Source organism: Leucoraja erinacea, chromosome 8 (assembly GCF_028641065.1).
Source record: "Leucoraja erinacea ecotype New England chromosome 8, Leri_hhj_1, whole genome shotgun sequence".
NCBI classification, from domain to species: domain Eukaryota; kingdom Metazoa; phylum Chordata; class Chondrichthyes; order Rajiformes; family Rajidae; genus Leucoraja; species Leucoraja erinaceus.
Window position 1 is genome coordinate 66,830,085 of NC_073384.1, and position 144,179 is coordinate 66,974,263.

Genomic DNA, 144,179 nt, shown 5'->3' on the forward strand with positions numbered 1-144,179 from the left:
AGAAAAAAAAACGTCTGAATTCCTTCCAGAGCCCTTTTTCCCACAGAGGCATGAATACCTCACCTCTGGAGGTACTGTTGTTGCAGAGGATCGGAGAGGCATCTCACTCTCTGTGAACTGAAGTCCTGCTACATTTTGCAGAATTTCTTCCAATTCCACTGCATTATAATGCTTTATAACATCTTTAAAAAAACGTCAGCATGTTATTGATTTTGAGGCATCCCATATTAAAAAATGATAGAAGTTTCTTTTCCGTGAATCTCATTTCTGTTGCTCGCCCAGAGTTGTAATATGATTCATAGTTTATCATTATGATAAAGGAAAAATAGACAGTGCTGTGGGTTTAGCATGTCATGATATATCATTCCATAACATTTGAATATCCCTATGGGCTGAATTTTCCAATTTAATGATGCTGATGCAGTCGCCAGTTTGAATGCAATGTCAACGCTTTGTACTTGCTTTGTGTGGCAAAAAAAGGCAATGCCCAAATGTTGTGTTATCGGCTTCTTTAAATGCAGTCCAATAATACTGTATGTAGTCATGGTAGCTAAGCCTTCACTTTGTATTGATGATCATACTCGGAATGTCCATTAATGAAATTTGAATATGTGATATGTTTAAAACATATTTTGATTTTTTTTTGCCTACCTGGATTTCAGCAGATTTTGATGCAGACACACTTGATTGAAATATTAGCATTATTTGCAAAATGTATATTTTATGCATTAACAGGTTAGCTACACTGAGGGGTTGTATTAAAGGGGTGTAAAGGATAGGAAACAGGAAGCCAGTGCAAAGGAAGACCCTGATTCAACTACTTGTCCCCTTATAAAGAGCAAAGGCTAGCTTCCAACAACCAGGTGGCATTACCATAATCATTACTGAACCAAACCTTCCACATTCCCTTGTGATGGTTTGACAATATGTTAACACTGGCACTGACTGCCAAATACCTTGCCCGTTCTGAAGTTATTGAAGTCTCCTGTTGCACATTTATTTAGCTCTATTTATTTAGCAGGAAGAATATTACGATCCCCATCAATGTATGATCTGCTGGCATTAAATTAGTTTTGATTTGATCTGTACCATTGTAAACATGAACCAGAAACAATAGTTAAATGTTGATTCTTCAATATGCTTAAGAGTCACTGGATTTACAAAAGTTCATGGTTTTTGAAGGATTTGAAAATCAATTCTTTGAGAAGTGACGGCAATGATTACAGGTAATCATACAATCAAAATGTAATGATTTTTATGGATAGCTGTTACAATATTTATTTTAAATCTAATGTCAATGAAGAGAAATTAATATATTGAGCAGAGATCTGTTTATTCCATGTATTTGCATCGAGACGCCGAAATTAAACGAATAACTCCTTTACTTTATCATGTAGAGTCCAAACCCTGATCTTCTGCAGCAAGCAGCTGACAGCTCGGCTTTGTTTTGTCCTCCTACCCGAAAGTGAGAACATACATTACCTCAGGTGATGGAGAGATCTTCCCTGTTTATTATATACTGCATGGACATTCCATTTAAAACGTTGCTGATAACAAACAATCTTGTAAAGTCTTCGATTAATCACAGCTGGCAACGCTGAGCTGTTTGATGTTAACTGACATGCCTCCAGAAGCTCTCTTCACACCAGCAGTTCCACTAGCAGCCCAGAAAACAGATTGTCTGTGCGAATTAATCAGATGTTTCTGCATGTCATTAATGATGTGCAAGATTTTTTTTTTACAATGTAATGCTTATTCTCTTATTGCGTGGAATTAAAACAATTACATGCCCGTATCCCGGTATAAATCTTTAGCTTTTTTTTTCGGAGAAGGGAAAAATGAAGGAATAATTACCCAGCCTTGTGGAAAATAAAGCAGTTTTGTTGATGAATTTTAGCCCTTCACTTACTTTATTCTGAGTGTACTTGTCCCTTGCGGTTTTACTCTGGGATGATTTACAATAGGAAAGGTGACATTAAACACGTCATTGAGCATGCAAAGATGCTGCACTCATAGCAGCATATGCTTGACTTTGTTAAAAGATGAATGCTGCCAAAACTGCAGGGCCCATTGTGATCCAGTCTCTGCTCTTTGTAAACTTTCTGATGGCTGCTGTGGCTTGTCTTCACTCTGAACAACAGAAGCAAATCTATTCATGATTCATGCCTATAGAGGCAATCTAAATTTAAAAAAGAGGCAGCATATGAACTCTATTGTCTCTCCCCCTCCCCCTACCCCCTGCTTCTCATTAGCACCTGTGTTCATTTACCCTTTTTGCAAACAAAACCCACCAAAAACCTAACTCTTCTAATATCCATAAGATTGAAGTTAAAAGTGCAACCAAGGAGTAAATGATTTCAGATATGTCGCTAAAATATTTATGATTAAATTCTGCAAGTAGCTGCAGGTAAGTGGCAGATTTTTATCTTTATTTTTCTGGTTGTTGTGTTGATGAATGACTGCAGAGTAAAGTTTTATTTTTCATCTTGCCAGAGCGGCTTTGACCTAGATTCTTAGGATAGTGCTGACACTGATGTCGGGACAAGACACAGGCAGCCTCCAGTTGCATTTGTTTAAGTAGTTATAAAATATGACCCTCCACCCCCTCTGAATATGAAAATGCTGACAGGGTGGATCACTACCATTTATGTGGTCGCTACAAATAAGTGCACCTAGAATTATTTTCTTCATGAAGTCCTAAACACCGTTGAGCAGGACATTTTGGCGTCTTATCCAATTATTCTCTATGCTGCAATATAACCTATATCCTTCAAAGATGCCAAATATAATGTCCCGGACTAGTAACCTTTAAAACCCTTCACAATGTAGAGATATATAAGAAAACTTACATTTTTTTCGTTTGAATGCTAGACTTCAGCCAAACAGACATGGAGTAACCTTTTGTAGTTAGTCTGAAATTCCAAAATTTATATCCTATAAACAAAGAGTTCAGATGAAATTATTTTATTTAAATTTTATTTTCAGCTGCTTAATGCAGCAATGAACAATTATTTACACACCGCACTTGCATGGAAATTGAACTTTTAGAATCACATAGCATCTTGCTTCAAACAGGTGCATTTCCAATGTTGCAGATTGGAATAGAAATTCAACAATATTCCGTTTGGTTAAAAAAAAAGATAATTTCCTACATTTAATGAGGTAGAATTAATTGATAACTACAACCACAGAATATTTATCATGCGCAATTCATATTCCTGCAAACATTTTCCGTCCTATGAACACGATATGTATCTATGTAAACCATATGGATCAACAACAAAAAAGCATAATATATGCTATATTTTGTATAATTTGTATAATAAATGTTAAAATAAATCAATATGCATCTGTACATATACACAAATATACATATTTAAATGATGTATAATATATATAAATGTGTGTATTTTGCAGGTATGTCCATTCCTATGTGTATTTATTCATATATGATATTATCAAGTCATGTTTATTGTCATATGCACAAGTACAGTCAGACACAAACACAATGGAAAGCCTGCTTGCAGCAGCATCACACGGAGCAGCATCACTATGCTGTTTATCCATTCATGCTGGGAAAGTAAGATCTTCACGTTTCTCTTTCAAATTATCTAACTATTTATTGTTAGTATGCAGAAAAATAACATGGTGAGGAGAAAACCAATTCATACTGTTCTGAAGTACATGAATTTTAATGAACAAAAATGAGCAACACTCTACCATAAAACATAAAGGAAAATATAATTCATATTTGCAAATGGCAAGTAATATAACATGCCCCAAAGATAAATTAACCTTCTGAGTACTAAATTACTTTTGTAAGGCACAAAACACATATGGCACCTTCAAAATGAATTCTTGTCCATTTTCCATACTGACATTTAAAAAACTTATTTTAGAAAATATAGTTAACTAGATAAGTATACATATTTTCAGGAAAATACAACATGAATTATCAGGGTGCAGAATTGTTACTGCAGGATTTGTAGGATTATCTAATGAAATATATGTTAAAAATATTGATATGGTATTGTTAACGTGGTACTTTGGGAAAAATAAACCTTTCACTTTCTGTTTTGAAACCAAGAGTATGTTTTGCGCCATTTTCTTTGACATTCCATATCATTAAATGTGTATTGTAAGCATTTGCCTAATAATTCCCCTAATAGCTTAATGTCAATGGATGTCGGCATTATTCTGATGGAACAGGAAGATTGTTTAGAGAAATGATCAAAAACTTCCACCATTATTATGCAGCTCTTGATTGGATTTATAAAATAATGGAATATTTCAATCTTTTTGGGGATAAGAAACGCACGTAAATTCACGTTTTGAAAGGATGAAAATATCTGCCAAGGCGTCATCTTGCCATTTATGATGTTAGATTGTCCATGTGCTGCCTTCATCTTAAATTTACGAAAGAAAGAATCTCAATCTATTCTGTCAAAGTCTGTTCATTTACAAACCACCACGATGCATTATAACACGGTTTGTTTACAGCATTCCACATTTAATATAGCACAAAATATGGAGTTTACCTTTGTTTGAATTAAAGGAAAAACATCTACACTTTTTTTAATTTACAGACCGTAGCAACATAGAATACTAAATACATTTTACAGCTATGCATACGGGCCATTTGGTCCACTTGCATGCTTATTCTCCGTAGAAGACTTCTTTAGTTTAGTGTAGAGATACAGTGTTTAAACAGGCCCTTCGGCCCACCGAGTCTGTGCCGACCAGCGATCCCCACACATTAACACTATCCTACACACACTCGGGACAAGTTACACCTACACCAAGCCAATTAACCTACAATCCTGTACATCTTTGGAATGTGGAAGGAGACCTGAGATCCCGGAGAAAACTCACACAGGTCACGGGGAGAACGTACAAACTCCGTACAGACAGCACCTGTAGTCAGGATCGAACCCGGCTCTGTGGCCCTGTAAGGCAGTAACTCTACCGCTGCACCACCAGGCCACTGCTTCTCGCATTTTATATTATCTGAGCTGTTTACTGGTTCGAGTTAATCTGCCCCAGGGAATTATCTTACTTCTTTAACTAAATATCCTATTCACTTCCACCATTCCATGTGACAGCAGGTTCCAGATTCCAGATTCTCACAAGCATTCAGGTAACAAAGTTTCTCCTGAATGCATTATTGATGCAAAAACTTGCTGGAGTTGTAGATAATGAAGAAGGTTGTATATGACACAGCAGGATATAGAGCCGTTGGAAAGTTGTTTGCAGTGGCAGCAGACAGAATTCAATCCAGGTATATGTGCGAGGTAAAATTCTGCTTGGACATATACAGTAAGTTGCCGAGTCCTTAGGAACTGATATAAAGAGAGACCTTGGGGTGCTAGCTCTCTGAAAGTGTCTAGGAGAGTGATTCGAATATTCCATATTCTTGCCTTCATAGGTTGAGGCATTGAGGTCAAGAGTTGGAACATCATGTCATAACTGTACAAACCGTTTGTAAGTCTACACAGAGTATTGGGGATACTTCCAATCCCCATACTAGACGATACATGTGGGGGCAAGTTCAAGTTCAAGTTCCATTTATTGTCACATGCACCAATTGGCACAGTCAACCATACAGCCATACGAATAAAAAAGAACACAATGCACGATAGAATTTAACATGAACATCCCCACACAGCGGAATCAGCGTTTCCCACTGTGAGGGAAGGCAATAAAGTTCAGTCACCTTCCTCTTTGCAATAGAGAGAGTGCAGCATAGATTCACTCAGATAATAGACACAAAATGCTGGAGAATCTCAGCGGGACAGGGAGCATCTCTGGAGAGAAGGAATGGGTGAAGGGTCTCGACTTAAAGGGCATTTGGACAAATACTGTAGTTCAATAAGATAGGTGTAGTTGTGGCAAGTTGCCTGAGGATGGTGGCGCAGCGGTGGCATAGTGGTAGCGCTACTGCCTTACAGCGCCAGTACCCGGGTTCGATCCCGACAACGGGTGCTGTCTGTACGGAGTTTGTACGTTCTCCCCTGCGTGACCTGCGTGGGTTTTCTCCGAGATCTTCGGTTCCCTCCCACACTTCAAGGACGTACGGGTTTGTAGGTTAATTGGCTTGGTAGAAATTTAAATTGTTCCCAGTGTGTGTAGGATAGTGTAGTGTATGGGGATCGCTGGTTGGTGCCGACTCGGTGGGCCAAAGGGCTTGTTTCCGCACTGTAGCTCGTAGCTAAACTAAAAGCTAAATTAAAATGGGGACAAATACTATTACAATGCTTAAAGGGCATTTGGACAGAGAGTTCAGTAAGATAGGTGTAGACCTAATACAGGTAATAGGGTTTAGCATTGATGGGCTTCAGGGTTGGTTTAGATGATGTGGGGCCATAGGATTCTATGATTCGATGCATTTCTTTCAAACTACTCTCCATGCATAGCCACTCACCCACAAATGAAAGATGGTTTGCTATGTAGACCATTTCCTAAGTCGTTCCTGATACTTGGTAAGCTCTCATTTCTGGTACATAGACGATGTTTGTGCCAACCATAATGCATCCAAATTGGCATCAATTTAAAATCAGAACAGAAACTTGAAGTAAAATAATGGAAACATATTCTTTAAAAGTTTCAAGTATTTCCTTGAAGAAGGGAAATATTAATGCTAGGAACTTTTCACTGCTTTTCACATAAATGAAGACGACAGGAACTTTTAAATTAATTAAAGTTTAAAGTAACTGCAGATGCGACACATCGGAAATGAGAAACAGAAACCCGCAGTAGGTCCGACTGTATCTGTGGAAAGTGAAACAGTGTTGATTTTTCGAGCCTTAGACGCTTCATTCGAACATATTGATGCACGTGAATAACACCAACAATTGTTCTTATATATCCCCAGAGGACAGAGGAGAATAAAAGCTGGATTATGCAATAAAGCCAAATCAGGTAGAATGCAGATTCCTCAGTGGGTTGGGTGGCTGGATGAGGTTACAGAGCTAGCAACATGAAGCTATCTTTAAAGTTAGTGTTTAATTGCCTGGGTTTTCCAACAAGAAGGTTACAGAGATTAGGTGAATAAGTTAGGTCTTTATTCTCTGGAGCGCAGAAGGTTAAGGGGGGACTTGATAGAGGTCTTTAAAATGATGAGAGGGATAGACAGAGTTGATGTGGACAAGCTTTTCCCTTTGAGAATAGGGAAGATTCAAACAAGAGGACATGACTTCAGAATTAAGGGACAGAATTTAGGGGTAACATGAGGGGGAATTTCTTTACTCAGAGAGTGGTAGCGGTGTGGAATGAGCTTCCAGTGGAAGTGGTGGAGGCAGGTTCGTTGGTATAATTTAAAAATAAATTGGATAGGCATATGGATGAGAAGAGGACAGAGGAGAATAAAAGCTGGATTATGCAATAAACCCAAAGTAGGTAGAATGCAGGTTCCTCAGTGGCTGGATGAGGTTACAGAGCTAGCAATTGGAAAGCTATCTTTAAAATTAGTGTATGTTGCCAAGAGCCAGCAAAGCCCAGGGGTGCTGGGAACTGGACAGTGTTTGGGGCTCACGTTCAGACCGTTACTTAGTGTGGGAAGGAACTCCAGATGCTGATTTAAGCCGAAGATATACACAACAAGCTGGAATAACTCAGCGAGTCAGGCAGCATTGTTGGGGAAAAGGAATAGGTGAAGAATGGTCTCGACACGAAACTGCACTGATTCCGTTTCCCCAGAGATGCTGGGTTACTTCAGTTTTTTCTGATTATTGCATGGCCCAGCTCCATCAAGATGAACACCTGCAGGTCATGCTTTAGAAAAGGAACTGCAGGTGCTGGTTTAAACCAAAGATGGACACAAAAAGCTGGAGTAACTCAGCGGGACAGGCAGCATCTCTGGAGAGAAGGAATGGGTGATGTTTCAGTTCGAGCCCATTCTTCACCTATTTCTTCTCTCCAAAGATGCTGTTTGTCACACAGCGTTATTCCAGCTTTTTGTGTCTATCTTCTACAGGAACGTCAAGATCAGAGGAGATAAAGGCATGCTTGCCGATTTTGGCAACAGGTGAACTGAGATTTTGAATCGAGTCGCACAATGTTACAGAGGTGAAAACGCGAGTTTTGGTCATGTGGCATGCATTTATGATCAGAAGCTGACTGTGGAGTTAGATATGGCATGAAGATTGCCAGTAGGCTTAGACAGATGGAGAAGGAGTCGGTGACGAGGGAACAGAGTTTCATAGCTTTGATCTTCTTGCTGCTCATTTGTAGGAAATCTTTGGTATCAGATGTCGAGAAAGTAATGGGGGTGTTGAAGGAAATATAGCGTTGAGATGGAGGTGGATGTCATTAATACACTTTGGGAAACTGAAGCTGTACTTTAAGATGTGTAGAAAGGAAATGCAGATGCTGGTTTAAACTGAAGATAGACAAAAAAAAGCTGGAATAACTCAACAGGACAGGCAGCATCTCTGGATAGAAGGAATGGATGATGTTTTGGGTCGAGACCCTTCTTCAGACCTGCTGAGTTACTCCGGCATTTTGTGTCTATCTGGACTTTAAGATGATGTTTGCCAAGAGTCCCGGGAAGTACCAGAGGCAATAATGTGGTCATGAGAAGAGAACGCTCTTTTCCTGGCTGCAACTAATCTGAGAGGAATTTAGGTCAGTGTGCGGCAGGCACAGTGTATGTTCTTCATCTCAGAGAGGCATTCGCAGAAACCCAGACGACACAACTGTCTACCGCAGCTATGGCCAACACAATTACTGCTGACATGGTGCAAGGGCTGCTTCCTGCCATTGCTGAGACAACCAGCGAGCCAGTGAGCCTGACCCCTGCCTTCCTGGCTGCTGCCAGTGGGGCAGCTTTGAACGCATTCCCCCTCAACCTTATCCCTGGCTGCCATCAATCTAGCTAAAGTGACAGCAGACAGATGCTAGCCTTTGAAAAGATCAAATCCATGGCTTTAGGGCTCTTTGCCAAGGACCAGCTTAGTCTGCACCGAGCCTGGGTAGCAGCAATCACCTCTGTTACATCACTCTGCCTCTCTTCATTTGTACAGCCATGACAGTCACAACATCTCCAAGATGCTGTGCAAAGGCCAATGATTTTTTTTTAAATATATTAGTTGTGACTGCCGTTAATCAATTATAGCTGAACTCTTCCCTACATGGAATTCTTTACTCCCCTTTGATAGCCATTAGTATTCCAGTATGTTAACAAAATATGACATGGTCAGAGATATATCATTAATAAAGGGACATTTCTTGTTGTCTGAATTATTTTGTTTTAAACACAGGCATTGACATCAGTAAATCTGTCTCCAAGGCCAGAATTCCATCTTTGCTCCGTGCAGTTTAAGGTCATGGGGTGCTATGAATACGTAGCAGATTTTTCCAGATGAAACTATTCTTGCAGAAGCTGCTGTAATAATATCACAGCGTTTAAAAACCAAAAATCATGAAAGCGACAGCGCTACAAATTTGCTCGGAATTGCCGTCTTGGATGCACCTTGTACAAGTAAACTTATGACTACTAAGAAACTGCAGATGCTGGGATTTGTGGGGAAAAAAAACTGCCGTGGGATGTAACAGGTCAAACAACATCTGTGCAGACATAGTTAATGTTTTAGGTCGAGACCTTGCATCAGGCCTCACGTTGCAAATCAAGACATTGCATCAGGAGCTGTTGCTGGGTCTCGACCCAAAACATGGGTCGTCTTCACAGATGTTGCCTGACCCATTGAGTTCCTTCAGCAGCTTGTTTTTGGATGCAAACTTCCTCCCTCTCCCAGTCATGTCAGCATAACCAATTAATAAGTGATTGCTTCCTTTATGAGGTCATGCGCAAAACAAAATTGATTGTATATGCATGATAGGTGCTGAGGTTAAAAGCCAATTTAACAATACAATAACGTACAACTTTTTGCAGTGAGTGCACTCAATGGGGATGCAATGTTTTTCTGTATCGTACCTCCGTCCACACTACGGCCTAACATCGAGGAGTTGGCCGCCTTTGCTGGAGACCGACTTGTGAGAGGTCCACCGCGGGGAGCCTACGGGACTTTAACATCACCGAGCCCGTGATCCCTTTTCCAGGGATCGACCCCGGAGCTCCAACCGTGGGTGCTTGCAGACTTAACATCACAGAGCTCGCGGTCTCTGGTCAGAGACTGACTTCGGGAACTCCAAGCCGTAAGAGAATACAGGACAATACAGCTCACCCCCTCCATGACACACTGGTCAACCTGAGGAGTACCTTCAGCAACAGACTGGTTCCACCAAGATGCAGGACAGAACGCCACAGGAGATCCTTCTTCCCTGTGGCTATCAAACTCCTCCCCCTTATGTCGTGGGGTAGACTGAGACTGACTCCCCCCCTCCCCAATGTTTGCACTTCCCTAATCCTTTCCACTCGTCACTTTAATTTCATGTTTCATGTATTTTGTGTTTTTATGACTGTTGGCAGATCAACTTCCCTCCTGGGATAAATAAAGTTCTATCTTATCGTAACGTATCGTATCGCAAACAATAGGAGAAAGGGAGTCCAAGGGCATTACCCCTTGCCCCAGGCAGGAGGGCGAACTGCGCTCCATAAATACTGACATGATCCACCTCCCACAACCCCATAGACAGGCCCTTCAACAATGGAAATCATCCATTTACCTTCAAAAAACTTTAAATTAATTTTAACTTCAGTAACTCATTGATCCTTTGAAACTGTTAGGATATTTACCGACCTGCTGTTCTATCCACCTTAATGTGACTTGGTGCATATTTTATATCTTAAAAAACATTAAGGATGGTAAATCTCTGCGACTCTGATCATCACGATGTGTCGACCAATTTTACATATGATGCGTAAATGAGGCGCAAATGACGGCCAAGTGGGTCAGGCCCTTGACACTAACATTGGTGGTCTAGTGGAGAGTGAAGGAGGTTATCTATAATTACACCAGGATCTTGATCAAGTGGGCCACTAGGCTGAGGAGTGGCAGATACAGCTTATTCAGGTATTATTCAGATAAATATGTGGTCTTCAACTTTGGTACGACTTGTGTGGGGTCCAAGGGAATTGATGTAGAACAAAGCCACCCAGGGTGCCAGTATATAATCCCATGAAATTGTGGCACAGGTGGACAGGGTAGTGAAGAAGGTATTTGACATGCTTGCCATTATCAATCAATGTACTGGATACAGAAGTTTGGACATCATGTTACAGCTGTACGTCACTGTTAGGATGACATTAAATTGGAAATAATGCAAAAATGTTTTACAAGGATGTTGCCAGATCTGCAGGGTTTGAGTTATAAAGGTGTTTTTTTTCCCTGGAGTGTGGGAGCTAGAGGGGTGATCTCATGGAGGTTTTTAAAATGGTGACACACAAAGTTAATTTTAGCTTAGTTTAATTTATCGATACATTGTGGAAATAGGCCCTTCGGCCCACCGAATTCGCACCGACCAGCGGATTTGAACAAGTTGAAAATCCAGCGGTGACCAGAAAGATGCTACGACTCTTTGGGCGACTGAGGAGACGACTCACAACCATACAGGCGACACCCCGGCGACCATTTGACGACAACAGCCTAGTCACCTGTAGTCGCCTAAAAAATAGCTTAAATGGGACAGGCCCTAAAGGCAGCAACTCTACCACTGTGCCATGTTATTAACGTGAATAATAGCCATAGTTTATTTTTCCTGGGATACTGGAGTCTATAACCAGTGAGCAAACATTTAGAGTGAGAGGGGGAAGGTCTTTCATGCACTTGGAATGCAACTATTTCCACAGTTACCACAGGAAGTGCTACTGAGGCATTTAAAAGACACTTAGACAGATACTTGTGAAGGACAGGTTTGGAGCCCAACGCATCACCGGTTCCTCACTCCCCTCCATTGAGTCTGTCCAAAGCAAGTGATGTCTGCGAAGGGCGCACAGCATCGTTAAGAACTGCTCTCACCCCAGCCACAGACTGTTTACCCTCCTCCCATCCGGGAGGCGCTACAGGTCTCTCCATTGCCGGACCAACAGGTTCAGGAACAGCTCCTTCCCTGCGACTGTTACACTACTTAACTCTGCTCCTTGGTGATTGCCAATCACCCCCCCCCACCCCCACCAACCGGACACTCCTTCCCCCAGAAAAATTGCACTTCTACTACTGTATGTACGTATATATATTTACTGCTCATTATTCTATGTTCGCTCTTCTGGATGAGATGCTAACTGCATTTTGTTGTCTCTGTACTGTACACTGCACAATGACAATAAAGATTGAATCTGAATCTGAATCTGAACAAGGCACAAGCTTGTGGCACTAGCTTGGTTAAACAACTTAGTTGGCCCAGACAAGTTGGGTTGAAGGACCTCTTGCTCTATTACTTTATGTTGCCTGTGGCTGAGTAAGAAGCCATCATGTTAGCTGGTAGTTTAATATGTGCGAGTTATATAATTCCCTTCAGATTAGTGGTGTTCTGTATATGATTCAGTGATGAACCAAGCAGTGCCCGCATCTCTTAATAGCTTGTGTGCGATTGGATTCAGAGTTCCTGATGGTCTAGTGATGTGTAAGTATCCATCCTCGCTAGTGGTGTCTGCGATACTGGCTGAGTGAAAGACCGCTCGCAATCTTAGATGCCTGGCGATGAGAATTTGTCTCATAGTCCATTGGAATCCTTGTATATTTGAGTGGAATAGAGTGTGAGGTGAGCTATCTGAAGAAAGGGTTCTGACCTGAAACATCACCTGTTCCTTTTCTCCAGCGATGCTGCCCGACCCGTTGAGTTACTCCACCATTTTGTGTCTACCTTCGGTATAAATTGGCATCTGCAGTTGTTTCCTGTGCTTTATGTGAGCTAACATTGATGGAGCAAGGGTAAAGCTGGGGAGTTGTGTTGTCTGAGATTTCTGATGATGGAATAGCACAAGAACTTTCAACCACGTGCTTTTGTCTGGTCCAAAAATATCACCCACTGCCCTTCTTTAAACGCAGCACCACTTTAAGCTTTTAAATATCCATCGACCCCAATTAAAAAAAATTATAATAGATTTTACTTCCACCACTAAGGCACTTCATGTTTGAATAATCTCCTGCATGAAAACATCATCTTATTATGCCCCTGTCCCACTTAGGAAACCTGAACGGAAACCTCTGTAGACTTTGCGCCCCACCCAAGGTTTCCGTGTGGTTCCCGGCGGTTCCCGGAGGTTTTTGTCAGTCTCCCTAATGGTCGAAAGTGGATTCCGCTTCTTCTATGTTCTGGCGATTATTTCAAAAAATACAAAACTGGCCGCGACTATTTTTTAGTCGAAGCCGGTTGCGATGCTAGTTGAAGGTGGTTGCCAGAGGTTGAAGGTCTTACCTTCCACTACCTGCAACCTCCGGCAACCTACCTGCAACCTCCGGCAACCACCTGCAACCAACAGGCTTTGACTAAAAAATACCGATTTTTAAAACGGCAACCTCTTTTTAGTCGCGGCCGGTTTTGAATTTTTTGAAATAGTCGCCGGAACATAGAAGAAGCGGAAACCACTTTCGACCATTAGGGAGACTGACAAAAACCTCAGGGAACCGCACGGAAACCTTGGATGGGGCGCAAAGTCTCCAGAGGTTTCCGTTCAGGTTTCCTAAGTGGGACAGGGGCATTAAGCTCTCTTAATTTATTGACATCGCTTGTCTAATAGTGGTAGAAGCGAAACCCAGTTCTTGAAAATATGTAGAGGACAAGAGAATGCATTTTCAGTACAAAGAATACTAAAGCAAACACTTAGGAAAGTTTGATTCACACGCCATAATTAGTCGGCCAACTCTTATAATTATTATTTAACCAGCTTTGGAACGTTCTAACAAAATAAAACCATCAGGTTAGGTTTTGGTTGTGAATGTACACATGACACGACTTGTTCTTTCTTAAAAACGGAATGGCAGTTTATGAGGAGCAGTAAGACAAGTTTGAGAAGTGTGTGGATCGTTGCATGTGAATAAAGAAATTAAGATCTAAGGAACTAGAAGTCTAATTTCTGACCTGCTTCTGGTTTTACTCAGTGATCACCTATTCAAGGGCACTACAGATTTCTTTGGTCACCTGGGATTTATTCCCTTGTTCAGGTGATTTATAACAATAAAAAGATCTTGCAGCATAATCGCACCTGCACCACAGTGTGACAATGTGATGAAACAGAGCCATACTGGTAAATATTAAAATAACAAATCAAACATATTGACAGTTAATGTTTACATACTCTCTGCATTTTCCCTGTATAGCAAAGTATCTTCTTAAACGTCCCTCGCTGCTCTAATGTTCAACAAGGCTGAGGAGATTCTGCATATATATTTGCTCGTAAAATTCTGGCTAATTTTATAAAATTATAAAATCATAGAATCATGAAGCACGGACCCAGGCCATTCATCCCAATCCATCCACTCTAACCCATTAACCCCAACCCCCGATGCTGAGAGATTGGAGCGGCTGGGCTTGTACACTCTGGAGTTTAGAAGGATGAAAGGTCGTTAAGCGGTTGGACACGCTAGAGGCAGGAAACATGTTCCCGATGTTGGGAGAGTCCAGAACCAGGGGCCACAGTTTAAGAATAAGGAGTAAGCCATTTAGAACAGAGATGAGGAAACACTTTTTATCACAGAGAGGTGTGAGTCTGTGGGATTCGCTGCCTCAGAGGGCAGTGAAGGCCGGTTCTCTGGATACTTTCAAGACAGAGCTAGATATGGCTCTTAATGATAGTCAGGAGATATGGGGAGAAGGCAGGAACGGGGTACTGATTGGGGATGATCAGCACCTATTGTCTATTGTCTATTGTCTATCGTTCCATAGAAGTCCATGCAAAAGCAAATCTGTCTTAAGAAGGGGCTCGTCCCGAAACATCACCCATTCCTTCTCTCCAGAGATGCTGCCTGTCCCGCAGAGTTACTCCAGCTTTTTGTGTCCGTCTAAAGCAGTGTTTGTCCAGACTTTTGTTAAACCCTGTCAGTGATCCAGCTTCAGTTATTGTCTCATGCAGTGTGGTCCAGGGCACTTACCTACCCCCCCCCCCCCCCCCCCCCCCCCCCCAGGGATAGAGAGTCTCCTCACATCCCATGTAGGTCTCTCATCACTCACCCTAAAGCTGTGCCAGTTTCATCAACGTCTGATATGGGGGAGAGTTTCCTGCAGTGTATCATATCTATATACACCTTATCATTTTATATACCTCAGTCATATCCTCCCTTAACCTCCTCTGCTCCTCGAAGATCTGACCTCATCTTGACACATCTGCTATTTTACAGCTGTATAAAAATTCAGCTGTTGGTGTTGAAATAGCAAATGACAAACTCTTGGTGAAAGCAAGATAATCTAAGTGTCTGCATGCCTTTGAACTGTGAATTATAAATGCATGGCCTGTCTCCTGCATTGGATTGATTTTTTGAATGGGGATAGCAATGTTTTCAGAAGAGGTTTAGCATCGTCTGACTTGGTCAAGTGAAATAGTAATTTAAAATATTTTCTTTGGAGTAATATATTCTAATACATGGGGCCGCACGGTGGCATAGTGGTAGAGTTGCTGCCTTACAACGCCAGGGACGTGGGTTCGATCCTGACTGCGGCTGCTGTCTGTATGGAATTTGCACGTTCTCCCCGTGACCGTGTGGGTTTTCTATGAGATCTTCGGTTTCCTCCCACAGTACAAAGACGTACAGGTCTGTCGGTTATTTGGCTTGGTATAAATGTAAAATTGTCCCTAGTGTGTGTAGCATAGTGTTAGTGTGCGGGGATCGCTGGTCGTAGCAGACTCGGTGGGCTGAAGGGCCTGTTTCCACACTGTATCTCTAAACTAAACTAAACTAAACTGAACATGTTGGAATCCTTAGTTCCTTTTGCCAAAGGACAAGACTTGTTTACAAGATCAAAGAATCAGGAGAAAAGTAAAACATAGATTTGACCTGCCGAAGAATTATTTTAAAAGATAAATTTAGATGGTCGGTGAAGCCAGAAAATAAACCTCCAAAAGCTGGATGTGAAATAAAAACAACACATGCTGGATAAACTCAGCAGGCCAGGCAGCATTGGTTTAAAGTGAGGAAAAGTCAACATTCTGAGTCTGCTGTCTATTGTCAGAATGTTCTGACGGAGGGCCACAACTCATTGTGAGTTTCTCCTCCCACAGATGCACAAATTAGGATGCTCGTGCATTTTTCCCAATGACAAAGATTAAAAGACAGATTTCTAAGCTCGATCATAAGATCGGCGTTGAGTTTTTTGTAAGATATTCCACCTATCGAATGGGTAGATCTGAACGGGCGAAAAAACGGTGTACGTTCGAGGGTAAGACAGGTCCCTTTAATAATATATATTAAAAAACCCGACGTGATTTCTCTGCCGTTAAATAGAATTTGAAAGGATCAGAAAACCCCAGGTCATTGCAACCTCCTCACATCAGGATGCCCCACCAGGCACATACCTTTGTGAACCTAACAATATTCCTATTTGTAGTGTGTCAGTTACATCTGGAGAAAGTGTTGGCATGGAGCCATACAGCCTGCCTGCAGTTAGTGTGCACAGCTAAACTTGTACACGACTCCTGCAGAGACCAGCACTCCTACCTGTCTGCTCCAAAGAGGACTGGTTTAGTCAATTGTCAGGCAGCGTATTTATAACCCTATTCTCCCCCAAGACAAAAAAACAACAACCTTAGATTCTCTCTTTAACCCATTAGTTCTCCTGAGCAAATGATAGCCTCAAAAGCAAAGATGGCCACGTTAACTCTGTTGGCGGATACTCCAGCTTGATCACGGGTTTTCTCCATGTGATTATTCCAGTGCATTCTAACTGCACAACTGTCCCTTTAATGAACAGCTTCTCTTTTGAGAAGCAAGAAGAGGGAAGAATTACATTTCTTGTTTTTCTTCACTCCTTACAATGCTATGTACGACAGTGATTGCAGCTTCTACTGAAGTGTGGATGGCCGTTGGTTCGCTAGAAGCCCATCTGCCCTTTGACAGGTCTTGCTTTTGGTCCTGCTGGGGGTCCACAGCCCCCTCCTCACCTGGCAAACCAGGTGTTTAGTCGCTGACTATCTGACCATGGAGCAGGTAGCACAGGATTACATGGTACCCGTATCTGGGGAACTCCCCCCGACCTGACCAACCTGCACAAACACCAGAGGTAGGTACACACACGAACTGGAGTGGTGAAATATTAATTAATTTTCATCAGGCGCATTTGCAATTGCATGCCACAGCTTTCTCTAGTATTTGAACTACTCAAGGGGAAGCGACTTAAACAAGAACCTTACACAGAGGATAAAAATACGTTAAACAGCATCAAACAACCTATTTTTATATTGCACTTTTAACATAGCAAAAAGCCCAAGGCAACTTGCAGGAATGAGAGCAAGTATAAATTGATGCAAACTATGGAAAAATTAGCCTAGGAAGTAGATTTGATGAAAAGTGAGAACAGAATGGTTTAAGCAGAAAATTACAGACAATAGGATTAAATTTGGAGATGACCACGAAGTTACAATTGAAAGTCAGTCAGTAGCGGAAGGATTAAAGGACTGAAGGAGATTATAATCAGGTGGGGTGTAGGGTGGGGCAGAGGAGCAAAAAGTCATTTGAAATCAGGGGTTGATGTTCTAGAATCAAGGAGTTGCTTAGCTGGGAATCAATGTATGCCAATCATTGACCGAGCTGATGAGTGAACGTGGTCCTACTGTGACACAAAGAACAGAGTTTTGGGCTAATTTGATACATTAGAATAATTGAAGCATGTAACAAATTGGCCATGTTACAAATAATGCAGACGGAGGCAAAGAGGACAAGAAAGGGCACAAATTACTATTTCACTTGGACCAAGTCAGACGATGCTAAACCTCTTCCGAAAACTTTGCTATCCACATTCAAATAATCACTCCAATGCAGTCAGGATTGAGAGTTTTGAAACCTCTACCAAGCTATTCACTCTCGGTGCTGCTATGCTTGGGGTTAAACTTTCCCTTGAAAGCCTTTAGTTTGATTTAACAGCTCAGATCTGGTAACAGAGACCTCTAAGTACTAAAGGAGCATTCATACCAAGACTTTATCAGTTATATAATTGTCCAGCACTGTTTTAAGTTTAAAAATTTATAGTTATTTTATAGCCGAAGGGTTCCTTAAGATTCCAAGGTACTCAGATGCTGAGAGTCAATACTTCACTCATCTTCGGGTTAGAAAGACGGTTGCTTTCTTTGTTAAATAAGAAGAAAAAGCAAGAGGTTATCAAATCACATCAGAAGAACTGAGGCAGCAGCTCACCTCAGGAAGACTGTAATAGAGACTGATGTGTGTGTTTAGGTATTCCATGGAGATTCCTCCTTGAGTCTCTCTTCTTCTGTAGCTTTCTATTTTGATGTTGTGCCATTCTTCAGGCCTGATTGCAATAACAAATAGAATCGGGTATACCCACTGGCATATATTTTGGAGAAAAAAAAACTTGTCTCTGAACATTTGTTCTGTCTTTTTTGTGTGTGAGCGAGCAACCATACTCTTACATTGTAAAACACATATTGTATGTTAAGTGTGAACTTAACAATGCATTCTGCCTGAAAAATCATACCCTGTCTCCAGCTCTCAACTATGGTATACAGACAGGTCAGTGAGTTTTGAGCTGCCTCAGAAGTTCTTTCTATTGATGTGCATGGTCTATACAGCATGATCAGTGCATTAGACCCATGATGGTTTTCTGAGCATAAGTATCTTCTCAGCAATCAGGAGCATGAAGAGATCACCAGTGTCCACGTCTGCCTCTGAGAGGGGTTGAGAAACAGTGCAACAGAATATTAAATGGTAGACTTCATTGAAGTCCAATGTGCTAAAACTTAATGATCCAATGATACACCAGCACATTAACATCAGAGCAGCAGAATTAATGATAATGTACGTTTTGTGGTTAGATTAATAATTCAACTCCAGGGCAGCACGGTGGCACAGCGGTAGAGTTGCTACCTTACAGCGCTTGCAGCGCTGGAGACCCGGGTTCAATCCTGACTGCAGGTGCTGTCTGCACGGAGTTTGTACGTTCTCCCCGGGACCGCGTGGGTTTTCTCCGAGATCGCTGGTTTCCTCCCACACTCCAAAGACGTACAGGAATGTAGGTTAATTGACTTGGTATAAATGAAAAATGTCTAGTGTGTGTAGGAAAGTGTTAATATGTGGGGATCGCTGGTCGGCGTGGACTCGGAGGGCCGAAGGGCCTGTTTCCGCGCTGTATCTCTCTCTAAATCTCTAAAACTATGAACTAAAACAAATGATGATACCGACTTATTTGTATTAACTAGGCATATCTTTGGTGTTGTGCAAAGCCACAGTTAAAGTTAGCAAGGCTCCACAGACCTTGAATTGTACAGAATTAGTTTCAGTTTAATTTTAATGAGGAAACGATAATACCTGCATACTGAATGTGAATGGAAAGCAGTCATGATCTGAAGCAAAGCATTGAAATAAACGCGCTGAGATCCTTGGTCATTGACAACAAAACAAAGAGGAGCTGAATACAACTAAGCATCTTTGCAGAAAATGTTAGAGTAACTTAGCGGGAGTTAGTTACTCCAGCATTTTGTGTCTATCTTTGATGTAAACCAGCATCTGCAGTTCCTTGCTACACATGTGTTTCTTTACAGCCTATCGCATTACACAAATGCTTAGATAAACGCAATGGCTAAGCTATAGAAACATAGAAACATAGAAATAGGTGCAGGAGGAGGCCATTTTGCTCTTTGAGCCAGCACCGCCATTCATTGTGATCATGGATGATCATCCACAATCAATAACCCGTGCCTGCCTTCACCCCATATCCCTTGATTCCACTAGCCCCTGGAGCTCTATCTAACTCTCTTTTAAATTAATCCAGTGGATTTGGCCTCCACTGCCCTCTGTGGCAGAGAATTCCTCAAATTCACAACTTTGGTTGAAATTTTTTTTTTCTCATCTCAGTTTTAAATGGCCTTCCCTTTATTCTTAGACAGTGGCACCTGGTTCTGGACTCGCCCAACATTGGGAACATTTTTCCTGCATCTAGCTTGTCCAGTCCTTTTATAATTTTATACATTTCTATAAGATACCCTCTCATCCCTGTAAATTCAAGTGAATACAAGCCCACTCTTTGCAATCTTTCCTCATATGACAGTCCCGCCATCCCGGGGATTAATTGTGTCCTTCAGAATTCGATACATTGAACACATTCATTTGGGATTTGCAAAATTTCAGGTAAAAGTGACCGAATCGGGAACTCCAAGTGGTGGAGTGTGTGTTCCGATCCATCCTGACGTCGGAGTTTTGATCATACCAGCGAGAGGGCCTGTACATCGGGCCATCCGTAGTGGCGACTGTGGAGGGTTCAAGGCCCCGACCATGGGTGAACAAAGGAGGAAGATTGACTGAACGTTATTGCTTTCCATCACAGTGAGGAACATTGATTCCATTGTGGTGGATGTTTATGTTAAACTCTATCGTGTATTGTGTTCTTTTTATTCGTATGGCTGTATGGTAACTCGAATGTCACTGTACCAATTGGTGCATGAGACACTACATGTGAACTTGAACTTGAAAGGATAAACTATGAACACTCTGCAGCATCTATCTCCTTTGATAATCTGGTCGAAGAGCACCTTCAGCAGCAGACTGGTTCCACCAAGATGCAGGACAGAACGCCACAGGAGATCCTTCTTCCCTGTGGCTATCAAACTGCACAACTCCTCCCCCTTCTGTCGTGGGGTAGACTGAGACTGACTCCCCCCCCCTCCCCTCCCCAATCTTTGCACATCCCAAAATCCTTTCCACCCGTCCCCTGTAATTTCATGTTTCATGTAGTTTGTGTTCTTGTGTTTTCTATGACTGGTGGCTGATCAATTTCCCTGCTGGGATAAATAAACTTCTATCGTATCGTACCGTGAAATGGTATTGTTATTCAAAATAAAGTTGAGTGCATGTCGGTAAAGAAAAAATACCTCAGTTGGACATATAGTATGGGGAAATTGTGACTCTCAAGGGAAAATGTTAGGTGAGATGGTAAAATTGAAAAAGTTTAAATCCACCTCAATTTGCTACTTCTCCTTCTCCCCACCAGATCACCTCCTCTCCCGTACTATTTAATGACCGCAGGTTATAGCCAGATAACCAAATTGCTCCTGTGGTCATGCTTTCAATATTATGGCGATTTCCACTGAATTAATAAATGTTCCTGGTTTAACCATGTGCAAGCAAGCATCAGGAAACCAGGCAGCTAAAGACAGGCAAGAGGCACCATGTGATATACAACAAAGAGAGCACAAAATGCTGGAGTAACTCAGCGGGTCAGGCGGCATCTCTGGATGGAAGGAAGTGGAGATGTTTTGGGTCGAGACCCTTCTTCAGACTGAGAGTCAGCGGAGAGGGGAAGCTAGAAGTTTGAAAAGGTACAGAACAAATCTGACCCCAATGGCCAAGGAGCCCACACTGGTCCATTGTCAGCTGTGGAGAAGGTGTTAACGAAAGGATACAAACAGTGAAACTAGCAGGGTGACTTGAGTGGGGGAGGGATGGAGAGAGAGGGAATATAAGGGTTACTTGAAATGAGAGAAATCAACATTCATGAATGAATGAATGTATAAGTTTATTGGCCAAGTATTCACATACAAGGAATTTGCCTTGGTGCTCTGCCCACAAGTGACAACATGACATACAGTGACAGTTAAGAATGATACATAAAACATTAAACATTAAACATACCGCTGGGGTATAAGCTGCCCAAGTGAAGTATGAGGTGCTGTGGCCTGTGGCCTTAGTGAAACAGTGCGGAGGCCCTAGGCAGAAAGGACAGGATGGGAATGAGAGGGGGAGTTAAAGTGTTTAGCAACTGGGAGATCACACAGGCCTAGGCGGACTGAGTGGAGGTGTTCAGCACAATGATAGTCTGCGTTTGATCTCGCCGATATGTAAGAGCCCACATTGAAAACAAGGGACACACTGTAGATGAGGTTGGAGGAGGTGCAAGGGGACCTCCGCCTCACCTGAATGGGCTGTTGGGATCCTGCTAGTGGACAAGAAGGAACTGAGCTGTTCACTGCCACCCCTCCCCTTTAACCGTGTTACTGGATTTTCCAGGTGTGACCATTCACCACCAGGCTGCAACTGCAAGATGTAAATCAAAGTTCAAACCAGGTGAAGGACCAGAATTTTAAATCAAATACATAATATCTGGATGAATTACTCAGAGAAAGGTAGTAATCTTTAACCAACCACTAATTTTCAGAGTCAAGACCGCTAACCTATGCCCCATAGACCCAGTGGAATCAAGCCGGCACAGACTGGATCATAGAAACATTGAAACATAGACAATAGGTGCAGGAGTAGGCCATTCGGGCCTTTGAGCCAGCACCACCATTCAATATGATCATGGGTGATCATCCAAAATCAGTAACCGGTTCCTGCTTTCTCCCCATAATCCCTTGATTCCGTTAGCCCTAAAAGCAAAATCTAACTATCTCTTGAAAACATCCAGTGAATTGGCCTCCACTGCCTTCTGTGGCAGAGAATTCCACAGATTCACAACTCTCTGGGTTACAAAGTCTTTCCTCATAGACAATAGACAATAGGTGCAGGAGTAGGCCATTTGGCCCTTTGAGCCAGCACCGCTATTCAATGTGATCATGGCTGATCACCCCCAATCAGTACCCCCATTCCTGCCTTCTCCCCATATCCCCTGACTCTGCTATTTTTAAGAGCCCTATCTAACTCTCTCTTGAAAGCATCCAGAGAACCTGCCTCCATCGCCCTCTGAGGCAGCGAATTCCACAGACTCACCACTCTCTGTGAGAAAAAGTGTTTCCTCGTCTCCGTTCTACATGGCTTACTCCTTATTCTTAAACTGTGGCCCCTGGTGCTGGACTCCCCCAACATTGGGAACATGTTTCCTGCCTCTAGCGTGTCCAAGCCCTTAACAATCTTATATGTTTCAATGAGATTCCCTCTCATCCTTCTAAACTCCAGAGTGTACAAGCCCAGCTGCTCATCTCAGTCCTAAATGGGCTACCCCTTATTCTTAAATTGTGACCCCTGGTTCTGGATTCTCGTAACATCAGGAACATTTTTCCTGCATCTAGCCTGTTGAATCCCTTAATAATTTTATATGTTTCTATATGATCCCCTATCACTTTTCTAAATACTAGTGAATATAAGCCCAATCAATGCAATTCTCTTGTTAAATTGGTAAGCTTTACCCCCAGCAGGCAGTTCTGCAGAGTATTGACACATTGGAGGCCCTGAACAGAATATTGTAGCAATTGTTAATTTAAAGCATGCTTCTCTTATTCTGTAATATTCCAGCATTTAACATGCCATCTGATATGGAAAAGCTACATCATCTGTGGCCCATGAAATTCCGGGTCCCTTTATGCATGATTCTCCAGTACTGTGTTAATTGCCCTTCTGCAGATAGACCATCAGCTGGATCTGTCATAGATGCACTGATTACAGACATGGCCCATATGGCTGAGTGGGCATGCAAAGAGTGTGCTTCTACTGACATTGAGTTCAAGGACACAATATCGTACATACTCTAAAGCTGAGATTGATCCATCTGGAACAGAAGGACATAGGTTACGATAGGGGCTAAAAGAGCAACAGTAAATCTGTGTTCTAAATTAAAACATGTTTTAGCATAATAGGAATCTAATGTCTACTGATGGACCAGTCAATTAATAAAACCGCCTTGTGTTTTGAGGTCATTTGATGTCCGTGGCAACAGTTTAAATAAATTATTCTCCATATGTCCAGAGTAATAATGTCGGATATGTTTCCTAACCCTTCCGTTAATAAACTGCAATATGAAACATCCTCCACTAATAGCCAAACAAATATAATATTTAATTTACTAACAATTTTAAATGGATACTATTTGTGTTTCTTTTCTTTTAAGTTACCTCCAAGCACAATGTTGACAATAACAGTTAAAACAAAATGTTTGGGATGGGGAGGCAACAAAATTCATCGTGACGTTTCGGGATGAGACCCTTCTTCAGACCTGACCCGAAAGGTCACCCATTCCTTCTCCCCAGAGATGCTGCTTGCCCCGCTGAGGTTTTTGTGTCTACCTTCGGTTTAAACCAGCATCTGCAGTTCGTTCCAAAATTCACCATGAACCGGGATGAAACTGTTGGCATTTTGTTGATCTTCAGCAGATCAAGGCAGAATGTGAGGGATGTGAGCTTCAGCGGATCAAGGCAGAATGGGAGGAAAATTCCTTGTAACTTCTCTACTTCCAAGGAGACTGCTTCACTGAATGTGCAGGAAAGCTCTAATCACACCATCTTTCCACTGGAGAGGGAATAGTTCTGAGTAATCACCTGACCAACATTTCATTAAATAAACACTTCCCCCTAGATGTACATTCCTTAACTGCTGTCAGAGTGTTTAGTCACTAACCTATTTATAGTTTATATTATAGTGTAATCAGTTCTTCCCATTCTTCAGAATATTTCCACATCATTGTATGATCTTTGAGAGCTTAATACGAGGCAAAATAAGATAGTGAGTGGTTCACAGAGAATGGCTTTTATATACAGTAGTTTTCTTTTAATGAGTGAGTCATAAACAATGTGTTAAATAAGAAGGACTACCATGTCAAAGAGTGCTATAATGCCAGTTACAGTAATAAAGTTTTTCATGGCTGGTTAACTTAAATGTGCTCAGAAATGTAAATAGTGCTTATATATCAACTGCTAATATAAATACAGCACCTGATCCATAAAAAATGCATTTGAATCCATGATGCACTTTAATGGGCCCTTTAAAAGTCGATAAAATACTTTGTGAGACTCTTTATGTTTGTGCACATGAAGCACATCTCGGCTGCTGCCTCCAACTGCCCCTGAATTACAGGACAGTGCAATTCAAAGGGGACTTTAGCAAATACTTTATGTACTTGCAGGGCCAACTCCAATAACTTTGAGGAGTTATGTTGCATTACACCTCCCAACTTTCCCTCTCATTCAACAGTAACAGAAGTTGAATTCTATTCCTAAGCAGACACAGACTGCTCCATAGCTCCCTGGAGCTCCATAGCTCCATAGACTGCTCCATAGTTCCTTAGAGCTCCATAGCTCCATAGACTGCTCCATAGTTCCTTAGAGCTCCATAGCTCCATAGACTGCTCCATAGTTCCTTAGAGCTCCATAGATAGACTGTTCTCCATCTCCTTCGCTCCTTGGAACTCCATAGCTCCAAAGACTGCTTGATAGCTCATTGGAGCTCCATAGCTCCTTAGACTGCTCCATAGCTCCTTAGACTGCTCCAGAGACTGCTCCATAGCTCCATAGACTGCTCCATAGCTCCTTGGAACTCCATAGCTCCATAGACTGTTTGATAGCTTCTTGGAGCTCCATAGCTCCTTGGACTGCTCCATAGCTCATTGGACGGCTCCATAGCTCCATAGCTCTAGGAAGACATTATTTTTTCCATGGATACTTGGAAAGCTTAGTTTCCCCAGAGCATTCTTTTAATTCAGAGCAAGAGAAATGTTGCAAAAACATGACATCATATGGTTTGGGAAACCTTGGCCAGATAAACAGAAATGGTAAAACAATGCAACGGTTCAAAGGAGAGAAAAAAAATCACATTTGTACCACTTTGTACAAAACCTTATCGTAGGTTCTTATCATAGGGAGCCATGTTTTTCCTCCACAATTGCACCAAGATATAATTGGGACAAAGAGCAAATGTCCTCTGTTGATGTGGACAAGCAATATTTTAGAGGTGCTGATATTGTGCATGCTGCCATCCAAAGCAGTGATGTCATGCTTCTAGCTGCCACCAAGTGGATGTTGATGAATTAAGTGAAAATCAGCTCAACTTATTGAAAATAATGTTAACTTGGGAGAGATGCTGCCTGAACCACAGAGTTACTCCAGCTTTCTGTCTATCATCAGTGTAATCTGCAGTTCCTTCCTGCAGATTACACTGTGGCGCAGTGGTAGAGTTGCTTCCTCACAGCACTAGAGACCTGGGTTCGATCCTAACTACGGGTGCTGTCTGTATGGAGTTTGTACGTTCTCCCCATGACCTTTGTAGGTTTTCTCCGGGAGCTCTGGTTCTCTCCCACATTCCAAAGACATATAGGTTTGTACGTTAATTGGCTTGGTATAATCATAAATAGTTCCTGGTATGTGTAGGATAGTGATCATGTCACATCTATGTGTTTTTTTTTCAAGGACAATCGCAGAAGGGAGCTACCAAAGAAGTCTATAATATAAACGCCCCCCAAATAACCAGAGTCCTGAGGTATGGACGCACTGCAATAAATAAGGTCATTAAAATTGGTAAAAATGCATGACGACAACCAAAAGAAAATGGGAAGAATCACACTATGTAGCTGGAATATAAGGGGTATTAATGAAGCTATTAAAAGGGGCAAGATACTAGCTCAGTTGAAATCATACAACACGGTCATTTCGTTTCTACAAGAAACACACCTTAAACATCAAGATCAGATGAGACTGAGGGCGAACTGGATAGGCCAAACATTTCACTCTTCATTCACTTCCAAATCTAGAGGCACTGCATTCATTATTCGTAAAGGAATTCCATTTAAATCAAAGAATATTATATCAGACAAGGAAGGGAGGTACCTTATAGTAACAGGAGAGATCAATACTACGCCAATTACGTTGGTAAACATTTATGCGCCCAATTTTGATAATCCTCAATTTTTCAATAAAAATTTGAATATAATCGCAGAATTTAATTATCAAAATGTTATAATTGGAGGAGACTTCAACTGTGTTTTAGACCCTTATCTAGATAAATCGATGCAAAAACAAAGAGGTAATATGAAATCTAAAACCAGTGAACTCTTACATACATATATAAAAAACACAAATATAGCAGACGTGTGGCGGATTGCAAACCCGACGGGAAGGGATTATTCGTTTTATTCAATGGTATACAAAACATACTCACATATAGACTATTTGCTAGTGGATACAAAATTAATTCCGCATACTATGAACCCTAAATACCACATCAATGCGATCTCAGACCACTCTCCGTTAACTTTTGTTTTAAAATTAGAAGGAATGTCTATGAATAAATCGTTCTGGAGGTTTAACTCGCAAATTTTAAAAGACCCACAAGGGAGTATATATCTAAAAAAACAGATGGACCTATTTTTTGAGATAAATGATACACCAGATATATCCCCCACGCTATTATGGGAATCCTTCAAAGCATTTATTAGAGGAGTCATTATTTCATTTCAAGCTTTTCAAAATAAAAAGAATAAGAATGAACAAAGACATTTAGAAGAACAAATAAAACAATTAGATACAGATAATGCTAAAGATCCAACTATGGATAAACATAATAAAATCCTACTATTGAAATTCAAGCTAAACAAATTATTGTCAGAGAAAGTTATAACACTATTTCAAATGACAAAACAAGAACATTTCGAATTCGGGGACAAACCCCACAAACTCCTACCACGCCAATTGAAAAAACGGGAAAAAGAGAATGCAATAATAAAGATTAAATCAGATAGAGGGGAATTATTAACACTACCCAAGGATATTAATAAAAGATTTGCTCAATTTTACCAGAATCTATACACATCTAAAACGTCAATAGACAATAATAAAGTTTCAGAATTTCTGGATAATTGTAACCTCCCTCAATTAGAATTGAGGGAACAAGAGGAACTGGGAGCACAAATTACTTCTAATGAGATAGAAGACACAATAAACACACAAGAACAGAAAAACACCAGGACCAGATGGATTCAGTAACGAATTCTATAAATCCTTTTACGACATAGTTACTCCACGCTTACAGAAAATGTATACATATGCTTTTAAAGAGCAAAGCTTACCTGAAACATTAGCAGAATCAACGATCACATTAATACTTAAAAAATAGAAAAATATAGAAGAACCAGGATCATATAGAGCTATTGCTTTGTTAAATACGGATCAAAAAATAATAGCGAAAACACTAGCCAGAAGACTAAGCAAGTATGTTAGTAGATTGATAAACGAGGATCAAACAGGATTTATACCTAAGAGACATTCATTCAATAATCTGAGACGCTTGCTTAACATAATGCACTCACATAAACCTCATGACCAAGAGTTATCTATTATTTCACTGGACGCAGAAAAAGCGTTTGATCAAGTAGAATGGGATTATATGATTAAAGTATTGCAAAAATTCCAAATGGGAGAGAACTTCATCGCATGGATAAAATTATTATATAACAGACCCACGGCTAGAATACTAACTAATAATATACTATCCACGAAATTTGAATTATCAAGGGGCAATAGACAAAGATGCTCACTATCACTGCTGTTATTTGCTTTGGTAATTGAACCCCTTGCTGAAAAAATAAGAACACACCCGGATATTTATGGTTATGATACAAAAAACTCAAATAACATAATATCTCTATACGCCGATGATGTACTATTGTACATCACAATACCACAAATTAGTATACCAAACATATTAAATTTAATTGAGGACTTTGGATCCTTCTCAGGATATAGAATAAACTGGAACAAAAGTGAAATTATGTCGATGAAACCAAAAGGCTCGACACACTTCCGGAAATTCCCCTTTAAAATAACTACAGAAAAATTCAAATATTTGGGAATTGAAATTACTAGAAACTACCAGGATATGTTTAAAGCCAATTATAATCCCTTACTTAAGAAACTAAATAATTTGATTAAATTCTGGTAAACACTTCCGATGTCCCTAATAGGCAGAATAAACGCTATAAAAATGATATTTTTTACGACAAATCCTATACCTATTTCAATCAATACCTATATATCTTCCAAAAAAGTTTTTCAAAAAATTGGACTCAGACATTACAAATTTTATATGGGATTATAAATCACATAGAATACAAAGAGCACACCTTAATAAACGAAAAGAGTTGGGTGGTCTAGCGCTCCCTAACTTTATGTATTATAATTGGGCAGTAAATATTAAAAATATGATTCACCTGCTGGACAATTCTGCCCAGCAGGTGGACTAAATTGTAATGGAAAGAGAGGACTGCTCTCCGTGTAATATAGGAGCGACTCTCCTCTCACCAATATATCTGAATAACAAAAATTATAATAAAAATCCAATTATACATAGCACAATTAGAACATGGAAACAAATAAAACATAATTAAAAATGAAGAAACCTATCTCTTTTAATACCAATAGTTAATAATCCATCGTTTAAACCATCAATTATAGACAAATCATTTATACAATGGGAAAGAATGGGAATCAAAACGATTGGAGATCTGTATGAATTGGGAAAATTACTATCATTTCAACAACTGCAACTGAAATATAATTTGAAAAATAATCAATATTTTAAATATCTTCAAATTCGTGATTATCTGAAAAAATACACAAAAGACTATCATAATATGCCTACAGACTTACTGGATGAAGCAATGAAGACAAAGGCGGAATCAGCTAATCTAATATCGTACTTATATAACATCATTTTAAACATGGAAATACCCACAACTGATGGAATTAGAAGAGACTGGGAACACGAAATAGCTATAAAAATCTCAAAAGAGAGCTGGGATAAGCACTTACTACAGGTGCATAAATGTTCGATCAATGTACGACATACTCTCATCCAATTCAAAACATTACATAGATTATATTATTCAAAAACTAAAATAAATAAACTCTTCCCTAATGTCTCACCCATCTGTGATAAATGTCTGTGTCAAGAAGCTACCATAGCGCATTCTTTTGTTTTTTGTACAAAAATACAAACATTCTGGAATGAAATATTTGACATCTTTACAAAATTAATTAAAATAAAACTGGTACCAAAACCAGAATGGATTATTTTTGGAATATCGGAAGGTAACCCTGAATTAAACGTGTTTCAGAAGAATTTACTCAATTATGGGCTAATAATGGGAAAAAAGCTCATACTTAAAATTCTGGAAAAATGCACCTATACCAACAATAAAAATGTGGATATCAAATATGTTTGAAACACTACATCTGGAAGAGATGAGATTCCTCTTAGCAGGCAAAGCAGACCACTTCCAAAAGACGTGGACTACGTTTTTGGAACTATTACAAGCATAAGGTCCAACAGTAAATAAAATAAATAATAAATAAATAAATAAATAAATAAAAGGTACCAGGGTCTGGCAACGGGGGGTTAAAAAAAAAAAAAAACCCCAACAAAACCAGACTTGGTTGGCGGTCCCCTTTCTGCGGAGTTTAATGTTATAATAGAGCGATTGTTTCTCCTTTCTTTTTCCTTCTTTTCTAGGGTCTACTTTCTTTCTTTACTTCCTTCTCTAATTTCTTTTCTAAGGGGCTTTCTTTTCTTAACACTCTCCTGCACCTTCACGACTCTTGCGCACTTTCCTTACTTCCTTTACTTCTATCTTTCTTTTAAAGCTCAAAAAATGAAGCGGTACAAAAAATGTATTAAGACATATGCGTTGTGTATTATTGTAACTTACCGTACTTCTAATAAAAATATTTTTTTTTTAAAAAAAGGATAGTGATCATGTGCGGGTATCGTTGGTTGGCACGGACTCGGTGGGCCGAATGGTCTGTTTCCGCGCTATATCTCTAAAGTAAACTAAACTAAACTATTAGTTGTTGTTCTGACTTGGGCACAGGTGTAAATGAGAATATAAAGCATGTCCATCCTAAACATTATGAGTACAGATTGAAGTGCCTTCAAAACCAGTCACAGACCAGTTGCATCCAAGCATTTACCAAGGGGAAGATTATAAACAAAGCTACGGCTAATGCTTTCATGTTAACACTACTCTCATGCTTAAGTGAAGTTCCTTTAGTATTCCCCTTTGTAAATGTGTAAGAAGGAACTGCAGATGCTGGTTTGAACCGAAGATAGACACAAAAAGCTGGAGTAACTCAGCGGGACAGGCAGCATCTCTGGAGAGAAGGAATGGGTGACGTTTCAGGTTGAGACTCTTCTTCAGACTGGTCTAAATAGTCTATAGTTTGTTCTTCAAGTTATCAGTTTAGTTTGTTGTCTAATCACAATTTCTATTTTACAAAAATTGGAAAAATACAATCGCTAAGTTAAATGTTTACACTGAATGTTCGGCTAAAACCTCATCCCATGAGATGCAATGTGGTAACTCATAGAATCTACAAGCTGGAATAGGATTCAGTCCAGACATACAATATGGCAGTACACTGCCTAATGTTCCAGATGATATGTCTCTTTAACTAGCATCCCAGCCAGGCACTGCATGTGATCTATCTGAGGGCTGCAGCATACTTTGAGGCTGAGGATTCAACACTTATTTCTGGTTGTTCTAATGGGCCAGTCCCCCCCCCCCCCCCCCCCCCCCCCCCCCCCCCCACCCCCCCCCCCCCACTTGCCCTGTCTGCCTACATAACTAGCTGGTGAAGGAAGCGATGTGTGTAGGTGTGTATGTGTTCCACTCTGACAGTCGCTGTTCCAGTTGCCGATTTTTCAGCGACCTGCTGCGAATTCACAGGTCGCCTAAAAAATCACCTAAGTGGGACAGGCCCATTAGAAGGATCTTGCTCATGAAATGGATGGCCTTGTGTATGATTCCAGCCCTGTAGGCTTTAAATACCCTTACCACCATTCAGAGTACAGTTGTTCTTCATCTTGCCAGAAAACCTTGGAAAGGACATAGACAGCTACAGAGTTTGAAAACTGGCTCCCATGAAGAAATTTCCTGCTAGACTCTGGAGAGAATGCAATGGAAAATCAACCCCTTGATATGACTCAGAAAGAAGGAACTGCAGTTGCTGGTGTACAGAAAAAGTCACAAAGTGCTGGAACAAAGATCTTGCAACCAGGACAAGGGGTCACAGCTTAAGGATAAGGGGGAAATCCTTTAAAACCGAGATGAGAAGAACTTTTTTCACACCGAGAGTGGTGAATCTCTGGAACTCTCTGCCACAGAGGGTAGTTGAGGCCAGTTCATTGGCTATATTTAAGAGGGAGTTAGATGTGGCCCTTGTGGCTAAGGGGATCAGGGGGTATGGAGAGAAGGCAGGTACGGGATACTGAGTTAGATGATCAGCCATGATCATATTGAATGGCGGTGCAGGCTCGAAGGGCCGAATGGCCTACTCCTGCACCTAATTTCTATGTTTCTATGTTTCTATCTCTGAAGAACCTGGACTGATTCATATCAGGACCCTTCTTCAGTCTGGTCATGGGTCCCTATGTCACCTAGCCATGTTCTCAAGAGATGCTGCCTGACCTGCTGAGATACGCCAGCACTCTGGCCTTTTATTTTCCTTAATGTGACTTTTGCCATCCCCTTCTTCCCCTGAGTAAGAATTGATTCCAGCCAGGGTATTATTCTAGAGATTCCACCAGTGCAGCATCAATGCTGGTTGAGTTATAGTTCTACACATTTCTGCAGTCTGTCAGTAGCACACACCAATGGATATTCTTTACTGGTCATTGGGACAGAATGTCCTGCTGTGTTGGTGGAGCAGAAGGAAGGAAATATGTGCATTAGCCTTGCCTAGCCTGCTGCTGCCCATGCCTGTCATTGCAACAGGACTACTGCCTTTTAAAATATTTTATACCTTTACAAATATCTACATCCAGAAACTATGTGTGGTTTAAACTGGTACAGATAAGAATTAATAAATATTTGGCAGAACAGGCTTTCCAAGAAATAGTTTCAATCACAACATGATTAGTAACTGCCTTGCTGTTCCTTAGCCTAGAAGTGACAGATTGCAATGGTCGACTGCACTTTTTTGCTTTTATATAAATCATGGAAATTATAACAGAGGGTGTTTAACCCGTGTCTTTGCTTGGTTTATTTAGATTACGCAGACTTTCGTGATCTTATTCCATTTTCCTTCATTTCTCCCACATATCCTTGTATTTTTTCCTTTGCAAATAGTATCCAATCCCTTTCCAAATAGTCTCCCTCACGATCACCACACCACCATTTGTAGTTAAGCATTGTATATTCTACTAATCTTCCCGATGGGAAAGACAGACCTCTAGTCCCAGCTTTGATTTGTTCTGCCTTTTGCCTACCTCTACCCCCCCCCCCCCCCCCCACCCCCCTCTACTTACAGTCTGACAAAGTGTTCCAACACAAAACGTCACCCATCCTTTTTCGCCAGAGATGCTGCCTGACTGGCTGAGTTACTCCAGCGAGTTACTCTATCGACAGTACAGACCCAGCATTGGCAGTTCCTTCCCACGCCTTTTATGCCAATTGTGGGAAATAATCTTTCGCTGTTTGTCCTTCAAAACCTTAAATAATGTTGGAAACCTCCATCAGATTGGTCTCACTTAATCTTCTCCAGTCCACAAAAAAAAAGCACATTTTTTGATCTTTTGTTCATAGTTGTGATCATCTGTCTTTGAGTAATTATCTGAAACTTTTACATGGTTTGATTATCTCTGTGGAGTTAACATTCACAGACCTGAATCCAGTACAATTGACCCCATAAACACAAAGTTCTGGAGTAACTCAACGTGTCAGACAGCATTCCCGGAGAAAAATGATGGGTGATGTTTCGGGTCAGAACCCGTCTTCAGTCTGCCGTTCCGACAGAAGTTTGACCCAAATTGTCCTTTTCCTCCAGAGAAGAGGTGGTGCACGTGTTTGGCAAAATGAGCGCCAAGTCTACGCTTGGTGTCGCTGATGAAAAGGAGGCTACATCGGGAACACCAGAAGCAGCAGTTGCGGTTAGAGGAGATGCACGTGAACCTCTGTCTCTTCTAGAAAGAGTGCTGGGGTCGCTGGATGGATGTGAGTGAGGAGTTATAGGGACAGGTGTTAAACCTCCTGCAGTTGCCCGGGGAGGGGGGTGTTTTGGGTGGGAAGGGATGAATGAACCACAGAGTTGTGGATGGCGGAAAGGGCTGGAGATGTGAAGATGTGACTGGTGGTGGGAACACGTTGAAGGTGGGGAGGAATCCACGTTTACTAAAGATGGAGGACATCTTGGACATCCTAGAATGGAAAACGTCATCTTGGGAGCAGATGTGGTGGAGACTGAGAAGTTGAGAGTAGGGGATAGTGCCTTTGGAAGAGGCATACGGGAGGAGGTGTAGTGAGGTTGACTGTGGAAGTCGCTGGGTTTGTAGCAGACGTCAGCCGATAGCTTGTCCCCTGCATTAGAGACAGAGAGGTCAAGAAAGGAGAGAGCCTGGACTACCTCTTCTATTGTTCCCACTGTGGACTCCATTTACATCAGTGAGACAAAACATAGGCTCGGTGACCATTTTGCCAAACACTTGTCCTCGGTCCGCCAGGGGCAATCTCCTCGTATTAAACATTTTAACTCCCATTCCTATTCCCAGACTAAACTTTCTGTCCTGTGCTGCCTCTCTCTATCAGAGTGAGGCCACACACAAATTGGAGTAACAGCATCTCAAATCCCAGTTGGGTAGCTTACAACCCAATGGTATGAACATTGGATTCTCCAAATTTACATAATTAACCTACTAACCACCCCCCCCTCTCTCCCCCCCCTCCCCCCCCCCCCCCCCCCCCCCCCCCCCCCCCCCCCCCCCCCCCCCCCCCCCCCCCCCACCACCATCCATTTGCTTTGCCCTACCTGAATTGGGCGTCATTTCTCCCCTCCCCCTCCCCTTCCATCTATATTCCATCCTCTGGCTTCACAAATCGCACCTCTTCTATCCTTATGTCACACATTTTCCCCTTTCATCCCTGGACTTTGTGCAGCCATCTGTCTATGAAAACCCCCTTCTGGCCTGTCTGAAGAAGGGTCTGGACCCACAACGTCGCCCATTCCTTCTCTCCAGAGATGCTGCCTGTCCCGCTGAGTTACTCCAGCATTTTGTGTCTACCCCTTCCTCACCTATCACTCACCAGGCTTCATCCTGCCATTCCTCTCTTCCAGCTTTCTCTACCCCCACCCCCATCACAATCAGTCTGAAGAAGGGTACTGACCTGAAACATAGAAACACAGAAAATAGGTGCAGGAGTAGGCCATTCGGCTCTTTGAGCCAGCACCGCCATTCGATAGGGCGGTCATGGTGGCGCAGCGGTAGAGTTGCCTTACAGCAAAATGCAGCGCCAGAGACCCGGGTTCGATCCCGACTATGGGTGCTGTCTGTATGGAGTTTGTACGTTCTCCCTGTGATCTGCGTGGGTTTTCTCCGAGATCTTCGGTTTCCTCCCACGCTCCAAAGACGTACAGGTTTGAAGGTTAATTGGCTTGATAAAAATGTAAAATTGTCCACGTTGGCGATATCCACAGAACTGCCCTGCCGACTACAAAATTCCGAAGGTTCAATATGATCATGGCTGATCATCCAAAATCAGAACCCCCTTCCTGATTCTCCCCATATCCCTTGATTCCGTTAGCCATAAGCGCTATATCTAACTCTCTCTTGAATACATCCAGAGAATTGGCCTCCATGTCCTTCTGTGGCAGAGAATTCCACAGATTCACAACTCTCTGGATGAAAACGTTTTTCCTCATCTCAGTCCTAAATGGCCTACCCCTTATTGTTAAACTGTGATCCCTGGTTCTGGACTCCCCCAACATCGGAATTTTTTTTGCCTGCATCTAGCCTGTCCAACCCTTTAAGATTTTTATATGTTTGTATGAATCCCTCTCATCCTTCTGAATTCCAGTGAATAAAAGCCCAGTATATGACAACATTTCCGGATGCCAAATTACACCCCATGTCAATTATGGACATTGTTATTGCAACTTATCATATTCATGCTATGAAACAATGAAACATCAACTCTGCTTCTCTTCCCACAAGTGTGGCCTGACCTTTCAGTATATTTTCAGCATTTTCTATATTCAGTATTTAGCGCTGTTGGTTATCCTGGTCAATCCCATACATCGAACATCAATCCCACGTCTGGACCGAAGAAGGGTCTCGACCCATTCCATGTCTCCAGAGATGATGCTTGTCTCGCCGAGTTATTCCAGCTGTTTGTGTCTATCTTCTGAACTATCAACGTTATCCACAAACACCAAGCCTGCACACCTACTACCAGGGATAAAACTCAATACCTACCAATACAAATCCTCTCTTTGTCCACAAACTCCGCACCCTGGCCTCACCAGATTTCCTTTATGTACTCAACAGTGGTAGAGTGCAAATAGGAGAACTACAAGGTCTGACTGGTGGCACAACACGATTGAATTACTCAATTTAAAAAAAAATTATCAAAAATAATTAATTTTATTACGATCATGATAGATAACAAAACCGTGGTAACACACCCACCACCATAGTACAAAATCACCAAATTAGCTAGACACTAAATTATTTTACAATCCTTACAAATATACAAAAAAACTATTACACAACTATGTCCCTCTCTAGCACAATCCAGGCGCGAGTGAAGGCATAAAGCATTGAATTACTCAATGGCAGTCCCGTAGAAAAAAACATCCACTGCCCCACAAACCAGATGATTAAATGCAACTGATTCATTTATAGGCATTCCGCCTTCCAGTCTGCCCATGCACCATACTGCCCCTGAAACATTCACATGCCTGTGCTTTTGATCACTTGATATCCACAGCTAAAAAGGAGAAGGGTCTCGCCCCGAATACGTCACCCATTCCTTCTCCCCAGAGATGCTGCCAGTCCCACTGGGTTACTCCAACGTTCTGCGTCTATCTTTGGTGCATAACCAACATCTGCAGTTCCTTCCAACACAAAGCCTTTTTAACGTCACACTTTCTCCCTTATTCCCCTGTCCCACTTAGGCAATATTTTAGGCAACTACAGGCGACTAGGTTGCCGCCTGTATGGTCGTGAGTAGTCTCCTCAGTCGACCAAAGAATCGCAGCATTTTACTGGTTGCCGCTGGATTTTGAAATGTTCAAAACTTTTCAACGACAGTTTGCTTGGCGCCAATGAGCGTAGCTTGACTTCTCCTGACATTGGCGCTGTCGTAGGTTGTCGCCAGGATGACGTAGGTTGTCGCTGGTGCTGACCGGTGAATTCCATTGGCGACTACCGACGTCAACCGGCGACAGGTACCGGCGACTGAATTGTCTTACCTTGTTGTAGCTTGTCGCGGGTGGACGAAGGTCGTCATAGACGTGGTCGTAGGTGGACGTCCTAATGGGACGCCGGTTGCAGGTAGCTTGGAGTAGCATGAAGTCGACTAGGTGGTAGGTTGTTGGAGCTTGTCGTAGACATTGTCGTGGGGGGGTCCAGTCGCCGTGTTTTCAGCGACTTGCTACGACTATGACAGTCGCTCGCTGATAAAATCGCCTAAGTGGGACAGGCCGTTAACACTGCGCACATCCACTCACCGACATAAAGGTGTTGTTACATAGGCTAAAAAATACTTATCATTTGCTGCCTATGAAAGTTTGCTCCTCAGCAACCTAATGCCTTAAAATCCTTTCTTCAGTTTGTATCTGTGCCCTGTGCTTTGATATCAGGATTTGAGAAGTAAATCTTTTTTTGTGTTAAATGTAAAAAATAAAAATCAAAGCAACTAATCAGCAAACCTGTTGTTTCCCATATAATCTGCAAACAACCTTCATTAAATAAATTGGTCTATTAAATTCATTATCACTTGAGCAATTTTGTGAGCACTTATTTACGATGCAACGCTGGTGTCTCATGGAAGCTCTGACCTGTACTTCTTTTTGCTGTTACTTGATCTGGTTGAGACATGTCAGTATGTGTCATATTGGAAATTTGTAGTTCCATTTGGTACGAATACCTATCATGCACATTAAATAAATCATATCACCATATGCAAATAATTCCGTCGGCACACCATGCCTTTCTAGTTTGATAGATATTTGTTCCCTTTCTCTCCTTCTCAAGGTCTCCAGTGTCCATAAATGGATAAATGGTTTACAGACTTCTGTGACATTGCTGGAACTGATACTCTTGCTACTGGATGCCTAGCCGACGGTATAAACCAAACAATCTTAGCCGCTGCGTTTGAGGACTGTGCGTTTAAACTACTCTTCATGTGAATGGAGGATTGTGGAGCTGCAGCATCAGTTCTGGTAACATGTTAAGGGAGGAGGGTACGTGAACAAGTAATGCTGGAAACTGAAGAAAGAACAGAAAGTGCAAGGAATGCAGAGTGGGTCAATCAGCAGAAAGAGGAAATACAGGGGCTTTCCTGCCTGCAGTTCTTAGGATGAAAGTCCTCATAAAACCGTAACCCGTGCCTTCTCTTTCTCCTGTTGATGCACCAACCCACTGTGCATCTGGTATGATTGTGCTGTTTGTTTACTCATCGCAAACCTATACCGAACTTTGATTCTGCGAAGACACCTTATTTATTATGAAAATAATCGTACACGTCTTCTGATGTGTATCCCCCATTTTACTTGTTTAACTGAAAGTGTTTTCAAAACACAATGGAATAAAATCAATTTCAAATCCTATCGCGGCCTTGAGTTTTTATTTTCTTTTACTTCAATGTGATTCTTCGAAAATAATGCGGTGTAGTGTTAAAGCAGTTCTAAGCTGTGTGATTGCTCATAGCAGAATCTCTAGTGAAGTTCCCATCAGGAGTTTGTTGTAACTATTGATCCATGTGTCTATATTTCTACAGTGGAAAATGATGGTGTTAAAGAAGCTGTGCAGAGGTGTAATAAAATGCCCTCAAGTATACAAAGAAATAAAGATTAAAGCCAACCTACTGATCTCCTTTAACCCTTAAAATATCCAATGTGTGGCGTTTTCCACACACATATACACAGTAACACATTATTGAAATCAATTGGAACAATTATGAGAAACTGAAATACTTTTTGCTTCTCCTCAATCAAATAAAGTATTTTAGGTTTTTTTGAAGCTGCGGCATTGTTCGATGGCAATAAATCAGAAGACGAGAGCTTTTCAACACCAGTGGGAAGGTATTAAAATTTATCCTGCTCATTACGCAGTTCTATTATTTTCTATGATAAATGAGGATATTGATTGGTAACCCACAAGCTAAAAAAACTTTTTGCATTGCAACAGTGTTAGTGGCTCTCACCATGCAGATCATATGTAATCGATGATGGTTTCCAATATTTTGTTACTAAACACCAGTGGCACCCCCTTTTTCACTGAACTCCAGATCTACCATTGGATTGCCAACACATCCAAGATGCAGTGCAATGTCAAATTGCTCAATCATGACATACGTTAAAATAGTATCGTTCGTAGGTGCGGAAAATATTTTCAGATTCAGTCTGAAGAAGAGTCTTGACCCGAAACGTTACCTCCAGAGATGCATTCCAGAGTTAACATATTACGAACATTTAACGGCACTGGGCCTGTACTCGCTGGAGTTTAGAAGGATGAGGGGGGGGGGACTTCATTGAAACTTATCGATTAGTGAAGGGCTTGGAAAGAATGGATGTGGAGAGGATGTTTCCACTGGTGGGAGAGTCTAGGCCGAGAGGTCATAGCCTCAGAATTAAAGGACGTTCCTTTAGGAAGGAGATGAGGAGGAACTTCTTTAGTCAGAGGGTGGTGAATCTGTGGAATTCTGCCACAAAAGGCTGTGGAGGCCGTCAATTGATATTTTTAAGGCAGAGATAGATAGGTTCTTGATTAGTGGGGTGTCAAGGGTCATGGGGAGAATGCAGGGGAATGGGGTTGAGAGGGAGAGATAGATCAGCCATGACTGAATGGGCCAAAGAGCCTAATCCTGCTCCTATCACTTATGACCTGATGCTGCCTGTCCTGCTGAGTTAGACAATTGACAATAGGTGCAGGGGTAGGCCATTCGGCCCTTTGAGCAGCACCACCATTCAATGTAATCATGGCTGATCCCCGTTCCTGCCTTCTCCCCATATCTCCTGACTACAGCATTTTGTGTCTCCAGTATTTTATGTTCAAACCAGCATCAGCTGCTCCTTCCAACATATTTTCAGATTATCCCATTAAGGAGAAGGAGCAAAAGAAACTAAATCGTTCATTGCAAAATTATATGAAGTGAATTTAAAATAATAGGGAGGTGTGGCAGCTCAGAATGAGGGACTTCCAGAGGTAAGTTGGCTGAAAAGACCACTCAATAATAGAGCAAAGACCAGGTGGCACCTGGGGTAAAACAGTATCAGGCAAATGACAAATAAAAAATAATGTTGTACAACCTGTGGACATTGTTAATGTAACTGTTGAACAGCTGGAATTAATTCAACCCACCTACTCATTTTAATATCTGCTGTAGAACATAGGAACAAAAGTGAGTTCTGAGTAGTTTCTGACAGTGAGGTCTACAAACTTACAAGCAGGTGTCAGGGGTTATGGGGAGATGGGAGGAGAATGGGGTTAGGAGGGAGAGATAGATCAGCCATGTTTGAATGGCGGCGTAGACTTGAATGGGCCGAATGGCCTAATTCTACTCCTATTCCTCACGATCCCCATGAGTCGAATCTGCCGAAGATCATGTGAATTTTATTTTCCAAAATGCATGGTGATGTTTTCTCCTCCATATGTCGTCCATGTAAACAGGGTTACATAAGGGGTTCTGCTGCTGACTTCTTCTATCAAATCTCTCTTTGCTCTGATCTCAAACATCTTTACAAATACTGAATCGCAGCTCTGGAAGAAAAATATTGGCCATTTATTCAGTTCCGATCTTCAGCCTAAGAACCAGCTAAAATTGGCATTGGCGTGGTGATCTCAAAGCCAGGAACAATCTTCCAAACTTGTGTGCTAGTATATGAATTAGATTCGAGGGTCAGGCTTCACAATGGCTTAGTGGCTAAATGCACTGCCGTTTTGTAGCTTGCTGAGTTTAAATGTGTTGATGTTGAATGGGCTGGGCAGCTGGACATTGTCAGGGAGCTATAATTACTCTCAGCAACCCTGGCCTTGGGAGGGACAACTCTGGGGAGAGTTTTTGTTTGGCATCCTGTGAAAGTGTGGATTTCAGGTGATGGTGAAACAGGGCTCAGCTGTAGCAAGTCCTCCCATGTTAGAACAGCAGCTGCAGGCACCTATAGAGTTATGCTCCAGGTTATTGAACTCAAATATAAACTGGGGGAAAAGACATTCAGCTGAATTTTATTATTTATTCATGTTTCAGTGCCCACACAGTTACATTGTCTCTGTATTTTTTTCTTTCTATTCAGTGGCAGAGAGCAACATTTCACACATCTAAATAAATATTCATGAGGCCATTACCATTACTTTTTGAATCAGTGTGCAGAAATAGCTTCAAAGTGCTACGGTGCAAATAGCCTTTTATGGTATATTTCAAATACTATGGATAGATGGTGGAGCAAGGAATTAAATCCGCAAGAGGAAAAGGTATTACGTCTTCTCTAACACCACATGCCACTGGGGTCAGATGTAAGTGTGTGAGAAAGAGATACCTCGGTGCCAAAAGTTCTGTTGCACAGGTCACATTTTCTTACACATTACAGATGTGTAGAACTGCTATTAACATTCTTCCTCCACTTCAGAAGCATTCAATGGACTGAACCCAACCTTGGGTCACAACAATCGTTATATAAATGCAAGTCTTCTTACGATTTGTGCAATAGAAAAACAAGTCCACTGGAATTGGATCCAATAAAGCTCTGGGCCTTTACCACTAGCAATGGATTAATAATGTTGCTTCAACTCAGTGCCACACCACGTTGACTGTGCAATGGCTAAGTGTGAATTGATGTTGTTCCAGCTTGGACTTTTATTGGACTTAAGTTCGGGCAGCACGGTGCACAGCGGTAGAGTTGCTGCCTTATAGCGCTTGCAGTGCCGGGTTTGATCCCGACTACCGAGTTTGTACGTTCTGTACGGAGTTTGTACGTTCTCACCGTGACCTGTGTGGATCACTGATGGACAGTGGCGGACTGGCCAGTGTGTCAGCTTGCCCGATGGCAAGTGGGCCCCTGATGAAGTGATAGCAAGTGATGGCATGTGGGCCCCTGTTAAATGATAGCATTGTAGTTGTGGGTGGGCCCCCTTTGTCCTGGCAACCAATATTTTTAGACCCAGTCCGCCACTGCTGATGGAAGAAGGTCCAGTTCAACATGACTACATTCTAGTGATTATTGTCTGAGATCTATGTTTTAAAGTCAGCCCCACCACCCCACTCCTCAAGCTATTGAGCTACCCTGGAAATGCTTGAGTTTCTACTCTCATGATGCTTAGTAAACATTAGTTGTGTTTTAGCATCAGATTGTTAGATAGTTACAAGCAAAATCTCTGTGGTCTTTACATATCTCATGCAAACTGAAGATTTTCAGAACGCTTATATTTTATGCCTATTTTATTGCTGTAATGGGCGATATTTGCATTGACCCTGAAACAAAGTATTTAGTTTTGGAGGTTACACAAAAAAGCTGGAGAAACTCAGCGGGTGCAGCAGCATCTATGGAGCGAAGGAAATAGGCAACGTTTCGGGCCGAAAACCTTCTTCAGACTGATCGGGGGCGGGGGTGGGTGGGGACAAGAAAAGGGAAAAGAAAAAAGGGGAGGAGTAGCCAGAAGGCTGGGGGATGGGAGGAGACAGCAGGGGGGCTGAGGAAGGGGAGGAGACAGCAAGGACTAACAAAATTGGGAGAATTCGATGTTCATGCCCCCGGGGTACAGACTCCCCAAACGGAATATGAGGTGCTGTTCCTCCAATTTCCGGTGCTGCTCGCTGTGGCCATGGAGGAGACCCAGGACAGAGAGGTCGGAGACGGAGTGGGAGGGGGAGTTGAAGTGCTGAGCCACCGGGAGGTCAGCTTGGTTATTGCGGACCAAGCGGAGGTGTTCGGCGAAACGATCGCCCAACCTCCGCTTGGTCTCACCGATATAGATCTGCTGACATCTAGAGCAGCGGACGCAATAGATGAGGTTGGAAGAGATGCAGGTAAACCTCTGTCGCACCTGGAACGATTGCTTGGGTCCTTGAACGGAGTCGAGGGGGGAGGTAAAGGGACAAGTGTTGCATCTCTTGCGGTTGCAAGGGAAAGTGCCCGGGGAGGGGGTGGACCGAGAGGGAAGGGAAGAATTGACCAGGGAGTTATGGAGGGAGCGGTCTTTGCGGAAGGCAGATATGGGGGGAGATGGGAAGATGTGGCGAGTAGTGGGGTCACGTTGGAGGTGGCGAAACTGACGGAGGATTACTTTTTGTATGTGACGGCTGGTGGGGTGAAAGGTGAGGACTAGGGGGACTCGGCCCTTGTTGCGAGTGCGGGGATGGGGAGAGAGAGCAGTGTTGCGGGGTATGGAAGAGACCCTGGTGCGAGCCTCATTTATGGTGGAGGAGGGGAACCCCCGTTCCCTGAATAGTGAGGACATTTCAGATGTCCTGGTGTGGAACGCCTCATCCGTGGAGCAGATGCGGCGTAGACGGAGGAATTGGGAGTAGGGGATGGAGTCCTTACAGGAAGCAGGGTGGGAAGAAGTGTAGTCCAGATAGCCATGGGAGTCAGTGGGTTTATAGTGTATGTCGGTTAGAAGTCTATCAATGGAGTTAGTGAGGTCAAGGAATGGTAGGGAAGTGTCGGAAATGGTCCAGGTGTATTTGAGTGCCGGATGGAAGTTAGTGGTGAAGTGGATGAAGTCAGTCAGTTGTGTGCGGGTGCAGGAGGTGGCACCAAAGCAGTCGTCAATGTAGCGGAGGTAGAGGTCGGGGATGGGGCCCTGGTATGTATTGAACAAGGATTGCTCGACGTAACCTACAAATAGACAGGCATAGCTGGGGCCCATGCGTGTGCCCATAGCTACGCCTTGTATTTGGAGGAAGTGGGAGGAGTCGAACGTGAAGTTATTGAGGGTAAGGACCAGCTCCGCTAGGCGGAGGAGAGTGTCAGTGGCTGGGTATGGGTTGCTTCTCTGGTCGAGGAAGAACCGGAGGGCTGTGAGACCATCGTGGTGGGGGATGGAGGTGTATAGTGATTGGACGTCCATGGTGAAGATGAGGGGGTGAGGGCCTAGAGAATTGAATGCGCGGAGACGACGGAGAGTGTCTGAGGTGTCTTGAACATAGGTAGGGAGGGATTTAACCAAGGGTGATAGGATGGAGTCAAGGTATTTGGAAATGAGTTCGGTGGGGCACGAACAGGCGGAGACAATGGGTCTTCCGGGACAGTCAGGTTTGTGGATTTTAGGGAGAAGGTAAAATCGGGCTGTGCGGGGCTGGGGAACGATGAGGTTGGAGGCTCGGTCGGGTAGGGCATTGGAGTGGATGAAGTTGGTGATGGTGCTGGAGATGGTGGCCTGGTGCTCGTCAGTGGGGTCATGGTCCAGGGGTAAGTAGGAGAAGGTGTCCGATAGAAGAAATTTGAGTTTTAAAGATCATTCTCTCTCAAAATTGAAAATGACTTGACATTTCTTTATAATTGTAATTAGAGAATTGTAAAGTCAGTTTTTGAAAATGAAAATGAAAACACAAACACTTTTATAACTATTATGGTGGCAATATGAAATGGTTTTATATATGGAACAGATAAACCAATACCATCAAAAATAAAGGAGTGGGCTGTGATGTTTATAAACCTGTACTTGTTTAAGAATCTTCAATGATCATGAAGGCTTTGATAAATACTGTGGAAATATCTATAATATCTATAAATGTTTGAGTGTCTCTACAGTGTAATTCAAACGCATTCACATTAATGTGCAGAGTCTCACAATCAATTGTCCCCAAAAAAATACTATGTGTGCGCGACATCATTTACGCGTCACGACGCACGACACGCGCATCATGACACGCATGTGATGCGTGCATGGTGCGTATTACGCGCGCATGGTGCGTGGTGACGTGGGCAGTGACGCGCGGTCGCACGCGGCTCCCCGGGAGTTTGGTATGTACAAAATCTTCGCGGGCCATCTGCGTGACACACAAATGACAGCCAAGTGGGACAGGCCCTTTAATTTATCACTTTGTCAAATTCAGACACTTCAGGTTCATTTGTATCCCTAAAAAAAGCAGAAACTTCCATGGAAAGGGGATTCAATAAAACAAAATGTATATTATCAACTATTGATGGCCATTCATCTATTACATCCCCAGTCACCTGGTAGTGAGGAAGTGGGGCTAGTGTTAGACAATAGGGGGTGGGCAGCCATTGAGGCAGTGAAGCACGTTGGCCAACTCAACCTCATCCTACTTTGTGTGTGGTAACACTCACTGGCAGCTTTACAAGATGCTTTCATCTTTGCCAAGAAGGAAATTAACCTTTCATCATGACCCTGAAACATAGCCTGGTGTATTAGGTTTCAAAGATTGGTTAAGAGATTTGAATTTAATGACCAGTCATTCTCAAAATTGAAAATGACTTGACATTTCTTTGCAATTGTAATTGGAGAAATGTGAAGTCAGTATGTGTAGGAAGGAACTGCAGATGCTGGTTTCCACTGAATACAGACACAAAATGCTGGAGTGACTCAGCGGGGCAGGCAGCATCTTTGGAGAGAAGGAATGGGTGACGGTTTGGGTTAAGACACTTCTTCAGACTGATCCTTCGTCACTCTGAAGAAGGGTCTCAAACCAAAATGTCACCCATTCCTTCTATTCAGAGACGCTGCCTGTCCCTTTGAGTTAAGGGGCTGACCCACTGTGGCGACCTAATCTGCGAGTTTAGAAGAGTTTACCCTTGACTGAAACTCGCAACATGGTCGACACGTGGTCCTAGGAGGTCCTATGAGGTCACTAGTACTCTCCTTCATGCTCGAGGGAAGGTCCCGAATACTTGCGGCCTCAATTAGGTACTGGACATTTTTTCACCATGTTGAAAAATTTCCCGCAAGTAAAAATTGGTCAGCATGGTTCTTTTGAACTCGTAGGGCAGTGGAGTACGGTCGCTGTTTAGTTACAGGTAGTTGAGGGCAGCTGTAGGCAACTGTAGTGTGTGTGTGTGTGTGTGTGTGTGTGTGTGTGTGTGTGTGTGTGTGTGTGCGTGGATCCACCTCGAGGTTTTCCAGGAATGTCGAAGACAGTCGCTGAACGGTTCCCGCAGAGGGACAGCCCCTTTACTCCAGCATTTTGTGTCTATCTTAAGTGTAAAGTGTGTGTGTGCTAATGAATTGGTAACTTTATAGTGATACTCAAATTTAGGAACAGACTTCTTTAATGCAACCATTTTAACTTTTTGAAATGTGATATAATTATTAAGAGAGCCTCGTTCAGATGAATTTTAACCTATCCCAGGCCCGGACCGAGCTTTTCAAAAAGTGGGGTGGCATGACAGGATTCCAAAAATGACAAGTGGGAAGCCCCTCACGTCCGGGTTCCAGGGCCCGCTTAAGGGCTCTGAAAGCTCTAGGGTTTTAGATGCTCTCTAGTGCATTCTGAGCCTTATTTTGGAGCATTTTTGCACCAAATCTATGACAAATATTTCAGAAAAAAATTTGGTTGAGTCAAGAGTAATGAATGGGTGGAATGGGATGATTGGGGTCATTGTTGTATACATTTTTTTTTAATCAAGAATTTTTGTCCTTGTTTTTAATAATCAAGTTGTACTGTTGTAATATGTTACGTAAAATGTTATAAAGGAGCCTGCAAAAACTGCAATTAAAATACTGTAAGTTTTTGCAGTAAAGAAAACCGTTTTTTAGAAAATTGTTTGTGTGTTGATTTGATTGCCTGTTATTGTTAGACTGTGTTAGTGTGTGCAGTGCACCTTTAATGGTCCTCCTGACCTAACAACTTCATATCACATCAAGTTCAACATTAAATAATTCAATTTTCCTAGAATTTAACTGTGCAAACCTACTCACCACTTTGTCCAAGTCATGGGCAAAGTCATAGTGAATGTGCATTAAGGCGAGTGCAGACAGCTTGTTATTGCTCATGGAAGTCCTGGCGTAGTGATGCAGGTGACGGACATTTGTGGCACGCCTGCATATATTGCCATTTAGCCATAAATCATGTTTTCCAGTTCCATTTTCCAAGAATGTAACTGCGCAAACCTAGTCATGACTTTGTCCATTTGTGGGCAAAGTCATGGTGAATGTGGATAAAGGCAATTGCAGACAGTCTGTCATTGCTCATGGACGTCCTAACCTTTCCTTCTTTGCGGATGTGAAAACGTGTTTGTCCTCGTTGGCTGGATCAAAGATGCCGAGCGAGATCGTGCCCACTGCAAGCTTGCCGCCCGAGGCGAGCATCTCTCTGCCGCTCAGGCTCATGTCCAAGGGTCCCGGCTACCTCCGCAGTCAAATGGAGGGGGGCGGCAGAGGTCGGCAGAGCGCCGTGGAGAGACTGGCTGCCGACAAGGCCAAGCACTTGAAGAGCGAGGGGGTGCAAAGTGGAGCCCAATGGTTTGGGCAACTCTGCCTCCGAGGAAGGCAGCGGCAGCGGGGCCGGCAGCAACATGAAGACTTACCTGGCCTCCGGCAGCCCCCAGCAGAGCGGGCAGCTGGGGCTCCGGCCTGACATTGTGCGTCGTTCAAGCTCCAAGAGGCGGCTCAGGCCTGACTCGCTGGTCATGTACAGGCAGAAGTGCGAGTTTGTGCGAGGAGCGGCGGCCACCAGCAGCGCCCGCAGTTTCAAGGGCAGTGGCAGCCTGGTCCGGCGGCTGCTGCCTGGCTCTAGCAGCCGGGGCGACAAGCAGCAGGGGCTGGCAACGGGAGCAGCAACGTCGGAAGGGGGAGAATTAGCAGAGGCTGCAGCACACACGGGTGCACAAGTAACTACACCAGTAGCACACACGGGTGCACAAGTAACCAAGTCGCCATGCAGCATCCCAGGAAGCAACAGTCGCCACGCCAGCAGCGACACGAGAAGCAGCATCAGGTCGCCCCAAGGAGCCGCTCAAGCGACAGGTTAGTGAAGGCAGATTATGGTCCTCACACTCTGACCTCAGCTGCCGCTTCTCCCAAGCCTGCTCGGGCTTGGACAGTTTCTTCGAGCACTGTGGACTCGAGCCTGAGGTGATCGAGAACCTGGCCAGGGAGAAGTTTTCCGCCAACGCCGCCTTCGAAAGCCTTACCCTCAGGTTTTGCGGTGTGAAAGGCCAGTCCCACTCGGGTGACATTTTTGGCGACAGCCTGTAAAAAGGTTGTCGAGTCGTGGTTGGGTCGTGACGCGGCCTGATGCGTGCTGATGCTGGTAGTGACACGCGGTGTCTCCCTGTCACCTCTGGATTTTGGAATGTTCAAAATCCAGGGGCGGCATCTGGGTGTCTCATCATGTCGTGCGCCCTGTCACACGCTGACGTATGCTGTCCTGCGGGTGATGGCCGGTTACGGTTAGGGTTGGGGTTGGGGACCACAGATGAGCTGTAAAATATTCTTCCTTCAATGCATGGATTTTAAACATTAATATATTAAAATTAATACAATAAAATTAATTGTGCAAATGAAAAGATGTCTGTCCAGTTCGATTTACAGAAGTATTGGTTCGTTTCCAGATCCAATCACCATCTCTAACTTTTCACAGGGATGGATTCAGTGAGTGTAGATTGAACTCCTCTCCCCACTCCACCCCCCACTTCCCTCCTCTCGCCCCAATCCCTCCTTCTCCACTAACCCCCCCCCCCCCCCCCCCCCCCCCCACCCCTTCTCCTCCCCCCTTCTTCCCTTCCCCCGGCACCAATCTTTTCCCCCTTCTCCACTCCCCAGGGCTCTCACTTAACTTTTTTTCCTTGTTGCCAGCTGGGCAACGTTGGCAGCTTTTTAGGTTGCCAAATGACAGTTTAGGTGTCATTTAAGACGGCTTGCATGACGCGTGCAATAATGTGCTCGGACGAAGTGCGTAGTTACCAGTTGGAATTATGCTCAATGAAGCATTCCCATATTATTTCTGCTTCAAATAAAGTCACAAACTAAACATATTCACCAATCCAGACATGATATATACCACAATGACATGCAACAAAATTATAATACAGTCGCTCAACTCTTTACACGTTGCAATTAATGCAATTTATATTATTTCTTTCCACTTCCAAACTAAAATGTGGTTGGATTATTCAGCGTATGATCAACATGTGTCAATAAATCCTGGACCATGGTAACATATATGCATAACCATGCACACTACAGATTGATGCAAGCATGTTTTCTGTGAAGGACCAAAAATGATCATGACATGGCCATAGCATGGGTCGTTATTGCTATTGGTACAGAAACACTCTCGCTTCCCACATAATTTATTCACAACAAAATATACAAGTTGCAAGGAAATTTTTAAAGGTATTTTATGATAATAGCTGTTAAAACCGACTATACCCATCTGGCAGGTTAAACATTACACTAACTGACAAGAGATGGCCAAAGGACATCAAATGCAACAAATGTTCTAATGACAATATGTTTAAAGGTGTCAAAATGCCACATTACCAGACATTCAGATTAGATGAATGTGGTGTGAACAGCAATGAAGATACCCAGTTTGTACGCACCAGATTATTAAACATTTATTGATAAACGCTGTTTCCATCATTCCCACTTCAGAATTAACGTTAAAATTACAACTGAAATATCTGCTGACCAAAATCGTGATGTATATGTCCGACTGTAGAAGTAAAACCTGGATAAATTCAATGTATAGTTGTGAATGTTGCTCAATAAATAGCTACAGTACTGATACTCCATATTAAGAGCATTCTATTTGCCGTTAAAATGAGTTCTGCAATAACGTGTCAACGGTAGCAATGACAATTGAACACTGCAGTTTTAATGTTTTCATGTGTTCACAATTTAATTAAAATAAATAACATTAGGAATTAAAACACATTTGTCTGCATTGGTGGTGGTGGTGAATCAGTGCAGGATGGATAGATGGCGGGGTGGGGTGTCGAGAAGGGAATCGGTGCAGAATGGATGTATTGAGGCAGGGGAATTAGTGTGTGTTGGTTGGAGTAGGTAAAATTGTGAGGGGAGGGCGCAGGAGATGTCAGTGGGGGAATACGGGATGGATGGGGGGAATCAGTACAGGATGAATGGGGGGAGGTCAGTATAGTGTGAATTGGGGGATCTGTGCAGGATCAATGGGGGGGATCAGTACAGGATCAATGGGGAGTAGTGCAGGATATGGGAAGGGGGATCAGTACAGGATGAATAGTATAGGATGGGGAAGGGGGGGTCAGTACAGGATGAATTGGGGGAGCAGTGTAGGATGGATGGGGAGGGCAGGAGGATCAATGCGAGGGTGGATAGGGAGATCAGTGCAGGATGAATAGAGTGGGGGCATGGGGGTATGAGTGGGGGGTGGAGCATGAGGACTGGGGCCCCAGTGAGGATAGAGGGGGGTGGGAGGGGGGGTGGAGGGGGTGTACAAGAGAGGGAGAGAGTGGGGAAGGGGTAGAGGAGGTGGTGTGGAAGGAAGGTCTGCTCTCCTCGGACAACACCGGAATCATCTCCCCGCTGCCCTGGCCGTCCCTGTCCACCGCCAAAGGGGGAGGCAGTTGGGATCTCCTCGCCACCGTCACCCCTCCTCCGCCAGCCAACAGGAAGGTGCGGGGCTGAGTGGTGCAGTTGCTTCAGACGGCGGAAGGGGGCCTCCTCCTTCTTTCCTCCCTCCCTCCCTGCTCCCAGCCTCGGCGTGAAGGAGGGTTTGTTTTGAAAGCGGTTATCGTCGTCGGCGGAGTGGCACTCAGCGGCCGCTATGAAGGCTGGCAGGGTGCATGAGGAGATGGAACCGCCATCGCCACTGCTGCTGCTGTGTGTGGCCCGTCATTCACTCCGACCCTCCGTCACCCCGCAATACAGCCGCCGCCAACCAGAAACGTCACGTATTCCTTTTCTCTGGAGATGCTGCCTGACCCGCTGAGTTACACCAGTTTTTTATGTCTATCTTTCCTGTATAAACCAGTATCTGCAGTGTCAAGCCAGGCAAAATGACACAGCTTTTAGGTTGCCTGGCGGGACTTTAGGTAGCCTTGCTCCCTCCCCTCCCCTCACATCCCCTTCTCCCCTCTCCATCTTCTCCCATTCTCCAACCCCCTCCCCCACTTTCCCCAACGCCGCCCATTTGTGGACCCAGCCTGTGACAGCTAGACCCCACTAATAGTACAGCTCAAAGGCCACATCATGTGTTTTAGTAACATTGACTATGGGATAAATGCAGACTTTGGGAACAACACCCCGCACCTCCCCATCCCCGCCCCGTCGCCTTGCTTCAAAATGGGTGGTGGGTATTTAGAATCAGTGGCCGGAGCAGGTGGGTGTCACTGGTACATTGACCACATTGTCTGTACCCAGTTGAAAAGCTCGCTGCCTCTGGGGGTTTGGAGATACCATTGGAAGAGATATTTGCCTCTGGGACAACACGTGGCCAACAGTTTAGTTCCCATGAGGATATTGGGGGTTTCAGACCAACCCTTGGGGGCCCCTGTGTCACATTTAGTTACAGAGATACAGTGCCCTTCGGCCCACCGAGTCCGCACCAACCAGCGACCCCCCGCACACTATCCCACCCACGCTAGGGATAATTTATACTTATACCAAGCCTATCAACCTGGAGTTAGGGTCAGGGTTTCCTCCCGCATTACAAAGGCACACAGGTTTGTACTAATTGTCCCTAGCGTGTGTGGGATAGTGTGCGGGGCATCGCTGGTCGCAGGCTTGGGCCCGGCGGGGGGGGGGGGGGGGGGGATGAGGGGGAGCGAGGGGGCCCGTGGCAGGAAAGGCGAGGGTGGGGTGGGAAAGGTGAGGGTGGGGGGTGAGGAACCGTGGGGGGGGGGGGGGTGTGGACCCGGCTGGAGCAGCGCCTGGTGTCGGGTCACGGCCGCTGCCAGGACTAGGATCAGATTCAGTTCTTCCCGCTTCCCGCCCCAGCAACAGGAGTACGGTCTCCCCGGACCGAACGCTGGCAGCGGACGGGGATCCGCTGGCGAAGCTCCGACACCGTGGATATAGCCAATGATGAATGAATGTAGCGGGCAGACACTGAACTACCCCCCCCCCCCCCCCCCCCCCCCCCCCCCGCCCGGGCCCGTAGAAACGGGAACTCCTTTTTTTCCCCAAACCATCCCGTGGGTCAGATTGGACACTTCGCGGGTAGTTTAACACCCCTGATATAAAACAAACAGATTCCCCCTCCCTGCAACGCAACACAATATTTCATGGTCCCACTCATCCTAACTAGGCCCGGAGCATCGAGGCGATGCATTGAAAATGGCGGTGATCTGATCCCGCCCACTGCGCACGCGCGGAGAGACAGCGTCATTTTGGTGTTGCTTCTGCGTCTTTGGTCACCAGCTTCCCCCCACTGCGCAGGCGCGGATGGTCACAAATATTTGTTTCAAATCATCCCACGGGCTGGAACCAGAATTTCCCGAACTTCGTGTAAATTCCTTCAAAGTGGAAACAATGATTGCGCTCCATTTTTTTTTTTTTTTTTTTTTCCTCAGAATTTTTTTTTCCTCTGGAAAAATAGGGAGGTGCAATCGCATCCAACACACCCTCCCTTCGGATGGTCATGTATCCCTTGAATACTGCCCACTTCACCAGTTGAGAGAACCAAATTGCGAGCATCCAGTGAAAAATGGGCTAGATAGATATGGTGATGCATTTATCTAAATATGGTTCAATTTCTTATCATTGCTCACTAAATCCTTTCCTCTAAAGTGCTTCAATAAAATATAGAGCTTAAAAGGATCCACAGGGTTTAGATAACAGCATGTTGAGTACTGGATAGAGCATTGAAGTGGTGGAATTATATGTTCGAGATATATAGATAAATTACTAAATTATAAGATAAAAATTGCATTTATTTAGTACCTTTCTCAGGAAATCAACAAAAGCAACTTCTCGTGTGCAGCAAATGCTGGAGTAACTCAGTGGGTCAGGCAGCATCTCTGGAGAGAAGGAATGGGTCACCTTCCTTCAGACTGAGAGTCGGGGTAAGGGAAATGAGAGATATAGATGGTGATGCAGAGAGATAAAACAATTTAATGAAATATATGTAAAAAAAGTAATTGCGATAAAGGAAATAGGCCATTGTTAGCTGTTTGCAAGGTGAGAACGAGAAGCCGTCGTGGCTTGAGTGGGGGTTGGATGGGGAGAGAGGGAATGCAGGGATTACATGAAGTTAGAGAAATGAAAATCATACCACTGGGTTGTAAGCTGCCCAAGCAAAATATTAGATGCTGTTCCTCCAATTTTTCATTTAGCCCCATTGTGACAACGGAGGAGGTCTCGGACAGAAAGATCCTAAATTGGTGTGGGAATGGGAAGGGGAATTAAAGTGTTTGGCAAGCGGGAGATTAGGGAGGTCCAGGCAGACTGAGCAAAGTTGTTCAGCGAAATCATCGCCTGGCGACATCATGTCCATTATTTGGCTTTTCAGCAGAGCGGCCTTTCAGTGAGTTGACGTTTCGGCATAGCTGCCTTTCGGTGAGTTGGCTTGTAGGCATCCCACCCTTTTGGTTAGTTGGCTTTTCGGTTTTGTATGCATTCGGTTAGTTGGGTTTTCGGTATAGTTTCCATTTGGTTATTTGGCTTCCACTTCTTTGCTTCAGCTTCTCGTTCTTCGACGCCACATCTGCACATGAGCTGAAGTATGAAGGAGCACAGGATCTTTGGAATGTATGCCACAAGTCCTTAAAAGTATCAGGAACACCTCAATAAAGGTAGCTAAAAATGTATCAGGCAGGCATCCCTTTGCTAATAAAGACACCGAATATAAGAACAGGAAAGTCATGCCAAAACTTTAGACAAGACTGTTTCAGCCACAGCTTGAATGCTATAGCTGGGGTTCTAAATGATACAGAGTTATGCCCCTATCCCAGGCGATTGTTTAGGTGACTACAGGCGACTAGGCTGTTGCCACATGGTCGCCGGGGTGTTGCCTGTATGGTCGTAATTAGTCTCCTCAGTCGCCCAAAGGATCATAGAGACATAGAAACATAGAAAATAGTGCAGGAGTAGGCCATTCGGCCCTTCGAGCTTGCACCACCATTCAATATGATCATGGCTGATCATCCAACTCAGTATCCTGTACCTGCCTTCTCTCCATACCCCCTGATCCCTTTAACCACAAGGGCCACATATAACCCTCTTAAATATAGCCAATGAACTGGCCTCAACTACCTTCCGTGGCAGAGAATTCCAGATAATCGTAGCGTTTTTCTGGTCACTGCTGGATTTTGAAATGTTCAAAACTTTGCGGCACCATCGTCTCCTTTGATCTGTCATTTTCACACCTTACCCTACCATATCTCTAGACTCCCTCTCCCTTCAGTCTGAAGAAGGGATTCGATCCTGAAACTTCACCCATTCCTTCTATCCAAAGATGTTGCCTGTCTCACTGAGTTACTCCAGCATTTTGTGTCTGCCATGGATGTAAACCAGCATCTGCAGTTCCTTCCTACACTGAATTAGGAATGCCATTCAAGTTGAATGACCTCCTGTGTTATGAACCACTGCGGTTTTATGAAGACGCTTTTACTCACTCTCGGAAGCCGTCACTCATAAACTTGGATTGTTTTTAAACTTCCACTGTTTTCTCTGGAGTTTCGGAGGCTGAGGGGAGACTGCTAGAAGCTTATAAAATTATGAGAAGCATAGATAGGCTCGACAGTTCACTCAGAATGGAAATGCCAGACTCGAGGACAGAGCTTAAAGGTGAGGGGCAAATTTTAAAGGAGACATGTGGGGCAAGTTATTTCACAGAGGGTGGTGGGTAACAGGAGTGGTGGCACAATGATATGCAGGGAATTGAGGGATATGGACAGAAGGGATTAGTTTAACTTGGCACCATGTTCGGCACAACCTTATGGGCCGAAGGGCCTGTTCCTGGGTTGTACTGTTCTATGTTCAGTCCATCTTTAAGGACTTCTAGCCATATCAAAGCAATGGCCAAGAAAGCACACCAACACCTCCACTTCCTTAGAAGGCCTAGGAAGTTCGACATGTCCCCAACAACCCTCACCAACTGCTGCAGATATATCGAAGAACGCATTTTATTGGGATGCATTTGAGCATGGTTTTGGAACAGCTCCATCCAAGACAGCAGGAAATTGCAGAGAGTTGTGGATGATGCCCACACCATCACACAAACCAACCTCCCTTCCATTGACTCCATTTATACCTCAGGCTGCCTTGGTAAGGCCAGCAGCATAATCAAGGACAAGTCGCACCCTGGCCACTCCCTCTTATCCCCTCTCCCATCGGGCAAGAGGTACATAAGTGTCAAAACGTACACCTCCAGATTCAGGGACAGTTTCTTCCCAGCTGTTATCAGACAGCTGAGCCATCCTATCACCAACTAGAGAGCGGGCTAGCGTAACCATCTTCCTCATTGAAGACCCTCAGTCTATCTTTAATTGGACTTTACTGGGCTTCATCTTGCACTAAGCATTATTCCCTTTATCCTGTATCTGTGCACTGTGGGTACCTCGATTGTAATATTGTGTAGTATCTTTGCTGACTGGATAGCACTGTACCTCAGTGCATGTGACAATGAATGAAACAAAACTAAGCTGAAGGAGATGTGTAAAGCAAAGGGAGATGCAGTACTTTGTCGAGCTTGCATAGTAATGGATGCCTTTGATTGCTTTGGCAGAAAGTTGGCATGGACATGCCTTCCTGGTGATCTCCTTCAGCACCAGAGCTCCACTTGTCCATCACCACCCTGCTGAGCTACACAGTTGACAGCTGATGGTTTTGACAAAAAGAAAGGATAAAATACCAAAGGCCTTAATCCAGAACCAAACCATCGGTTTCAGGAGAGTGTTTCTCATCTTATGCTCCAATTACTGACCATGGCAACTTTGCCTTGTACTTTCTGGCATACTGTCAATTTTAATACACCCTGTAGAATCCCACCTCATAAATGCCTTTCTGTGGCAATACATTTTAATCTTCCTAACATTATTAATACAGCAGTAGAAATTCATTTCAAGCATTAGAATGTATAAATAACAAGGCAAATCAAGGCCAAAGTGTTTCCAACACGAAGTACTCCAATAAATAACATTTAAACTGGGTGGAAAGCTTTCAAATATGCTGCATCTTTCTTGATTATACGTGCGTGCCTTTTAACGAAGTTAGAAAACAAATAGTGGAGCATGGCATTTACGATAAGATTGGAGAGAAGCAAAGGCTACAATACCAGACAATATTGTTACCTTCATTACTGAAAAAAGATGATGTTTTTTGCACTGAAGCGGCAATACATTGACAATTTACGATTCAGATTTTTTTTCCAAGGAATAAATTCAACGAATGCAATTTTGACTTCAAAGTCAGTCTCACCATCACCACCCCCAGTAAACCTGTAATTAACTTGACAGTCTTTTTGTCTCTTGTATATCTGTTGATTTTTGAGAATATATTTATTAAAACTTGCCCATGATTATGGTGTGTCCCTGGAAGTACTGATTTGAAGAAATTATGAAAGCCTACAGATCAAATTAATATTGATAGAAGCAATAATTAACTTAAAGTGCCTGGGTGAACTGGGCATTTGATCTGTACATGTTAATTCAACCTCTGCTGGCTGAGCAACTGCTTCAATCTCCTTCCTTTATATTGCTTTCATATAATATACAGCCACTTCAACTAGAAATAGCCCTCTTTGTCTTGCCTGCTGGTGCTCAGGATTTTGCATTTCAGGATGGATTTCAAAGCACTTCCAGCAATCTAGAAACTGCTGCATTTGGAACAATCGATTGTTTAAAAATCACAATTATGACTTTCATTTTCTGGCTCAGGCTCATCCCCTGATGTCTGCGGAAGATCGATATGGAGCAGCAATGTGAAAACAACATTGCTGGCCGGAGTAGGTGGACTGATTATCATAATAAATGATGGCAGGCTTCCGCCACAGCTCCTGGCATCAATATGGTACCTCCTGCAGTGCGGGTGGAGGGGAGTGTGGAATGGGACTCAGATGCCCTAACGCCACTTACTTTGCTTCCAATCGCACAAAATCAGCGCTGGCTGTAACTTAAACATTGCAGGGAAATAACAAAGTGGCATTCAATTATAATTATCAGAACTAATTTTTCTGTTGTAAAATTTCAGTGTCATTTTCTGCTGGTTGCAGAATTAAAAATAAGTCATTGTATTGTAATAACATTGTAAAAAATCAAATGTAAATGATCGCAAATGAACAGTGTGTGAGCAGTAAGTGTTGCCAGAGATCATTCCTCTGGCCAATCCCAGTGAGTATCCGGGATAGTTGCCACACAGTGGGGAGGAATTGAGAGTTCTTCTGCATCATTTCAATTTAAATTAAATTTTCAACATGGCTTCTTATACTTTTACCAGCAGGAAAACCTCTCGACTATTATGAATCCATGATCAATGAATAGCCTGTGCAACAATGCACAAATTGTGCGTACCCATTCCACAACACGTTACCGAAGCTTCGGGCCAGCCTGCAAATGTACATCTCCAAGGTGTTAATGAGTGGCCAGGGTCAAAAAATATATACTGTCAAAGTTCATTACGGTTTACTCCAATGTTATCAAGAGCTTTAATATTGCCCTTCCTCCCACCTTTGGCAAAAATAAGCATATCAAGATAGTTGCCATGGCATTGGGGGGATTTGCATTTATGGTATCTGTCTATTTAAATAAATTCTCATGGTTTATAACTACTATAATGCATCTTCTTCCAGGAGTCCCAGCTCATTGTTAATTTATGGTCAGCTTAGTGTGTCTGAATTTGATGATACCATCTCAAGCACATAGTCTAGACAATTTTGAAAGTACACTGGGCAGGAAACTTCAGTGAAATTGTGCAATGCAGATAAATAATGCTGGAGACAACATTCTTTATAAACAATTTTCCTCTCATTTCACCCTGGAATCACGCTTAATAAGTAATTATTTCACGCGACAAAACAATATTATTAAAAGTGGCTGTGGATTAGCATCAAAACCACCTTTGTTTATCATTCCCTTTGTATCTTAACATCAGTGTTACAGTCAAAACCACCACTTCCATTATTGAGAAGCACTTTAACCAGGAACTACATTAACCTTTCACCTCTTGGATTTAGAGTGTTTTAACTCTTGGAGTACCGCTTAAGGGTCTCAGCTGAAAGAATATAAAAATGATATTTCCACTTGTTTTGCAGAGGAAATATGAATTGAGCTGCCCTCTATGATTTTGTCCCTTTTTCTTACACATACTGTATTTAGAATTAGTTATTGCACATATTTTTACTAGTGTAGACAAGTACTCAATCATACAAACATAGAAAATAGGTGCAGGAATAGGCCATTCGGCCCTTCGAGCCAGCACCTCCATTCAATATGATCATGGCTGATCATCCAAAATTAGTACCCCGTTCCTGCTTTTTCCCCATATCCCTCGATTCCATTAGCCCGAAGAGCTATGTCTAACTCTCTCCAGAACACATCCAGTGAATTGGCAGAGAATTCTACAGAATCACAACTCTCTGGGTGAAATAAAAATTCCTTTTTTCAGTCCAAAATAGCCTAACGCTTATTCCCCTAATTCTTAAACTGTGTCCCCTGGGTCTGGACCCCACCAACATCGGGAACATTTTACCTGCATCTAGCCTGTCCAATCCCTTAATATTTGAGATGGGATGCAGATCAAAGTAGCAATCACTTTCAACGGAATATTTTTGACCCGAACCATCTGTTCTCTCCATACTGGTGCTGCTTGAAGTATTGAGTACCTCAAGACATTTCTGATTGATTTTGTGACTGAGATAGAAAGTTTCTTACATACAACACCTTTTCGAAAAAAAAAAATTTTTAATCAAAAATATTTATTCAAATATAAAAATAATATATGCAGTAAAGTATAAAACAAAACAGAATCCACCACCATAAAACATGACAAACGATAAACTACTTCCACTCGTGGTCAAGGATGCATTCATCTCCCGCGGTGCCCAGGAGTCCCGGAAATCCCCCAGGGTGCCCGTGGACAGCGCGTGGTCCCTCTCTAACCCCACCTGGGCACGGACGTAACCCCAAAAAGGAGCGGGCGGGCAGCCGGCTCAGGTAGAGCCCTCTTCCACCTGGCGCTGTGACTCGCGGATGGCCAGCTTGGCCAGGCCCAGGAGCAACACAACCAGGACATCCTCGGCCCTCCCCTCTCTCCTATGTCCGAAGATGAGGATGGTGGGTGCGCAGTGCAGCCCCTTTAGATAGTGGAATAAGGGCAATATACAACACCCTTGTGTATATTTGGTTACTTTGGTACCAAATGTGGTTAATATGTATATTGGTCGTTTGTCTCTTCATTAATTGAAGTACCCAATATCAGGAACATGTTTCCTGCATCTAGCCTGTCCAATCCCTTAAGAATTTTATATCTTTGTATAAGAGAACCTCTCATCCTTCTAAATTCCAGTTAATATAAGCCCAGTATATGACAACATGTCCGGATGCCAAATTACAGCCCACATCAATTATGGAGATTTTTATTGAAACTTATCATAGATAGGTGCAGTGTGAAAACAGGCCTATCGGCTCGTGAAGTTTGCACTAATAGACACATAGACACATAGAAAATAGGTGCAGGAGTAGGCCATTCGGCCCTTCGAGCCGTTCAGGAAGCTAATATGTGTTGTGAACACCAGTGCATTTGTTTCCTGTTTGTGGCCTGTTTCCTTTATCATCGTTACCTTTATGCATACCTTTCATTCATTTGTTTTGTATATCTCTCTATATCACCATCTACATCTCATGTTTCCCTTTCCCCTGACTCATAGTCTGAAGAAGGGTCTCAACTCGAAACATCACCTAATCCTTTTCTCCAGAGTTGCTGTCTGACCCGCTGAGTTACTCCAAATGTTTGTGTCTATCTTCGGTTTAAACCAGCATCTGCTGAAGGGCCTGTTTCCGTGCTGTATCTCTAACCACATCTAAACTAAACCCGATGGGACAGTGAACCATTAGGGCTGTATCTTTCCATCACTATCAGTATCAGATCTTGACGTCAACATGTGTGTGTGGGTTAGTGTTAGTGTGTGGGGATTGCCGGACAGTGTGGATTCATTGGGCAGAAGGGCCTGTTTCCGTGCTGTATCTCTAAATGAAACTAAACTGGTTTAGCTGTTTGAAAGTCGGTTTTAATCAAGGAAACACGTAGCACTAATCATCTGAACAACATAGCTTCCTTTCTGCAGTGTCCACTTCCTTGTCAGACCAGGTCCCCTCAGCCTCATGCCCAACATTATCTATCTCTCTCTCTCTGCCAACACCTGGAAACATTTCAATGACAAACATTCAGCTTGCTTGTTCAGCTGCCTAGATCACAAACAACCCAGATTCCCGTGGTCTTCTAAATCAAACCACTCTCTAGACAATTGAGATTGTGACACTGAATGCCCACTTTTCTCTTCTTGAGTTCAAGATACCTATGAGATGACTTCCTGTTCCCTTGTCACCTTTCCTGTGAAGCATCTGATCGCCTAACTCTCCATTCCGGCTGAGTGCATGACTCCTTATTCTGAAGTATTGGCCAAATTGGCCAAATGACACCACGCAGCAGGCCCCAGAAAGGCCGAGACCGGAGCCTCGTGGGTCGAAGCCCGCGGCCAACATATTCGACGGGGTCGACAGAGCCTGGGTTGACGGAGTCCGCTGGTCAGGGCCCGCGGAGAAGCTGTGGCCGGAGCCTCGCGGATTGACGGAGATGAGGACGGACCACGCGGAAGTGAAGGCGCCGCTGCCGAAGGAAGGAACAAAGGAGGACCCGGCGTGGGGGGAACGCCGTGAGGGAGGGGAATGGGGGAAGGGGGGCACAAAGGGGGACCTGGTGATTTGTAAATTTGTATGTGTTCTCTATGTGGCGACTATTGGTATACCTTAAGTATGCAAGCAAAGAATTTCACTGTGTCTTGTCACGTGACAATAAACTAAAGCATTCATTCAAATTGTTTCTAACATTTTTCCGGTTAGTCCACCGTTAACGATATCCACGTAACAAAGCAAACTCTCCCATTCCCTTTTCTTCCCGGACTCTCACGACCTTCTGACTATTCTCCCTCAACTCAACCTCATAATGTCCCCTTAACCCCCCAGCCTTAATAAAGATTCACCTTGGCTTCATAAATTGCATAACACCCCCACATCTCTCTATCAAAATAGCCTTAAAATGGCCAAAAGAAACTGCACTTGGTAAGAGGAGTTCATTTGAAAAGTAAGTGGCAAGAGCAGAGGAGAAAGTAACTTCTGGAGTGCAGATCAGTCTGTACAAGCTCTCCCAACAAATAGTTGCATTCATAGAAAATAACATTTTGAGAAACAGGGCTAAATTGTAGACCACTTTCTGAAACATGTAAGGTAGATACAAAAAGATGGTGTAACTCAGCGGGACAGGCAGCATCCCCAGAGAGAAGGAATGGGTGATGTTTCGGGTCGAGACCCTCCTTCAGACTGAAAGTCAGGGGAGAGGAAGGCTAGAGATATGGAAGGATAAGTTGTGAAAATGACAGATCATAGCAGAAGTTGATCAAGGAAATGTAGAATGGTGCATTGTTGGCTGAGGGGAAGGTGACAACGAGGCATCAATCAGTAAAATTAATCAGGAGGACAGTGGAAGTAGTTGGAGAACTAGGGTGGGGAGGGACAGAGAGTCGGTATCTGTAATCCGGGTTGGGTCTGAACTGGGAGATCTGGAACCGGTGATGGAAACCCTGAAACACACATCTTTCCCTCGTCATGAGTTAAATTGTCCCTCATGTATTCACATTTAAAATCTTCCAGCCAACCATTACATTTAAAAAAAAATCAAAATTGGATATAATTCAAGACTAATACAGATTTTGGGGCACTGTTTCTCTCTTGTGGTCAGATCAATGAGTGGCACAGGATTACTTTTGTATTGTTGAATGTGAGGATTGAGTTAGATCTGAGGAAGACCCAAGGCACAAGTTATGGATTCACCCCACCGATCCACTTTGTGCCAGATGTCCTGTCTTGAAGGACTGGAGAAGGCAAGCGAAAATAAGGTTTGCTCAAAAAATATCCCCTTTATTTGAGGTACTGATTGAGACCACCTCAATTTTACTATAAAAGTAGCTGTGGACAGAAGCTGGCACTATCAGTTGTGAAAGGAAAGAATCGCCTTATTTCCTGGCCTCATTCCTACATGGAATATTTCATTTTTTGGAATTTTGTTCAGCTAATTTTCAAGGATTTGGCAATAGCACGTTGGATATCGAGCCAATTACATTTTCTCTCCAGGCATGCTGCATTGCTGTCCTCAAAGTCCACAGATTCCTCAACAAATTAATCTGCACTCTTACATAAAAAATGAAAGACCTTTAAAATTAGGTTAATTTTACGAGCGTTTCTGGTTGGGCATTTCTCACCACAATGCACACTACAATCATCCACTGGCAATTCAGTCAGTCACCCTTTCAGCTACTCACCAATCTCCGCCACCTACCCCCCAACTTTCCAAATTAGCTTTGATGGAGCCTAGGTGGATGCAGCTTTAAAATCTGTGGCATAATGCATCGAAATCTGCTTTTGAAAAATTATATGTAATTAATAAATTTAAGAATGTGAGAACATTACATATTGGCCTAACATTGTAAACTGTTCATGGATGCAACGCCTCTTTGGACAAGCTATTATTTAAATATATTTTCGTACAAGAAGGTTATTTAAAAAAATTTGTTAGTTCAGAGATACAGCGTGGAAACAGGCACAACGGCCCACCATGTCCGCACCGACCACCTAGCATCGCGCATTAACACTATCCTACACACACTAGGGACAATTTACATTTACACCAAGCTAATTAATCTACAAACCTGTACGTCTTTGGAGTGTGAGAGGACACGGAAGATCTCAAAGAAAACCCACGCACGTCACAGGGGAACGTACAAACTCCGTACAGACAGCACTCGTATTCGGGATAGAACCCGGGTCTCTGGCGCCGTAAGGCAGCAACTTTACATTTGTACATGTTTTAGAGAAGAATATAATAGCTTGTTTAAGAAAGGACTGCAGATGCTGGAAAAATCGAAGGTAGACAAAAATGCTGGAGAAACTCAGCAGGTGAGGCAGCATCTATGGAGAGAAGGAATAGCTTGTGCGATTTTTTTCTCCTGTTAAAGCTTATTTCCTGCGAGACTATAATTGCATCTAAACCTTAAAAAAAAACACTCTTAACTGGGGATGTGGATTTCCCAGTGATGCTCTGAGATATTGTTAGATCATGAGATATTTTTGGTGGGATCCACGATAGATAATTCGGCATACAAGTTGACATCAAGATCTGACACTGATAGTGATGGAAAGATACAGTCCCAACGGTTCACTGTTCCATCAGGTTTTAGTTTTCATTTAATTTAGAAATACAGCCCAGAAACAGGCCCTTCGGCCCACCAAGTCCGCACCAACCAGCAATCCCCGCTCATCAACACTACCCTACACACACTAGGGAGAATTTTACATTTTTACATTCATACCAATCCAATTAACCTACAAACCTGTACGTCTTTGGAATGTGGGAGGAAAGCGGAGCGCCTGGAGAAAATCCACGCAGGTCACGGGGAAAAGGTACAGACTCATAGTCGGGATCGAACCCGGGTTACTGGAGCTCTGAGGCAGCAAATCTGCCGCTGCTCCCCCGTACAGCCCTTGATGGATTATCAAACACTGTCTGTCACAACCATCCTGCTGAGTCTTAGGTAGCTGATCTACCTGGTGGTTGATTACATTGCACTGGACTCTACCTGAACTGGTCTTTGCTGTAGATCATATATTAAAAGTTATAACTGAGCATAGGAATACCATGTGTAGGAAAGAACTGAAGATGCTGCTTTGAATCGAAGATAGACACAAAAAGCTGGAGTAACTCAGCGGGACAGGCAGCATCTCTGGAGAGAAGTACTGGGTGACATTTCGGTCCAGACCCTTCTTCAGATCATGGGAATATCGTAGTCACTGAGACCTTTTCTGCGGCACGGTGGCGCAGCGGTAGAGTTGCTGCCTTCCAGCGATTACAGCGCCGGAGACCAGTGTTCGATCCCGACCACGGGCGCTGTCTGTACGGACTTTGCACGTTCTCCCCGTGACCGCGTGGGTTTTCTCCGAGATCTTTGGTTTCCTCCCACACTCCAAAGGTGTTCAGGTTTGTAGGTAAATTGGCTTGGTGTAAGTGTAAACTGTCCCTAGTGTGTGTAGGAAAGTGTTAGTGTGCGAGGATTGCTGGTCGGTGCGGACTCTGTAGGCCGCAGGGCCAGTTCCCGCGCTGTATCCCAAAAACTAAACTACTGTTTGCCAGAAGATTTCCTGTATTGTTTAATTCTTCTAAGTTTGTTATTATGCCCTATAAATTTTAATTTAGATCTAACACACACTCTTTATTTATATCTTGTCCCTAATATTGTCCTTTAATATTTGTTTACTTTTAGTCTATTTCTTTGAACTTCCTCTTGAACCTCCTGAATGGATGGATATTCATTGAACATAGATCAATACAGCACAGGAACTGGTCCTTCGGCCCATAGTCTCTCTGCTGATCATGATCCCAAGTTGAACTAATCTTCTTTGCCTGCATTTGATCCACATTCCCCCCATTCCCTCCACATCTATATGCCCTGCCTAAAGAACAATCTATTCCTTTGTCATTTTCCAACACAACACAAGGATACAGAGAAGATTTACGAGGATGTTGCCAGGACTAGAGGGTCTGAGCCATAGGGAGAGGGTGAGTAGGCTGGGACTCTATTCCTCGGAGTGCAAGAGGATGAGGGGGAGTCTTATTGAGGTGTATAAAATCATGAGAGGAATAGATCGGGTAGATGTACAAAGTCTCTTGCCCAGCGTAGGTGAATTGAGGACCAGAGGAAGGGGAAGGGCAAAAGATTTAATAGGAATCTGAGGGGTAAGATTTTCACACAAAGGGTGTTGGGTGTATGGAACAAGCTGTCAGAGGAAGTAGGTGAGGCAGGGAATATCCCAACATTTAAGCTTTCTTTAATCAGCGGGTGGTGAATCTGTGGAATTCTTTGCCATAGAAGTCTGTGGAGGCCAAGTCAGTGGATATATTTAAGGCAGAGATAGATAGATTCTTGATTAGTGCAGGTGTCAGGGATTATGGGGAGAAGGCAGGAGAATGGGCTTAGGAGGGAGAGATAGATCAGCCATGATTGAATGATGCAGGAGTAGATAGATGATGGGTCGAATGGCTGTTTCTGCTCCTGACCCATGGATCTTATGATCCTATGATCTTATGATATCTCAGAGATCTCTTGCATGCAGGGGTGACCAACAGTGATACAGCCTCCAAACATCACAGACTTTCGCTGCTATACCCAAGGCACATGAAAGCGAAGCAAAGACAAGCAGAAGAGGTCAAAACTCAGCATTTATACATACGCGCGGAGTAGAATTCCCACATTTTCAGCTTATTTTTCTCTCTGATCCATTGCACGGCATTCCTTTTGTTGAGTTTACGACTTACTGATTATCAAATAACAGGACCCCTCCTCACATCCCCGGCTTTCGCATGCTCTCCAATTGAGTTGTGTTTTTGTTTGAGAAATAAATCTCTTACTTAAGGTGAACATGTGAACTCAGCCATGTCTTCTCATTGTGAAGCAGGGCCACTTATAATGGAGCCCGAGGGCAAGCTAGTGCTCGGCAAACTCCTACCTTTGCCCCTGCTGCACAGTTGCTGCTCCGAGTGCCCCTGGACTTCCGTTCACCGCCTGCCCAGCTGCGGAACGGCAAACACTGGTCACTGTTTCTTTGACTTTCTTATCTGGGGAAAATAAAAACTAAAGGGAAACTCTGCTCGGTCTTCCCGCACGAATAGTGCGGAAGTCTGCTCTTAGCAATGAATGGTTTAAAAGGTTGTTGGCCCTGTACTTTGTTTTCCCTTCCTATCTGGAAGGTGCCAAATGACCACGAGGCGATTGCCCAGTGACTGAACAATGTGCTGTCTGTGACCAGCAGAGGAAAAGATTTAGCCTTGTTACTCCATGCTGGGGAACATCACAGGATTCCAGGCACTGGCTTTGGGCAAAGAGAGTTGTTGGGATTGTTGTCTTTTTCAAGCCAAAGAGAGATTTTTTTCTAAATAAACACTGAACTCACTTTAAATGCTTGTACAGCCGCTCCCGTTAACAGGATTTTGGTTGTTCTTCATTCAAAATAAAATATTTTTAAACAGTTGTACATGTTTTAGTGTATTCGTAAAATATGCAGACAATAAACATAGCAGAAACATTTAAAATTTGGCTGTAGGGTCAGTAAATCTGTGATAAGTATTGAGTGAGTGAAGGGCAGGACTTTTTGCTATTCACGGGGAGTGCACTGAACTAACCTTTCCTTTATATCAGCTTTGTGCCAGTAATATATAGTTTGCGTTCTCACCGGATTGGTGACCTCCAGACTTTGCCCCTCTGAGTTCTGGGTCAAGTTGTCAGGAATCCAGGGGCAAAGTTCAGAGTTCAACATCTAAAAGTCGCAGACCATACATTGATCCCCACTGGAATCTTGGTTAAACCACTGTACATTTAAAGTGGAATGCATATGAAACGCGATCGTGGCTGCAGTCCCTGTTCGGAAAATGGAGAGAAAATTATAATTTTTGTTCCCCTCTCTGTGGAGGCCTCCAAGCAGTTGATTTGTGACCGCATCCTTTGGATAAGAACCACATGGGAATGTCATGAACACCCTTGAAGTGGAGGATATACAGCCCCCCTTGGCGATGGATTGTATTTACAGCATGAGTGAACTATAACCATACAACTGGTGAAGTCAGTGGTCTGGTTCAAGAATGATATAAATATTATCCTCAGATGGTGGGAGTTTTGCAGCTCGTAAGAGACTTTTATCAGTGATTCAGTGTAAAATACTGCAGGACTGACAGTATTTACTCAGGAAAAGCAATGCTCAAGTTGTCATAACACATTGTCATACTTTAACTTAAGGTTGGATTATCTATTTATATTAAATATATCACAGAAATGTTCTACACGGCAGGGCAAAGCAGTTTCATAGGATGGCTTGGGTGTGATAAGGAAGTCGAATCTGAAGAGTGGTTGGCATGGTGGCAATGTCCTCATTCACCCATTCACCCTCGATTCTGCAACTATCTTCTCTCCAGTCGATAGGCAAGAAGCAAAATGGTTCCAATTTTACTGGAGACAGTCATCCATGAAACCTTGAAAACAGACACAAAATGGTGGAGTAACTTAGCAGGACAGGCAGCATCTCCAGAGAGAAGGAATGGTTGACGTTTCGGGTCGAGACCCTTCTTCAGACTGTAGAAGGGTCTCGACCCGAAACTTCACCTATTTATTCTCTCTGGAGATGCTGCCTTTCCTTTTGAGTTACTCCAGCATTTTGTGTCTATCTTCAGTGAAAACCAGCATCTGCAGTTCCTTCCTACATATAAAACTTTGAATGCATGTTAATAGGAAATAAGTATTGGCATCAGCAATATCTAAATAATGAACATCACGTCTAGGCAGGCGGTTGATTTTTCAAGATTATGAGATTTGTTTGTAATCTATAAAATCAATGCTAACATGGATGTGACAAAATAAATCGATTAATCGTCAGACAAATAGCAAATATTTCTCAGGAAAACTCTGGGCATGCAATAATAATCAGGTCCTTTCAGAATAAAACTCTGTATGGAGATTTTGTTGCCAAGTCCTAAATTTATTATAACAAGGTATCCTGACTTTCACTTTGTTAATGGCCCCATAGCAGAAGCGTCCAAGTCGCGGGGCTGGAAACTGGGAGAATCCTGAGCTAATTCCGCTACCACTATCATCTACTGCGACAAGTGATGGCTCCCACTGATTGTCGCTGGAAACTTGCATCCTTTTCAGGACGGATGATGACAGCGATGTCAACATTTGAAACATGGAAGATGGACACTAAAGTAGAAGACTTTATTAATAACAATGGATGTGTTCAACTACGAGGGTTGCATTTGTAAATGTAAATGCGTAGTATCGGTTTTTGAGTATACAGAGTTTCATTGAAGAATTTGAATTTGATCAGGTTAATTATTTGGAAGCTTCCATGCCAAACCAATTTGATTTGCCACAGTTTTAAAGCTAAGAATAAAAATACCTGATTAATCTAATTTATAAAATACATTGCAATATAACCACTAACTAAAATATTAAAACTCTTCTGCCCTAGATTAGAACCCATATCTACAGAAAATGTCCTCACAATGATTCTCCCAATCAAAGAACTTGGAACCTGAATGAATATCAATACATTATTTATTATTAATATTATTTTAAAATATTAGATATCGATTATCAGAAGATTAAAAACTTACAACAACTGAGAAATTTGATTCCTTCTGCTTGGCCATTTTGTTTCGCTTCTGTGAATTACAACAATGGATCCACATCCAGCCATTAAGGTAAGAAAATTGCTCAGTGTTCGTATCACTGAGGATTTAAGGGTTACTGGGGAAGGGTAGATTTGGTAGCGAGGACGGAAACCACAGCTCTCTATCTGTTTCAATATCAAAAAGGCAACTGGCTCATTACTTGAGGTAAACAGGGTTGAAATTACAAAAGAGAAAGCTTTCTGTGAGAGAGTCACATTGCTTTCATATGATGGTCCAGAAGTCCAGGCTGACCTCTTCACCCTGTCTGTGCTTGGAAATAGTCAGTCTTTCAGAATCTTTCTTCTCTGAAATAAATCTAACAAGCTGATTACAGCTGCACCCCCCGAGGCTGCTCTAAATTGACCTCCTGTTGAACATTTGCCATGTAAAAGATGCACTGGGCACGCACAACATAATAACCAAATAGTACAGTTACAACCAAATTTGATTCCTACTACTTTACCATTTTGTTTAGTTTCTGTGAATCACAGCCAGCATTATATGGCCATCTCCTGTAAAGTATATATCGGATTTTCTTCACTAACACTTCAAGACGCATTACGGGGCCAGGCGTAGATAGAAAAAGCCTGCGGTGCTGTAGAGCTGATTTGTGAAACATTTCTTTTCTATATGCAATAAGACGTCAGTGTGGACTATAAAGACCATTATGGTGTGGAACTCAGATAGTCTTCCCAATTCTTGGGGAGACTTGGGGTTATGGGGAGCAGGCAGGAGAATGAGGTTGGGGGGGGGAGAGATAGATCAGCCATGAATAAATGCGCGGAATGGCCTAATTCTGCTCCTATCACATAAACTTTGGAACTTATGAATGAAACTCGACCTTATGAAATTCATACACCTGCAGTATCAGGTCCAGAGAATTTAATTTGAAAGCCAGACCCACCAAAGAAAGATATGTCTGTGCAAAACCCAGTTTAATGCTGCACAGAATATCCACGTATGTGAGATCATAAGTGATAGGAGCAGAATTAGGCCATTCGAACACAAATCTTCATACATGAACATCAAACAGTTTCTGATCCATTCACTGCATGCTGCAGCTGCTGTGGGAGGAGAGAATTTTGACCATTTTCCTTCTCAGATGCTGCCTGACCCACTGAGTTCCTCCTGCACTATTTATATTTTGCCCAGGATTCCAGCATCTGCAATTTCTTGCGTCTCCTGGTTTTCAGACTTTGCACACCCGTGTAGTCGCTTTCTCCCGTGCAAATAACTGTAACGCTGAATGTAAGATAGTGAGGGCCAGGGCAGGGTGGGCAGGGAAGGATTTACTGGTAGAGATCATGGGTGAACAAAGGCAGACTCAAAATGCTGGAGTAACTCAGCCGGTGAGGCAGCATCTCTGGAGAGAAGGAATGGGCGATGTTTCGGGTCGAGACCCTTCTTCAGACTGATGTCAGGGGAGGGGGCGGGACAAAAAAAGTTGATTGTGTGCGGCACTATTCACGTGGGTCACCAGAGTCACCATTGTATCTCCCAACTGGAATCACAAATGCTGCAAAAGGTAGGCAAACTTGAAGAAACTTTATCTCCACAAAGCCAAAACCATGGGTTCGGAGATGAATGCAGATTTTGAAGGACTCATAGCATAACCTTCTTCCCATAAGTTGTGAATCTGTGGAATTCTCTGCCTCAGAAGGCAGTGGAGGCCAATTCTCTGGATGCTTTCAAGAGAGAGTTAGATAGAGCTGTTAAAGATAGCGGAGTCAAGGGATATGGGGAGAAGGCAGGAATGGGGCATGTGATCAGCCATGATCACAGTGCTGGCTCGAACGGTCAAATGGTCTACTCCTGCACCTATTGTTTATTGAATATAATCCTTGACACCCATACTAATCATGAATTTATCTATCTCTGCCTTAAAATATGAATTGACTTGACCTCCACAGCCTCCCGCGGCAATGAATTCCACAGATTCACCATTCTCTGACTCAAGAAATTCCCCCGCATCTCCTTCCCAAAGGAACATCCTTTAATTGTGAGGACCTCTGATCCTAAACTCTCCTACTGGTTGAAACATCCTCTCCACATCCACTCTATCCAGGCATTTCACTATTCGGTAAGTTTCAATGTTGGATAGAGTTTTGCTACCAATGGCAAGGGGTATATTAGGTTAGTAAACCTTGTACTTCCAAGTATTTGTGGACTTTCAGAAGTGAGTGTGTTGCTACTTTTTACGAGAGAATATCTGAATTTGAACTATATTACTCTTAGAAAATAATAATTCAAGCTCAACTACTACAGTTGCTCATCTGGTCTACCCAACCAGAGACGTTGCTTTTGTTTTACTCAATCCTCTTCCCCTATCTTGCTACTAAAATATAAAGTGCTTCCTCTCTCTCATTAGTTAGCGTAAATAGTTTTTCATTTAGTTTAGCGAAACAGCACAGAAACAGGCGCTTTGGCCCACCGAGTCTGTGCCTGCCAGCGATCCACACATACTAACACCATCCTACACACACTAGGGACAATTTACAATTTAACCAAGCCAATTAACCTACAAATCTGTCTGTCTTTGGGTCATGGGAGGAAACCGGAGCACTTGGAGAAAGCCCAGGCAGGTCACGGGGAGAAGGTACAAACTCCGTATAGACAGCACCCGTAGTCAGGGTTAAACCCAGATCTCTGGCGCAGTAAGGCAGCGACTCTACCGTCTCGTCACAGTGCTGCCCAGTTCGGGCGAGGGGTTCCAGAACTAAAGCGTTAACTCTGCTTCTCTTTCCACAAATACCAGCTGAATTGCTCAGCCTCTCTCCCACGTTTTCTCAATTTTATTCCAAATCTCCAACACCTGGAGTCTATTGATTTTTATTCAACAGTGAGTGCTGGTCCATTATAAGAGAGTTGCGGCTAGTTAATGGAATTCTACCTAGGTCCGCTCTACCTAGTGGCCTCTGGGTCTTGGAACCCACCCAACACCTAGTGCCTGCCAAACCACAGGCACGGATACTCTCCCAGGAGAGAGAGAAGTGCCCGCATGCTGGAGTGAGAGGTACAAGAGAAGAAATAGTTAAAGCTGTTGAATTCAACGTTGAATCCATTTATAATGAAATTGCTGAATTAAACATTTCCAGCTACTCTGTCTTGCATCTTACAATTCCAGTTTTCAAGGTTTCTTCTCTCACATCTTTTGGTATTTCAGATTTCATTCATCTTATTTATTCCTCCCAGATCCCTTTGCCTTCTCTTTCAGCTTCGCCAATGCCTCAATGTTATTCAGTCTGCGCCAATCTCCGCCCTTTCACACATATTCCCCCAGAGAGCATTTATTTGTCATATGTACTGACAATGGAACAATGAACTAGTACGAGTGCAACAAGTCCCAAGGTCTTTACTACAACCAAAGACATTCCACAGAAGTTCATTCCTCACTTTAAAAAAACATCAACCTGAAACATTAAATCTGCTTCTCTTTCTGCACACACTGCCTGACCAGTTAAGTGCTTCCAGGACTTTCCATTTTTTTTGTAAACATAAGCATTACTCTCATGCTATAAGTGAAGTTCCTTTAGTATTCCCCTTTGTAAATGCTTGGATGCAACTGCCCTGCGACTGGTTTTGAAGGCACCTCAATCTGTACTCATAATGCTTTATATTCTCATTTACACCTGAGCCCAAGTCAGAACAGCTACACAAAGTGTTCTTCAGTCCTATCTTTAATAGTTTAGTTTAGTTTAGAGATACAGTGCAGAAACAGGTCCATCGGCCCACCGAGTCCACACCGACCAGTAATCCCTGCACATTAACCCTATCCTACACGCACTAAGATAGATAGATAGATAGATAGATAGATATGCCATTTATTGTCACTATACATGTACAATGAAATTAAAAGCTGCTCGTACTCAGTGCATACATATAATTTAGTACAAAAAACAAGAAACAGAAAACAAAAACAAAAGGGAGAAGGGGGGGGGATAGGTGCACAATTCTGCGGCGCTATATACATATATACAGATGGAAGTCCGGGTGTTGGGCTGTGAAGTCAGTGCATGTGCGAATTTAGAGTAGTTATAATTTTCGGAAAACAACTATTCCTGAGTCTATTTGTCCTGGATTTGACGCACCTATAGCGCCTTCCAGAGGGCAGCAGGTCGAACAGTCCAAACGCAGGATGTGAGCTGTCCTTGTTGGAAAGACCCTTTGTGTAATGATACCATCTACTTTTGTGTCGTGTGTAAATTTATTAATTATACCGTGTAAATTCACATCCAAATTGTTGATATGCATGCCAAACAATGAAGTGCCCAGCACCACTCCTTGAGGCATCAAGTCCCTAAAACCTTCCTCAACAGCACTTTCTTACCATTAAACCAATTTCATATCCATTTAGCTAGCTCTTCCTCGATCCCATGCAATCTAACCTTCCAGAGCAGTTTAACATGTGGAACCTTCTCAAAGGCTTGCTGAAGTCCAGATAGACTACATTTACAGCCTGGTCCTCATTAACCATCTTTGGTAATTTCGTCAAAAAATGTAATCAAATTCATAAGGTGCAATCTCCGACACACAAAACCATGCTGACTATTGCTAATCAAACCTGTCTTTCCAAATGCTTGTATATCTCATACCTCAGAATCTTCTCCAGCAACTTTCCTATCACAAATGTTTGGCTTACTGCTTGATAGTTCCCATGTTTGTATGTGCAACCATTCTTAAATAGAGGCACAACATTAGCCACGAAGGGTTGCGGCCCGAAACGTTGCCTAATTCCTTCGCTCCATAGACGCTGCCGCATCTGCTGAGTTTCTCCAGCACTTTTGTCTACCTTCGATTTTCCAGCATCTGCAGTTCCTTCTTGAACATTAGCCACGCTCTAGTCTTTGGGCACATCGCACATGTCTAACAATGATTCCTATATAGGAACAAAAAGCTGGAGTAACTCAGCGGATCAGACAGCATCTCTGGAGAAAAGGAATAGGTGATGTTTTGGGTCGAGATCCTTCTATTCCTTTTCTCCAGAGATACTGTCTGACCCACTGAGTTACTCTATCTTTGGTTTAAACCAGCATCCTCAGTTCCTTCCTACATAATGATTCATATGTGGTTTGGACAAATGCAATTTTTTCCTCAAGCTTCCCACCAGATCCTTGAATATATCTGATCAGGCCTGGGTGATTTATGTACCTTCATATGACTTTGGACATTCAGAACCCTCCTTACTGAAATACAGACTCTTCATGACATCACCATTAACTTTCCCTAATTCCTGAGTCTCCACATCTTTCTCTGCAGTAAAGCAGGAGACATATCCATCGAGGACCTTTCCCAAGTCCAATGGCATCACACATAAATAACCACTTTGATTTCTGAAGAAAAGACACAAAGTACTGCTGGAGTAATTCAGCAGGTCAGACAGCGTCTCTGGAGAACATGGATAGGTGTATTTTGGGTCCCTATTCAGACAAATGGATGTTTCGGGTTGAGATTCTCCAGACTGAACTTTAGCCATTTCCGTTTTTGAAGAGCTCTATTTGGACAACACCAGGTATGATGATGTTTCAAATTTTCTTTGAAGATGTAATTCTTCTCTGCTGTAGGTTGTACAGGCAAGATTTAGTGCGGGGTGGAATGGCAGCCTGACTAACCATGGGAATGTGATATTGGGGAGGAAGGGTGTTGGTGATCCAAGGTTAATTGATTACTAGAGTGCCAGACACAAAAACTGACATCAAACCTAGACAGCTCTGTTACTAAATGGCAAGTTGAAGGGAACTTGCACAACAAGGCATGGTGGCACCAAGAGGAAGGGAGAGATCCATGTCAAAACGTCCGCTTGGCATATCCATAACAACTTGATGACCAAGGAGGAGTTATCCAAAGGAGGCTTTTCATGCCTCACGAGGACTTCATGGCGAGTTGGATTTGTCCCATGGGGAGTATTGTACCAAGCATTCTGTTCCGTTTTAAATCTGCAATTTTTCATTAACGTGTTGCAAAATTCATGTTAATTTGCAATCTTCTAATCACGCGCATTAACTGCAATTAATTGACTAATTAAAAGCATTTATGGTCGAAAGTTACAGGTAGGAGTCAGCTCCGTGCAGGCTGTCGGACCGCTGAGTACCGACTGTCTTTGTTGAAATGAATATCCCTTCGGGAGTCTCTACGGAAGAGCCATGGGGGATACCTTAGTTGTAAGCAATGCCTAAAAACGTGCTGGATGTGTGTGCAGATGGAATGTAGTTGTGTGCCACTCACTTTGTAAGAGCTGCATATCCTTCATGCCGAATGCCAACATACAGAATAGTGAAAGGCTTAGATAGACTGGATGTGGAGAGGATGTCTCCACTGGTGGGAGACTCAAGGACCAGAATTAAAGGATGTTCCTTTAGGAAGGAAATGAGGGGGAATATCTTTAGTCCGAGCGCGGTGAATCTGTGGAATTCTCTGCCTGTGTAGTCCAAGTCAATGGATGTTTTTAAGGCAGAGACATTAAGAGATTCTTAATTAGTAGGGGTGTCAGGGGTTATGGGGAGAAGGCAGGGGAATGGGGTTAGGAGGGAGGGATATAGATCAGCCATGATTGAATGGTGGACATCAGTCTGAAGAAGGGTTTCGGCCCGAAACGTCGCCTATTTCCTTCGCTCCATAGATGCTGCTGCACCCGCTGAGTTTCTCCAGCAATTTTGTGTACCATTGAATGGTGGAGTAGACTTGATGTGCCGAATGGCCTATTGCTGTTCCTGTCACATGAGCTTATGACATTATGCTTACAAGAGGTGTATTTGGTAAGAATCAGTGGGTCTCTTTCCTGGGATCTCACCTTTATCTTGCTTTCTTCCTGGTGCCATTGTGTCAAAGGAAATACTTCCTCACATCCTCTTTATCATATTGTTTGAACATATCGTTACAGAGCTTTCACCGCGATGCACACATAATTATACTGAAGTACAATGGGGGCAGCTATTTCACCTAAATATTGCCTGATATTACCGGTTAAAGGTGTTTTCAGCAATTCCTTGCTATTCATGGGCCTGTCCCACTTAGGCGACTTTTTAGGTGATTGCAGGAGACTATGCAGTGGCTGCATGTCAATGGGTGGTTGCCGGATAGTCACCTTCATGGTCGTGAGGAGTTCCCACATTCGGGAACTAGTCGGGGCCTCATTATGGTCGCAGTGAATTTTTCAACATGGCTTCTTAAAAGTTGTCTCCACTCCTTCTCCCCCCACTCTTTTAAAGGACTGTTTTAGCTGTCTTTTTTACAGCGGCAACCTTCCTGTTCATCGTGGAGTGTCAGTTTCACCTTGGCTTTGCAATGCGTGAATTTTTTAGACAGCCCTCCCCCCCGCTTGCCCTGTCCCCCGCTTGCATAACGGGGGGGGGGGGGGGGGGGGGGGTGTGCATGTGCGTGTGTGTTCCACTCTGACAGTCGCCGGCAGTCCGCTGAAAAATCGCCTAATTGGGACAGGCTCATAACTCTTCCTATGTGGATCAGTTGGCTTTTCTGCTTTGTGAAGGGAATTTCCGAAAGCACCAAATACGCCTGATTGGGAAAGAATGGGATAAAAATGTGAATATACTGTGTGCGTACAGATTCAGATACAATGACGTACACAAAATGCTGGAGTAACTCTGCGGGACAGGCAGCATGTCTTGATAGGAAAGGGTGATGTTTCGGGTCGAGACCCTATTTCAGACCTGAAGAAGGGTCTCGACCCAAAACATCACCCATTCCTTCAATCCAGAGATGCTGCCTGTCCCGCTAGGTTACTCCAGCATTTTGTGTCTATCTTCGGTGTAAACCAGCTCCTTGCTACACACTATCTATACCACGTGGCTTGACTTTGGATATTCTATTAACCACTGCTGTTGCTTGATCTGTGTTCTGCAATGAATGAGAAGCTCCATCCTAATGATCTGCCTTACTAAACCTACAGACTGTACAAAGACCTGATTTTATAACATGATTTATTTTGATGTGTTATCATTATAATTGCCGTGTTGAAATAATTACATTTATTTTTCTCACCGTTCATAGATTCATTGTCACAGTGCAATTGACTTTGACACATTCTATGATGACCACCATTCTGCTGTTGCTTGATCTGTGTTCTGCAATGAATGAGAAGCTCCATCCTAATGATCTGCCTTACTAAACCTACAGACTGTACAAAGACCTGATTTTATAACATGATTTATTTTGATGTGTTATCATTATAATTGCCGTGTTGAAATAATTACATTTATTTTTCTCACCGTTCATAGATTCATTGTCACAGTGCAATGCAGCATGGATACATGCGCCTTGACACAACGTTCTATGTTGACCAAGTTGCCATTCTAGGCTAGTCCTATTTGCCTCTATTCGCCCATATCCTTCATACCCATGTACCTGTCTCAATATCTTTAATGTCAGAATTGTAGCCGCAGCTATTGCTTCCTCTGGCAGCTTATTTTATATGTGAACTATCCTCTGAGTGAAGGAGGATTTGCCCCTGAGCTCCCTCTCAAATCTCTCCCACTCACAAGCCTCAGGTTTTAGTATCTTCTACCCTAGAAAGAAGACTGAGCTTTAATTCTATCCATGTCCCTCAGTATTTTATACACCTCTATAATGACACCCCCTCAGTTTCCTGCACTCCAAGGATTAAGACCTAGCCTGACCAGACTCAATGACTCCAACTTAATGACATCCTTCCTACAGCCGGATGACCAGAACTGCATGCACTACTCTAGGTGTGGTCTTACCAACAGCGGCACAGCTACATCATCATCTTCAATTTTTTGTACTTAATACCCTTCCCAATGAAGAAAGCCAAATACCTTCTTCATCACCCTATCTGCCTGCACTGCCATCTTTAGGGAAACATACACCTGTTGTCCTAGATCTCTCTATTCCATAACACACTCCATCCCAGCACTCTACCATTTAGCATGTACACGCTGCACTGGTTTCATATTCCCCAGTGCAACACTTATCAGAGTTAAATTCCATATGCTGTTCCTTGACCCATCTTCCCAACTGATCTCAATCCTATTGGAAACTTAGTTATCCTTCCTAATTAAGGAATGTGGTTGTGAGGAATGTCTCTGGTCATTGTACTTTGCCACACTGATTATAAATGGGAACATGTTTGAGTTTGGGATTTTATAAGAGAAGGAGGTGATCATACTGGTCTCAAAGAACCATGGGTTGCATTGCTAACATTTACATCAGTATTATGGCATCTGATCCCTCCCCCCCCCCCCCCCCCCCAATTGGACAGAAGGGGTAGAGAAGGAGAGGGTGAGCACCTACTTTGTATGGACCGTCACTGCTCTGCAGACCTCTTCTGACAAAATCTTAGCTCCAAGATCATGCTCAAAGCTCCAATATTTGGTTGCTATTAGGATAGCTCCGAATCCCTCAACCTTCCCCCTCCTCGTCTCAATGCTCCTTCTGAGCAGACCAATTTTCAGTTTAGTGTAAAGATGAAGAATTTGGCCAAAGTAACACAAAGCTCTTCCTCTACCACCTTGGCCCCAGATGGGAAGGCAGAAGCTCTTAAAGACTCAAGTCTCAAGTGGGCGGCATGGTAGAGTTGCTGCCTTATGCCCCTGTCCAACTTAGGAAACCTGAACGGAAATCTCTGGAGAATTTGCGCCTCACCCAAGGTTTCCATACGGTTCCCGGAGGTGGCAGGTGGCTGCTGGAGGTTGCAGGTAGTGGAAGCAGGTAAGGAGACTGACAAAAACCTCCGGGAACCACACGGAAACCTTGGGTGGGGCGCAAAGCCTCCAGATGTTTCCGTTCAGGTTTCCAAAGTGGGACAGGGGCATTACAGTGCTTGCAGCACCGGAGACCCAGGTTCGATCCTGACCAAGAGTGCTGTCCGTACGGAGTTTGTGCGTTCTCCCCGTGACTTGCGTGGGTTTTCTCCGAGATCTTCGGTTTCATCCCACACTCCAAAGACGTGTAGGTTTGTAGGTCAATTGGCTTGGGTTTGTATACTTGGTAGAAGTATAAATTGTCCCTAGTGTGTGTAGGCTTGTGTTAATGTGTGAGGATCGCTGGTCGGTGCGGACTCAGTGGGCCGAAGGGCCTGTAAATGCGCTGCATCTCTAAACTAAACTAAACTGCTACCCCCTGAAACCGCTATGACATGCTCACTTCAGGTGGAGCCAACCCATTGTGCCGTTATCTGAGTAACTAATATAACATTGGGCATACATTAACCACACGTGCCAGGCATTCTGGTATCGTGTCCCTCCATGATTCATTGCGTTATATGGAAAAGAAAAGCGTGCCAAAATTGACATCACATTTGGACGCCCTCCCAGTCCTTCCCAGCCTGTGTCAACATATGCTGAGGATCCATGAGAGAGATTAGAGAAAGCATACATTGGCAAAGAACAAACTAAATCTGTCACAGCGACTGCAGCAGGAAGTCTATGGTGGAGGCGTTAATGTTCCTGAGTTTCTTCCTGGGGTTAAGTTTGGTGTGATTCACCAGTCGAGGGTGAAGTCCAGTCTGGGTGACACAAACATCGTAAGAGCTATTAAACAAATTCTAATGTGTAGGATGGAACTGCGGATGCCGGTTTACACCGAAGATAGACACAAAAATCTGGAGTAACCCAACCAGTCAGACGGCATCTCTGGAGAAAAGGAATAGGTGACATTTCAAGTTGAGACCCTTCTTTAGACTGATGTTCAAACTCTAATATTGTGTTGGAAGGAACCTCAGATGCTGGTTTAAACCAAAGATAGACACAAAAAGCTGCAGTAACTCAGCGGGACAGGCAGCATCTCTGGAGAGAAGGACGGGACTGAAGAAGGGTCGCGACCTGAAAAATGTTACCTATTCCTTTTCTCCAGTGATGTTGTCTGACCCGCTGTTACTCCAGCGTTTTGGTGTCTAACTTCTAATGTTGGCTGAAAACACGAGACTGACCTGGCAATAAATGCTTCATTTTACAATTTTACTTCAGAGTCACGTGCGTGACGCCACACATTGCGAAACGTCAGACGCGGTGGAACGACGTTCCCCCACAGCGGCAGTTTTGAAAGCCGCAATTTGCAGGTAAGAGTTTACTCTGCGGTCTTTTTTGTTTCCATTTCCAACTACAGGTGGGAACATGGACAAAACAAAGAAGACAAGGGCTGCGACAAAGCTGGTGAGGGAGGACCGCGGAGCAGCGGGCAGCCAGCAGCAACCAGCGGCACTGGGATCACCGATAGTGGGATCAGCTGTGCCCGATGTTGCCTCCGCACCGGCCAGATCCACGCGGCCGGGCGGTAAGGCTAGACACAAAACAAACAAGGTCGTGGACTCAGAGGAGTCCGACTTTGAACAACCGTGGGCGGCCAGCGACCGAGAGCGCTGGAGCCGGATGGAGCGGTGTATGGAGCTTTGCTCCAACGTGACAGACTCCGGGAGATAGAGTCGGGTCACTGTGGGCCCTATGATAAACCCACAGCAGTACCTCTTGAAGGGCTGCACAGTGCTTCTACCTCATCAGAGGGGAGCACTGCGGGTCAGTTCTGGGCTGACCTGGAAGAGGGGTCCGTAGAAGAAAAGACAAGCGTGCAGGGGGTGCAGGAACAAGAGAATCTACTGGACATGGTGTCCAATTTCATACAGCCAGACTAGACTGGTCAAAATCTGGAGCCAAAGCTTGCTGCCAGTGTAGACTATATGTCTCTAAACCAGTTACAAGAACAGGCTGTACTGGACACCACATCAAGACACCTGGCACCGGGCAACTGCATATCCCTGAATGTTCCAATAGTAAACAACTGTATATGGAAACACATTGGAACAGGAGTCAGAAATATGGACGTCAAATTACAAAAAGTACTGAAACTCCTAACAGCAGGGATAACAGCATTTGCCCATACAGTGGATGACAAGGACATGTCCCAGGACCAACAAGATGCACTGCCACTAGTCTGCAACACCCAACATGAAATAAATAACATCAGGAGAGTGCCATTCAACCCACACTAAACCCAAAATTCGCGGGACTGTGCAAACCTGGGACCACAAAAACCACCAATACTATTGTTTGGAGGCAACCTATCGAAGCAAGTCAAGGAGCTCGATGAGGAAGCAAAAACCCTGGGACTAATAAAAGGGACTCCAACAAATACCCACTACAGCCAAAGACAGCACCCCTACACACCCACCAGCAGAACTGGTGAAAGCTCGAAGGCCGGTACTCAAATCATGTGTCTTTTTTAGGCCATGGCCCAGGCCGGCCTTCTTGGAAGATGCGGGGACCTCAAACGCCAACCAAACCGAAAATCCAGACACCAGCACAACAACAGCAGCGAAGAACCTACAAAAAGTAAACCTGCCACTGGTAACTATGGAGGTAGGTGGGTCTGGTTCCCTACAAAATACAGGGAGCATGGAGGTTGGGTGGAGATTACACTCTCTTCTGAATGCATGGAACATGTTAACAACCGATCCTTACATCTTAAGCAGTATCCAGGGATATACAACAGAGTTTATACACAAGTACAGCCCTCCAGTTCAACATATACCGAACCGAATGTTCGTGCTTTCTGATAAAGAAAAATCAGAAGCGCAAGCTGAACTGGAGCGGCTTCACATAAAAGGTGTAATTGAGAAAACTCAACACGAACCATTAGAATTCATGTCCAATATATTTACCAAAAACAAAAACGATGGTGGTTGTCGCATCATCATAGATCTGACAAAATTGAATACATTTGTACAATATATTCACTTCAAAATGGAAACCTTTGTTACTGCTAAACAATTAATTTCCAAAGGTTACTTCATGGCCAGCATCGATTTAAAAGATGCTTACTATTCAGTGCCTATACGAGGTGACCACAGATGTTACTTAAAATGCAACTGGATGGGACAACACTGGCAGTATAAAGCACTGCCAAATGGGTTATCATCAGCCCCAGGCTGTTCACAAACATTTTGAAACCAGCCCTAGCATTTCTACAGAAACATAAACACATGGTCATGGCATATTTAGATAACATACTCATTGTGGGCAAAACTTTGGAATTGGCCAAACAAACTGTAACAGCCACAAAACAGTTATTTGAAAAACTGGGATTTATTATCCATCCAGTTAAATTTAAACTAACACCTTCCACTACTATGGACTATTTGGGGATCACCATTGACTCAGTTCACATGTCGGTGACTCTGCCTAAGGGAAAGGCTAGAGATTTAATAGAGGCTTGCAATAACCTCATTGACATCAGCAAACCATCCATCAGATTGGTAGCAAAAGTAATTGGCAAAATGGTGACTGCCTTTACAGCCACACAATTTGGACCTCTACATTACCAAAACTTACAGAGAGTAAAAATACAAGCACTCTAAATTAATGCAGGTCACTTTGACAGACCTATGAAACTACCAATCAAAGCTAAAATGGAACTAAAATGGTGGATAGATAACATCTGGCTTTGTTCCAATCCAATCATTGTCAGTAAACCTTCCATGGTACTACAAACTGATGCCAGTGCACTTGGGTGGGGAGCCACCAATACCATCACCAGCTGTGGAGGTAGATGGACTGCTCAGGAGGCATCATTATTACTCACACTGGGCATAAACTACCTGGAAATGTTGGGTGCATTCCATGGCCTAAAGTCATATTGTTCTGGGTTATATCACCAGCATGTTAGACTACAGATAGACAATACCACCGTGGTAGCATACATTAACCACATGGGTGGAAACAAATCGACTTCATGTGACAATCTGGCTAATACAATTTGGCAATGGTGTATCCAGAGAGATATTTGGATCTCAGCCACTTACCTACCAGGAAGACTAAATTTAGTGGGAGACACCAGGTCACGCAAATTTAATGAAAACACCGAATGGATGTTGAATTAAAAAGTATTTGCTGATATTACAGCAAAATATGGAACACCAGATGTCGATCTATTCGCATCGAGACTTAATCACCAGTTATCAAATTATGTTTCATGGGAACCAGACCCTGGGGCAGCGGCGACAGATGCATTTTCGCTGCATTGGGGGGGGGGGGGAATTGTTTATTTACGCATTCCCTCCTTTCTGCCTCATCAGTCGGGTATTAAAGAAAATACAACAAGACTCTACGTCTGGTATTTTGGTAGTACCCGATTGGCCTACTCAACCATGGTTTCCAGTGGTACTAAACATGGTATTAGAACCATGCATCACCATCCCACATAGACCAGATTTATTGCTACATCCCGTAACAAGGTATAGCCACCCATGCCATAAACATTTGAACTTATTAATTTGTAGAGTTTAAAAACACCACTACTACAGCTGGGACAGACGGACTGAACAGTGAACATGATCTTGGCGGCCCAAAGACAGTCAACCAAAAAACAGTATCTGGTCTATATCAGGAAGTGGGAGATGTACTGCCATAAAAACATCACCTACAGAGACATGAACATCCCGTCTGTTCTGTTCTGGTCTGCTCCTCAACACCTTAAAGGCAAAGGAATTAATAATAGACTTTAGGAAGAATAAAACGGACATGGTACCATTGATTATCAGAGGGGACTGTGTGGAGAGGGTGGCGGATTTCCGCTTCCTGGGAATCCATATTGAGGAGGACCTGACATGGAGCGTGAACACCATTGCGCTGCTGAAAAAGGTCCAGCAGAGACTGCACTTCCTGAGGGTGCTCAGGAAGAATAACATCACTCAGAGACTGCTGCTGTCCTTTTATCGGTGCTCCATTGAGAGCATACTAACATACTGTGTATGCGTGTGGTACACCAGCTGCACAGCGGCTCAGAGAAAAGCGCTCCAGAGGGCCATTGACAACGCCCAGAGGATTGTCGGCTGCCCTCTCCTTACCTTGGAGGACTTACACAGTTCCCGCTGCATCAAAAAATCCCAGAGTATCATAAAGGACATTTCCTACCCCAGACACTCCCTGTTTGAACTGTTGCCGTCAGGCAGACGGTACAGATCTACAAGGACAAGGACGAACAGACTAAAAAACAGTTTTTGCCCCACTGCTATAAAAGCACTAAATGTAGCCGCCAAGGAACGCAGGGGCGATACATACTAAGGGACTGTGGTACACTGTGAAATCGACAGAAGGATGGAGGGTTGGGTGTTTATGCGTGCTATTTTCGTGATATTTATTTTAGTTGTTTATCTTTTAATATTTTATCTTGTATGTATCGTTAGCTTTTAGAAATGTTTGAATGGTGCACTGACTGGCTGACATTTTTAAATTTCGTTGTACATGGTTCATGTTACAATGACAATAAAGAAACTATTCTATTCTATAATATCTGGCAGGCCTCCACTATGGTGAGGGGCTCAGTTACAGTGCCATCAACTGCGCCAGAAGTGCCCTATCGACTTACCTATGGCAGGGGACAGAGCGTTACTCTGTTGGGACTCACCCACTGGTAACAAAACTTATGAGGGGAATTTTTAATACTAATCCCTCAAGAACCAGGTACTCCCAAATATGGGATGTAAGTATTGTCCTGAAGATGCTCAGGAATTGGTCTCCAGCAACAGCTCTGTCCCTACACAGACTGACATTAAAAACAGTCATGCTAATGGCATTGGTCACGGCACAGAGGGTACAGTCACTGCATAAACTAAGAGTGGACAACATGACTTCCTCAACAGAAAATATTACGTTTCATATCTATGAGTTAGTAAAGCAGAACAGACAGGGATCAGCAGGCCTCAATATACAATTTAGGTCATACCCAACAGATGACCGTCTCTGTATAGTAAGACATTTGTCGTTATACATGGAGAAAACAAAAATCCTAAGAGGCAATGAGAAGGCACTTTTGGTCAGCCACAAGCAACCACACAAAAGAGTGACGGTCCAGACCATGTCAAGATGGCTGAAACAGGTGCTAACACAGGCTGGGGTGGATACTAATATTTTTAAATCTCATTCCACCTGGGCTGCAGCTACATCGGCAGCGATACAGTTGGATGTACCAATGGACCAATCCTTAAGGCAGCAGGATGGTCAGGGGAAAAACATTCCAATTATTTTACAACAAACCAGTAATGAAACCTGGAACGTTTGCAGAAACTATTTTAAGTCCTGTAAATTAATTTAAACCCATAAAAAGGGGTTATAATTTTGTGTTAACAAATTTTATGATTTCAATGTTGAATTCATGTCCAAATTATGTTAACACAATTCCTCCTACAGTCATCAAGGCAGACGTGATGCATGGACTCGTTTCCATGGCATGAAATCACAGAGCTTTAAAATCTTCACGTAGTCACTCACGTGACTCCGAAGTGAAATAGTAGGATTAAACGAGAACTTACCAGTTTGAAGTTTGATCTGTATTTTATGAGGAGTTACGATGAGGGATTACGTGCCCTCCGCTCCCACCCTTGATCATATACTTAACTGGTATCTCTTCTCTAATCATACTATATTTAGTCATTAACAGTTATCTGTGATTTCACACCGCTGCTTTGAAGAATGGCACGCATGCGTCCTGGCAGGCTTCTTCACGTAATCCCTCATCGTAACTCCTCATAAAATACAGATCAAACTTCAAACTGGTAAGTTCTCGTTTAATCTTACTATTTACACTTATACCAAGCCAATTAAACTACAAACCTGTACGTCTTTGGAGTATGGGAGGAAACCGAAGAAATCGGAGTAAACCCACGCGGTCACGGGGAGAACATACAAACTCCATACAGACATCACCCGTAGTCAGGATCGAACCCAGGACTCTGGCGCTGCAAGCGCTGTAAGGCAACAATGCTACCACTGCGCCACCGTGCCGCACTGATGAACCGATGAAAACTTCAGGGGTTAGACATTGAAATGTTCACATTCAGCGAATGCATTGACAGGGGTAGTGCGCCGGTTCACTCGTTCGGAGTTCTATATTCCACCCCACTCAAGCTGTCATCTGGCATAATATGGCCAACATTTGCTTCCCACCCTAAACATCCAGAATTTTACAGTTTTATTTCCCACAAAATACTATGAAAATTCTTAGTCGTGGTCTGGGTGTGGATTCCAGTTACTGCTTGACAGATTATTTGGCCCTCAGAAACTAATTTTATGTACCTGGACTAATTCCCTTTGATAAATAGTTCAAAATATAACAGATATTGAAAGCAATTATAAATAAAATGACTGATTACTGTTATTTCAGCTTCTGCATTAAGGTGATTGTTTAGGACTTTTAAAACTTTAGCTAGATTCTTATGAATCTTGCATCTATTGACATCAGTAAGCACAATTACTCCCACTGTAGGGCTCCCGTGAGTTGATGTCTTGGGAATACATAGAGATCACAAAACCTTTGCGAGCCATCCTCGTAAGGGCGGCACAGTGACGCAGCAGTAGAGTTGCTGCCTTACAGCGCCAGTGACCGGGTTTGCTCCTGACTGTGGGGAGTTTGTACGTTCCCCCTGCGACTGCGTGGGTTTTCTCCTGGTGCTTCGGTTTCCTCCCACACTCCAAAGCCACACAGATTTGCAGGTTTTTTTTTTTTTTTTTTTTTTTTTTTTTTTTTTTTAAATTTTATTTTATTAGAAGTAAGCACAGTCATATGGCACCAAAGTGCCTAATATCTATTTTCATAATACATTTTATGTACAACTTCTTTTTTTTTTGTTACATTGAAAAAAGATGAGAATAAGAAAAAGAAGTTAGATAGTAAAGGATAGAAAAATGTGAAATATATAGTGTGTGAAAAAAGAAAACGAGTAAATGAAGAAAGTTGATAGAGAAAATAGTGAAAAGAAAAGGAGATCATTATTTATAGTCTTGACCAACCCTCGTCCAGTCCTGAAACAATTATTTTTTACAATTGTGTTGCACCATATGATTCCAAAAAAACGACGAATGGAGACCAACTCGTTATGAATTGGTCTGATTTATCCATTAGGAGGAATCGCATTTCTTAATGGATAAATCAGACCAATTCATAACGAGTTGGTCTCCATTCGTCGTTCGATTTGCAGGTTAATTAGCTTCAGTAAGTTGTAAAATTGGCCCGAGTGTGTGCAGGTTAGTGTACGGGCTGATTGCTGGTTGGCACAGACTCAGTGGGCCGAAAGGCCTGTTTCCGCGCTGTATCTCTAAATACTAAAGTACTGGGTAGTGACAAGTGCTGCTGATTTATTTCAACCACAAAATCCAGCCTTTTATTAGATTCTTAACATTATAGTTCAGTTTAAAGTTTAAGCTGTATGTTTAGCTCTATTATGATTAGCTCAAAGTTTTACAGTTTTCAGGAAGACTATTCTGGATGTAATATTACTTCTGATAGTTGCTAGAGTTTATACAGTGTTTAAGCAATGCTACTATACATCAATGCAATGGATATTCTGCCTAAATAGATACGTATAGTGGATTTAGACTGTGATACGTACTATTTCTTTAATGGTAGATAAGAACCAGGAGTTTGGATTCTGGGCAGAGTTGGTACCTTTGGAGAGAAGAGTAAAGGGCCTGTCACACTTGCATGCAATTGCATGTGTTTTGGCGCGACCAAATGGAAGTGGAGTTCACGCTAAGTACGCGTTAAGTACATGCGTGATATCATTTGCGTCATACTTACCAATCAGCTGAGCAGGAGGCGGGCCAACTGAATTTGGGCGTCGCACAGCGTCGGGCGGTGACATTATCACCCAACGCCACGCTGGGCAGTGACGTCATCTCACAACACCATGCGCTAGGCGTACGCCGTCAAGATGATGCGTACGACGTCAAGACGCTGTGTACGTCCACAATGCGCCTGCGTGCGTACGCGGGCCGACAGGCCATCGGCACACAAAATTTTCAGACATTGCAGGAATTTCGGAGCCGCACGCGATGTCGGGACCAGCCCCACCCAACTCCATACGCCTCCGCGCTCCTAAGTGGGACCGGCCCCGCGAGGCCCGTATGCCTCAAGCGACCATGAGGTCGTCTAATTTGCGAGCCAAGGTCGCGTAATTGGGACAGGCCCTTGAGTCACCTTAAATATTCCAAAGGCAGGGAAGTGCAGGAGGAAAAACCATCTTACACATAATACCGTAAAGAAAAAACCTCGGTGGCGATTTTCTTCTGTGTACTAAATATGCCTAAAATTACCCATGAGTTTTTGCCTAGTTTCTTCTCATGCAAGAAACCAGAACTCGTAAAGCTCTTAGCTCTGTGGTATCGTATTTATTAACAAGCTGGACACCAGCCAGCTCCCAGAGAAGCCTGCTGGTAAGCTAATGAAGTTACAATAGACCATTCCTTGTTGCTAACATTGCCTGTTGCTACAGTATGCTAATGATGTCATATAAACTACCTCTGCGATCTGCAATTGAGGTTTTACGCCTCTTAAATTGGCAGGACACTGATGTAAGGAAAAGATTGACAATTTTAGGACTGTTTTCAAAATCCGAATATACACAAATGTAAAATGTAATCATTTATCAATTATGTTGCCTCTTCCACGTTAATTTGAGGCATCGTGACAAAGACTGTCAGACATCAGAGAGACATTAGTAGGCTGATGGTCTTTGAACGCAGTGGAGAAACAGCTATTTAATTTGACTGCTTTAGTTCCAGGTAAAACTGAAGAAGCTCGCTAGCATTGACCTCACTGCAGCCAGGGGTGAACCCATAACTCAAGTCTGATTAAAACCTGTGTTCTCTCACTGATTAAAAATTAAGGTATCATTTGGAACTCATAGGAGGCTGGCTGTGCTTATCCATTGTTACGATAAAGCGAGCAGTGTATAAATTTGAGAATATTTCCGGGCAGCCCTGTAGAACTCCAGGTATATTAATGGATTTTTAGTCCTCTAGTGGGAGATATTAGTAGCGTCATGATTGATTGGTTGGTTAGCTCATAACTTTTTAAATAGTTTCACTTGATTAAAGAATATCATTGCTGCCCACTAGCCTCAGTAAAATAAAATTTATTATTTTATGGCAAATTCAATAAAGAAACTCAATTTATATCAGCGAAAAATTGAATACAAATACATTTCAAGAATATTGATGCACTGCCTGAGCCCATTTGCATTTAGAGCATTAAATATATTGAGGGGCATTTTAAGTTTGAGGGGAAACAGTAAAATTAGGAATTTAGCTCAGTTCTTGTGATTTTCATTTCCATTAATATGTAATGGTTGAGCATTCAGATAATGTCAATTATATACCAGACCACATCTCCAAATCACTCACCTCACTACAAGGTACTTATTAGTGTGCAGCAGTTCTGGATCCTGGTCCATGAGCCAGAAGACAGATTTCCCAACTTCTTCACAGTATTCTCTGGACTGGTTAGGAGCAGTCCTAACATTGAAGTCGGGCCTACTCTCACCATATAACCATATAACAACTACAGCACGGAAACAGGCCATCTCGGTCCATGAGAACAAATTTTTTTTTCCCCCCTTAACCTGCCTGCACTCATACCATTCCCTCCATTCCCTCTCCATCCTACCAATTTATTTTTAAATGATACCAATGGACCACCACTGGGAGCTCATTCCAGCCACCACTCTCTGCAAGTTCCCCCTCATGTTGAAACTTCGGTCCCTATTCTGAAGTCACGATGTGTCATCATTCATTGGAATAGATGTATTGCGACTATTTTTCATATTATCCGTGCCAATTTAACCGCTGTAATTTCACACTTCTTACAGGATTATGAGTTCCAATTTAAACTTAAGTCACCCATTGAGAACAGGACAGATTCAGGTTGGATTCGCATTTTACGGTGACCCCAATTTTATGCTTCAATTGGAACAGGAGTTTCTAAAGCAACAAATTCCTTTCTCTTCCTCAACTTCTTTTTTTTTTGCTGTAAAGGCACCAAGTTCTCCTGAGGTCCACTCTCCTGCGTATTGGCACTGCCACCAGCACCATATCCAAATAATCATCCTGGATATTCACTTGATCCTATCCGCCTCTCCCCCACCCTCACTGCAGCTTGAACCTGATTTGTGTTCTCTCTTTCAATGTTCTGACTGTGGTCTTAATCGTTAACTCTCATTCTCTTTCCACTGATGCTGCTGCTGAATTGTGCTGGACTTGCAGCATAGCTAAGCCAAATTCTATTAACATCCTTTCAGTCTGAAGAAACCCCCCCGGCCCGAAACATCACCCATCCTTTTTCTGCAGAGATGCAGCGAATTGTGGACACAGCCCAGGCCATCACACAAACCAACCTCCCTTCTATTGACTCCAGTTATACCTCACGCTGCCTCAGCAAGTCCAGTGGCATAATCAAGGATGAGTTGCACCCTGGCCACTCCCTCTTCTCCCCTCTCCCATCAGGCAAAAGGTATAGAAGTGTGAAAACGCACACCTCCGGATTCAGGGACAGTTATCAGGCAACTGAATCATCCTACCACAACCAGAGAACAGTGCTGAACTACTATCTACCTCTTTAGTGACCCTCTGCCAATCCTTGATCGGACTTTGCCTGCTTTACCTTGCACTAAACGTTATTCCCTTAACATGTATCTATGCGCTGTAAATGGCTCGATTGTAATCATATATTGTCTTTCTGCTGACTGGTTAGCATGCAACAAAAGCTTTTCACTGTACCTCAGTACACGTGACAATAAACTAAACTGAAACTGTTGCCTGACCCGCTGAGTTACTTCAGAACTTTGTCTATCTTTGGTATAGACCAGCTTCTGCAGTTAGTTTCTACACTCTCTTAATACCCTTGTTAGATTTGCACAGCAAACCATTAAAGCAAGTTTTTACATGGGCTCAAAAAACTGCAGATGGTAACTTAGCTCAAAACTAGTCCCATTCAGGCACTACATCAATGGATCAGTTGACTATTTGCCCAGATGCATCTCAGTTGAAAAATACTTATTCTTACTTTTGGACCCTTTCATAAACTGCCACTTCCCCATCTGTTCTGTCCCTTCAATACCAAAATCCCTCTCTGAACACCAGCTCTGACTACTTGTGAATTCTTGTAGTATCTCACTGCACCATTAGCAGCTTCCAGCGATGGACTGGACTGAGATCAGGTCAATATTCATACAGCTGATTTATTTAACATAAAGTAACCCTTGCTTTCCCTCTGTCTCTGTCCATCCCCCACCCTAGTTCTCCGACTAGTTCTACTGTCCTCCTGATTAATTTTACACTTGTATGCCTCGTTGTCACCTTCCCCTCAGCCAACAATGAACCATTCTACACGTCCTTGATCATCGTCTGTTTTGCTCTGTTATTTTCACACCTTACATGTTCTTTGTACCCTTCCAAATCTCTCCCTGAACTCTGGGTCTGAAGCAGTGTCTCGACCCGAAACATCACCCATTCCTTCTTCCCAGAGATGTTGGCCATCCCACTCACTTACTCCAGCATTTTGTGTCTATCTTTGGTTTAAACTGGCATCCGTAGTTCCTTCCTACATGTACCGAAGTCTTGGATTCACGGTGGTTTTAATGCCTGATCTCACCTGGTCTTGAGGGAATTGTCAGCAATAGGCAAACCCAAAGAAAGCTAAATGCATTCCGTTGTCTCTGTGCTGTACACTGACAATGACAATTATAGTTGAATCTGAATCTGAATTTAAAAAGATGTAAATAGATAAAAGTTCAAAACACATCATAAATTTTTTGGAAGTGATTACAGCACAAAACAATGCAAACAATTAAAAGAAAATAACTTGCCTTGTCTGAAGAAGGGTCTCCACCCGAAATATCACCCATTCTTTCTATCGTAAGGTGCTGCCTGTCCCACTGAGTTACTCCAGCACTTTGTGTCTATCTTCGGTTTGAACCAGCATCTGCAGTTCCTTCCTACAATTTTCTGTGTGCGTCTTCTCCAAATCTCTATCCCAAATTGAATGAGATTTCAATGCCTTCTACCTGACTCATGATGCAGAAGTCAACCCCAACACAGGGTGGAGATCTGGCGATGAACTTTATAGAGAATCCAGCAAATATCAAAGCACCTGCCAAGTCAGTGCTGCTCTTCCACATCTGACCTTGTACGTATAGAAGTCTTGGACTAATCAAACCGGGGGGGGGGGGGGGGGGGAAGGGGGGAGGGGGGGGGGTCGTTATGCTGGTGCTTGCTGCACGTACAGTAGATTATTTTGTTATTATTGTGGTCAGAAGTGTTTCTGGTGAGTAAGAGGGACAGAGTTCTTTAACATTCATTATCATTTCCTTTCCCCAAAAACCTCATGTTCTAATCAGAGTTACTTCCCAGCAATGGTCAATGAACAATAATCATGATTAAATACTGTGATTTCTTTCTAACCCTGTGGTCTACTGCATACAGCTTAGTTTAGTTTAGAGATACAGAATGGAAACAGGCCCTTCAGCCCTGCCGAGTCCACACTGACCAGCGATCCCCACACATTAACACAAGCCTACACACACTAGGGACATTTTGGACTTATACAACGTGTACAAACCCAAGCCAATTAACCTACATACCTGCACGTCTTTGGAATGTGGGAGGAAACTGAAGACCTTGGAGAAAATCCACATGGTCATGGGGAGAACGTGCAAACTCTGTACAGACAGCACCTGTAGTCGAGATGGAACCCGGGTCTCTGGCGCTGCAAGCGTTGTAAGGCAACAACTCTACCACTGTGCCACTCAGCATAGCACCCCATTGTTATCTGAGCTGAGAACATCTACTTTAACTCAACACCAAACACTGATTGAACTGATGACCTTCCCAGTCTGTGATCCTTACCACCACTCCATGTGGTACATTATTGACTGAGCAATTAATTCATTCATACACAGATTGTTAATAAACTAACAAGTAGTGACCATTGTCAGCTAAGTACGTATCCTCTTGTTTCATGACAAAAAAAAATGTCATCCTTCCAGCGATTTTAACCTTTTATTACTCTCTACATTGCAATATTTTGTAATTACATCTCTTCCAAAGGAAATCAGGACTTAGCAATGCTGGGCAAAGATAAAGCATGCCAGTTGGCAATCACTTCCTGCTGGCCCAGGATACCAAGCATTTTGGTGTTCTGCCAGCTGTTTAAAATTGAAAAATCTAAATCCTTACAACAGACAGAAGTTAGACCAGCCTGGTTATCAGCTCTCATTGCAGTTATGCCATACAATGTGTTGCAAAAGGATTGAAGGTTAGTTCATGACTCTGCAATAAAAAGGTGAAATGAAGCAGTAAAAGAATGAAATAAGGTTACCAAGGTAGTTGCATGATTAGTAGGAGCTGTTTTATTCATTTAGTTCTACATGTTAATAGTTTAGTTATATTCTTGACCTGAGTATTTTATTTATCCACAGGACATGTAATCACTGGCAAGACCAACATTTATTGCCAATCATTAATTACGCTTGAGGTGGTGTCGGGGAGTCACTGCTGTTGAATCAAAGTTTCTGCATTCAGACACAGCGACTGTGAAGGATCAGCAATTAGCCAGGAGTGTAACTGTAGGTGGATCAGGTGTTGTGGCATTTTCCATATGTCTGCTGTCTTAGCCCTTCTTGGTGGCAGCAGTCAATGAGTGGGAGGTGCTTTAGTTTAGTTTTGTTCCGTTTCATTTCATTTTGAGATACAGCACGGAAACAGGCCCTTCGGCCCACCAAGTCCACGCCGACCAGTGATCCCCGCACACCAACACAATCCTACACTCTAGGGACAATTTACAATTATTCCAAGCCAATTAGCCCGACAAACGTGCACGTCTTTGGAGTGTGGGAGGAAACCGGAGCTCCCAGAGAAAACCCACGCAGGTCACGGGGAGAAAGTACAAACTCTGTACAAACAGCATCTGTAACCAGGGAACTGGGGTCAGCGATGCAGCAAACTCTACTGCTACATCACCGTTGAATAGTTCTTGAAGAGCTGTAGTACCTTGTTTGTTGACAAGTTTCCAATCAATCCAATTCCTCAGTATTTAGGATTTTAAGCCAAGGCTGTGTAATATAAGCTTCCTATTATTTAACCAATTTTACTGTGAAGTAAAAGATTTCCGACAGCAGATTCAAGAGAAATATTATTGAAAATGCCTTTAAAGACAACGGAGAATCAGTCTGTAGAAATAAAGAACTGCAGATGCTGGTTAATACACAAAAGGACACAACATTGTGGAGTAACTTAGCTGGGCAGGCAGCGTCTTTGGAGAACAGGGACAGGTGATGTTTCATGTTCTTCAGATTGATTGTGGGGGGGGGGAGAAGAAAGCAGGAAAAGGGGAAAGGCACGACAAAGTATGATTGGTAAGCTGACACAGGCTAGGACAATTGTTTGACATGCTATTGGTTGGAAGAAAGCCCAGCAGTAAGACACAGCATGAAAACAGCCCATCTTGCCCACACCAACCAACTTGTCCCATCTACACTAGTCCACGTTTGGTCCATATCTCTCTAACCCTGTCCTGTCCATGTGCCCGTCTAACTATTTCTTAAACGTTGGCATAGTCCCTACCTCAACCACCTCCTCTGGCAGCTTGTTCAATACACCCACCACCCTTTGTGTGAAAAAGTTACCCATCAGATTCCTATTAAATGTTTTCACCTTAAACCGTTGTCCTCTGGCCCTCGATTGACCTACTCTGGACAAGAGACTCTGGGCATCATAGCATTTAATGCCTCCCACATTCTTCTCCTCCATCTACTGGGCATGGGTGGGGATTCCCATGTTGGTGAAAATGTACGGGCTTAATGTATGTCCTCCCATGGCCTTAAATTCATCTCTGGAACACCTAGACAACAAGGATTCCCACATGAGACTCATATTTAGTGATTATAGCTCTGCCTTTAACACCATAATCCCATCCAAGCTCCAAACTCCTGGACCTAGGATAGGTGACAACACTTTGTCCACAATAAATCTGCACACTGTTGCCCTGGAAGGATGTGTTCTCCGTCCCCTACTATATGTCCTATATGCTCACAATTGCACAGCCACACTTGGCTCTATCTCCAAATATAAGTTTGCAGATGACACCATTGTGGTGAGCCAAATCATTACATGATGAGATGGAGTACAGGAGGGAGATAGAGTACTTAGTGACAGGGTGCCAGGGCAATAACCTCTCCCTCAATGTGAGCAAGATGAAGGAATTAGTTATTGGCTTCAGGAAGAATGTTGGACTACATGCCCCGAACATCACCAATGATACTGAAGTAGAAATGTTGAGAGCTTCAAGTTCCTTGTCTTAACATTATGTGTTGTGGACCGACCACATTGATGCAACAGTCAAGAAGGCACACCAATACACCTCTACTTCCTGAGGAGACTGAGGAAATTCAGCATGTCTCCAGTGGCTCTTACAAAATTCTACAGATGCACTGTAGAAAGCATACGGTTATGATGCATCGCAGATTGGTTTGGTTGCAACACAACTCTACCCAAGACTGCAAGAAATTGCAGAAAGTTGTAGAGGTAGGCAGACACTCACACAGACTAGACTTCCCACCATTGACTCCATCATCAAGTTCCCTCGGAAAAGCAGCCAACCTAATTAAAGACTTGTCCCACGCAGTTTATTCCTTCTTTGCCATGCTCCGCTCCAGCAGAAGGTACAGAAGCCCGAAAGCGCGCACCACCAGACTCAGGAACAGCTTCTCCACCTTTGCTATCAGGTTTCTGAACTGTCCTCCCATAAGCTAGGGCACAGTCCAATTCACCTCTACCACATTGTGGACCATAGACTTGGAACTAATGCACCACAATGCACTATAATGCTGAGAACTATGTTCTGCACTCTGTATCTCCCCCTTTGCTCAATCAATTGTACTTGAGGGTTTGACTTGATTGTATTTATGTATGGTATACCGGAAGTGTTTGGATAGCATGCAAAGCGATGCTTTTCAATGTACCTCCGTACAAGTGACAATAATAAACCTATACTTAAACCTAATCCTAAAGTAATTTGCCAAGAGGTAGCGGTGGCATGGTAGTGCAGCGGTAGAGTTGCTGCCTTATAGCACTTGCGGCGCCAATCACCCGGGTTCGATCCCGACTATGGGTGCTATCTGTATGGAGTTTGTACATCTCCCCATGGCCACGTGGGTTTTCTCAGAGATCTTTGGTTTCCTCCCACATTCCAAAGACATACAGGTTTGTTGGGTTTATATACTTGGTATAAATGTAAATTGTCCCTAGCGTGTGTAGGCTTGTGTAATGTGCAGGGATCGCAGTTCAGCGTGAACTCGGTGGCCCAAAGGGCGTGTTTCTGCACTGTATCTCTAAATTAAACTAAACTAAACTAAGTAGTCATGGATTGAGCGACAATCAATCAATCAATCAACCAATCAATCAATCAATCAACCTTTATTGTCATCTTGCAAGCAACAGTTGTACAGTGCAAAATGAAAAGACGTTTCCCAGGGAATAGCGGAGCATCGCACATGAAATTTAAAACATTTCACACATAATTACATTAAAAACAATCCAGTCCCTGATGGAACAGTATAAATAGTTAAAAGCAGGTAAAACACAACGTTAAAATACAATAAACCAATCATAAAAATGTCCGGGGCAGCTGACTTGATTGGCCAATGCCAGTTATTAAAGTGTCCGTGCCAGCCGCAGAATCAAGTGACTGTGAGTACAGAGTGACTGTTTAGCAGCCTCACAGCCTGTGGTAGGAAGCTGTTTAGCAGTCTTGTAGTCCGGGCTTTGATGCTTCGATATCTCTTGCCTGATGGCAGGAGATCCAGGTGTATGTGGAGGGGGTGCAGTTTGTCCTTAGCAATTCTCTGAGCTTTTTTCAGACAGCGGCTCTGGAACAGTTCTTGTACCGAGGGTAGGGAGACGCCAATGATCCTCTCTGCTCCCCTCACTACCCTCTGCAGAGCCTTCCTGTCCGAGCAGTTGCAGGTGGAGTACCACGTATTGATGCAGTATGTGAGTACAGACTCCACCGTGCCCCTGTAGAAAGTCCTGAGGGTGTTGGTGGGGAGTGAGGCCTGTTTTAGTTTCCTCAGGAAGTGCAGTCGCTGATGGGCCCGTTTGACGGTCCCAGTGGTGTTCCTGGACCAGGTGAGGCTGTCTGTAATTTGCACACCGAGGAACTTTATGCTCTCCACTCTCTCCACTGCAGTGCCACTGATGTTGAGGGGTGTGTGCTTTGGCTGCGCCCTCCTGAAGTCGACAACCATCTCCTTCGTTTTGTCGACATTTAATTCTAGATTATTTTTGCCGCACCAGTCCACTAGTTGTTTTACTTCCTCCCTGTACATTGATTCGTCATCTCCGCTGATGAGTCCCACCACTGTTGTGTCATCCGCGAATGTTATGATCTTATTGTCCCTGAATCTGGCAGCACAGTCATGTGTGAGACCATGCTGACAAATGAGTTAGAATTTTGTCCTAAAGAGGATAGACTATTTCCTCCATGGTGAAAAGCAACATCTAGGAGAGTTTAAAGAGACGTGTGTGCAGGATCAAAATACAGGCCTTGAAGGGAGGACCAAATACATTTACCAGTATACTATATGAACTCTGGAGCGAAGGAAATAGGCAACGTTTCGGGCCAAAACCTTTCTTCATTCCTTCGCTGCATAGATGTTGCTGCACCCACTGAGTTTCTCCAGCATTTTTGTGTACCTTCGATTTTCCAGCATCTGCAGTTCCTTCTTAAATACTATATGAACTCAATAGGTTGGATTCTGAGCAATGACTGTATGGAATTTAGATAATTAAGGTGCAACGTAGGTATCAATTTTCAATGTATTAAAGGAAATTGACATTCCAAAATATTTTACAGGAGTGGAAACAGATATAAATGTATACTTATCCGAAGAAGTAGATGTTAAGTTAGGTGGCCAAAAACAAGGTTTAAAAGACTGTTGTAAAATAATGGACACAGAATGATGTCTCATTCAGAGCTTATTCAAGTTCTTATCTGATGCTGGAATAATCATAATTAGGACCAAGAATTGAATATTGAGCTTGCATAAACAAGCAAGATTCAAACTCTAATTTGGACTCAAGAAAGTTCAATCTGAAGAAGGGTCTCGACCCGAAACGTCACCTATTCCTTTTCTCCAGAGATGCTGTTTGACCCGCTGAGTTACTCCAGCTTTTTGTGTCTATCTTCAGTTTAAACCAGCATCAGCAGTTCCTTCAGACTCATAAAATGATTGCTCTACCAAATTAAATGTTACCTCCAATTCTGGGAAATTTTAAATTAAATTTAATTAAACAACAGTCTGATTATCAACCAGATCTTTCCTGGTCCGAGAACACTAATGCAATTATCAAGAAAGCTCATCAGCGCCTCTACTTCCTGAGAAGATTACGGAGAGTCGATTTGTCAAGGAAGACTCTCTCTAACTTCTACAGGTGCACAGTAGAGAGCATGCTGACCGGTTGCATCGTGGCTTGGTTCGGAAATTTGAGCGCCCTGGAGAGGAAAAGACTACAAAAAGTAGTAAACACTGCCCAGTTCATCATTGGCTCTGACCTTCCTTCCATCAAGGGGATTTAACCATATAACCATATAACAATTACAGCACGGAAACAGGCCATCTCGGCCCTACAAGTCCGTGCCGAACAAATTTTTTCCCCTTAGTCCCACCTGCCTGCACTCATACCATAACCCTCCATTCCCTTCTCATCCATATGCCTATCCAATTTATTTTTAAATGATACCAATGAACCTGCCTCCACCACTTCCACTGGAAGCTCATTCCACACCGCTACCATTCTCTGAGTAAAGAAGTTCCCCCTCATATTACCCCTAAACTTCTGTCCCTTAATTCTGAAGTCATGTCCTCTTGTTTGAATCTTCCCTATTCTCAAAGGGAAAAGCTTGTCCACATCAACTCTGTCTATCCCTCTCATCATTTTAAAGACCTCTATCAGGTCCCCCCTTAACCTTCTGCTCTCCAGAGAATAAAGACCTAACTTATTCAACCTATCTCTGTAACTTAGTTGTTGAAACCCAGGCAACATTCTAGTAAATCTCCTCTGTACTCTCTCTATTTTGTTGACATCCTTCCTATAATTGGGCGACCAAAATTGGTACACCATACTCCAGATTTGGTCTCACCAATGCCTTGTACAATTTTAACATTACAGCTTCTACACTCAGTGCTCTGATTTATAAAGGCTAGCATACCAAAAGCTTTCTTTACCACCCTATCTATATGAGATTCCACCTTCAAGGAACTATGCACGGTTATACCCAGATCCCCCTGTTCAACTGTATTCTTCAATTCCCTACCATTTACCATGTACGTCCTATTTTGATTTGTCCTGCCAAGGTGTAGCATCTCACATTTATCAGCATTAAACTCCATCTGCCATCTTTCAGCCCATTTTTCCAGATGGCCTAAATCACTCTGTAGACTTTGGAAATCCTCTTCATTATCCACAACACCCCCTATCTTGGTATCATCTGCATACTTACTAATCCAATTTACCACACCTTCATCCAGATCATTGATGTACATGCCAAACAACAAAGGACCCAACACAGATCCCTGAGGCACCCCACTAGTCACCTGCCTCCAACCCGATAAACAGCCATCCACCATTACCCTCTGGCTTCTCCCATTCAGCCACTGTTGAATCCATCTTGCTATTCCTGCATTTATACCCAACAGTTGAACCTTCTTAACCAACCTTCCATGAGGAACCTTGTCAAAGGCCTTACTAAAGTCCATATAGACAACATCCACTGCTTTACCCTTGTCAATTTCCCTAGTAACCTCTTCAATAAATTCAAGAAGATTAGTCAAACATGACCTTCCAGGCACAAAGGTCATGTTTGACTAATCTTCTTGAATTTATCGCAGTCGCTGCCTCAAAAAGGCTGGCAGTATCATCAAAGACCCACACCATCCTGGCCACACACTCATCTGCCTGCTAGGAGCCTGGTAGAAGGTACAGGAGCCTGAAGACTGCAACAACCAGGTTCAGGGATAGCTACTTTCCCACAGCTATCAGGCTATTAAACCTGGCTCGGACAAAACTCTGATTATTATGAACCCATTTTCTGTTATTTGCACTTTATCAGTTTATTTAATCATGTGTGTATATATTTATATTGTGGTACATGAACACATTGATCTGTTTTGTAGTAAATGCCTACTATGTTCTGTGTACTAAGCAAAGCAAGAATTTCATTGTCCTATACAGGGGCACATGACAATAAACTCACTTGAACTTGAACTGCAACTGAAGTTGACAATATACTGCAAACCAACCCTTACCAAACAAACTACATTTTGATTAGTTGTGAAGTTGTGAACATTGCCCAGTCCATCACGGGTTCTGACCTCCCCACCATCAAAGGGATTTACAGGAGTTGCTGCCTCAAGAATGCAGCCAACATCATCTGAGACCCACACAACCCTGGCCACACACGCATTTCACCCCTGCTATCGGGAAGAAGGCACTGGAGCCTGAAAACTGTAACATACTGGTTCCCTCCAGCCATCAGGCAATTAAACACTACAACCTCAAATAAGCCCTGAACTACATAGACTTTTATATATATCTGCATTTTTTTTTCTCACTCGTTCATTATATATATATATATGTAAAAAAAAAATTCTCACTCGTTCATTATATTGTTTACAATGTACTATGTTTACATATTCTGTTGTGCTGCTACAAGTAAGAATTTCATTGTTCTATCTGGAACATCTATATAATTAATAGTCTCATCTTGACCACTTCCTGTCTGCACTGTACATTGATTTTAGAAACTGCAATGGCAATGTGAATGAAATGAAAATGCAATGAGCTGTTTGGCTTGGCCTGCCCTGTGCTTGAAACTGCAATGGCAATGGAAATGAAATGAAAATGCAATGAGCTGTTTCGCTTGGCCTCCCCTGTGCTTGAAACTGCAATGGCAACAGAAATGAAATGAAAATGCAATGAGCTGTTTGGCTTGGCCTGCCCTGTGCTTGAAACTGCAATGGAAATGGAAATGGAAATGAAATGAAAATGCAATGAGTTGTTTGGCCTGCCCTGTGCGTGAAATTGAAATGGAAATGAAATGAGTTGTTTGGCCTGCCCGAAACGACTAATTTTGGCCCACAAGGCCCCTATTAGCTGAGAAACCAGTCCCTTGTGCCCAAAATGTCATATTAGCCCAGGAGGAGCATTTTGGCTCAAAAGGTGCATATTTAATATAATCATTGTATAACCCTATTTAACTTCTTCATTAAGTTCAATGTTTAAAAAAAAGGAATATTTTGCAAAATGTCTCATTTCATTTTTAGTATACAAAGATTTTGTTTCTCCGGCGTTGATCTACTTGTTACGGCAGTGCAGGAAGGCAATTTTCACAAGACCGTACTTTGTTTTTAATGACTACTAAAGCACCACAAAGGAATTTTGCAAAAACTCAATAACAATTCAGCTACCAAACAAAATGAAAACTCCTTGTCAAAGATTTTTCAATGCCCTTGATGCAATCCTTTCAATTCTATGATGCAATCTCAGGTTAATCTTTACAAATATCATTACTTTAAATCCACTGAATTGTTGTTTGCAGTTGTAGCTATTGAAGTTTTATTGTTCGAAGAAACCCCAAGTTTGTAACCAAGCACAGCAGAATAACCCTCAAGAAGACTGTTTAATAAAAATGACTATTTCCAGCACGGTGGCACAGCGGTAGAGTTGCTGCCTTACAGCGCTTGCAGCGCAGGAGACCCAGGTTCGATCCCGACTACGGGTGCTTTCTGAACCGAGTTTAAACATTCTCCCCGTGACCGCGAGATCATCGGTATCCTCCCACCCTCCAAAGATGTGCAGGTATGTAGGTAATTTGGCTTGGTAAATGTAAACATTGTCCTTAGCGTGCATAGGATAGGGTTAATATGTTGGGATCACTGGTCGGTGCAGACTCAGTGGGCCGAAGGACATGTTTCCGCACTGTATCTCAAAACTAAACTAAACTAAACTAGACTGTTGTTGTTCCAACTGATGTTGCTAATACTCTGTGATGAGGAACTAAACCTGGAATTGCTGACATCTATGTTAGAATGATAGCAGATCTATCATTGAAACAAGATGTCCCAGACCTCACCTGTCTCGGATCCAGAGTGGCCTCTTCAGGAAAATGCTGCAAATGATTTTTTCAAGGAGAGGCCCTTGAATGTAAATTCCATGTGGATAACTCATCTGGTTATTTGTCTATATTCCTTCCAAGTGCAATTTGAAAATAAAATCAATGAAGGTCGCTGTACCTATCGTGGATAGATAGGTAGATGCTGCTCATATTTAAAAATGCTACATGGATTAAACAGAATATAGAACAGGACATCAAGAATGTTTTTTTTTCTCCAAACCAGTGAAATATACATTCATTAGTTGCAAAATAAATCAGACTGAGGATCTGCGTTGCCGACCGGAACCGGCCCAGCCTGCCTGCCTGCCCGGCGTGGAAGGAGTAGGAGGGAGGGCCGGTGAGCAGACCGGCTGTGGGAGGGAGAGAGTGCATTGCATTGACAGGGGAGTGGGCCACTGGAGGCCCTGCAGCAGCCTGGGGCTTGGCTGGACCGGACGCCACTCCAAGAGGCCGAGCACGTGGACCGCACGCGGCCCACAGCGATGGAGCAGTGGTGGAGGACACCACGGCTACGCATCGCCAGGCCGACCCTGCAACAGCGCCAGGGCAACAGACCTGCATGTTCAGATCAACATCCCGGCACTTACAACTGCGACTTGAAAATGGCGACTGTATACTGTCGACTGTATACTGTCTCAGGATATTACTGCTATGAACTTGTACTGTATCTCAGATGCTAATCTGAGATGTATCTAATGTATGGTGTACAAAAGAATTACAGATGCTGGTTTACACCAAAATGCTGGAGTGACTCAGCAGGACAGAGGGAGAGAAGGAATGGGTGACATTTCGGGTGGAGACCCTTCTTCACCATCAAGTATAGTGATACTTGTACTGAACTGTATACACAAATGAATTTCACTGGACCTGGGTACATGTGGCAAATAAAGTGCCATACCATACCATTGGTATGCACAAGAAAATCCTCTACCATACATGTTATATGCAGCGGGCTGCACAGAACCAAGCTGGCAAATCCACCTAATAGAACTGTGGGGCTCCTGTGAGTATGATGTATAAATTAAGCAATTTGCATGGAGGCAATAGTTCTGCAGAGAATGCCAGTTAGTTGCAGTATACCTGGCAGTGAATTTCAGGAGTCTACATGTCCGTGCATTGCTATGTAGGAGTATGTTGTACACCAGTGCTTGGTGCTATTGCATCTGGACCACTGCTCCTTCCCTGGACTCAACACTAACTTCCTCCTCAACTTACTGAGTGGACAACAAGTTAAATGCATTTAGATTTTATATATATTTGAATCGTGAGTTTTTTATTTTTTTTTAAAGTCAAATGGTTTTCCAAATGGCTGGGATTGAAGAGTTTTAGGGAAGGCTCTGATGCAACGCGATGCAGGAGGAAATCAGGGTCGATCATGTCTGGAGGGTCAGACACTGCTCCATGCACCAACACACTGCTCTGGCCTGCAGAATGGACACCTAGGCAAGGTATCAGTGTCAGGTCTGAACCCTATCTACCAGCACTGCGACTGTGCCTCTACCAACAGTTCTAGTTGGTACTTGACCATCAATAGCATAACAATGCAATTTAAATCAGGGTGTTAAATACTGGGTGTTACACAAAAAAGCTGGCCTTCTATGGAGCTATCTATGTTAAATACTGGCCTTGCTAGCAATACCTGTAACTTATGAATGAATTGGAATTGGGTTTAAACAAGAACACGAGAGCTAACATTCAGCAACCCTTGAATTTCAGCTGAAACTTTCTAATGGGAAAGTTGTACATCCTGCAGAACATCACAATCCAAGTTCCTCAGAATACCACACGGAGCCATACCTGTTCATTTTGCCTCCAGTATTCCTACAGAGAACCACCAGTTTAGGGCAGCACGGTGGCGCAGCAGTAGAGTTGGTGCCTTACAGCGCTTGCAGTGTCAGAGACCCGGGTTTGATCATGACTACGGGTGCTGTCTGTACGGAGTTTGTACGTTCTCCCCGTGACCTGCGTGGGTTTTCTCCGAGATCTTCGGTTTCCTCCCACACACCAAAGACGTAAAGGTTTGTAGGTTAATTGGCTTGGTGTCAATGTAAAATTGTCCCTAGTGTGTTAGATAGTGTTAGTGTGCAAGGACCGCTGGTCGGCGTGGACTCAGTGGGCCGAAGGGCCTATTTCCATGCTTTATCTCTAAACCAGTTAGCTACAACTTGTTGCAGACTTACACACATTAACGTGGTGGAACGGAATGGATTATAGAAACATAGATACGTGGAAACATAGCAAATAGGTGCAGGAGTAGGCCATTCAGCCCTTCGGGCCTGTACCATTCATCGAAAATCAGTACCCCGTTCCTGCTTTTTCCCCATATCCCTTGATTCCATTAGCTCTAAGAACTATATCTAACTCTCCCTCGAATACATCCAGTGAATTGGCCTCCACTGCCTTCTGAGGCAGGGAATTCCCCAGATTCACAACTCTCTGGGTGAAAATGTTTTTCCTCATCTCAGTCCTAAATGGCCTACCCCTTATTCTTAAACTGTGACCCCTAGTTCTGGACTCCCCCAACATGGGGAACATGTGTCCTGCATCCAGCCTGTCCAATCCTGTAAGAATTTTATATGTCAGATGTCAGTGGCCCAGGACAGAAAGGTCGGATTTGGAATGGGAGGGGGAGTTGAAGTGCTGAACCACGGGGAGATCAGGTTGGTTATTGTGGACCGAGCGGAGGTGTTCGGCAAAGCTGACATCTAGAGCAGTGGATGCAATAGATGAGGTTGGAGGAGGTGCAGGTGAACTTCTACCGCACCTGGAACGACTGCTTGGGGCTTTGAATGGAGTCTAGGGGGGGAGGTATAGTGACAAGTGTAGCATTTCCTGCGGTTGCAAGAGAAAGTGCCCGGAGAGGGGGTGGTATGAGTGGGAAGGGACGAATTGACCAGGGAGATGTCAGTGAGGGACTAGTTTAAGACTCAGCCAGCAGCAAATGTCAGTGAGAGACTAGTTTAACCTTCAGTTAGTGGCAAAACAGCACAAGTTCATAAGCGATAGCAGCGGAATTAGGCTATTCGGCCCATCAAGTCTATGCCATTCAATCATGTCTGATCTATCATTCCCTCCTAACCCCATTTTCCCGCCTTCTCCCCATAATCCCTGACATTTAATCAATAATCTATCTGTCTCTGCCTTAAAAATATCCATTAATATCATTTATCCAGGTTACCAAGCTAGCTTTTATACCAAGGAAATGGCAAATCAGCAAACGGTTAATGCATTAATAAAACAGTTTGGCCATATTATTGTTATTATCAGCATCAAGTGAGTGCCTGAAATGTTTCCCTTTTATGTCTGAGTGCCTTTTAAAATGTAAAATCCAATTCCCGCTACATTGACACAATATGGTTCAGCTAATTGCAGGACAAGACTTGTGTCCACTACACCAAATTATATATTATATTATTTTAACCTTCCCTTTGAAATGTGTTCCGTACATTTCAGTGGAAATATTTTTCACTTGAGCTGTGCTATAAATAAATAAATTGGATTTTTCTTTGCAGAATTTCATTGTTCTTCAATTTAATCTTGGAGCACTAAGGGGGGGGGGGGGGGGGGGGGGGGGGGGGGGGGGGGGGGGGGGGGGGGGGGGGGAGGGGGGGAACCCAGAGCATATTTTTCACGAACTTATCAAATTGCGACAACAAATACAGAAAATGATTTTCAGCCAAGAGAAAACTTTAATCAATCACTGCCTTTGCAGCTTTCTAGAAAACAGCAGTTAAATAATAGAGATGGCAGAATCTGGCATGTTCCTTTAACAGGCACTCACTGTCCATTCAATTGGACAGTAACGGCAGCACAGTGGCGCAGCGGTAGAGTTAAGGGCCTGTCCCACCATATAACCATATAACCATATAACAATTACAGCACGGAAACAGGCCATCTCGACCCTTCTAGTCCGTGCCGAACACGTATTCTCCCCTAGTCCCATACACCTGCGTTCAGACCATAACCCTCCATACCTTTCCCGTCCATATAACTATCCAATTTATTTTTAAATGATTTAAAAACGAACCTGCCGCCACCACTTCCACTAGAAGCTCATTCCACACAGCCACCACTCTCTGAGTAAAGAAGTTCCCCTTCATGTTACCCCTAAACTTCTGTCCCTTAATTCTCAAGTCATGTCCCCTTGTTTGAATCTTCCCTACTCTCAGTGGGAAAAGCTTATCCAAGTCAACTCTGTCTATCCCTCTCATCATTTTAAAGACCTCTATCAAGTCCCCCCTTAACCTTCTGCGCTCCAAAGAATAAAGCCCTAACTTGTTCAACCTTTCTCTGTAACTTAGTTGCTGAAACCCAGGCAATATTCTAGTAAATCTCCTCTGTACTCTCTCTATTTTGTTGACAAAATACAAGTTTACCCAAGAGCTCTCCCGAGTTTAAAAAAAAATCAAACTCTTGGTGAGTACGTAGAATGTACGTAGCGGGTACGTCGGAGCTCGGGACGTCTCTTAGCGGCTCGTAACGCAAACGGCAGGTACTCGGGAAACGCGGTAAGCTCGTGAAGTTTTTTCAACATGGTGAAAAATGTCCTCGAGAGCCCCGAGTACCTACGAGCGGCTATTACTGTAATTCTCTGAGTTCGAATCAGGGAAAACTCTTGAATTACCTCGTACAGTGGGACAGGCCCTTTACTGCTTTACAGCGCTTACAGCTCCAAAGACCCGGGTTCGATCCCGACTACGGGTGAAATCTGTACAGAGTTTGTACAATCTACCCGTGAGTTTTCTCAGAGATATTCGATTTCCGCCCACACTCTCAGGACGTACAGGTATGTAAATTAATTGGCTTGGTAAATTGTCCCTAATGTGTGTGTGTGTAGGATAGTGTTAATGTTCGGGGATGGCTGGTCGGTGCAGACTCAGTGGGCCGAAGGGCCTGTTTCCACACTGAATCTCTAAACTAAACAATTGCTCCTTATTTAAATAGGGGAGATTGAATTATGGTTTGGTTATTTGCAGCCAGTAAGCATTCATCTCACCCCCATGATGTCCTTCCGTTGATCATGCCACACTAAATCAAACAATGAACAATACCGTCTATAGAGTACTTGGCTAAGATTAAACACACTAAAGATGGTGCAGCTACAGTGTCAAATATTGTTTCAATTTAAAGCACTAATCAACTTTTGCCTGAGGTTTTCAATTCCACATCGGTAGTTTTAATGCCAGTGGAAGCACTATGAGGTTTATGTTGCATCTAACCTGCTACAGAGATAATTCTATATCCGCTCAAAAATATTCATTGAACAGAGATAATGGAGGGGAACAAAGTCCATGGCCATGACGGATTCTCCAATGGCTTTGTTTAGAGATACAGCATGGAAACAGGCCCTTCGGCCCACCAAGTCCATGCCGACCATCGATCGCCTCTTCACACTAGTTCTATGTTATCCCACTTTCTCAACCGCTCCATAAAAATTAGGGGTAATTTGCAGAGGCCAATTAACCCACCAACCCGCACGTCTTTGGAATGTGGGAGGAAACCGGGGCGCCCAGAGGAAACCCACGCTGGCACAGAGAGAATGTGCTAGCTCCACGCAGGCAGCACCTGAAGTCAGGATTGAATCTGGGTCTCTGGCGCTGTGAGGCAGCAGCTCAACCAACAGCACCAGCCTGCTGTGCAAGCGGAGAATCAGATGACAGAAAAGGATAAACTTGTTTGCAATTCCAGGGCTGCGCAGTGGCAAGAGCAGAGAGAAGGCAATTGAGATTCCGTCTAAGCGCAACTGCCCCCGACATACATTACCTAACATTGCATGTTACAGTATCTGCAGGGTTCCCTTGCAACAGATAGCAAAGCACAGCATGTGAATGTCTGCTGACCCTAATCATATGTGTGCAGCCCTACACAGTAATTGCAGGTTAGCAACTCCTTGCTTGTAAATGTAGGTTGAAGGGTACCAGCAGGCAGCCAGGATCCGCTTTGCTGCAGCCTAACCCGCCTGTTATTCTTACAACGATCATCTTTTTCAAGAAATCACACATAAGGGAAGACTCCCACCGAGGGGCCCACTTACTGATGTGTACGAAGGAACTGCAGATGCTGGTTTAAACCCAAGGCAGGCACAAAAATGCTGGAGTAACTCAGCGGGACAGGCAGCACCTCTGGAGAGAAGGAATGGGTGACGTTTCGGGGCGAGACACTTCTTCAGACTTTGAATGTCACGGATGCACACAGAACATTTGAAACAATGCGAGCTTCATTTTAGAACACAATAAGCATGATTGGAAGTTTCAAGAATAACCTCAAAACTGACTGAAAGGACTCAAAGACAAGTCACGAGAAAGAAAAAATGACTCATCATGATTTCTGTTGAATTTGTGCAGCCTTGTTGATGCCATGTTCAGCATGAGCATTAGCTGCAAACATTTAAATTGCTGCAGCGATGCACCCATGGCAGTGACAGCTGGTTTCAGATGCAGTTTATTTGATAATGTCATAGAAATACGCAGCAAGGAAACAGGCCCTTCTGCCCATTAGGTCTGTGACACAAAAAGCTGGAGTAACTTCGCCTGTTGTACCTTTGAACTTTTATGATTTTTTTCTTTTTTTCCCCCCGTTATGTACAATGTTTATGTATTCTCATATTCCGTTGTGCTGCAGCAAGTAAGAATTTCATTGTCCCGACTGGGACAAATGGCAATAAAACACTCTTGACCCTTGGGGCAGGCAGCATCTCTGGAGAGAAGGACTAGGTGACGTTTCGGGTCAAGATCCTTCGTCTGGGCCAACGGGGTGGAAGGTTGCAGCCTTCACGTGGTCCGCCCTGTTTCGACGAATGCAATCAACTCGGCGTGCACAATCAAATAAGATCAAATAGAACAAGTTGTCCTACAACTTTAGTCTGTGCACGCCATACGCAAGAAGAAGTCTGTGTCAACCATCAATAACCCATTTACACTAATCCTACACCGACTCTTGTTTTTCAATTCTCCCCTCATTATCGTTAACTCTTCCATCAGTTCCACGTACCTATCTAAATGTTTGTTAAATGTTGCAATAGTACCTGCCTCAACTAACTCCTCCGGCAGCTCGTTCCATTCACCTACCACCCTTTGTGTGAAAATGTTACCCTTTAGGTTCCTATTAAAATTCTTTCCCCCTTCATTTAAAAATTATTATTATTCATGCACTTTCCCTGGAGGAAATAAGAAGAGGTGCTTTTATCATAAATGTGCATCTATCCACTTTGGTGGCGTGAACGGGAAGACCGATTATTATCAGAATGGTGTCAGCTTAGGAAAAGGGAAAGTACAACAAGACCTGGGTGTCCTTGTACATCAGTCACTGAACGCAAGCATGCAGGTACAGCAGGCAGTGAAGAAAGTTAATGGCATGTTGGCCTTCATAATGAGAGGAGTTGAGTATAAGAGCAAAGATGTCCTTCTGCAGTTGTACAGGGCCCTGGTGAGACCACACCTGGAGTATTATGTGCAGTTTTGGTCTCCTAATTTGAGGAAGGATATTCTTGCTATTGAGGGAGTGCAGCGTAGGTTCACCAGGTTAATTCCTGGGATGGTGGAACTGACATATGATGAAAGAATGAAGTGACTGGGCTTGTATTCACTGGAATTTAGAAGGATGAGAGGATATCTTATAGAAACATATAAAATTCTTAAGGGATTGAACATGCTAGATGCAGGAAAAATGATCTCGATGTTGGGGGAGTCCAGAACCAGGGGCCATAGTTTAAGAATAAGGGGTGGGCCATTTTGGACTGAGATGAGGAAAAACATTTTCACCCAGAGAATTGTGAATCTGTGGAATTCTCTGCCACAGAAGGCAGTGGAGGCCGATTCACTGGATGCATTCAAAAGAGAGTTAGATTTAGCTCTTAGGGCTAATGGAATCAAGGGATATGGAGAGACGGCAGGAACGGGGTACTGATTTTGGATGATCAGCCATGGTCACATTGAATGGCGGTGCTGGCTCGAAAGGCCGAATGGCCTCCTCCTGCACCCATTGTCTATGTATCATGGGAATAAACAAATATTAACTCTCAGATGATGTTGGTCCTACGTGCTATTTGAACAGGTCTGGGATCTCTTCAACATGTTTTGGTGTGGCTGTGTAATAAGATAAAATACCACTGCTATAAGATCAGTCAGGAGAAGAATTCATTCACTGAACTATGAAACATGATCAGATTGGAGCAGTTCACCTTTCTCATTGTCAATGAGTAGAAAGAAGTCACATTTTCTCCTGGCCTATTGCCAAGTAATTAAAGGTGGAACAGGAATTTTCTAGGATAGGTTGAAGCTTGGCACTTTCTCTCTTGCATCTTGGACCTGAGATTGGGTTTGAGACCTGTTTGTGTTTAGGCAACAGCTGAAGGGACAGTCCTGACCATCCACTCTGTTGTAGCCCTTGTCCTATATTTCCCTTGCCCTTGAGCAAATGCTTCCCTCTCCATAAGAAGACACACCAGACCCTCATCTCCACGAGAAGCGTACATCCATTCAAAGCAGGGTAGTTGCGGCAGGTACCTGTCAGGCAGACACTTCATTAGAGGCAAAGGCAAAGTTTTGATTTGAAGATGTGCAGCATGCATCAGGATTTAGGAAGCTACCCGTGGTGGTCAGTCTGAAGAAGGGTCTCGACCTGAAAAGTCACCTATTGCTTTTCTCCAGAGATGCTGTCTGGCCCACTGAGCTACTCCAGCTTTTTGCGCCTATCTTCAGTTTAAACCAGCATCTGCAGTTCCTTACTACACATAGTGGGATCCAGTCAGACAAAGTTTGAATTCATAAGTGATAGTAGAATTAGGCCATTCGGCCCATCGTCCACGCCATCATTCTTTAGTTAGAGGGTGGTGAATCTGTGGAATCCTTTGCCACAGAAGGCTGTGGAGGACTAGTTAGTGGATATTTTGAAGGCAGAGATAGATAGATTCTTGATTAGTACGAGTGTCAGAGGTAATGGGGGAAGGCAGGAGAATGGGGGTTAGGAGAGAGAGAGATAGATCAGCCAGGATTGAATAGCAGAGTGGACTTGATGGGCTGAATGGCCTAATTGCTCCTCTCACTTATGACATGAACAGAAGTTGATCTGTGATACAATTCTTATGCTTTCCTCTGGAATGAAGCAGGGACCTAGTTTTCTGAATTAACCATATAACCATTACAGCACGGAAACAGGCCATCTCGGCCCTACAAGTCCGTGCCGAACAACTTTTTTCCCTTAGTCCCACCTGCCTGCACTCATACCATAACCTTCCATTCCCTTCTCATCCATATGCCTATCCAATTTATTTTAAAATGATACCAATGAACCTGCCTCCACCACTTCCACTGGAAGCTCATTCCACACCGCCACCACTCTCTGAGTAAAGAAGTTCCCCCTCATGTTACCCCTAAACTTCTGTCCCTTAATTCTCAAGTCATGTCCTCTTGTTTGAATCTTCCCTATTCTCAAAGGGAAAAGCTTGTCCACATCAACTGTCTATCCCTCTCTTCATTTTAAAGACCTCTATCAAGTCCCCCCTTAATCTTCTGCGCTCCAGAGAATAAAGACCTAACTTATTCAACCTATCTCTGTAACTTAGTTGTTGAAACCCAGGCAGCATTCTAGTAAATCTCCTCTGTACTCTCTCCATGAATTAGAAGTAGGAAAGCCATAGTGATGAAATGATTTCAAAAAAACTGAATTTTGAAAGGTGAATCTTGGCTGATTCCTTGACATTTATGCAAACCTATATACATTCCAAGGTGATGGCTGTGCTGAATAAAACAAGCTATTCGTGATATTATATACATATCAGAAGATGTACTGTATGTGCTGACTGGAGGATCAATACAGAAGCATTTCAATTTAACAAATTATGTTAGAAACATTTTCTGCTCAGTGAAAGAATTGCATTGCTAACATTTTTGATAACCAGAAGTACGGTTTATGCATGTCCGCTTCAAGCAAGTCTTGTCAAGTGCGGTTGAGTGGAGAATTATGTAAGGTATTCAAGTGGCATCGAAAATCAGGAATCTAGATTACACATTTGCCTCAGCTCAGGCCTCGACATATCATGGCTCAACATTTTCCACAGGAATGTCAATTCAGGGCCTGAAGATTAGGCTAAGTCCACGTATCACCTCGCAAAACTTCCCAACTGAGCATCTTGACTATTTAGTACACCATGCTTAGACTGGTTGCTACTTAAATATCATCACTCACCCATCTCTCAGCCTCACTTCATGTGAAATGCATAAATCATACTTTAATTATCAAAAATATACATTTGGCTGGAAAAGGAATGTTGAGAATTGCATGTGTAGGAGCGAACAGCAGATGCTGGTTTAAATCGAAGTTAGACAAAATGTTGGAGTAACTCAGCGGGACAGGGCAGCATCTCTGGAGAGAAGGAATGGGTGACGTTTCGGGTGGAGACCCTTCTTCACTATCAAGTATAGTGATATTTGTACTGGACTGTATACACAAAAGAATTTCACTGTACATGGGGCAAATAAAGTGCCATACCATACCATTGGTATGCACAAGAAAATCCTCTACCACATGTTAACATGCAGCGGGATTGTACAGAACCAGGATCGAGACACTTTTACAGTCTGAATTACTTCGTCCTCAACACTCTGCTTCAGTGCAAAATTCGGAGAGTTTTAACTTCTGCGCCTTGCATCCTTGAAGGGGAAAAAAAAAATCACTTTGGCCTTTCCAGTAAATCGTGATTCCATCCAGGATTTAGGTGCCTCTTATCTACCTGGTATTTACATTGACCTCCACTTTGCTGACTTGTTCGGCTGTCTGCAGATCCTCAATGTTTGACATAGTGTATACTCCAGAGAGAGGGAACTGACCAGAGAACACACAAATGATGTCTGCTTCAACATTCCTTTGGGTCTGCTGGCTGTTCATTGCTGAGCGACTGTTTGAAACTACAGCGGTGCTGCTCGAATGAAGTCAGCATCGGTCTCTGACGACCTGCAAAAGATGTATTTCAAAACGCTTCCAAGCACAAATCTGGTTGTCCAACTTTTAACATTCACCAGACCTACGTTTTCCATGATATTTTTAGCATCCTTCCTACTTTTCCAAAGATTTAGCTGAATGTATCAGGTTTGTTTATAAAACTACTGTTTCACACTTCACTTCCTTTTGAGTTTTATTGTCCAGACGCAATACCCGAGCAGAAAGCAACACAAATTGGCTGGTTGGCACAATTGGCTCTCAGCTTTTTGAGAACAGTAGTGTTTCAGGCTTAACACAATCAAGCAACTGATCGAGCTGGGCATCAAGCCCTTTTCAATCAACATAGTTTATATTCGACATAGCTGACTAGGACCATGAATAGGGAATGTGAAGGAAGGAACTGCAGATGCTGGTTTACACCGAAGATAGACACAACATGCTCGAGTAACTCAGCGGGACGGGCAACGTTTCTGGAGAGGGAAAAAAAAAAAAAAAAAAAAGTGACGTTTCGGGTCAAGGCCCTACTTGTGACTGAACAAGGGTCTCGACCCGAAATGTCACCCATTCGTTCTATCCAGAGATGCTGCCTGTCCCATAAATGGAGAAATGTATTTCATGTCTGCAACATGCATGCACTTTTCTCATTAATAATCAACGTTGATGCGTCAAATATGGAGAAAAATGGGCGAACATGGCAAATGGCCGAAATTTTTACATGGTTTATTCCATTCTCAGACACTCCCACATAGCTCCCTGTAGATTACACCCACCATTAAAGAATTGACCACCATCTTGAACAGTGACACAAACATTTTCTCAGAAGATCTTCCTTCCTCAGCTTCCAGCCTTGTAGGGTGTCCCAGTCCCGTACCGCCCGCTCCTACATTTTGTCCAAGATTGTCAAGCTGAATGGTGCACACAGCCCTTCTCCCCCCTATGTCTGCCTTCCGTAAAGACCGCTCCCTCCGCAACTCCCTTGTCAATTCTTCCCTTCTCTCCCGCACCACCCCCTCCCCGGGCACTTTCCGTTGCAACCGCAAGAAATGCAACACCTGTCCCTTCACCTCCCCCCTCGACTCCATTCAAGGACCCAAGCAGTCGTTCCAGGTGCGACAAAGGTTCACCTGCATCTCCTCCAACCTCATCTACTGCATCCGCTGCTCTAGATGTCAGCTGATTTACATCGGGGAGACTAAGCGTAGGTTGGGCGATCGTTTCGCCGAACACCTCCGCTCAGTTCGCAATAACCAACCTGACCTCCCGGTGGCTCAACACTTCAACTCCCCCTTCCATTCCCAATCCGACCTCTCTGTCCTGGGTCTCCTCCATTGCCAGAGTGAGCAACAGCGGAAATTGGAGGAACAGCACCTCATATTCCGCCTGGGGACCTTGCGTCCGGACGGCATTAACATTGACTTCTCCCCATTTTGCTAGCCCTTGCTGTCTCCCTCCCCTTCCTTAACCCTCGAGCTGTCTCCTCCCACCCTCTTATCCGCCCGCCCTCGGGCTCCTCCTCCCCCCACCCCCCATCAGTCTGAAGAAGGGTTTCGGCCCGAAACGTCGCCTATTTCCTTCGCTCCATAGATGCTGCTGCACCCGCTGAGTTTCTCCAGCAATTTTGTGTACCTTTGGTCCACACAGCCCATTGTTTCAGCCTAACCTGTCCCCCTCCCCCCGATATATTTATTTCTCCTTTACACCATCCCTCTGCCCTGGCCCACGGTCTTCCCACTTACATCCTCCACTCTTTGGATGCCCCTTTGCCACTTCTGATCCCTGGGCCCCAATCACATGGATACACAATTGCCCCGCAACAGGGGGATGTGAGGAGACTGCTTCTTCCTTGAACAAAGGCTCAACTAGTACCACTCCACCAACGCACTCATTCAACTGGTTAAAGCTGTCCTAACATTTGAACTATTTTCCAGTCGCACCATCTCACTTTCACCTTCCACTCATGTCTAGCACAGCGACAACTGATTTGCTGCTGCTTTCTGCACTCGTACACAACACAAAACGTTCATTCCATTTGTTGCCAATTTCCATTCTATACTCACATTCACATGGTCCCACCCCGACACACTCCTTCTCCTTCGGGATCTCTCCACCTCCTTCTTTAAGCCCGTCGCATGATGCGAGTTCACCCAAGAGCTCTCCCGAGTTAAAAAAAAAAATCAAACTCGTGGTAAGTACGTAGAATGTACGTAGGACCTCGTGGATGTCCCGTAACGGCTCGCAATGCGAACGGCACTTACTCGGGAAACGCTGTAACTAACAGCAGGTACTCGGGAAACTCTTGGACATTTTTCACAGTGGTGAAAAAACTTCACGAGTTACCGCGTTTCCCAAGTACCTGCCGTTAGCATTACGAGCCGCTACGGGACATCCACGAGGTCCTATGTACCCGCTACGTACATACCACGAGTTTGATTTTTTTTTAAACTCATGAGAGCTCTCGGGTGAACTCGTATCGTGGGACAGGCCCTTTAGTGAATAACTAGCAGCAAACATGCATTTCCTTACCGGTCCATAGGCCATTTACTTCTGTCAACCTTACCTCCTGCATGGTCTCTCTTCCAATCTCCAAGTTCATACCTATGTTGCATTTGCTCCAGGTACTGCTGAAATGTCCCCACCCCATGAATCATGGTTTCTCCTCTCCCACAGTGAACTGGGTACGTGATCACATTTCATCTGCCTCCACCACCTCACATCTCAGCCATTACCTGGATATCGGTAAGGAAATGCAGAATCTGGCCAAAGATCCAACAGAATCCGTTACCACGCTTCAAAATGAAATGACCAAAGTTCAAATGTTCCTACTTTTGCAATTCCCTGCAACTCTTTTGATTTCTTTCTTCCATTTTCATCTACTTTTCGCTCTAGATTTTCTATTTTCAATACAGTGTACGTTGCATTTTTTAAGCAGCACACCATGTTTATGTAGTCACCTTTTTTAATAATCAAAGATTTTTATCTTGACACACATGACTGATGAAACATCGCCTCAATTATATAGGCACTGATCGATACTTTGTGGTATCCTGTTCATGGCAATTTGAAAGATCTACGGTCATGATTTCATATCAAAAGATTGTTTCAAGTAGGCGCAGAGACCCCTACATGTATTGATTGATAAATATTGCTGCCTTTCATTATTGATATTGTGGTAAACATAAGAACATGACAGATCTAACTAGGCCAGTCGTCATATAAATCCCTTGAAGTAGATAATGGGTACTTCTGTCATAAAACCACTTGATTCAATGTCATCTTGTGATCACCACATAATGAAATGTTTTTGCTTTGGGCAGAACTACAATTAGTGCCGCCCAGACATTCTGACTTGTCGGTATCAGATCTCTGTTCCAATCTAATTTACCTAATTAGTGCACGGCCTAGTTATTCAACAGATTTGGAACAAATCGAGGCTTACAGTAGATTGATACTGTACCATGCTTAAAACAGAGGGGGTATTTATGACTGGTCCCAACCTGAAACATCATCTGTCCATTTTCCTCCACAAAGGCTGCGTGACCCATTCATAAGATCATAAGATCATGTGGTAGGAGCAGAATTAGGCCATAATAGGCCACCAAGTTTACTCAGCCCTGCAAATATGGCTGATCTATCTCCATTCTCCTGCCTTCAGATTCAGATTCAGATTCAATTTTAATTGTCATTGTCAGTGTACAGTACAGAGACAACGAAATGCATTATCCTTCTCCCCATAACCTCCGATACCCGTACTAATCAAGAATCTATCTATCTATCTCTGCCTTAAATATATCCATTGACGACCTCCACAGCCTTCTGCGGCAAAGAATTCCACAGATTCACCATCCTCTGACTAAATAAATTCCTCCTCATCTCCTCCCTAAAAGAACGGCCTTTTGAATTCCTCCTGCACTTTGTTTTTTGGCTGTCAAGGTTTATTTGACTATTTCTGGATATTTTCCTCATCATATGTCTCAGGTGATTTTGAAGCATCCATGCTGAACTTCTGTCTAGCTTAAAATTTCCAAGCCAATGTAGACTTAGGTTTATTATTATCACAAGTAGATGCCTTATGCCCCTGTCCCACTTAGGAAACCGGAACGGAAACCTCTGGAGACTTTGCGCCCCACTCAAGGTTTCCGTGCGGTTCCCGGAGGTTTTTGTCAGTCTCCCGACCTGCTTCCACTACCTGCAACCTCCAGCAACCACCTGCAACCTCCGGGAACCGCACGGAAACCTTGGGTGGGGCGCAAAGTCTCCCGAGGTTTCCGTTCAGGTTTCCTAAGTGGGGCAGGGGCATTACAGAGCCAGTGACCCGGGTTCGATCCTGACTATGGGTGCTGCCTGTACGGAGTTTGTACAGTCTCCCTACGACCGAGTGAGTTTTTTTCCGGGTGCTCCGGTTTCCTCCCACACGCCAAAGACGTACAGGTTTGTAAGTTAATTGGCTTTGATAAAAATTGCAAAATTGTCCCTGCGTAGGATAGTGTTAGTGTATGAAGTGATCGCTAGTTGACGCAGACTCAGTGGATCTTAGGGCCTGTTTCTGTGCAATATCTCCGACGCCTAAAGTCCAAATCTACCCGTGTTTGGATATTGACTTCTAACCATACTTTTCACCTTATATCTCTGTTATTTCCTCTGTCCTGAACTTTTGGTCAGGCATCGTGTTCAAAATGACAGCATTAAACCAGGATTGCCCCACAGCTTCGGAGTGATTGCTGGTCCGAATGGACACGATGGGCCTGCTGTATCTTTAAAGTCTAAAGTCAAGTCTAAAGAAATGAGCATCAAGCTACAGGGAAAAGCTTTCTTTCGCATGCTACCTAAACAAATCAGAGAATACTGGACATAAATATGAACAAGCCAAACTCAAGTATAACAGGTAGAGAGAAGGGAAAGATACTGGGCCAGATTTAAAGGTAGAAAAGTGATTCAAGAGAGTAGGCCGATTATATCAGATTATAGTAGTTCCTCCTTTGGGACCAACACACAAGGAGTAGCCACGCTCTGTCACTACCAATTATTTGGGCACTATATCTGACGAAGGATGTGCTGGCTCTGAAGAGGGTCCAGAGGAGATTTACAAGAATGATCCCAGGGAGGAGTAGGTTAACCTATGATGAGCATTGGGAGAATGGGAGGGCCTAGGACTAGAGATCATAGCCTCAGAATTAAAGGACATTCTTTTAGGAAGGAGATGAGGAGGAATTTCTTTAGTCAGAGAGTGGTGAATTTGTGGAATTCTTTGCCACAGAAGTCTGTGGAAGTCAAGTCAGTGGATATTTTTAAGGCAGAGGTAGATAGATTTTTGATTAGTGCGGGTGTCAGGGATTATGGGGAGAAGGCAGGAGAATGAGATTAGGAGGGCGAGATAGATCAGGCATGATTGAATGGCAGAGTAGACATGATGGGCCGAATGGCCTAATTCTACTCCTATCACATGACTTTATGATTTATCTGGGTAATCTCAACCAATTAGTATAATCAGCTACAGACACCAAATACCAAAGTATCTCAGCAGGATAGGGGGCATCTATGGAGACCTAAGGATCCCAACCCAAAATATCACCTATCCACGTTCTCCAGAGAGGCTTCCTGACCCGCTGAGTTACTGCAGCATTGTGTGTCTTTCTGTGGTGTAAACCAGCATCTGCAGTTCCTTGTTCTGACAGTGTACCAACCCACCTGTCTTTACAAAGTATGAGGAATTCAGAGTTCCCGGTAAAAAGCCGCAAGGGTCACAGAGAAAAGATGCAAACTCCACACTGATTGCACCCAAAGTTAAGACTGAACTCAGTACATCTAGCACTAGATGCGCATGGCTGAACACACAAAGACCCGGTGGGCTGTGTGGCCTGTTGGGGGAGGGGGAGCAGCCAGGCCGACCCCTGCTCCAGTGATGAGGAAGGACGGAGCCAGCAATAATGGACGCAAGGAGCAAGGCCAGTAGGAGAGGGAGCTGAGGTCTTGCCCTCCGTGACCCCAAGCTCGGCTGCGGGAGACTCTCCCGGGGCACAGAGGTGGATGGGCGAGGAGAGATACATCAGTTCACTGGTCAATCCAGACATCTAAGGAAGGTGACAGCTGGAGGCCCTGCATCAGCCTGGGGTTTGCCTAGATCGGGCACCACTCATAACACTGAGTCCACGGGTGCTCTTTGAAAATGGCTCCAAAACCTGATGCCTCTAGCATCTGCTCTTTCACTAAAATTGCAGTAGTATTTGTGCCTTGCAGTGAAAGAAATTCTTCAGTATTCCTCAATGCCATCTCTGTAAACATTGTAATTGTGCATACAAACACGAGTTGCTGCCTGCTTAATGGCTCCAAATGTATTCACCCATTGATTAATCTAACAAGAAACTTGTCATAATACAGCACCCAAGTTGCAGTGTTGTGAAAGGTCTCTCGTCAAGCTGACAGTTTCACCTGGACTCCAATTCTCAGTTCCAAATTTATAGCCCTCTACAATTTCTGAAGGTTTAAGATGGATACAATCATGTAAATTTTGTACTGCTTTGCTGGATAAAATACATTTTACCTTCTGTGGCATTAAAGGATATGCTAATAGGGTTTATGTTTCAAACCCCTGCCAGTTAGAATTATTTTGCTCTCACACAGCACCATTTTATAGAATGGAATGGAATACTTTATTGTCACCTGTGACAAGTCACAGTGAAATTCTTGTCTTGCATACCCATGGTATGCAAATAGTGGGCACCTAAAGGGCACTGACAAAATTACAAAGTACCCCATGCCAGGTCCTCCTTTGTTCTTCCTCCCCCCCCCCCCCTCACGGCAGTTCCCCCGCACCCTCATCGACCACTGCACCGCTGACCACGGGTCAGCCCACTGAGACTCCACAGACCCACAAGGCCTCACCGACATGCGAGGCCCTACTGACCAGCAATGCTCCATCGCTGCCCGAATGTAGGCACATTATCACCAGCACGGTGGCGCAGCGGTAGAGTTGCTGCCTTACAGTGAATGCAGCACCGGAGACCCGAGTTCGATCCTGACTGCGGGTGTTATCTGTACGGAGTTTGTACGTTCTCCCAGTGACCTGCATAGGTTTTCTACAAGATCTTTAGTTTCCTCCCACACTCCAAAGATGTACAGATTTGTTAATTGGCTTGGTGTAAGTGTAAATTATCCCTAGTGTGTGCAAGGCAGTGTCAATGTGCGGGGATCGCTGGTCGGTATGGACACAGTGGGCCAAAGGGCCTGTTTCCACACTGTATCTTTAAACTAAACTCAACTAAACCAAACTGGATGTCAGTGCCGCTCATCTGAGCATCTGTCATTGCTGTTCCTGTCGCTTGCAGACAGACTGAAGGTGATGCACCAAGGAGAAGAGACGAGTAATGCCGCAGTCGTTTGTTTCAGGTCTGCTTTGAGCCGGTGGACTGGAACATGTTCAAGATTACTCCATCAAGCCTGAATGAGTGAACCTCAGTTGTCACTGGTTTCATTAGGAAATGCATTAAAGATCGTGTCCTGCCAAAGACAACCAGAGCCTATTCTCGCCAGAAACCTTGGATGAACAGGCAAATATTCTCTCTCTGCTAAAGTCCAGATCTGAGGTCTCCAAGAGGCATTGTACAAGAAGGCCAAGTATGGTCTCCACATACCTATCGGGGATTTCAAAAGACAATTCCAAAACAAGCTGGAGGTGATTTCAATGAAGCATTTGCCAGACCTGACTGCCATCACATGCTGCAAGCTGAACTCAGGGGCAACCTCTGGCAGCGACACATCCTTGCCATACCAGCTGCAGCTGCAGTGGAGCGAGCACACATGCAGATGTGCACATGGTGCAGCATCAATGAGGACAGTTGCAGCATCATTGGTGGGATGCCCAAGGCGATTTGCTGCATTCTGTCATTCCCCCAACAGTTATGGAGCAACAATCATTCTCACTGTTAATAGGCAAAAATTGCTGGAGTAACTCATCATCTCTAGAGGAAAGGAATAGGTGACGGTTCGGGTCGGAACCCTTCATCAGATTGCTATAGCGCATGGAAACAGTTTCCGCATCACAACCAGACTGCGCTGAACATCAAATGGCCATTTACACAATTTACACCACAGTCAGCTCAATATCACACTCCCGCACTTCCCCCGCCTTTTCAGCATCTGGATACATATTCAGTGTTTTGGCCTCCAGAGCCTCGTGGAGCAGGTTCACCAACATCTCATCATCTCGGTCACACATCGTGGTGGTTCATCATTCTAGACTCAATCCTCTGACAGAGAAAACATCCTGTGCAGATGCTGGTTTAAACCGAAGATAGACACAAAAAGCTGGAGTAACTCAGTGGTACAGGCAGCATCTCTGGAGAGATGGACAGGCTGACTTTCGGGTCGAGACCCTTGTTAAGTGGTTTACTTCATATTATCTTCACATTTACATGTAGACGTAGGTTCAAGATGAAGGCGACACGATTTAATGGGAATCTGAGGGGTAACTTCTTCACACAGAGGTTGGTGGGTGTATGGAACAAGCTGCCAGAGAAGATAGTTGAGGCTGGGACTATCCAAACATTTAAGAAACAGTTTGACAGGTACATGGATAGGACAAGTTTGGAGGGATATGGACCAAGCACAGGCAGGTGGAACTAGTGTAGCTGGGACATTGTTGGCTGGTGTGGGCAAGTTGGGCCTAAGTTCCTGTTTCCACACTGTATCACTCCATGACTCTCTACAATCCATTTAAATCACTCTGAAACTTCTATGCATTCTCCTCACAATTCGAAATATTACATTCAATTTCATCTGCCAAATATATTATGAACAGCTGGAGCCTATACATTGATCCCTGAAGTACCCTACAACTCATTACCTGACACCCTGGAAAAGACAAGGTGGAAGCTTGAGTTAGATGAATCCCAGAAGAACATCAGGAAGAAACTAGGAAGAGGAAAAACTGGACATCTGGATCTAAGGTGAGATAGTCTGAGTGAGGCAATGAGAAGCGGCAAAGGGGAGAGAGTTCTCAACCCGAAACTTCACCCATTCCTTCTATCCAGAGATGCCATACTCCAGCTCTCAAAGGACCCGAAATAAAACGGAGCGAAAAGATTAAAACAGATCAAAGAAGAGTTTTATGATTGATTATATTTTTCATATAATATACATTTCAACCAATGAACGGCAGGTTTCTTTGAATCCATCAGGATACTACATTAGTTTCCCACCTCCAGTCATTTCTGATCATGAAAATTTGTCCAAACTATTAGACAATGAGAGGAGATACACAAAAAAACGTTTAAAACACGTTCATGCATTCAACCCGTATTGCAACAAATTTTTATACTCTGAAAAACCTAATTCTGGAGGGAGATCTAAAACAGTTTTGGCATTTAGTATTCACAGAAATTACAGAATTGGGCACAAAATATTATTTCATGAGTCACAACAATGATAAGGATTTTTTTGTTTGAGCATTTAATATGCATGTGGAAAATATTTTTCTGGCTTAATCATCGCCCACTGTTTGGAGATAAATGGGACACTGAATGCTTCCTTCTCACTCAGCAGCCAATAACTGCAGTCCCACTGCTGTGAAATCTCTGATTATGGTAGATTTACAGCAGCACTTTCTGTTCTCACAGCCTGGGAAAAACCCCGCAGCTGTTGAGAAGTGCTGTGTTTAAATCGGTGTTGTTTTCTTCAGCTGAAACAGTGCTGGTAACATTACAGCACACATACGCGCACACACGCGCACACAGAGTAAATGCAGTATTCCATGCCTGTGAGAGAATGGGTTTGCTCCAATGGTACTTTTTTTAAAATCAAGGACATCGATGCCAACTGATGTACTGCTTGAAGTATCCTTTAGACCGTCACAACATGTTTGCCACTGACTAATGGGATGAGGGTCCATGGCAGCAATTCCACACACAATAGGCCTCTGATTTTAATCATACTGCTGTGAGCAATTGCCAAGTAGAGGGCAGGTACTTGCACACAGGAAAAGAAAAAAAATCAATAGTTTATTAAATACTTCTATTTTAATTGGGGTACTTCAAAAGCAGCTCATACTAGTGGAATAACCAGGCAACTAAAGGTATTCCATTGTCTTCCTTTGATACAATGCCTGAACAGCTCTCAATCATAACTAGAATCGGTCCATAAGTGGTTCCCATGGCACTTGGAGCAGTATATGTTCAATGTCACATATTATTGGGAGAGAGACCACAAATGATCCGTGTCATATCATGAGTGAGTGTGTTTGGCTCATCCAATTACCGATTGTGCACACACACACACAGAACCATACACCACACACACACATATACACAAACAGCACTCACATCATACACACACACACCACACACAATCACACACCACACACACACACCACACAAACACACACACACCACACAAACATACACACACACCATATACATACACACAACACCACACTCACCAACACCACTCACACAAACATACACACACACCACTCACACACCACACACACACACACTCACACACCACATACAAACACACACACACACATACATACACATGCACACACACACATGCACACACACAAACACATACACACATCATACACACACACTTACACATATGCGCACACACACAGAGACACACATATATATATACACACAAACACACACACACCACACGGCAAACACACACAAAAACATATATACACAAACACACACATATACACACACCACACAGGCACATGTACACACACACATGCACACACCAAACATACCACACACAGACATACACTTATATACTCACACACAAACACCACTCACACACATGCACATACATGCGCGCGCACACACACGCTAACTTTCATCAAAGTATCTATTCACTCATGAATATTAATTTCTATGGAATTACAACCTAAAAGGTTCCGGTAATCAAATGAACATTTCAACTTTCCCTTTATCAAACAACAAAATGAGATTTTGTGTGGTTATAATAGTGTGTGTTTATAAAGTTAACAACTAAGCTGTGCCACTCCTGACTGAATGTTTAATAGTCATGTGGTGTCTCTATCACTCTATACATTAAATAAGCTAACCCAGTTTTGATAATAGGCGAACAAATGGCCCCTCACATAAGACATTGATACTCCACTATATCATATTACACAAAGTTCAACAATCTGGTTCAATCATTTTAGCTGATCTTCAAATGAAATTAAACAAAATCAGAAATAATTCCAGTAGACAGGAGGTGCTTTGGTGTGTCACATTTTGTTAACAGGACGTGCATTCTAGATATCATTGAAATTAGCAGCTGCAAGATGACATAACTGCAGATTAAATCATGTCAATGAGAAGAGGAGTCACCAGCATCACCTTTATCACAAAGAAAAAAGAAAAGAGTGCCTGGGAATTTCCAAACTCCATTAGACCAGAAAGAAGCAAAAAAGATTGTTATTCTTTTTTTAATAAATTGATTTTACATTAAGCCAGCAATAATGCAATAATACTGAATATGAATACGAGGTTCAGCAAGTACATTCATATTAATAGGGCTGTAATTAGGTGACAGAAGCTGAATCTATGTAGGAGCGATATAGATCAGGTAGATGCACAGAATCTCTTGCCCAGAGTAGGTGAATCGAGGACCAGAGGACATAGGTTTAAGGTGAAGGGGTAAAGATTTAATAGGAAGCTGAGGGGTAACATTTTCACACAAAGGGTGGTGGGTGTATGGAACATGAAGTAGTCGAGGCAAAGACAATCCCAATGTTTAAGAAACAGTTGGACAGGTACATGGATAGAACAGTTTTGGAGGGATATGGACCAAATGCAGGCAGGTGGGACTAGTTTAGCTGGGACATGTTGGCCAGTGTGGACATTGGGCCAGAGGGCCTGTTTCCAGGCTGTATCACTCGATGACTCTTCTATTTTTTACCATCAAATTTTACGTAAGAAAGTAAAGAAAAAAAGAGGAAATATATATTAGAAGATGAGCAGTATTGATAAATAACTTGATTTAGTTTAGTTTAGAGATACAGTGCGGAAACCAGCAATCCCCTGACCAGCGATCCCCACACATTAATACTATCTTACACCCACTAGGGACAATTTTTACATTTACCAAGCCAATTAACTTACAAACCTGTACGTCTTTGGATTGTGGGAGGAAACCGAAGATCTCGGAGAAAACCCACGCAGGTCACGGGGAGAACGTACAAACTCCATTCAGACAGCACCCGTAGTCAGGATCGAACCCGGATCTCCAGCGCTACATTCGTAATGCAGCAACTCTACATCTGCTCTGCCCCACTGTGCTGTGATGAGATGGGATATTACCTCAAAAGTCAGCAGTGACTGATTGAGGGAGTGAGTGGGGCACCCGTGGGAAGAGCTAAAGAGGATGATCCATCCCAACATAAATGTCACCAATTCCACTGATATTTCCCACAGCACGTTTCCTTTCAATAAAAACAATGAATCAATATTATCTAGTCGACTGTGCTGCTGGGAACTATTAACCGTGAAATTAAGTAGATGTGGAATTTTATTCATTTGATGAAAATGACATGAATTAATCTGCAAGATTTCTAGACTAAGTGGGACCCATTGTCACTTTCCCCTCAGCTAACAATGAATGCTCCCAATTTTGCTAGCCCTTGCTGTCTCCTCCCCTTCCTTAACCCTCTAGCTGTCTCCTCCCACCCTCCTATCCGCCCGCCCTCAGGCTCCTCCTCCTCCACTTTTCCTCCCTTCTCCCCCCCCACCCCCCATCAGTCTGAAGAAGGGTTTCGGCCCGAATCGTCACCTATTTCCTTCGCTCCATAGATGCTGCTGCACCCGCTGAGTTTCTCCAGAAATGTTGTGTACCAATGACCTATTCCACATTTCCTTAATCACCATCCACTTAGATTCATAATTTTCACACCTTATCCTTCCATATCTCTTGTCTCCCTCTCCCAACTTTCAGTCTGAAGAAGGCTTTTGACCAGAAACGTCACCTATTCCTTCTCTTCAAAGATGCTGCCTGTCCAGCTGAGGTATTCCAGCATTCTGTGTAATGTTTTGGAGAATTGACTAAGGGTGCTTAGAATGCAAAATTATTGAGTAATCTGTATGCTACAGCATGTGAAGTGTATGTGTGTGTGTGTGTGTGTGTGTGTGTGTAAATATGCTTGAAGTTAAGATATGTTCAACAATAAATCGTCTGATTGAGATCTATTCGAGTAGTGAGCAAACAAAATGTTCCCAAAAACAGAGTTGCTTGTGTTTACTCACCATCTGATTATTACACCAACCCACAGAACAAATGAATCAATTCTGAACAATTACATTGCTTGTCCACTCCCAAACTATGACTCACCAATTGAAATCAAACAGGTTCATCATGGTGTTGCTTTCCTGGTTATTAAAGTTAAGGAATATCAGAATTTTGAAGCACAACGGAAGTCATAAACGCCACACCCATCATCATCATCAATGTTACTGCCATCTCTCAGGCATGGTCCAGAGCCATTTCAGAACAAGTGAATTTCTACTGGAAACCCAAGACAAAATTTAGCAAGTTTTTTCATTGGACTGAATCCTTCGAGGATATAGTCTCTTGGTACAATTAATCTGCTTTCTCTTGTATGCCAACTATCAACAGAAGAAGAAACTTACCATAGCACACGTCAAGGTCAGAGTGCAGTTCATGTCGTCAGTTTCTTTGCCAGAGTCAGTGTTAAGTTTTCCGTAAATACACAATAAATTACAAGGAAACTGGTGAGTTGAAATAAGGTAAATATGCCCTCCAGTAAACAATCTACTGCGTAAAGCAGCCCCTTCACAGAGTATAAGATGTCCATTTATAAATGTGGGGAAAGGAACTTAGTTTCTATCTATATACCAACCCGATCTCCTGGTGGCTCAGCACTTCAACTCCCCCTCCCATTCCGAATCCGACCTTTTTGTCCTGGGCCTCCTCCATGGCTAGAATGAGGACCACCGTAAATTGGAGGAGCAACTCCTCATATTTCGCTTGGGTAGTTTACGCCCCAGCGGTATGAACATTGACTTCTCCAATTGTAATCCTTACTTTATCCTCCCCTTCTCAGCTCTCTCTCAGCCCAGTCTCCACCTCTTCCTGCCACCCCCACCCACACATCAGTCTGAAGAAGGGTCTCGACCCGAAACGTCACCTATTTCCTTCGCTCCATAGATGCTGCCTCACCCGCTGAGTTTCTACAGCATTTTTGTCTACCTTTAGTTTCTATTTAGTTTAGTTTAGAGATACAGGCTCTTCGGCCCACTGAGTTCACGCCGACCAGCGATCCCCGCCCACTAACACTATCCTACACACACTCGGGATAGTTTACATTTACACCAAGCCAATTCACCTACAAACGTGAACATCTTTGGAGTGTGTGAGGAAACCAAAGGACTTGGAGAAAACCCACGTAGGTCACGGGGAGAATGTGCAAACTCCATACAGACAGCACGGTCAGCTGTTTATTTATTTATTAATAGTATCAATTCTTCATTTACTTCACTGCACCATAATCCACTTGGTTCAGCCTGGAACATATTAGTGTAAAGTTCATTGTTTTCCCAAAGAAATCTGTGCTGAATGTCTGCCCATTGATTGATGTAACGTATTGGGTAACAGATAAAAAAGGACTTTCTCAGTATATTTCCATTTCATGCAAGCAAACTCATGCTTAATATAAGTTTGCCAGCAGCTAATCCACATGGTTGTCTCATGATTAGTGCCCATTTCAGGTTTTTCGATATCAACATCTGAAATAGAATCAAAGAGAAATCAACTATTTATTATTGACTCAGTGCGTGCGGCATTCATTTTATTGCTGTCTTTTATTTTTGCTTGACTTAACCCAAAATAACATCAGATAAAGGCACTGGCAGATCTCGCTGTCAAGTAAATAGCACAAAGGAAGATAGTGGAAACAAATAATCCAAGGTACAGGACAACAGGGCACAATGTTAGGCCCAGTATGTTCAGCTGCTGCAACCATGACCTTCCCTCCACCACAGATACACACTCAGATACACACACTTAAAGGCACATCTCCGGTTGTGACTTGTACTAGCACAATGGTCTTGAGTGCCGTTGACTCCAGGTATGCTGGCAACCCAGACCTGCAGAATGCTGGGTGGACAATGATGATCGGCACAGTTGTTGGATCCAGCCCCTGGATGGCCATGGAGCAGGGAACACATAGAAACATAGAAAATAGGTGCAGGAGTAGAACATTCAGCCCTTTGATCCAGCACTGCCATTCAATATGATCATGGCTGATCATCCAAAATCAGTACCCTGTTCCTGCTTTCTCCCCATAATCCCTTGATTCCATTAGCCCTTAGAACTATATCTAACTCTCTCTTGCAAACATCCAGTGAATGTGGCCTCCACTGCCTTCCGTGGCAGAGAATTCCACAGATTCACAACTCTCTGGGTGAAAACATTTTTCCTCATCTCAGTCCTAAATGGCCCACCGCATATTCTTACAATGTGACCTCTGGTTCTGCACTCCCCTAACATCAGGAACATTTTTCCTGCATCTAGCCTGTCCAATCCCTTAAGAATTGTATATGTTTCTATAAGATCCCCTCCATCCTTCTAAATTTCAGTCAATATAAGCCCAGTCGACCCATTTCACAACACAATCTGGTTTAAGTAGTAAATTTAATGATGCGAATAAATCATAATTTAACCAGGAGAATGTTGGTAAATAGATCCTGGGCACGATGGTTCTGCCTTACAGCGCCACAGACCCAGGTTCGATCCTGGCTACAGGTACTGTCTGCAACAAGTTTTTTGTACGTCCTCCCTCTGACCAGGTGAGTTTCGGGTTTTGGCCAGGTGCTCTGGTTTTCACCCAGGCTCCAAAGACATGTGGATTTGTAGGTAAATTGGCTGCTGCAAATTGTAAATTGTCCCTAGTCAGTGGGATAGTGCAAGTATATGGGGTGATTCCTGGTCGGTGCAGACTCAGTGGGCCAAAGGTCCTGTTTCACATGGTATCTCTGAAGTCTAAAGATGCTACAGCCTGGCAGCGGTGGAAGATGAAGTGGAAAATTGACAACTATGAACCATCTACAAACTCATTACCTGTGCCCTGGGAAAGCCCCCTAAAGCTCTATGATCAGCAGCAGATGCACAGAGTGGTAATAGAAGGTGCTGACAGCATCGGGCTGAGCCAGACCAACCTTTCCTTCATCAATACAGCACCAACCAGACGCCGGAAATATAAGAATTGCACGTCTCTTTAGCCTTAGATTGGCCATTTCAAAGACTTCAAAGGACACACATCCCATCATAAACCATATAACCATATAACAATTACAGCATGGAAACAGGCCATCTCGACCCTTCTAGTCCGTGCCGAACACATATTCTCCCCTAGTCCCATATACCTGCGCTCAGACCATAACCTTCCATTCCCTTCCCGTCCATATAACTATCCAATTTATTTTTAAATGATAAAAACGAACCTGCCTCCACCACCTTCACTGGAAGCTCATTCCACACAGCCACCACTCTCTGAGTAAACAAGTTCCCCCTCATGTTACCTCTAAACATCAGTCCCTTAATTCTCAAGTCATGTCCCCTTGTTTGAATCTTCCCTACTCTCAGTGGGAAAAGCTTTTCCACGTCAACTCTGTCTATCCCTCTCATCATTTAAAAAAACCTCTATCAAGTCCCCCCTTAACCTTCTGCGCTCCAAAGAATAAAGACTCTAACTTGTTCAACCTTTCTCTGTAACTTAGTTGCTGAAACCCAGGCAACATTCTAGTAAATCTCCTCTGTACTCTCTCTATTTTGTTGACATCCTTCCTATAATTAGGCGACCAAAATTGTACACCATACTCCAGAATTGGCCTCACCAATGCCTTGTACAATTTTAACATTACATCCCAACTTCTATACTCAAAAGAGAGGAAAAAGGTGGGAAAAAACTACAAGTTAAAAAATTGCAAGGGAAAAATGACCCTGATGGGAGTTATGTACAGGCCTCTAAATAGTGGGCAGGATGTAGGTTATACATTACATCAGGAGATAGAAAAGGAATGTAAGAAAGGTAATGTTACATTCGTCGTGGGGGATTTCAATATGGAGGTTGACTGGGAACATTAAGTAGATACTGAATCCCAAGAGAGGGAATTTGTGGAGTACCTACGAGTTGGCTTTTCAGAGCAGCTTGTGGTTGAGCCCACTAGGAAATGGCAATTCGGGATTTGGTATTGTGTAATGAAGCAGATTTCATTAGGGAGCTTAAAGTGAAGGTATCCCTAGGAGGCAGCCATCATAATATAGAATTCAACCTGCATTTTGAAAGGGAGTTGCTGAAATCGGATGTATCAGTATTACTATTCAAGAAGGAACTGCAGATGCTGGAGAATCGAAGGTAGACATAGAAAAATAGAAATTAGGTGCAGGAGTAGGCCATTCGGCCCTTCGAGCCTGCACCGCCATTCAATATGATCATGGCTGATCATCCAACTCAGTATCCCGTACCTGCCTTCTCTCCATACCCTCAGATCCCCTTAGCCACAAGGGCCACATCTAACTCCCTCTTAAGTATAGCCAATGAACTGGCCTCGACTACCCTCTGCGGCAGAGAGTTCCAGAGATTCACCACTCTCTGTGTGAAAAAGGTTCTTCTCATCTCGGTTTTAAAGGATTTCCCCCTTATCCTTAAGCTGTGACCCCTTGTCCTGGACTTCCCCAACATCGGGAACAATCTTCCTGCATCTAGCCTGTCCAACCCCTTAAGAATTTTGTAAGTTTCTATAAGATCCCCTCTCAATCTCCTAAATTCCAGAGAGTATAAACCAAGTCTATCCAGTCTTTCTTCATAAGACAGTCCTGACATCCCAGGAATCAGTCTGGTGAACCTTCTCTGCACTCCCTCTATGGCAATAATGTCCTTCCTCAGATTTCGAGACCAAAACTGTACGCAATACTCCAGGTGTGGTCTCACCAAGACCCTGTACAACTGCAGTAGAACCTCCCTGCTCCTATACTCAAATCCTTATCCTATGCTAGACAAAATTGCTGGAGAAACCCAGTGGGTGCGGCAGCATCTATGGAGCGAAGGAAATAGGCAACGTTTCGGGCTGATCCCGTTCTTCAGATTGATGCAGGGTAGGTGGGGCGGGAAAAAGAAAGGAAGAGGAGGAGCCCAGAGGGTTGAGGGAGAGCTGAGAAGGGGAGGAGACGGCAAGGGCTACCGGAAATTGGAGAAGTCAATGTTCAGGCCACTGGGATGCTGACTGCCCAGATCTCCCTGTGGCTCAGCAATTCAACTGCCTCTCCCATTCCAAATCCGACTGTTCTGTCCTGGGCCTCCTCCATGGCCAGAGTGAGCACCAGCGGAAACTGGAGGAGCAGCACCTCATATTCTGCTGGGGCAGTCTGCATCCCGGTGGCCTGAACATTGACTTCTCCAATTTCCAGTAGCCCTTGCTGTCTGCTCCCCTTCTCAGCTCTCCCTCAACCCTCTGGCTCATCCTTTTCCTTTCTTCTTTCTGCTCCCCCCCCCCTCTACCCTGCATCAGTCTGAAGAAGGGTTTTGGCTCGAAACGTTGCCTATTTCCTTCACTCCATAGATGCTGCCGCACCCGCTGAGTTTCTCCAACAATTATGTCTACCTTTGTATCAATATTACTGTTGAGTAAAGGTAACCACAGAGGCATGAGTGAGGCACTGGCTAAAGCTGATTGGAAGGGGACCCAAAAGGGAGTCAAAGACAGCATGAAAGCAGAAAAATAGGTTTATAATACGGTAAAGATTAGTGGGAAACGAGAGGATTAGGAAGTTTTGAACCAACAGAAAAAGAAATTCAAAGAGAAAAGATGAAATATGAAGGTAAGCTAGTCAATAACATAAAAGAGGGTAGCAACATTTTTTTCCCCAGTAAAAGAGGCAAAAATGGGCATTGGACTGCTGGAAAATGGTGCTAGAGAAGTAGTAATGGGGAACAAAGAAATGGTGGATGAACTGAATATATTTTTTGTATCAGTCTTCACCAGCAACATGCCAGAAATGTAAGAGTCAGGGGGGAGAAGTGAGTGCAGTCGTTAATGCTGAGGAGAGGGTGCTGAAGGTCTGAAGGTTGAAAGTCACCTGGACCTGAAGGACAACACCCCAGTGGTCTGAAAGAGGTAGATGTTGAGATTGCAGAGGCATTAGTAATGATCTTTCACGAATCACCAGAGTCAGGAATGGTTCCAGAGAACTAAAAAAATCACGAATGTAACTCCACTGTTTATGAAGAGAGTGAGGCAATGAAAGGAAATTATGGGCCAGTTTTTCCAGTTTTCAGTGGTTGGAGTGATTTTATTATTCGAGTCCATTATTAAGGGTGAGCTTTTGGGGCATTTGGAAGCACATGATAAAATGGGTGGAAGTCATCGAGGTTTTGTTCAGGGGAGATCGTGCCTGACAAATCTGTTGGAGGTTTTTGAGGAAGTAACAAGCAGGATAGACAAAGGAGAGTCAGTGGATGTTGTTTCCTTGGATTTTCAGAAGGCCTTTGATAAGATGCCGCACGCAAGTCTGCTGAACAAAATAAGACCCCATGATATTAGAGGCAAGGTACTAGCATGGATAGAAGATTGGCTGACTGGCAGAAGGCAAAGAGTTGGTATCAAGGAGGCCTTATCTGGTTGGCGGCCAGTGAGTAGTGGTGACCCACAGGGTTCAGACCCTGAAGAAGTGTCTCGACCTGAAACATCACCCATTCCTTCTATCCAAGATTCTGGCCTGTCCCGCTGAGTTACTCCAGCATTTTGTCTCAATCAAAGGTATAAACCAGCATCTACAGTTCCTTTCTACACCATTATCTAGTTTGCTGGTCCTCAGTCTCCTGAGAAGCTGAAAAAGATCTTGTCACATTGGTTGTTCCAAGCTCAGTATCTATGACACCTTTGCAATCAGTCAGTGCAGTAACTTGAGCCTGGTGGTGTGGTCTAACCAGCCGAACAAGCTCAATGTAATTGCGTGGAAACCCAGCAGTATTGCTTGAATTGCCACTCACTCTATGTGTGTTATCTGAACGGAGGGAATCACACAAATTGTTTAACATCCCAAATCAGTTTGTCCATTAGCTAGTACTTCTCTTCGAGTCCACTTCATAAGATTAGAAATTGTTGAGCCAGAGCTGAACGCACTTCTCGCCATCTGCATACAATGGCGTCTTGCGCTTCTCGTGCGTGGTGGTGGAAAGATTAGTGGAAACAGGGCCGCGACGTGAACGCTCTTTGCTTCACCACAGCAAGTACTTAGAGTCATAGAGTGATACGGTGTGGAAACAGGCCCTTCGGCTCAACTTGCCCACACCGGCCAACATGACCCAGCTACACTAGTCTCACTTGCCTGCGCTAGGTCCATATCCCTTCAGACATGTCCTATCCATGTACCTGTCTAACTGATTCTTAAACGTTGGGATGGTCCCAGCCTCAACTACCTCCTCTGGCTAGCTTGTTCCATACACCCACCATGCATGTGTGAAAAAGTTATCCCTCAGATTCCTATTAAATCTTTTCCTCTTCATCTTGAACCAATGTCCTCTGGTTCTCGATTCATCTACTCTGGGCAAGAGACTCTGTGCATCTGTTCTGTTCCTCTCATGATTCTGACATCATATCTTTACATCCTCTCTCAGTCTCTCTCCAAGATACTGGAGAATTGCTGACACAGCTAACCAGTTTCTGGGTGTCATCATGCAGAAAAATAAACTGTGGTAATTTATCAGGTACTTCAATTCTTGAAGAGATAAACAACCAACACACATATTAACCTGCTGCACTTTTGGTACCAAAGTAACCAAGGTGTTGTATATAAGAAACTATCTCAGTCACAAAATCAATCAGAAATGTCTTGAGGTGCTCAATACATCAAGCAGCACCAGTGTGGAGAGAACAGAGTTAATGTTACAGGTCAAAAAATTCTTCATTAAAAGTGATCGCTACTTTGATCTGCTTCCCATCACAAATATTAAGGGATTGGACAGGTTAGATCCAGGAAAAATGTTCCCGATGTTGGAGGAATCCAGAACCAGGGGCCACAGTTTAAGAATAAGGGGTAGGCCATTTAGGACTGAGATGAGGAAAAACATTTTCACCCAGAGAGCTGTGAATCTGTGGAATTCTCTTCCACATAAAGGCAGTGCAGGCCAATTCACTAGATATATTAAAGAGGGTGTTGGATATAGCTCTTAGGGCTAACAGAATCAAAGGTTATAGGGAGAATGCAGGAACTGGGTACTGATTCTGGATGATCATATTGAATGGCGGTGTTGGCTTGAAAGATCGAATGGGCTACTCCTGCACCAATTTTCTATGTTTTTATGTTTCTCAATCTTTCTCTATTTTTTTCATCTCCCCCCCTCTACAAATTAAAACACACATCCTCCCACTTTTGTTCTTGCCCTGAAATGTTGCCTCCATTAATATCTCCAAGAATGTTGGTCTGACCTACCGTGTGCTTCCAGCATTTTCTGTTTTCATTTTGGATTTCTGGCATCTGCCATATATTTGTTCCATCGCCTGGTGTTTACCATGGCATGTGGTCATTCACTGTATGATCTGCACCTTGAGGCTAAGGAATAAAACCTTCTGAACAACTGCCGATAGATAGTAAGTCTTCTTAAATGACGCCAAGATGTTGACAACAATTTTCCTTGTGGTACTTCAAAAAATAAATCTTGGTTTCATCCTATATGTATGGCCAGAGTGAAACTTGAATTGATTGCAGCAAGCTTCAGGGAGTAAAAATAATACTCATTTGTATGTTCGCATAGTTTATTGTTTTACAATAAATCAGATGTATTGTAAGAATTGGCTTGTACTGCACTGTAAATCATGGGTGCGAGGACATTTTTTAGACAGCTTATTGCATACATTGGCATAACTATGTGGCTCATCTTACACCTGGTACTGCTTACACTGCTGCAGTTGAATATTTTTGTTGTCAACAGTTTCACAAAAAGAAAGCCATGCATTTACTGTCTCTCTCACGGGGGTACCAAGGAGCCTTATGATTAATTAAATACAATTGATTAAATGTAATGTTTGTGAATTAGAAAATACAATGGTCCATTTCAGCAAGAAACTCTAACGTCTACTATTTGTTAATGACTAAATAACCAGTAGGCTGAAGGATAAATAATGGCCGAACACGGGTGAATAATTCACCCCCACTTCAAAACAGTGCCGTGAGATATTTCAGATTCAACTGAGAGAAATCGAGAACCAGAGGATATAGGCTTAAGGTGAGGGGGGGGAAAGATTCAAAGGGAACCCGAGGGACAATGTTTTCACACAAAGGGTGGTGGGTGCATGGAATGAGCTGCCGGAGGAGGTAGTTAACGCTGAGACTATGACAACATTTAAGAAACATTTAAACAGGTTCATGGATAGGACAGGTTTAGAGGGATATGGGCCAAATGCAGGCAGGTGGGACTAGTGCAGTTAGGGTGTGTTGGTCGGTGTGGGCAAGTTGGGCCAAAGGGCCCGTTTCCACCTAAGGTTCTCATCTGAAAGACAACACCTCTGACTGGGCTTGACTTCTTTTGCAGCTTTATAAAACTTTGGTTAGGCCACATTTGGAGTATTGCATGCAGTTCTGTTTACCCCAATGAAGGATGGATGTGTAGGCTTTGGAGAGGGTGCAGAGGAGGTTTAGCAAACTGCTGCCCATGTTAGAGGGCATTAACAATAACAATTAACAATAAGGGGAGGTTGGACAAACTGGAACTGTTTTCTCTGGAGCACCAGTGGCTGAGGGGAAGACTGATAGAAATATAATAAATTACTAGACAAAGTGGGGCCTTCCAGAGGGCTAATATGGACATTGTGGGCCGAATGGATTCTTAGGCTGGCGGCTCAATCACTCAAGCCTGGTGTGCTGGCAGCTCACTCACTCACGGCTGGTGGGCTGGCAGTTGACTCACGGCTATTCCTTGAAATTCCATTTCAGGCAGGGTGCAGGCCGCCAAGCTCAAGTGCAGTTTCATGCCAGTTCAAGCAGGGTGCAAGGCCACCAAGCTCAAGTGCAGTTCCATGCCACTTCAAGCAGGGTGCAAGGCCACCAAGCTCAAGTGCAGTTTCATGCCACTTCAATAAGGCAGGGTGCAACGCCGCCAAGCTCAAGTGCACTTTTCAGTAAGGAAACACAGCATTAGCATCTTCACACCAAAGGCACGGGCCACACACTGTAGCATTTTCAAAGCAAAGGCAAAGGCCATACACTTGAGCATTTTCAAACCAAAATCACCATTTGCATTTTCAAATTGCATTTTCAAACTACAGGTTCAAACCACATTAAGGGCACACCATTTAGTAGACATGTGTTCAGTGTTATTCACAGCTTAGACTCAGAGACGTGATCCTCTCGCTTCCCCCATCTTGCAGAGACTGACTGAGGCACTCAACACTTCTGGGTTTTACAGTCCCTCCCTCCTCCCACGGGAAGAGGCGTGACCTTCATGGTGTGATTGACAGGAGAGAGAATCTCAACATTTTTTAAACATTAATAGGTCTTTTATTTTTCATTGATGGGAAAAACCCTCTTGTCCTGTGCAGCAGAGGGGGACTCCGAGTAAGATGGCCAAAAATCACAGCCCTATGTCGTAGGGTTTTTTTCTAAAATCAATATGCAGTGCAACATGAAGTGGTCAAGATGAGACTTTTAGTAAAATAGATAAGAGGCATAGAGAGGATCGACAGTCAGAACCTTTTTCCCCAGGGTGGAAATGTCAAATACTAGAGAGGATAGCTTTAATGTGAGAGTTTAGTTTAGTTTAGAGATACAACGTGGAAACTGGCCCTTCGGCACACCGAGCCCACACAGACCAGTGATCCCCGAGCACCAACACTACCCTACACACACCACACACTAGGGACAATTTACATTAATACCAAGCCAATTTACCTACAAACCTGTACATCTTTGGAATCTGGGAGAAAACTGAAGATCTCGGAAAAAACCCATGCGGTAGTGGGGAGAACATACAAACTCCATATAGACAGCACCTGCAGTCAGGATTGAACCCACTGCAAGTGCTATAAGGCAACAATTCTACCATTGCGCATTCGTGTCGCCCTAAAGGGGTTTGAAGTTGAATGGATATTTTCAGGGCAGGCTTTTTGTACAGAGTGGTGTGTGCTTGCAAGGTGCTACTAGGGGTGGTGGAGGCAGATACAGTCATGGCATTTAAAAGGCGTTTAGGTAGGCACATGGATATGCTGGAAATGGAATGGTATGAATCATGGGCAGGCAGAGGAGATTAGTTTAACGGGGGGGTCATGTTTGACACCGACATTGTGGGATGAAGGACCTGGTCCTGTGCTGCTACAACTGCTAAGGATCTGCATTCACACGTCAGCCTGAGAAAGAGTTACTGTGTGGTTTCAGCGCAGGAAGCCACATTGTGGTTTGGTTCCTATGACCTATTGGTGTTTGCAAAACAAACTCAAACCAACAGCTGTAATTTCAAAGCTAATCCAAAACATTTTGTCTTTGCTAAATTTTAATTGGCATTATACAACAGGCACTTGAATTTAGTTTACTTTAGTTTAGAGATACAGCGCGGAAACAGGCACTTTGACTCATCGAGTCTGCACCGACCAACAATCCCCGCACACTAAAGGGCCTGCCCCACGAGCATGCGACAAGCGCTACCTAACGTGGTCACTTGAGCCGTACGGCCTCGCGGGGTCGGTCCCACTTCGATCGCCGGAGCCGTATGGAGTTGTGCGGAGCTGGTCCCGACATCGTGCGGGGCTCCGAAAAACTGACACTGTCCAAAAATTCCACGCGACAACGGCCCGCAGCCGCATTGAGGCCATACGCACCGCCTTGACGGGCTTGCGCAGCGTCTCAATGGGCATGCGCAGTGTCTCGATGACGTACACAGCGTCTTGACGGCGTACGCCTGGCGTGAACTTCCCGCGGACTTCGCTCGAACTTCACGTCAACACCTCCCAGAGAAAACCCACGCAGGTCACAGGGAGAACGTACATATTCCGAACAGACAGCACCCGTAGTCAGAATCGAACCTGGGTCTCTGGCGCTGTAAGGCATCAACTCTACCGTTGGGCTGCCTGTGATGCCCGTGACTTCTCAGAATCCTTCCCTGGTCTCATGTATCCAAGTCATACATTGCAAGAGCTCTGTGAACAACATCCCCACAAGAGGATCTTGCCTAAAACAATCAGTGTGGAAATCTGCAGAGTCAGGCCCCAGGTGTTACTCTCATGAGACAGACTAGCCCAATATAAATTTGTGTCAAAGGCACCAAAAATTGAATCTCCACATAGTTTGCTTTAATACAGTGCTATCATTTTTGTTTGGGACATCCACACAGGTGTAGACCAATTAAAATCTTAAAGCAAGTATCACAGCAAAATATAACATAGCTGAAAAGGTGACTTATGAGATATATATATATATATATATATAGTTAAACTCAGCAAGTTATACAGCTTACAGGCATCTTTTTATTATTATTTTTGTTTTCCTTCGTTTTGAGTAAATAGCATTTGCAGTAACTTGCAGTATTATTTTGTATCGGAATATGTAAAAAGTGAGCGTTAACTTAAACTGATGTAAATTGGACAATGGGGGATTAATCAATGGAAAAATGCTGTGATAACAGGGTTGGTTTTACAGAGCCAGGACCCCAGGAAGTCACCTCATCAGCCTCTCATTGTGTTAAATTGGGTGAAACCTGTGCAAGCCACAAGACCAGATTAGGTCTAACCTCATCTGCTATTGAGGTGTCATCAGAAACAAAACCCTGCTATTATCAATGATTTTCCAGTTATCAAATGCCCAGTATCATTGCTGATCCATGCTGAATTGATGTCATAAGATCATAAGTGATAGGAGAAGAATTAGGCCATTTGGCCATCAACTCTACTCTGCCATTCAATTATGGCTGATCTATCTCACCCTCCTAACCCCATTCTCCTGCCTTCTCCCCATAATCTCTGACACCCGTGTACTAATCAAATGTAGGTGAATTTAATCAATCCAGGCGAATAGCAAAAGATTTTAGGGTGCACCTAAAGGCTCCAATTTATGTTATTGAGGGAGAATATGCCTGATCCGCGGTTTGCGACGTCTTTAGTAAACACCAGGTGCCAGGAAACATCGGCAACACAGTGGTGAATATTGCACGGAAGTGTCTGGGTGAATGGCCTGATGGGAGGGGTGGGAGATTGCAACCTTCACGTGGTCCACCCTGTTTCAATGAATGCAATCAACCTGGCAGGCACAAACAGAAGATCAAACAGAACAAGTTGTCTCACATCTTTAGGCTGTGCACGCCATATGCAAAAAGAATCAGCCTGATTGGAGCCATTTCATTCAGAAGTGACCACTACTGTAATCCGGCCTGGGGAAAACTACTGCTATTTGGACTGTGCGTAGAAAGGAACTGCAGATACTGGGATATACTAAAGATAGACATGAAGTGCTGGAGTAATTCAGCAGGTCAGGCGGCATCTCTGGAGAAAAAGGATGGGTGACGTTTTGGGTCGGGACCCATCGTCAAAAACTTCTGAAATGTCACCTATTCCTTTCCTCCAGAGATGCTGCCTGACCTGTCGAGTTGCTCCAGTACTTTGTGAATATTTGGACTAAGGTAGTCTTGAAAGGGAAAGTAAAAAAGAGAGATGCATCTAATGATTGGCCGTGAGTTTCTTCCCACAGTCGAGTCATAGTGTTAAGTTATACAGAACAGAATCAAATCTTCTGGCCCAACTCATCCTTGATAATTAAGATGCCCATCTTAACATAGCCCCATTGGCCTGCATTTTGCCAATAACCCTCTGAAACTTTTCTATTCCTGTACCTGCCCAAAGGTCTTTTAAAGATGTTGATAAAGATTCTAAGCCTAGTCTAAAACCGTGACATAGTTCAATCATCTGAAGAAAGTCAACCCTCAAACTTTCAATTTTTCTTATGACAGAGATGGGGAGTCCATACTGGCTCTCAGCATCACCATCAGTTCTATTTCCCTCTTGACCCAAATTTCCACTTGCAAGCCGATCAAGTCTTCCCTGCTATTCAAATCCCTTCACTACAATTTGAACTACCAACTCCTGAGCAATTGCAGCAGTCAGCTAGTGCAGCATCATCTATTTTATATGAACTAAACTAAAGTTAACTTGACCAAACTGAGTTAAAGACTAAACTAAACTTGCCTTTAGTTTGGTGTCACGTATATCGAGTTCCAGTGAAAAGCTTTTCGTTGTGCGCTAATCAGTCAGCAGAAAGACAATGTCTTTTTCATGTTTGCTTAAATGGACTGCTCAGTTTTCAAACAGTTTACTGAGGCTTTCTAGCCGTTTTCTGAGGCTTCTCCAGGCAAAGGCTGTGGGTCTTGGTAGTTAGGCCTGCTCAAGGCTCCTGGGCTGCCAACATGCATTAAGTGTACTGAACCTGGAAGGGAAGAGTCCTCTGTGTTTTGTCTTCACTATTTTTTACCTCCTGCACAATGTCTGTGATTTTCAAAAGCCTCAGACCACTAGAACTTTTTTCAATTAGTGATGAATGACATGCTGCAATTTTACTTGTAAACTCCAGCTGCTCAAATGATAGAAGATGCCTGGCAGCCAAATACAACACTTTCCATTTGGACTATAAGATGTGATGAACTGCTCCATGCACATTTCTCATTGCTTCAATCAAGCTGCATCATTACAATCTCAGTCTAGTACGGCACAAATGCAGCACAAGGAAACTTTTTTTCAAGTTCTTACCTTGCCGGAGATGTGATTAATTTTCCGATCACATTTTCGGGTGCTCTGCGGCCTTCCATCGATGGAGCTGGAAGCCTCCTCGGACTGACTTTGAGCCCTATCGCAGGGTGCGGACTTAACATCGGAGCTGATCCCTTGCCTGGGATCTCTCCTACCGTGGCCTGCGGACTTAGCATCAAGCTCGCAGTCGGGAAGCTCCAACGTCGCGGAAGATTCGACCAGCCCCGACGCGAGGTTCTATCACCCGGCGTGGGGGAACTGACATCCCCCTGGATGCGGGAGTAGATTGCCTCGACGCGGAGGGCCCCGAACGCCGCCGGCTTCGGGAGTCAAGATCGTCCCGTCAATGGGGGCTCGAGGCCCACGACCGAGGAAGTAGTAAGGGAAGGAATTGAACTTTATTTCGCCTTCCATCACAGTGAGGAATGTGTAGCAGTCACTGTGGTGGATGATCATGTTAAAATGGGTTTTAATGGTATGACTGACCTGGCCAATGAAATTCCTCGTATGTTGCAAAACATACTTGCTGAATAAAGTGTGATCCTGATAATAAGAGAAGATAATGGTAAATGAGCTCTTCAGCATGGGCTGAGCAACTAGCACAAGAAGAGGCCCATGTTACATAGCATCAGATTAATTCCTGGTAGCTTCAGTGTCTTAACCATTGTAATAACCATTCTCCAAGATTGCTATTCCTCATCTTCATTAATCTACATCGCTAGAATGACCAAGTCTGCAGATGGCTCTAAAAGAAATCTAAGCTATTATAAAAAGATTGGAAAAAGAGGTTGTTATCCATGGCCAAAATATGGAACAATCCACAAACAGAGGAGCAGCTGAATCAAGAAATGGGCGTTTGAAGCCAAATTAAATGGTATAACACTTCAGTTGAGCTCCCAGAGACGAGAATAGTATCCGCGATTACCACGGACACAAACGGACACGACTCTATACTCTAAAACACTTGTAAACTGGAGGAATGGGAAAAGGAATAACGGAATCAAATCTTAGCCTTTGAAAATTAGTTAGCCTTGTAATTCTTTGTCCAGTTTGCAAAGGATCAACAAAACAGAAACACTCCACTTATGTCCCATTGAATCCTCTTCTTGTCTTTCCTTCTCTATATCCATCAGTGTAACCCTCAACTCCTTTCTCCCTTGTGTGCTTCCCAGCCAACTCGTACATGTAGCTGCACACTTCAACCACTCCCTGTTTATATACTTGTTGAAAGAGACCCAAGTTGGAATAAAGCAAAACAATGCCAGAGAACAAGCTCTGCCTATTTCAACACAAAGTGTTGTAAATGGCCTGCACACTCATCAATCAAACCTCTCACCACTGAATGGGGAAAAAAAAAACCATGCCATTTCTTTTCTAAATCTCAGGAAAATGTTGCCTTTAATTTCTTCAGCCACACGTCAGGTTGCGGCCCAATCTGAAAAGTTTTGTTTTTTTGTTTTTTGTGATGTTGTGCGTTTCGAGAGGAATGGAATCGTAGAGAATTGCTTTACAAGCACGTTGGAAACAAAGGGTGCAAGGTCAGAAAATATAAATCGAACACAAAGCAGATGAAATGATAACTATAACATTTGAACTATGTTTATAATTGATATCACTTCATCATTATCATCGCATTCATGTAACAGGAAGGACACCAACCACTGCAAGACCATTATCAAAGAAATGGTACAATGGAGTAGACCTTAACCATCAAGTTTATGATCTGATGTTACTAGCATTGTTAGGTATCAGAAATCAGTGCAGTGGAGGCATTTGTAGCTGAAATGTATGTTGTCCAGAAAATACATAGAAACATTGAAAACAGGTGCAGCAGGAGGCCATTCGGCCCTTCGAGCCAGCACCGTCATTCATTGTGATCATGGCTGATCGTCCCCTATCAATAACCCGTGCCTGCCTTCTCTCCATATCCTTTGATTCCACTAGCACCTAGAGCTCTATCTAACTCTCTCTTAAATCCATCCAATGATTTGGCCTCCACTGCCCTCTGTGGCAGGGAATTCCACAAATTCACATCTCTATGGGTGAAAATGTTTTTTCTCACCTCAGTCCTAAATGGCCTCCCCTTGTTACCAATACCATACGTTGTCATATACTTTTCAACATTTTTTTATAGAACTCAAATTAATAGATATATTATTGATTAGTACAGGTGTCAGAGGTTATGGGGAGAATGGGGTTAGGAGGGAGAGATAGGTCAGCCATGATTGAATGGTGGAGTAGGCCTGATGGGCCGAATGACCTAATCTTACTCCTATCACTCATGACCTTAAAGGCATCGCATAACACATTCAGTTTTGATGCACTATTCGCCCACTTAATTCTACCAGTGGACTTTTTCCCTCAGTACTTATCATAGCTCATAATTAAAATGGTCATATTGAGTAGTTTTATACTTTTTTTTTCTTTTTTCTCCCTTATTGTCATTCGAGTTGGAAAATGATCTAGCGATTTGAAGAGACATTAGTTTCTGAGAGTATTCCTTAAGACATTAACAAGTCAAATTATATGTTATAACATTACATTTTAGCGTTCAAATTGGGTATCTTACATCGATAGAATATTAGAGATTTTTAAATGCTCAACCATAAATTTGCTCACTTCTTGTTGCAAAAGTGACTAACCCACTCCAAGAAGCCCAATGTCTGGTTAAATACTTTATCGAGTATCCTGCCCCATATTTAATCACTATTCCAAGTAACTAGAAAATCCAGCAACTTTTGGGCTGCACAGTGGCACAGCAATGGAGTTCCAGCGCCAAAGACACAAGTTCGATCCCGACTACGGGTGCTGTCTGTACGGAGTTTGTAGATTCTCCCCATGACCGCATGGGTTTTCCCTGAGATCTTCAGTTTCCTCCCACACACCAAAGACGTACAGGCTTGTAGGTTCATAAATGTAAATGATCCCCAGCGTTTGTAGGTTAACGTGCGGGGATCACTGGTCGGTACGGACTCAATGGGCCGAAGGGCATGTTTCCGCGCTGTATCTCTAAATTAATACTAAACTAATGAGAGGCAAACACTCAGCAAACTTGAGTACCTCCCTTGCAAGTGATCATGCTTCCATAACTGGAACGCCAATATACCATGTGGAATTGGAATTCCCCTGCGATTGTTCCCACTCCTGTCCTGACCGCATACACTGCAAACAACACTCTGAATCAGTATCCAGAAACATTCCTTGCCATTAGCAATAGACTGTGGCTGCAGTGTCCACTGCACTCACTTCACCCAAGCTTCTCCAAACTCTCCACCTCAGCGGTATGGTGGCACAGCAGTAGAGCTGCTGCCTCACAGTGCCAGAGACCCAGGTTCAATCCTGACTATGGGTGCCGACTTTGTACCTTCTCCCTGTGACCGTGTGTGTGTTTTCCCTGGGTGCCCTCTCCCACATTGCAAAGACGTGCAGGTTTGTAGGTTGATTGGCTTCTGTAAAATTGCCCCCTAGTGTGTAGGATGCAAATGTGAGATAAGATAGAACTAGTGTTTGGTTGATCGATGGGTGGCATGGACTCTCTGGGTCAAAGGGCCTGTTTCCACGTTGTATCCATAAACTCTAAACTCTACTGCCAAGAAGAGCAAGCATATGGACATAGCAACACCTGTAGGTTTCCTTTAAAGTTGCGTACTAACATGACTTGGTCATATGTTGCTGAGTCTTCATCATCTGAAATTCCCTTCCAACTGCACAGTGGGAGGACCTTCACTAGAAGGACTGTAGTGGTTCAACAAAACAGTTCACTGCCACTTATTATAAGGTGATCTGCCTTCTTCAGCCAACATCTGTTTGCTTCCCAGAAGAATCGGGGATCAGCAGGAGATGGTCCTGACCCACTGTCCGCAGCCACTCCTGCAATGTTTGCCAGCTGACAGGGAGCCAAGTCCTCAGGCAGGGAAGCTCCGAGACTGGGCTTCTCTTGAAAAAGAACAGATGTTATGGAAATTGTTCAGGAAAAGCAGGAATTCTAGTTCGAAACAACAAACTGCTGGAGGAACTCATCCGATCAACCAGCATGTGGTCTGCTTCCCGGAAAATAACTCACCCGGGCTTGGAATCTTGCAGGAAAGATTGGAACCAATATTTCCAGTATTTACAAGCTGCAAAATTCTGGCCTTTCTGAATTCTTACATATATTATCCATGCTCTTTCACTTGTAAAAATCCAGAAAAAACCTCTCCCTTGCAATTTGTCAACATGACCGACCATTGGTCATTCCTGAACTTGCAAAATAACTGTAGCAATTCCTCACAGCTCGAATTTTGAGTAAAATTATTCCACTAAGGTAGAGTTGCTGCCTTACAACACTTACAGCACCAGAGACCCGGGTCCGATTCTGACTACAGGTGCTGTATGTACGGAGTTTGTATGCTTTCCCCGTGACCTGCATGTGTTTTCTCCGAGATCT

At 43.5% G+C, this 144,179-nt stretch overlaps 1 protein-coding gene across 1 annotated transcript; it reads left to right on the forward strand.

Moving 5' to 3' along the window:
- Nucleotides 1–46,962: 46,962 nt before the first annotated feature.
- Nucleotides 46,963–47,996, forward strand: LOC129699796 (protein FAM110C-like). Its single transcript, XM_055639886.1, is given in 2 exon segments — nucleotides 46,963–47,135; nucleotides 47,137–47,996. Coding segments are annotated over 2 exon segments (711 nt in total). The 3' UTR covers nucleotides 47,675–47,996.
- Nucleotides 47,997–144,179: the final 96,183 nt, after the last annotated feature.